We start from the raw sequence: 144179 nt of genomic DNA on the forward strand, positions 1-144179 counted from the left end.
CTATATATCTTGAAATGAATGCTAACATTGCATTCACCTTCTTCACAACTGACTCAACACCGGCCCCTGTGGAACTCCACTGGTAACTGGCAGTCAGCCAGAATAGGATCCCTTTATTCCCACTCTGTTTTCTGCTGACTAGCCAATACTCCACCTATGCCAGTAACTTTCCTGTAATTCTACGAGCTCTTATTTTGCTAAGCAGCCTCATGTGTGGCATCTTGTCAAAGGCCTTCTGAAAATCCAAGTGTACCACGTCTACTGCATCTCTTTTGTCTACCCTGCTTGTAATTTTCTCAAGAATTGCAGTAGGTCTGTCAGGTAGGATTTTCCTTTTTTTTTGGTTTTCTTTTCAGAAAACCATGCTGGCTTTTGGCCTATCTTGTCATGTGCTTCCAGGTATTCCATAATCTCATCCCTAATAATTGATTCCAACAACTGACCAGACTGTCTCCACCCAGCTTACTGGAATCACCTGCTACTCATTTCCAACAACACCAGCAGCCTGTTTAAACCCTGCTTGAATCGCCAGCACGTTTCATTCCTTCAGACCATCCAGCCTCAATCTTGAATCCAGTAATTCTGCTTTGCCTTTAACAAACCCAAATCTCCGACCAGGTCATATAAATCAGAGCATTGAGTATAGGAGTTGGGTTGTAATGTTAAAATTGCACAAGGCATTGGTAAGGCCAAATTTGGAGTATTGTGTACAGTTCTGGTCACCAAATTATAGAAAAGATGTCAACAAAATAGAGAGAGTACAGAGAAGATTTACTAGAATGTTACCTGGATTTCAGCACCTAAGTTACAGAGAAAGGTTGTACAAGTTGGGTCTTTATTCTTTGGAGCATAGAAGGTTGAGGGAGGACTTGAGAGGTATTTAAAATTATGAGGGGGATAGATAGAGTTGATGTGGATAGGCTTTATCCATTGAGAATAGGGGAGATTCAAACAAGAGGACATGAGTTGAGAGTTAGGGGGCAAAAGTTTAAGGGTAACATGAGGGGGAACTTCTTTACTCAGAGGGGTGGCTGTGTGGAACGAGCTTCCAGCAGAAGTGGTAGAGGCAGGTCTGATATTGTCATTTAAAGTAACATTGGATAGCTATATGGACAAGAAGGAAATGGAGGGTTATGGGCTGAGTGCAGGTGGGTGAGACTAGGTGAGAGTAAGCATTCGGCATGGACTAGGCAGGCCGAGGTGGCCTGTTTCTGTACTGTAATTGTTATATGGTTATATGGTCATTTAACTCCAATAGAGTTATCGGATAAGGCTCACTTGACTTAGAGGGTTCAAAATCATTTTCCATTCCTGACTCATGCATTATGACATCTTTGCCTGCTTCCTCTAGACTCCATGTCTCTTGTGGCCTTGGCCTTGGTACTATCGTCATGTGGCACAGGTCTCATGGCTGAAGGGAAATTTGGGTATTCAGTGGGTTTCTTGGTTTTAACTGAGTAACCAGACACACTGGCCAGACAGAATAGCAGTCTGTCATATGATCCTTCTGCTCTCGCCACAGCATCAGGACAGTGAATCATTTCCAAGGACCTCTGAGCCAAGCTCTAAGATCAACAGTATGTGTTGCACAACAAGTGTGATTTGTCTTGGTTGTCAATTTTACAGTCAAAGTAGAGCTCATTGGCTTTCTTAAAAAGAGGAGTCCTTGAGATTTAAGTGTATACTTGCCAAAAATATAACAGAAAGTTGCAACAGCAGCGAGACATTTTCCTATCACAAATACTCCTGAAAATAAAATTACTTTATAACATTGAGTACACACTATATGCCCGGCCAAGATAGAAATCTTTGCAGCTTACATCGTGGGCATCATTTTAACTGACTTGAATTATGAATTGAAATAACAAATACAGGTGATTTTTAAAAAAATGGTGCATGAGAGGGAAATTTCATGGTGATTTTCATGATCAGCAGTCCAAAATCCATGATACCCCCAAAAGTATCCAGGAAGCAAAATCTTTGTTGTCCAGTGTTATCGCTCACTGCTGCTCTGTGTTTGGACCAAGCCTCCTCCACATTTCCTAACAGGACGAGTGAATTGCTTATTGACCCAGCAGAGTAAAGGAAGTCGTCCATCAACATGAACACACAATCCAGAAGCAGCAGAAAGCAATTGACCATCCCTGTGCCACTCTCAGCCAACCCTTCATCTTATGACCGCAACCTCCTTCCTTGGAGCCTCTGATTCCGGTGCCCAAACACTTCGATGGATCCCCAATCCGATGCCGTAACTTCCTATCCCAGTGCGTCCTACACTTCCAGCTCTAGCCATCGAAGTATGTCAGGGACTGAGTCAAGATTGCCTTCATCATTTCTCTCTTGACTGGGCGAGCTCTGATCTGGGCTGTTGCTAACTGGGGCAATAAAACTCCCATTTTCAACCAACATTGAGATGCGCTGAGTTATGGACCATCCTGGAGGTGTAATGGAGGCAGTGGATCGGATACTTTGCTTGTGTTACGGTTCATGCTTGGTGCTAGATTACACTGTGGAATTCAGGACCCTTGCGGCACAGTGCGGTTGGTATGCAGAAGCGCTGTTGGCCCGTCACCATCACGGCCTCTCAGAGCACCTGAAAGATGAGCTGTCCATCCGGGAGACGCTCACCAACCTCAAAAGCCTCATCACTCTGGCCCTCCGCATTGACAAGCCTGATATGTAACAACCCTCCAGATCAACAGCCCCAACCCCAGTTCCGTTCCCAGAACTATTACAGGCTGCAGGACCCTCATATCAATGCCTCTGGAAGCACACTGTTAGGGAGAGCTCCCTTAACCCCCCTCCCAGCTCCCCCCCCCACCAAGAATGCAAATGTCAGTGGAGAAGAAACTTGTGATCACTCATGCATCGAACACCCACTACATCTGGGAAAACAGCACCACCAGGTAGAAACGAAGGGCCTTCCCCTGGTCCCTCGTTCCAGCACCATAGCCTGACTCATGTTCTCTGTTCCCCTCCACACACTGATGGCCTTATGCACGCCTAGGGCTCTGCTGGATTCCGGCTCAACAAGCAACTTTCTGGACCAGCTACTCCCTACCAAGCCTATCTCTCACCCCTTCTCCATCACGGCCATTGACAGACGTCCCTTGGGGTTTGGGATGGTATGGCCTGTGCATATAAGCACTGGAGAGCACCACGAATCCATCCAATTCCTCCTGATCTCTAATCTTGGGTTACTGCTAGCTACCCACTCTCGACCCTCACTTCACACGGTCACCCAGTTCACTGTTGAGTTGGGGACCACCTGCCTGCAACCTGAGTTGACCTCACCCTGTAAATCTGACCTCTCCAATCTCCCACTGGAGTATCATGACTTAGTTTATCACCTTCGGTAAAAGGAAAGCCAGCACCCTGCCACCTCACAGAGCACATAACTTTGTGGTTGACCTCCTCCCGGGCACCACCTCTCCCCGAAGTCCTCTGTTCTTCCTCTCCCCTCCTGAAATCCAAGCCATGAGTGACAACATCACCAAAGTGCTTTGTTAGACCCATCCCAGTCCCCAGACAGAGCAGGATTCTTCTTTGTTAATAGAAAATTGGGTGTCTTTGTTCCTGCATCAACAATAGTGGACTTAACAAAATCACCAGAAAGAACCAATACTGTCTCCACTGATGGATAGTTATTTGAAACGCTCCGCAGGGCCCAGATCTTCACCAAACGGGATCTACAGAGCACGTAACCCTGATCCGTGAAAGACTATTGTTTTACCCATTGGCCGCTGTGAATGCCTTTTATACTTCCCAACAGCCCGGCTGTTTTCCGAGCCTTCATCAATGGGAGCCTCCAAGATATGCTACACAGGTATGTCTACCTCAACATCCTCAACTTCTCCAAGGACCCTCAGGACCATGTCTGTCACGTCCATTCAGTCCTTCAGCATTTCCTCAGACCAATGGTGCTACAAGTTAGAGAAATGCCAGTTCTACACTCTAGTCAATCCTTCTCTGTGTTACTTACTTCCACCCCATTGCACTTCCGGTTTAAGATGGCCCTGGTGAACCTCAGTGAGTTCTGGCTGGTGGATAATGAAACAAGGAAAACAACTAAATACTTTGTCAATCACATTTTTTCTGGTAAGTGATCACTGCAAGTAAAAGTCTGTAATTTCCCTTTGGCCTTGAAGAAAATTCGATGTGGCGGAACCGAGGCAAGGCGAGGCAGCTCAGAGTGAGACAGACCAAAGGTTCAATCATTTTAAGTGCCTTGCTGAAGGTTAAATCAAGGCAGCGAGGTCCAGGCACCTTAGCGTACTGAATCAACTGAACTCGATGCTTGGACAGACATAAGCACGGGGCCAAATCGGAAAGTGCAGGTACAGGCCGAATTGGGGTGGTAGGGGATCGGGGTGACTGAACTCCATGTTTGGGTGGGCATTTAAGTGCTGTACTGGATATGGGAGGTCAGCTATAGGCTGAATCGAGGCAGTGGGGTCCTGGCCCCACTGTGTGTGTCGAGGTGATGAACCTGATGCTTGGATGGTGATTCAGGCACTGGGACACATTGAAAAGGTCAGGGGGTTGGGGCCCGAGGCCCAAGGCGAGGGATGGGTTCAGATCGTGGCTCCTTGACTTGACCCTGCACTGATCTATGGGACCCTCTTTGTGGACTTCAGATCAGAACGCTATTTGCTTACTGTTACTGTTTGCATGGTGTGTTCTTTTTCTCTGCGCCTTGGGTGCTCAACAGTCTTCTTTAATTTTGTGTTTTTTCCAAATGGGCATGATGCTTTTTTCTCTCTGCACATTGGGTGTTTGATGGTCTTTTTTATATGGGTTCTTTTGGCCTTCTTTGTTTCGTGGCTGCCCATTAGGAGACGAATCTCAAGGTTGTATAATGTGTACATACTTTGATAATAAATGCACTTTGAACCTTGAATCATGGAGCGGGAGGAAGTGCACACCACTGTTGAATGGCACTGACCACACTCCCTCAAGCAGCTACAGTGCCTCTTGGGTTTCTCCAACTTCTAGCACTGTTTCATCAGAAACTACAGCCAAATCACCACTCCTCACCTCCCCAAGTCTAATGGATAACCTGGGACCACACTTTCGAGGAGTTCAAGAGATGCTTTACACCTGCTCTCATTCTCCACCAGCCGAACCCCTCTGGAACTTTTGCGGTAGAGGAGGATACATCTGGCACGGGTATCAGGGCCATCCTCCCCCAGTGAGGTCCGGACGGGAAGACTTCTTCTCATGCAAGTTCCATTCTATATAGCGGAGTTATGGAGAAGGACATAGGAAACTACTTGCCACTAAATTGACTGTGGAGGAATGGAGACATTGGCTGATGGGATACTGAGTCATTCCTAATCTGGGCTGATCACCAGAACCCCATATCCGTACAAGACCTGCCAACTCAACCCATGTCAGGCTCGCTGGGTCCTCTTCTTCAAGCAATTCAACTTCATCTCCTTCCCACCTGCCTCAATTAACACTAAAGGGCATGCCCTGTCATGACAGTTTGATCCAGTTGAAATGGAGATTGACCCTCAACCCATCATTTCAGCCTCCCCCCACCCCACCCACCCCCCGCTCATCTGGAACCTTGAAAACCAAACCCTTACGGCATGAGCCTGTTCTGGCTGACACACCAGACAGCCGCATGTATGTGCCGGTGGCCATGAGCTCTGAGGCACTGCCACTGCAGTGGGCCCACTCTTCATCCCTCTGGCCATTCAGGTGCACGATGGTCTCTGGATTTTCTGTAACACTGGTTTTGGTGTCCCACCATGATCACAGATGCTTGTCTGTTGGTTGCTCCATGCCCAGTCCAATTGCTCTGGGCTCCTGTGGGCCCTACTGGTCCCTCTATGCCCATGGTACCACATCGCCATTGATTTCATCACGGGTTTGTCACCTTCCGATGGGACCATGGTGATCTTGACAGTGGTGGACCGGTTCTCCAGGCAGCCCCCTACCCAAATGGCAGACCTGGTTCTTTAACATGTAGTTCGCCTCCACAGCTTCTCCTGGGACATTATGTCAGACTGGGGTTCACAATTCATCTCCGGCTTCTGCTTGCTCTTCTGCACTTCAGTGAGTTTGTCCTCTGGCTATCATCCACAGACCAACAGACAGTCAGAAAGAGAATATTAGTAAGTGAAAGAGTTTCTGCAATGCTTCACCACCTCTAACCCTTCCACCTAGAAGTATCTGCTCTGGGCCAGACTCTCCCAAAACATACACACCTCCTCTGCCACAGGTATGTCACCCTTTGAAGTGCTTCATGGCTACCAACCCCCATTGTTGCCCATGGAGGACCCAACAGTGGAGGATCCTGTCCACCAGGGCCTGGTTTTCCGCTGCTGGAAAGCTTGGAAGAGTGCCGGGGGGGGGGGGCATCCAAGCTGCTACCCACACCTACCGCCAGCTGTGCCTAGGCAGACTATTCCAGCCTGGGGACTGTGTCTGGCTGTCCACCCTAGAACTGCCTCTGCACATTGATTCCCTCTAGCTCTCACCCCAGTTCATTGGCCCCTTCAAAATTACCCATCACATTAATCCAATAAGTTGCCATCTTCAGCCACCACTGTCCCTCAGGATCACACCTACCTTCCACATGCCTTGCCTCAAGTCTGCTGTCCATGGACTACTCAAGCCTTCTGAGACAGCACCTCAAGAGGCCAGGATGGTGGAGGGTGGTCCAGTGTACCCAGTTCACTGGTTGATGGATTCACAACTTCACGGACGGGATGTGCAGTACCTAGTCACCTGGGAAGGGTACGACCCAGAGGAGAGGTCCTGGGTGCTGTCCAATTTCTTCTTGGATCCATCACTTATCAAGGAGTTCCAGTGGACATATCCGGATAGCCCTGGTCTATGAGGTGCTGGCTGTAGGAGTGGGAGTTCTGTTAGGTATGCACAGGCAGGCACCTCCCAGTCTCCATCCAGCTAACATGAATCACCTGCCACTTGTTTTCAACTCATCACCTGCAGCCCATTTAAACCTAGCTCTAATCCACGGTCCTTGTTTCACTCATATGAACCAGCCAGTTGCCTCCTAACCTTCAATTACCTTGTTGAGTTAACTATCTATTCTCTTTGGTTTTGAGGACCCTTGTGGTTTATTGTTTGCAGTTGCTTATTAAAGTTATGGCCCACTGTTAAATCGTCTCTGCTGCTCTGTGTTTGGGTTAAGCCTCCTCTACATCTCCTGACAAGAATCCCCCACTATAGGAGACATCCTCTCCATGTTCACTCAATCTAAGACTTTCAATGTTTGATAGGTTTCAAAGAAATCCCCCTTTATTTTTCTAAACTCCAGGCCCAGATGCACTGTCTCTGGCAGCACGTTCCAAAAAAAAACACCACTCTGTGTGAAGAATTTGTCCCTCCAGTTCATTTTAATACTCTCTCTCACCTTTAACCTCTGTCCATTAATTCGTGATTCCCTTTCCCCGGGGGAAAAAATTCTTGATGTCCCTACCTCAAACACTTCCTCTGGCAGCTCATTTCATATATGGACTACAGATCATGTTCTGTGTGAAAATGTTGCCCCTCAGGTTCCTATCAAATCTCCTTGGATTCTATGTTCTTATGCCCTTAAGTTCTTGATTCGCCAGCCTCTCCCTGTAACTCTGGCCCTCTAGTCCAGGGAATATCCTTGTAAATACCAACATTCCCACAATCCTAATTGAGAAGTTGCAGAACCTGGGCTTCTGTAATTGGATCCTCGACTTCCTAACCAGAAGACCACAGTCTGTGCTGGTTGGTGATAACATATCTCCTTCACTGCCAATCAACACTGGCGCACCTCAGGGGTGTGTGCTTAGCCCATTGCTCTACTCTCTGTATACACATGACTGTGTGGCTAGGCATAGCTCAAACACCACCTACAAATTTGCTGACGATAAAACCATTGTTGGTAGAATCTCAGGTGGTGATGAGGGGGCGTACAGGAGTGAGATATGCCAACTAGTGGAATGGCGCCACAGCAACAACCTGGCACTCAACGTCAGTAAGATGAAAGAGCTGATTGTGGACTTCAGGAAGAGTAAGATGAAGGAACACAAACCAATCCTTATAGAGGAATCAGAAGTGGAGAGAGTGAGCAGCTTCAAGTTCCTGGGTGTCAAGATCTCTGAGGATCTAACCTGGTCCCAGCATATTGATATAGTTATAAAGAAGGCAAGACAGCGGCTATACTTTATTAGGAGTTTGAAGAGATTTGGCATGTCAACAAATACGCTCAAAAACTTCTATAGTTGTACTGTGGAGAGCATTCTGACAGGCTGCATCACTGTCTGGTATGGAGGGGCTACTGCACAGGACCGAAAGAAGCTGCAGAAGGTTGTAAATCTAGTCAGCTCCATCTTGGGTACCAGCCTACAGAGTATCCAGGACATCTTTAGGAAGCAGTGTCTCAGAAAGGCAGCGTCCATTATTAAGGACCTCCAGCACCCAGGGCATGCCCTTTTCTCACCGTTACCATCAGGTAGGAGGTACAGAAGCCTGAAGGCACACACTCAGCGATTCAGGAACAGCTTCTTCCCCTCTGCCATCCGATTCCTAAATGGACTTTGAAGCTTTGGACACTCACTTTTTTAAAAAATATACAGTATTTCTGTTTTTGCACTTTTTTAAATAATCTACTTTGATTTACTTATTTATTACGTTTTATTTTATTTATTTTTTTTCTCTCTCTGTGCTAGATTATGTATTGCATTGAAATGCTGCTGCTAAGTTAACAAATTTCACGTCACATGCCGGTGGTGATAAACCTAAAGCATTGCTTCCTGACAAGGGAAATTGCCACAGACGGCTGTGGAGACCAAGTAATTTAAAGCAGAGGTAGATAAGGGTCGCTATTAGTAAGGGTGTAAAAGGTTACAGGAGAAGGCAGGGGAATGAGGCTGAGAGGGGTAATAAATCCCCAGGCTGTGAGACTTCAGAACATCCTGCTATCACCCAGTACACACTATTAGTGACAGCACCAGTAGCATTATACTGTTGTACATTTAACTATATGTCATATACGCATTTTGTGTCCACTTGTACATCCACATAATACGTTTTTGAAATCTGTTAATATTACTGTGCTAACATTATTTTATGAGGTGTATGTGATAAATGTACTGTGCTTTGTACCTTGGTCCCTGAGGAACATTGTTTTGTTTAGATGTGCGCACGTGCAGTTGAATGACAATAAATTAACCTTGAGCTTGAAATCAGCCGTGATTGAATGGTAGAGAAGGCTCTGCACCGAATAGTCTGTTTCTGCTCCTATGTCATTTTCTCTGCACTCTTTCCAGTTTAACCACATTTTTCCTACCACAGGAGGTGACCTGAACTGGGCACTGTATTCCAAGAGTGGCCTCAACAAGGAATTAAGAAACTGCAACATAATGTCCCAACTGCTGTAGAGTCAGAGAGTTATAGAGGAGTACAGCACAGAAACAGGCCCTTCTGCACACCTAGCCCAAGCCAAAACTACTTAAACTGCTTACCCCCATCGACCTGCACTGGGACCATAGCCCTACATACCCCTACCATCCATGTTCCTTTCCAAACTTCTCTTAAACTTTGAGCTCACATGCACCATTTACCCCGGGATCTCATTCCACTCTCTTATGATCCTCTGAGTGAAGACATTTCCCTTCATGTTCCCCTTAAACTTCTCACCTTTCTCCCTTAACCCATGACCTCTAATTCTAGTCCCACCCAACCTCAGTGGAAAAAGCTTGCTTGCATTTACCCTATCTATACCCCTCATTATTTTGTATACTCTATCAAATCTCCTCTCAATCTTCTATGTTCTAAGGAATACAGTCCTAACCTATTCAATCTTTCCTTATAACTCAGGTCCTCCAGACTCAGCAACATCTTTGTAAATTTTATCTGCACCCTTTCAACCTTGGTTACATATTTCCTGTAGGTAGGTGACTAAATCTGCACACAATACTCCAAATTAGGCCTCACCAATATCTTTTATAACTTCAACATAACATCCCATCTCCAGTATCCACTGATTTATGAAGGCCAATGTGCCAAAAGCTTTCTTTCCGGTCCTATCTACCTGTGACACCACATTAAATGGATTATGGACCTGTATTCCCAGATCCCTTTGTTCTACCACACTCCTCAGTGATCTACCATTCACTGTGCAAGACCCTTCTGGTTGATCCTACCGAAGGGCAAAACCTCGCACTTGTCTGCATCAAATTTCGTCTGCCATTTTTCACCCATTTTTTTTAGCTGATGCAGATCCCTCTGCAAGCCGTGATAGCCTTCCTCACTGTCCACTACACCCCTAATCATGGTGTCATCTACAAATTTGCTGATACAGTTAACCACATTATCATTCAGATCATTGATACAGGTGACAAACAACAAAGGACCCAGCACCGATCCCTGCGGCACATTCTCAACCCCACTCAAGACTCGGCCAGAACACATTATTCTTTCATTCCAAATTTAGAGACCATAAGGCCATAAGGTATAGGAGCAGAATCAGGCTGATCCTTTTTTCCCCTCCTTTGTCCCACTCCCAGGCCTTCTCTCCATAACCATTGATGCCATGTCCAATCAGGAACCTATCAAGCTCGACCTTAAATACTCCCAGTGACCTGGTATCCAGAGCTGCCTGTGGTAATAAATTCCACAAATTCACCACCCTCTGGCTGAAGAAATTTTTCCGCGTCCCTGTTTTAAATTTTAGGATGCTCCTCTGGTGAAAAGTCACCTTTCCACCAATTGTGTCAAGAGGCTCTCAGACCTCAAACCTCTTCACACAGCCACCTATAACGTGAACCCCCTGCGCGAGAGTCGGTGAAAGGAAGCCACCTCACGATGAAGGTAAACATTTTAATATCACTCTGTGTAGCTGTATAAGAGAAGAAAGGTTCTGGAATCCTAGCTGGTGTGACGTTCAACAACTCCATCCCTCTGTAAAAGATCTATAACGAGTTTGTGCTTCACGTTGTCCTGGAATATTCTCATTGCTTCCTGGCAGCAGGAACTCTTAGCTGCTTAGGAAAGAAGAGGATCCATCAATGTAATGAATTTACATGGAATAGAATCGTCCCCCTGGAAAGGCCTAGGTAGAATGGATGTGGTCAGGATGTTTCCTATTGTGGGAGAATCTATGACCAGAGCACACAGGCTCAGAACAGAAGAATGTCCCTTTAGAACAAAGATGAGGAGGAATTTCTTTAGCCAGAGGGTGGTGAATCTGTGGAATTCATTGCCACAGACGGCTGTGGAGGCCAAGTCACTGGGTATATTTAAAGTGTAGGTTGGTAGGTTTCTGACTAATAAGGGTGTTAAATATAACAGGGAGAAGCCAGGAGAATGGGGCTAAGAGGGATTATATATCAGCCACAATTGGATGGTGGAGCAGACTTGATGGGCCAAATGTCTTATTGCTGCTCCCATGTCTTACGATTTCATTCTGTGTGACGATTAATTCATTCCATGTCACTAAATTCTAAACTTTCTCTGAGAGCTGTGTGGTAGGTAGACAGATTCAGGCATCAAGGGGATTGACTGAATTAATTGGCACAGAGAAGCAGGTGGGAAAATGAGAAGTTAGACCATAAGACCATAAGACAAAGGAGCAGAAGTCTGCTCCGCCATTTTATCATGAGCTGATCCATTCTCCCATTTAGTCCCACTCCCCCGCCTTCTCACCATAACCTTTGATGCCCTGGCTACTCAGATACCTATCAATCTCTGCCTTAAATACACCCAATGACTTGGCCTCCACTGCTGCCCCTGGCAACAAATTCCATAGATTCACCACCCTCTGACTAAAAAAATTCCTTCACATCTCTGTTCTGAATGGGCGCCCTTCAATCCTTAAGTCCTGCCCTCTCGTACTAGACTCCCCCATCATGGGAAACAACTTTGCCACATCCACGCTGTCCATGCCTTTCAACATTGGAAATGTTTCTATGAGGTCTCCCCTCATTCTTCTAAACTCCAAGGAATACAGTCCAAGAGCGGACAACCATTCTTCATATGTTAACCCTCTCATTCCCGGAACCATGCTAGTGAATCTTCTCTGTACCCTTTCCAATGTCAGCACATCCTTTCTTAAATAAAGAGACCAAAACTGCCCACAGTACTCCAAGTGAGGTCTCACCAGCAGCTTATAAAGTCTCAACATCACACCCCTGCTCCTGTACTCTATTCCTCTAGAAATGAATGCCGACATTGCATTCGCCTTCTTCACCACCGACTCAACCTGGAGGTTAACCTTAAGGATATCCTGTATGAGGACTCCCAAGTCCCGTTGCACCTCAGAACTTTGAATTCTTTCCCCATTTAAATAATAGTCGGCCCATTTATTTCTTCTGCCAAAGTGCATAACCATACACTTCCCAACATTGTATTTCATTTGCCACTTCTTTGCCCATTCTTACAATTTATCCAAGTCTCTCTGCACTCTCTGTTTCCTCAGCACTACCGGCCCCTCCATCTATCTTTGTATCGTCAGCAAACTTAGCCACAAAGCCATCTATTCCATAATCCAAATCGTTGATGTACAATGTAAAAAGAAGTGGCCCCAACATGGACCCCTGTGGAACACCACTGGTAACCGGCAGCCAACCAGAATAGGATCCCTTTATTCCCACTCTCTGTTTCTTGCCAATCAGCCAACACCCTATCCACGTTTGTAACTTTCTCGTAATTCCATGGGCTCTTACCTTGTTAAGTAGCCTCATGTGTGGCACCTTGTCAAAGGCCTTCTGAAAATCCAAATATACAACATCCACTGCATCTCCCTTGTCTAGCCTACTGGTAATTTCCTCAAAAAATTGTAATAGGTTTGTCAGGCAGGATTTTCCTTTAAGGAATCCAGGCTGAGTTCTGCCTATCTTGTCATATGCCTCCAGGTACTCTGTAACCTCATCCTTGACAATCGACTCCAACAACTTCCTAACCACCGATGTCAAGCTAACAGGTCTATAATTTCCTTTTTGCTTCCTTGCCCCCTTCTTAAATAGCGGAGTGACATTTGCAATCTTCCAGTCTTCCGGAACCATGCCAGAATCTATCGACTTTTGAAAGATCATCGCTAATGCCTCTGCAATCTCCACAGCTACTTCCTTCAGAACACGAGGGTGCATTCCATCTGGTCCGGGAGATTTATCTACCTTTAGACTATTCAGCTTCCTGAGTACTTTCTCTGTCATAATTGTGACTGCGCCCACTTCTCTTCCCTGCCATCCTTGAATGTCCGGTATACTGCTGATGCCTTCCTCAGTGAAGACTGATGCAAAATACTTGTTCAGTTCCTCTGCCATCTCCTGATCTCCCATTACAATTTCTTCAGCATCATTTTCTATCGGTCCTATATCTACTCTCACCTGTCTTTTACTCTTTATATACTTGAAAAAGCTTTTAGTATCCTCCTTGATATTATTTGCTAACTTCCTTTCATAGTTAATCTTTTCCCTCTTAATGACCTTCTTAGCTTCCTTTTGTAAGCTTTTAAAAACTTCCCAATCTTCTGTTTTCCCACTAATTTTTGCTTCCTTGTATGCACTCTCCTTTGCTTTAACTTTGGCTTTGACTTCTCTTGTCAACGATGGTTGCATCCTTTTTCCATTCGAAAATTTCTTCTTTTTTGGAATATACCTGTCTTGCACCTTCCTCACTTCTCACATAAACTCCAGCCACTGCTGCTCTGCCGTCTTTCCCGCCAGCGTCCCTTTCCAGTCAACTTTGGCCAGTTCCTCTCTCATGCCACTGTAATTTCCTTTACTCCACTGAAATACCGACACATCATACTTCCGCTTCTCTTTTTCAAATGTCACAGTGAACTCAATCATGTTATGATCACTGTCTCCTAAGGGTTCCTTCACCTCAGTCTCTCTAATCACCTCCGGTTCATTACACAATACCCAATCCAGTACAGCCGATCCCCTAGTGGGTTCAACAACAAGCTGTTCTAAAAAGCCATCTCGCAGGCATTCTACAAATTCTCTCTCTTGAGATCCAGTGCCGACCTGATTTTCCCAATCCACTCGCATGTTAAAATCCCCCACAATTATCATAACACTGCCCTTCTGACAAGCCTTTTCTATTTCCTGTTGTAATTTGTAGTCCACATCACTGCAGCTGTTTGGAGGCCTATAAATAACTGCCATCAGGGTCCTTTTACCCCTCCAATTTCGTAGCTCAACCCATAAAGATTCTGCACCTTCCGATCCTATATCACCTCTTTCTAATGATTTAATATCATTTCTTACCAATAAAGCCACACCTCCCCCTCTGCTTACCTGCCTATCCTTCCGATATATCGTGTTGCTAGTTGCTAGTAAGCTGTAAACTAGAGTCTTGGAGAAGTTGCTACCAGAAAGTGCAGTAGAAACAGGGATTGGGACATTCAGAATGGAGAAATTCAAAAGGGTGTAGGGAGAGTGGGATTAATTGGAGACCCTTTTTCAAGGTTTTGGGAGAGATAAACGAGTTCAGCCATGCCCCTAGTGTGGAGGGAGCTTCACTCTGTCTCATCCCATGAGTGTGTGATAGCACAGTGTAGAGGGAGATTCATGCTGTGTCTGACCCTGGAAGTGTATGATAGGACAGTGTAAAGGGAGCTTCACCTTGTACCTGATCCTGGGAGTGAATGATAGGACAGTATAGAGGAAGCTTTACTCTGCATCTGATCCCAGGTGCATGTGATGGGACAGTGTAGAGGGAGTTTCACCCTGTCTGTGAGTACATGATGGGACAGTGCAGAGGTAACTTCACTCAGTGCCTGACCCTGGGAGTGTGTGATGGGACAGTGCAGAGGGAACTTCACTCAGTGCCTGACCCTGGGAGTGTGTGAAGGGACAGTGCAGAGGGAACTTCACTCAGTGCCTGACCCTGGGAGTGTGTGAAGGGACAGTGCAGAGGGAACTTCACTCAGTGCCCCTTAGTGCCTGACCCCTGGGAGTGTGTGATGGGATAGTACAGAGGGAGCTTCACCCTGTGTCTAACACAGCGAGTGTGTAATGGCACAGTACAGAGGGAGCTTCACTGTGCTGAGGTCCTGGTATTGGTTCTGCAATCAGGAACTGATAATCATACTCTACTATCTCACCTAAAGAAGCAAAAACAAGAAAAGAGCATCTACTTACTTTTCCAGCATGTTTCCCTTGAGAAGATGGGAGGTGTGATTTGCCACCATCTGCAGTAGTTGAGCCAGCTGCTTCTTCTTCGCAGTGGTCTCTTTTGATAGATCCTGAGAGGTCAGAACAAACTCTGCCCTCCGTTCTTTGTGGAGCTTAGTGTTAAGTGAGTCTGTTACAAAATCATGTTCTGCGAAATAATGAAAAGAAGATGAGTTGGGAGTAGGCAGCCAAAATCTCACAAATCAGAAGATACTGGTCAATAGATCTTACTCTGGCTGGAGGTCTGTGACCAGAGCTGTTCTGCAGGAATCCATACAGGGACCTCTGCTATTTAAGATCTGGATGAAAATGTGGATGAGTGCATTAGTAAATTTGCAGTTGACAAAAGGATTGTTGACTTTCCGGATGGTGTAGATAGGCAAAGATTCAGCATGATATATCTGTACACTCAGTGACCACTTTATTAAGTACCCCTGCATCTAATAAAGTGGCCACTGAGTGTATGTTTGTGGTCTTCTGCTGCTGTAACCCATCCACTTCAAGGTTCAACATGTTGTGTGCTTGGAGATGCTCTTCTGCACACCACTGTTGTAACACGTCATTATTTGAGTTACTGTCACCTTCATGTCAGCTTGAGCCAGCCTGGCCATTCTCGTCTGACCACTCTCATTAACAAGGTGTTTCTGCCCACAGATTGGCTGCACACTGGATTTTTTTTGTTTGTCTTTAGCATCACTCTCTATAAATTAGAGACTGTTGTGAAAACCCCAGCAGACTGTGAGATACTTAAATCACCCCGTCTGGCACCAACAATCATTCCACAGTCGAAGTCACTTAGATCACATGTTTTCCCCCATTCTGATGTTCGGTCTGAACAACAACTCAACCTCTTGACCATGTCTGCATGCTTTTAAGCATCGAGTTGCTGCCACATGATTGGCTGATTAGATATTTGCATTATTGAGCAGAAGAACAAGTGCACCTAAGAAAGTGGACACTGAATGCATGCTTGCCTTTATTAATTGAAGGTACTAAGTTCAAAGCATCAGGAAGTATGTTGCAGCTTTACAATATTCCTCCACATCTGAGATTTAAAGGGGTGTCCTGTTATTCTGAGGCTTCTATCCATTCTCCATATTTACACCTATTTCTGGGATGTTACTTATATCCTCAACAATGGTAAGTCTTGCAAAATAGTTCTTTAAATCAACTCAGTCTCTTTGTTTTTGATTATCTATTCCACAAGACCCACCCTCTGTAAACTCTGCTATATTCTGTGGAAACTCTTTCTACCTCATGCCATATTTCTGGCATAATTTATTTCTACTAGTTAAATCAGGGATTTCTCCATACCAGCAGGAAGTTTCATATATGCCAGGTACCTAATGTTGGTGCGTGATACAGTGATAGGAAAGGTTTAGAAGGATATGGGCCAAATCTGGGCAAATGGGACTAGCTTAGATGAGGCCTGCTTTCTTGCTGTATGCCTCTATGACTCCATGTGCTTATCTCCTCATCCTGTCACCATTTGACAGGCCAAATAGCCTAATTACCCTCCTATATCTCGTGTGCTTATGGAGACCACGAGGTGAAACAGGTTGCGCTGATCGTACAGCCATGCATGGTGAGTTGTTGCAGGCATCTTGTAGAAGGTACAGAGGAGATGTAGAGTAGATGATAAAAGGCACGGATTGAGTGGACAGCCAGAGACGTTTTCCCGGGGTGGAATGGCAAACACAAGGGGTCAAAATTTTAAGGTGATTGGAGGGAAGTATAGGGGGATGTCAGAGGTAAGGTTTTTACAGAGAGAGTGGTGAGTGCATGGAATGCACTTCTGGCATGGTGGTAGAGACAGATACAAAAGGGACATTTCCAAAACCCTTAGATAGGTACATGGATGATAGAAAAATGGAGGGCTATGTGGGAGGGAAGGGTTAGATCGATCGTAGAGAGGTTAAAAGGTTGGCACAACATTGAGATCTGAATGGCCTGTACTGTGCTGCAATTTCCAGATGGTACAGATATAGCAGAGATGGGTTTGGAAGGTGTACAGGTCTGTACTCACAATCCTGTGCCGTTACCAATGGAAGAAACAATGACATTCCCTCTCTCTTTAGCCTTCAGATTAGACTTCCTGTGGAGATTAGCACCACTGGTTTTTGCCTCAGACTTCCAGCACCTGCAGCTTTTTAATTTTCACTGATTATCTCTAAGTCAAGTTCTTGATAGATATTAAATTTCTCTCATTTTTCTCCATTAAAGGCTGATCATAAATGCAATCCCTTGAAGATCACATGGTCGTGGAGGGTGGAAACAGGCCTTTCGGCCCATTGTGTTCATACTGAGCATCAATCACCCATTTACAGTGATTCCATTTTATTCTTACCGTATATTTCCTTCAACTTCCACCCCCAGATTTTAACCTTCATTCACAAACTGGGGCAAAAGTAACCTACTGACCCATGTGTCTTTGGAATGTGTGAGGGAACCAGAGGACTCAGGAGGTAAACCCAGAGGGAGAGTTTGCAAACTCCATGCAGTCAGACGGCACAAGAGGGCAGGATTAAACCAGGGTGAGCTGGGAACAGCTCTGCCCATTGTGCTGACTAGGTGCTCGGGGGGCGGCTGTACCTGAGCAGAGGTGCCTCTTCGCTGCCAAGCGGTGCGACACACGCTTCTTGTGGCGTGCCCTGGTTGGCGGCTCCTCCGGTCCACCCCACGGCACAGCGGCGGGTTGCTCTCCCAGCCTGACGCTCAGCCTCAGGAGGTGATCCCCGGACACCTTTGGCCGGGCTCGCCGGCAGGTGTGGGGCACTGGCCGGCCCCTCTCCCTCGCCTCAGTGCCTCGGGCTGGCTGCTCTTCTACCGCACGGGCGTGCCCATGGCCAGGTCTCCGGCAGCCGTGACACCCCTGGCCCCATCCTCCGCCTGGGTCCCAGCCCTGGTCTTCGCCGCAGCACTGATGGGGATTCCGCTGCCGTCGGTCGAAGGGTCTCCCAGAGTGGGAATCCCGCTCGCTTCTTTGGAGATGGGCTGCGGACTGGCCCTGGTCGGTTTGGTTGGAAGAAGGTGGTGTGGTGTCAGGTTCTGCTGAGCTCTCCCAGCGACGGCCCTCTCGGCGCAAGTCCTCACCCGCTCGCTGCTCTTGCTCGGGATCATGCACTGCCCTGTCCAGCAAGGGCTCCTGCCATGCGGGGACCTTCTCCTGTTGGTTGTGTGGCTGGTGTCTCTTCAAGCCCCCTGGTTCCCGGTGCGGATGTCGCGCTGGGAGACCGCGTCCTTCACCTTGCGAGCAGGACCAGTTGTCCTCACCACTGTGCCCCTGCGGCACCGCCTGGCAATCTACCTGCCGGTCACCGCAGGCCCGGTGGTCCAGACACCGACTGCAGGTGGCTGCCAGCCCCGAGGTGGGTCGCGATCCCTGGCCATCTGCCTGTGGGCCTGGGGAGTGCGGCCACTCTCCACACGGGGTCTCGGACTGCTGGCATCTGTCCTCCAGCTGCTTCGGGAGCTGCACACCCTCCTTGACATTCACCGGAGACTTCTGTCGTTGCACCAGCTTTAGCTGTTCAGAAGTAACATCCTTATTGAAGCAAATGACAAAGAGATGTTACCTTATGCTGTCTACAATAAATATCCCAGAGCACACAGGTGGTCAGAAATAACAACAGGAATACAGGAGTTGGGATGTTATCTTAAAGTTGTATAAGGCTGAATCTGGAGTATTGTGTACGGTTCTGATCACCTACCTACAGGAAAGAAATCAAGAAGATTGAAAGAGTGCGGAGAAAACTTACAAGAATGTTGCCGGGGTTTGAGGACCTGCGTTATAGGGGAAGGTTGAATAGATTATTCTCTGGAGCACAGGAGAATGAGGGGAGATTTGATAGATTTATACAAAATTATGAGGGGTAAATGCAAACAGGATTTTTCCACTGAGGTTGGGTGAGATGAGAACTAGAGGTCATGGGTTAAGGGTGAAAGGTGAAATGCTTTAAGGGGAATCTGAGTGGAACCTCTTCACTCAGAGGGTGGTGAGGGCGTGGAATGAGCTGCTAGTGTAAGTGGATGGGGACTGGATTGTAACATTTAAGAGAAGTTTGAATGGGGGAACGGATGAGAGGCTATGTTGTAGGTGCAGGTAGATGGGACTAGGCAGAAGACCAGGTCGACATGGACTTATGAAATGAAGAGCTTGTTTATGTGCTGTAATGCTCTATGATGCTACTTGGCCCTTTGAGCCTGCTCGGTTACGCTATATGAACATATATGATTACTCAAATCAGATATTTATCACGTCCTTAGCAATTGTAAGGTGCCAAAGCTCACTTTTTTATCAGCTATGTGCTTATCTAAAAATTCTTAAATGCCCCTAATGTATTATGGACTTATGGTATCTGCCTCTACCACCACCCACGGAAGGGAACATAAGCCAACATTGATCCCAGCTCTCCTTCTGGGTCAGAAGCCCTAACAACCCCTGGACGTAACAGGAAAGAAACTTGGTCAGACTGGACCTTCTCTTTAACTGCTGCTGCGAGGTCTTTGATTTTCTTGTCGTCCTGGCACGATTTATGTTTCAGAGCATCTATCTCTTCCTAGAAGACAAGATACGATTCTTAGTTTCACGTGTCTAAAGGTCCAGGGCAGAGAACACATGAGACACAGTACTATGTGACATCTGTGCTGCAGACACTAAAAACAGTGGATAAATTGCTAATGGATACTGTCCATGAGATAGTACAGGTTAATACTGCATGTGGGTTGACATACCATTGTATTCAGTATAGTACAGTACAAAACTCATAGGCACACATACTGTATATAGGGGTTTTCCATATAAACTGGGGTAATTACCCACAAACACAAGAAAAACCTGATGAAGGGTCTCGGCTTGAAACATCGACTGTTTACTCTTTTCCGTAGATGCTGCCTGGCCTGCTGAGCTCCTCCAGCATTTTGTGGTGTTGCTTTTGGTTAATTGCCCCCCAATTTGTGAGTGAGGGTTAGAATCTGTGGTTATTAGTTGATGGAAATGTGCGGTAAGAATAAAGTGGCATCAGTGTAGGGTTAATAAATAGGTGATTGATGCTCAGTATGAACACAATGGGCCAAAGGGCCTATAGTTTATACACTTTGTGACCATGTGATCTTAAGAGAATTGCATTTATAATATATAAATATTTGTCAATGTGGAGCAGAGAGTGAGTTTGTAAATCTGGTGGCAGCAAAGGATGCTGTGAGTGGCAGGGGTAGAGTGCCGTGGGCGAGATCTGGGGCAAGTGGCAGAGAAGGTGTGCTGGGACAGATAGGTGGTGCTGTTGCAGGCAAACCCAGCCCTGCCAAAGTCATTTTGATTCCAAACAATTGGTTTATTGATCATTACAAAATTTCTGTCTGGTGCTTCCTGCTCCCTCCCCTTTTCGTAATCATAATTCCCCTCTCCCTGTCCTATTCCCACTCTCAGTGTACAACAGACACCCATATCAGAATCAGGTTTATCATCACTCACATACGTCATGAAATTTGTTTTTTCTGTGGCAACAGTATAGTGCAATACATAAAATTACTACAGTAGTGTGCAGAAGTATTAGGCATCCAAGCAATATGTACAGTGCCTATAAAAAGTATTCACCCCCCACCCCAAAGTTTTCATGTTTTATTGTGTTACTACATTGAATCACAGTGGATTTAATTTGGCTTTTTTGACCCTGATCAACAGAAAATGACTTTTTCATGTCTAAATGAAAACACATCTCTACAAAGTGATCTAAATTAATTACAAATATAAAACACAAAATAAATGATCGCTTAAGTATTGACCCCCCCCCCTTTAATCACTGGTGCAGCCAATTGGTTTTTAAAGTCATATAATTAGTTAAATGGAGATCACCGTGTGCAGTCAAGGTGTTTCAATTGATTGTAGTAAAAATACATCTGTATCTGGAAGGTCCAACTGCTGGTGAGTCAGTATCCTGGCAAAAACTACAAACGTACACCATAAAGACAAAAGAACATTCCAAACAACTCCGCAAAAAGGCTATTGAAAAGCACAGGTCAGGAGGTGGATCCAGGAAAATTTCCAAGTCACTGAATATCCCTTGGAGTACAGCTAAGTTAATCATCAAGAAATGGAAAGAATATGGGACAGCTATAAATCTGCCTTGAGCAGGCCATCCTCAAAATCTGAGTGACCATGCAAGAAGGGGACTAGTGAGGGAGGCCACCAAGAGACCTATGACAACTCTGGAGGAGTCACAAGCTTCAGTGGCTGAGATGGGAGAGACTGTGCACACAACAACTGTTGCCTGGGTGCTTCACCAGTTACAGCTTTATGGAAGAATGGCAAAGAGAAAGCCACTGTGAAAAAACTCACAGGAAATCTCGGCTAGAGTTTGCTAGAAGGCATGTGGGAGATTCTGAAATCAGCTGGAAAAAGGTTCTACAGTCTGATGAAACCAAAATTGAGCTTTCTGGCCACAAGACTAAGCACTATGTTTGGCGTAAGCCAAACACTGCACATCATCACAAACACGCCATGCCTACTGTGAAGCACGGTGGTGGCTGCATCATGCTGTGGGGATGCTTCACTGCAGCAGGCCCTGGAAGGCTTGTGAAGGTAGAGGGTAAAATCAATGTAGCAAAACACAGGGAAATCATGGAGGAAAATCTGATGCAGTCTGCAAGAGAACTACGAATTGGGAGAAGGTTTATTCTCCAGCAAGACAATGACCCCAAGCTTAAAGCCAAAGCTACACAGGAATGGCTTAAAAACAACAAAGTTAATGTCCTAGAGTGGCCAAGTCAGGGTCCAGACCTCAAACCAATTGAGGATCTGTGGCTGGACTTGAAAAGGGCTGTTCACTCACGATCCCCATGCAATCTGACAGAGCTTGAGCAGTTTTGTGAAGAAGAATGGGGAAAAATTGCAGTGACCAGATGTGCAAAGCCAATAGAGACTGATTCACACAGACTCAAGGCTGTAACAGCTAGCTAAGGTGCAGCTACTAAGTGCTGACTTGAAGGGGTCAGTCATTATGCAATTATTTTGTGTTTAATAATTGTAATAAATTCAGACCAATTTGTAGAAATTTGTTTATACTTTGACATAGAAGAGTCTTTTATATCAATCAATGTCAAAAAAGCCCAATTATATCCACTGTGATTCAATGTTGTAAAACAATAAACCACAAAAACATCCGGGGGGGGGGTATGAATACTATTTATAAGGACTGTATATGTGCCCAAGACTTGCACAGTACTGTACACTCTTGCATACGTGTACCTGTTTTCATTTCATCACACTGAGCATTTATATCCAGCGTACATGTATACATAGTGTTTAGCTATCCTGTGTATATAGAACTTAACAGTCCCTTCAGCCCACAATACCTGTGCCAAATTAATCTAAATCTTTTCTATTTCCATATAATCCATATCCCTTCATTCCCTGTATATTCATGTGTCTGTCTGAATGCCTCTTCAAAACCATTCTTGTACCGGCTCCCACTATAAGACCAAAAGATCATAGGAGCAGTATTAGGCCATTCCATTATAACGGATGTATCTTCCCTCCCAATCCCATCCTCCTGTCTTCTTCCTGTAACCTTTGATGCCCTTACTAATCAAAAATATATTAACCTCTACGTTAAATACACCCAACGACTTGGCCTTTACAGCTGTCTCCGGCAATGAATTCCACAAATTCACCATCATCTGGCTAAAGAAATTCCTCATCATCCCTGTTCTAAAAGGACATCTTTCCCAGTAATGGAAACATCCTTTCCATCACTATCCCTGGCAGCCCATTCCAGGCACCAATCCCTCCATGTAAAAACCATGCCCTGCACATCTCCTTTAAACTTTCTCCCTCTCCCCTTGAATCCATGCCCTCTAGTATCTGACATGAAGGAAACTCCCTCCTATCAATTTATAAACTACCATTGGATCTCACTTCGTTACCAACATCGGGGAGGAGGTACAGGAACGTGAAGATCCACATTGAACGGTTCCCCTCAGCCATCAGATTTCTCAATTGCTCATGAATCCATGAACACTACCTCGTTATTCATTTTTATTGCACTACTCATTTATTTTGTAATTTATAGTAATTTTATGACTTTGCACTGTACTGCTACCGCAAAGCAACACATTTCATGATGAACAAATCAGTGATGATAACCCTGATTTGTTTCTCAGCCTTTGATGTTCCAGAGAAAACAATGCAAGTTTGTCCAACCGCTCTTTCTGGTGAATACTCTAATCCAGGTTGAAAACAGGACCTTATTTCAGTGCATTCCACAACCTTTCAAAGTAGCTGAACATATCGTATACATACAGTTTTGTATACATGTGTATATATACACTTCTCAGCCACACTGTGTATAAACACTATATACTCAGTTAGGTACCCGTGTACGTTCCTGGTCTTCTGCTGCTGTAGCCCATCCACTTCAAGGTTCAATGTGTTGTGTGCTCAGAGATGTTCTCCTGCACACCACGTTTGTAAAACGTGGTTAATTGAGTTACTGTAGCCTTTCCGTCAGCTTGAGCCAGTCTGGCTATTCTCTTCTGATCTGACTAACAAGGTGTTTTAGCCTGGAGAACAGCTGCTCGCTGGACTTTTTCACACCATTCTCTCTAAACTGTAGAGACTGGTGTACATCAAAATCCAAGGAGTTTCTGAGATACTCAAACCACCCCATCTGGCACAAACAATTATACCACGGTCAAAGTCACTTGGACCACATTTCTTTCCCATTCTGATGTTTGGTCTGAACAACAAATGAACCTCTTGACCACATCTGCATTGTTTAATGCATTGAGTTGCTGCCACATGATTGGCTGATTAAATATTTACGTTAACGAGCAGGCATATCTAACAATGTGACCACTGAATGTAGGTGTGTTTGCATACATTGTGTTTCAGCATGTTCTGTATACAGCTGTATATCTGTTTCTATGCATCATGTTTAACCACACTGTGTATATATTGATATACACTGCTTAGCCATATTGCGTGCCATGTAGCTATGTCTCTTCTGCTCACTCTAACATTCTTGAAAAAGTGTAATAAGTCAATTAGAATTCAGTCAGGGTTAGTCACTTACACGCTGGATATTAGAGATTTATACTCTGCAGGGACTGGTACAGTACCGGATCCATTGTTGTTTGTCATCCATGCCAATGATCTGGATGATAATGTGGCAAATTGGATTAACAGATTTGTGGACAACACCAAGACTAGGAGCATAGTGGACAACGAGGAAGGCTGTCAAAGCTTGCAGCAGAATCAGGACCAGCTGGAAGAATTGAAAACTGGTGGATGGGATTTAATGCAGACAAGAGTGAAGTCTTGCACTTTTGGAGGACAAACTTATGGAGGACTTGCACAGTGGCAGTGAGGAGTGAGGCAGAACAAAGCGATCTGGGAATACAGATCAATAATTTCTCAAAAGTGGTGTCACAGATAGGATCATAAACAAAGCTTTGGCCACAGTGGCCTTCATAAATTAGAGTATTGAGTACAGGAGTTGCGATGTTATGTTGAAGTTGTATAGAATGTTGGTGAGCCCGAATTTTAGTAATGTGTGCAGTTCTGGTCACCTACCTACAGGAAAGATATTAATAAGATTGAAAGAATGCAGAGAAAATTTACACAGATGTTGCCAGGACTTGAGGAACTGAGTTATAGGGAAAGGTAGGAATAAGCTTGGACTTTATTCTCTGGAGCCTAGGGGAATGGGGGGAGATTTGACAGAAGTATACAAAATTATGACGAGTAAAGATAGGGTAAGTGCAAGCAGGCTTTTTCCATTGAGGTAGGATGAGACCAAAATTAGAGGCCATATTTAAGGGAAACGTGAGGGGGAACTCCTTCACTCAAGAGGTGGAATGAGCTGCCAGCAGAGGTAGTGAACTGCAACATTTAAGAGAAGTTTGCATAAGTATATGCATGGGAGGGTTATGGTTCAGGCGTTGATGGGACTAGGCAGAATAACAGTTTGGCATGGACTAGATGGGCTGAAGGGCTTTTTTCTGTGCTCTACGACTCTGATCTTATTTCATCTGTTTGGTCTCCTCCCAAAGTGCCAAGAGCTCTAGTTGATAGAAGTTTGGAGTACAGGTGAGCCTAGTTTCTCAGTGTACCTACCTTCAGCCTTGCCTCCACTGTATCCAGCTTCTTTGTCTCCAGCTGAAAGGCTCCTTTCATTGCTTCCAGCTGCTCCTTCAGGAATACCCACCGGCACTCTGACCTCTCCAGCTACAAGGGAAAAGCACAACTTAAGAACATAGAACTTTACAGGCTCTTTTCCCCACAACGTTGTGCCGATTTTTTAAAACTACTCCAAGATAAATCTAATACTTTTGTCGCACATAGCCTTCCATTTTTCTAACATCCATGTGCTCATCTAAGAGTCTCTTAAATACCCCTAATGTATGTATGACAGCCGTTCCAACTAGTCTATGTCTATGTATCTGCCTCTATCACCATCCCTGGCAGTGCATTTCACGCATCCACCACTCTCTGTGTAAGAAACCTACCCTGACACCCCCCTGTACCTTCCTCCACACACCTTAAAGTTAAAATACCTTGTATTAGCCATTTCACCCCTGCTGGCTGTCCACTTTATCTACGCCTCTTATCATCTCATACATCTTTATTAAGTCACCTCTCATCCTCCTTCGCTCCAAAGAGAAAAGCCCGAGCTCACTCAACCCATCCTCATAAGACCCTTTTCCCATGACATACCCTCTAATCCAGGCAGCATCCTGACAAATCTCCCCTGCACCCTCTCTAAAGCTTCCACATCCTTCCTATGAAGAAGCTTCCAGAACTGAACACATTACTCCAAGTGTGGTCTAACAATGATCTTAATAGAGCTGTAACATTACTTCAGGGCTCTTGGACTCTATCTCCCGACTAACGAAGGCCAACATACCATATGCCTTCTTTACAATCCTATCAATTTGCTCTGCATCTTAGAGAGATCTTGGACTTGGACCCCAAAATCCCTGTTCCTCCACACTGCTAAGAATCCTGCCTTTAAGCCTGCACTTTGCCTTCCAATTTGACCTTCCAAAGTGAATCACTTCACACTTGTGCAAGTTGAACTCCATCTGCCATTTCTCAGCCCAGCTCTGCATCCTGTCAGTGTCCCATTGTAACCTACGACAACCTTCTATACTATCCACAACTCCATCCACCTTTGTGTCATTTGCAAATTTACGAATCCATCCTCCTCCTTCCTCATCAGTCATTGATAAAATTCACAAAGAGCAGGGGCCCCAGAATGGATCCCTGTAGAAAACCACTGTCACTGACTCTAGGCAGAATGCCCTTCATGTAGCACCATCCTCTCCCTTCAGAACCTTCCAAAGCAGATGCCTTTTGCAATGTTGTCATTATTGGAATGTGAGAAGCAGGGTTTGCTCACTGTGGTGAAGGGGTTGGAACTGCTCCCTCACAACTGCCAGAGACCTGGGTCCAGTCCCGATGTCTCAAACTGGCAGTTTGGAGTTTGCACATTCTCTCTGTGACTGTGTGACTTTTTCCCCAGGGTGCTCCAGATTCCTTCCACATCCCAGAGAGGCCCTTACTAATTAACCTCTACTGTTAAATGTATCCAATGACTTGGCTTCCACTGCTCTCTGTGGCAATGAATTCCACAGACTCACCACCCTCATGATTCAGGGAAAAAGATTTAAGACAGAGATGAGGAGAAACGTCTTTTCTCAGAGTAGTGAATCTGTGGAATTCTCTGCCCAAAGAAGTTGTAGAGGCTATCTCATTAAATGTAGTTAAAACACAGTTAGATAAATGTCTGAATAACAGGGGAATTAAAGGTTATGAGGAAAAGGTAGGTATAGGTGGAGCTGAGCCCACAGCCAGATCAGGCATGATCTTATTGAATAGCGGAGCAGGCTCGACTGGTCAGACATCCTAATCCTGCACCTAAAGGCAGCAAGGTAGCATAACAGTTAGCACAACACTTCACAGTGCCAGCCATCACCAGTCAGGTTTTGATTCCCACCGCTGACCATGTGGGCTTCTGGTTTCTTTCCCCATCAGGACCAGAATTATTATCACTGCCTTTCGGTTTAGCAACACTGTGATCACTTTGGAAATCTGGCTGATCCCTGGGTTCATATACTGGATCTATATCGATGTGGGTTTATTGATGGCTCCCTCTGTAGAGAACCATGCTTCCAGAAACCCCCATGGAGAAAAGAGAAACAATGATGTCAACGATCAATGAATTGCCAGTAATCTCAGGATCTGGCCAGCAAAGCCAACACTTCCAATGGACCTCCCTCAAAGCTAGCCAACCAGAATCTTCTACTGCTAAATTGTTCACAGTGTTTTGAACCAGCCAACCAGATCACAACATCTAATCAACATCCATTTGGACCCCAGAGGATTATATAAGCCAGCATTCTGAGGAAACAACACCCTCGGCTGGCAGTTGGGGCTGTTGATTGAGTGGGTGGGGATTTTGGCGTGGAGGAGCCTAGTAGTTTGGAAAGGGTTAGTTTGTAGCCTATGGCTGCAAAAGGGAAAGGGGGGGGGGTTAAGATTGAAGGGGGAGGGTGGGAGACTGTGGAATACTCCAGAAGTAAGGGTAGCCCAAAAAGGGGTGCATCAAGTGAAAAACCTGAAGTAACGGGGGACAACAAATTGAGGAAAATCGGTGAATTGGAGGAATTTATAGTTCTGTATAAAATTAAAGGTCAGAAGGAAGGAGAAGGAGGATTTAGAGCCCTTAATCCTTTGAAAGTGGCAGCATTAGAGAACCAAATAGGTAAAGGATTCCAGGCCAAGATTTTGTCTAATGGATTGCTGAAAATTTGTTGCAAAGATATTGACCAATAAAACAGTGCTAAAATGGTGGGAAAATTGGTTGTGAAAGTGGAGTGTATTACTCTGAAAGAAAGGAAGGGAGTTAAGGGGGTAGTGTATGGTATTTGGTCTGGCATGACTGAAAAAGAAATTTTGGACAATATTAAAGGTGGTCGAGTGATTGAAGCCAAACGATTAAAATCGAGAGAAGGTGGTAATTGGAATTCCCATGTTCTTCTGGTTTTTGCAGGTGATGTTCTTCTTGGGTGCATGTCTTATCAAGTTAGAGAATACATTATAATTGCCAGAGATTTGGACATGTTGCTGGTTCATGTCGAGGTATGAAATGTGGAGAGGATCATGATATTAAAGCATGTAAGGCAGCGGTGCCTAAATGCAGTAACTGTGGAGGGGACCATACAACAGTGTTCAGAGGATGTATTTCAGTAAGGCAAAGCAGATTCAGAATGTTAGTATCCAACAGAAAACATCATATGCTGAAACAGTAAAGAAAGTTGATAGAGAGCAAAGGATAAGTCAAGAAAAGATTGGAACGAGGGGGAGTCAGCACATTCTGAGTTCTCCAACTACGGTTCCTTCAGGCATGTTGTTGATGACTGAAGAGTCTTTTTTGGCGTTTGTTGTTGATGTACTGGTCAGAGCTAAAACTATAGCCAAGAGGTCGGATATGATAAAAGTAGTTGTTGGAGCTGCAGAGAGATTCCTTGATATAAAACATATTTCACCCGAAAAATTACATGAGTATATGACAGACAAACAATCACTGAATACTTCCCAGTTGTCAGGATCAGAGAGTACGGAGGAACTTTATGTGGATGAAGAGGCCAATAACTAGTATTTGGATGTTTTAAATATTACAATATAATGCAAGAAGTTTATCTGCAAATGGTCCAGAATTAAAAAGATTTGTTCGAACTTTTAAAAACAAGCCTGATTTGATCTGTATACAGGAGACATGGTTAAAGCCTCATTTAGATTTTGTGATCCCTGGATATGATAGTTTGAGAGCTGACAGAACAGGTAAATCTGATGGAGGGTGTGCAACTTTCATAAAAGCAGGACTCCAGTTTAGAAGACTTGATTTTAAATCTAACCTTGAAATTGTGGCTGTGGAGGTTTGGAGCTCTCGTGGTCAAATAACTTTGATTAACTTTTATAATCCAGGTAATATGATGTTATCAGATTTGGATGAAATTATGAATAAGGTAAAATCCCCAGTAATCTGGGTTGGAGATTTCAATGCCCATAATCCTATATGAGGTAGTGAAAGTAAAGATAGTAATGGAGCGGTAGTAGAGGAGTTTCTAGATAAATACAACATGGTACTGCTAAATGACAGAAGGCCTACAAGATTTAATATTGTAAAGAATACTTGTAGTCACTTAGACTTATCTATCACTTCCTCAAACTTAGCTAGGGTTGGGGAATGGGATGTTATGGACAGATACACACTAGGAAGTGATCTCTATCCTATATTATGTAGATTTGGTAGAAATTTGATAGTAGAAGTTGAGGAGAGGTCTGCTAGGTATAATTTTTCTTTGGCCCATTGGGATGAGTACCAGGAGAAAGCTGTGGATGTAATAGAAGAGATTAATAGCGAGGGCTCCATTGATGATTGGAATGAATCCCTCTGTTCTATAATTCATAAAGTTGCTCAGTTGACTATTCCGCTACAGAATGTACTTAGGGCTCGAGCATTAGTTCCCTGGTGGAATAGAAATTGTGATATAGCAGTAAGAAACAGAAATAGAGCTTACAAGAAATTAAGAAAGTACCCAGAGTGAGATAATGTTATGGAGTATAAAAAGGAAAGAGCAGTAGCAAGGAGGGTAATTAAAAATGTAAAGAGGGATAGCTGGAGAAGATTTTGTGGAACCCTGGGCCCTGAGACACCTATAAAGCATCTATGGACGATCATTCACAGAATGTCAGGGATATACAGGAAACCATCTATCCCAGCTTCGCTGGAAGGGGATATTGAAGCTGTAACCAATAAGGAAAAGGCTGATATGTTTGTAGAGGTCATCTAAGCGTTACACAGTTCTGGAGAATTAGGTGATTTGAGAAAGGAAATTATGTTAAAGGAAAGTTGGAAATTGGACAGGAGTTTGGATGATAACAGCTCCATAAATTTGTTTTTCTCCCTTCAGGAATAGCAGGAAGCTGTTCAATCAGCTTCAAACACTTCTCCTGGTAGGGATGGACTGAGTTATGAATTGCTTAAGCATTTAGATGACTCTGTATTAAAAGAAATTCTAGCATTGTTTAATTCAGTGTGGAAAGAAGGAAAATTACCAGTAGAATGGAAGCATGCGGTGGTAGTTCCAGTTTTAAAGCCAGGTAAGGACACGTCTAGTTCTAGTTTGTATCGGCCTATAGCTTTAACATCAGTGCTTTGTAAAACTATGGAACAAGTGGTCACCAAAAGACGTTTATTTTTTGGAGAGTAAGGGACATTTTGCTGCCGATCAAAATAGTTTGAGAACTGGAAGATCAACAATGGAATCTGTTGCCCTTTTAGATCATGATATTAAAAAAGCATTTCAAAATAGAGAAAATAGGTAAGTGTATTTCTAGATATTGAAAGAGCATATGACTCACTACGGAAGGATGGCTTGTTAATTAAACTCTATGACGCGGGAATTAGAGTAGAATGTTTAATTGGATCAAGGATTTCCTTAAGGAAAGGGCAATTCAAGTAAGAATAGGCGGAACAAGCTCCAAGTCAGTTAAAATAGGCAATGGTACCCCTCAAGGAAGTGTCATTAGTCTAGTTCTTTTTAATGTCATGATAAATGATATCTTTGATCAGGTAGGGACAGGATTTGGCAAATCATTGTTTGCAGACGATGATGCAATCTGGAAAAGAGGAAGAAACATCAAGTATATATTAAGGCAGGTACAAAAGGCTTTAAGATCAGTTGAAAACTGAGCTAATAAATGGAGTTTCAGGATTTCTGCTTCTGGTCCAGATACCTGATTTTTGGCTTTAGAAGAAAGATTCCTGATTGTGAATTGTGTCTATATGATTCTCCACTAGAAAGAGTCCAGGTATTCAAGTTTTTAGGTGTCTGGTTTGATGAAAGACTTACTTGGAGGGTTCATATAGATAAAACAACTGGAAAGTGTGAGAAAGTTTTAAGTGTTATGAGAAGTATTGCTGGATGCGACTGGGGAGCAGGGCGGGAAACTATGTACTTAATATATCCAGCTATGATTAGATCAGTTATAGATTATGGTTGTATTGCTTATGGTTCCACTGCTACGGCAGTGCTTGGAAAACTAGGCACTGTGCAGTCCAAAGCACTTAGACTCTGTTGTACAGCTTTTAGAACAACATCAGTCCTGGCATTATGTGTGGAGATGGGAGAAGTGTCTCTACATTTAAGACGGATTCAGTTGGGCCTGCAGTATTGGGTAAAACTAAATGGATTCAATCACAGCTGTCCATCAAAGTGTCCTTTTGCAGGGGAAGTCAGAGCGCCAAAGTAAAATTAAAAGATTTAGATTTGGTTAATAACTGGGCTGTGAAATTGAAACTGACTGAGGAAGACATAGTTGACCAAATTTGCTTGCCACCTGTCCCTTTTTGGCTCTTTCCAGAATCAGAAGTAGACCTATTCCTCCCTTTTCAGCTTCAAGGAAGCAGTGCAATTTCATCAGCGTTGATCACAAATGAATATTTAAATAATAAATGGGGATCTTATCTGAAGATTTTTACTGATGGCTCAGTGGACCCAGAGAGCAGTAGGGCAGGATTTGGGATGTATGTGCCTCAACTTGGAGTCAAGATTGGTCACTGGGTTTCAGATGGTGTTTCTGTCTTTGCAACAGAATTATTAGCAATCCTCTGGGCCATATGGTGGATAGAAGACTCTCGATCACGTAGGGTTATCATCTGTTCGGATTCTGCTGCTGCCTTAGAGTCTATAAAAGGGAGTAAATCAAAAGCTCGTCCTGACATAGTTATTGAGATTTTCTTAGTATTGTTTAGAGTAGGGAAGATGGGTTGTGCAGTTAGATTTTCATGGATACCTGGGCATGCTGGGGTGGAGGGAAATGAAATTGTGGATGGCATTGCAAAGTCTTCCTTACAGAGCAGCAAGTAGAAATTAGAGTTCCCCTAAGCACAGCAGAATTGAAAAGCAGGATTAAAAAAGGTATAGAGAAGAAGTGGCAGGAGGATTGGAAAAATAAATTAAGGGGCAGGCATTATTTTTCTAGTCACGCACTAGTTAAAAAGGTCACAGACTGTTACCTTTTAAGTCGTAGAGATATGGTGAAATTTACAAGACTTAGGTTGGGGCATTGTGGGCTAAATTATTACTTAAAGATAATAGGAAAACATCCTACTGGATTATGTGACTGTGGTAGTCCAGAGACAGTCCAGCATGTTTTGCTGAGCTGTAATTGATACAAAATTGAAAGAAGCATGTTGTTCAGGAGGCTTTCTGGCTTAAATTTATTTTGGTTTTCTATTAAATCTTTGTTTGGCCATCAAGAGAGTCAACATCTGATTGAAAAATCTATTATTCAGTTTATACGTGAGACTAGATTGTATTCGAGAATTTGAGTTCCTTGAAGTTCTATAATTAATTATACATCCTGCGGAGGGCTGTAATACGCCTAGATGCGTCTAAATAGCCGGAAATAGAAGAAGAAGAAGAACAACAACAACAACAACACCCTCAACTGTGCACAGATGATGGCTTCTCAATTACAGACGAAATGTCTGGAAACATTTTCCCAAGCCTGGTGATCAACCAAATTTCCAAATAGCCAACCCGAGCTACCAATATTCTGCAATATTTGAAACTGTAACCATTTTCAGAAATTTGCACTAAAATAGACATTGTCTTTTTATTTTAATTGTGTTCTTTCTTGTAAAAGATATATATATAAATTTTTAAAATATATTTTAGATTGTTGTGGATGATGATTATATCATACTACATATCAGAAACAGAATCAGGTTTGCCATTACTTACTGTACATTGGTTGAGGAATTTGGCGTTTTGCAGTAGCAATACAGTGCAATATGTACACTTACTATAAATTACAAAATAAATATTGCAAAAATAATGAGGTAGTATTCATAGGTTCATGGATCGTTCAGAAATATGATGGCAGAGGGAAAGAAATTGTTTCTGAATCATTCAGTGTATGTCCTCAGATTCCTGTATCTCCTTCCTGATGATATAACAAGCAGCTGTCGTGTCCTGGTTGCTGAAGGTCCTACGCACCCCCAAAGCCAAATGAATTTGTAAGTTAAGTGTCTGCTGTATATTACCCCTAGTGTGTGGGTAAGTGGGACAATTAGGTGGCAGGAGATTGGGGAAGTTGATGAGAACATGTGATGAATAAAATAAACAATAGTAGGAATAGACAGGAGGTACAGAAACAAGAGAAAATCTGCAGATGCTGGAAATCCAAGCAACACATACAAAATGTTGGAGGAACTCAGCAGGGCCAGGCTGCTCCATGGAAAAGAGTAGAGTTGACGTTTCGGGCCAAGACCCTTCAGCAGGACTAGAGAGAGAGGTACAGAACCCTGAAGTCCCACACCACCAAGCTCAGGAACATCTACTTCCCTTCAACCACTTGGTCCTGAACCAGCCAGCATAACACTAATTACTACCTTTACTAAGTAAATTTTTTGTTCAAGTTGTGTTCTTTCCTGTAAAAATTGTGCATAATTTATTTTAATATTTCTCTTGCAAATGCTGCTTTTATGAAGCTATGCACCTGTGATGCTGCTGCAAGTGTGTTTTTCAGTACATCTGTGTTTACACATACTGTACTTGTGCAGATGTTAATAAACTTGACTTTGACCCTATGTGTGAAAACCTGCACCCTTCAGAGCTCCCTTAAATCTTTCCTCTCTCCTGGCAAGATGGTGCCAGTGCCCAAAGGCAACATCTTGCAGACAGCTCACAAGATATTATTCTTCTTTTAACTGTAGTTCTTCTGAACTGCGATTAACTGCAGCCTGTGGTTTCCCTTTTAAGGATGTATTTTTGAGCCGACTAAACGATCTGGCGCTTCTTCGATCTCCTGGGGGATTTGATGCGGATGAGAGTGGAGAGTGCAGCTACGGCCATCGCTGTGTCGATTCCTCGTGGTGGAGCATGAACCCGCGGCTGGCTCCTTTACTCTGCACTGATTAAAGCATCAAGCAAGATTAAGATTGTTGAGGATGAGAGTAGAAAATAAGCAGCGGTTCAGCACCATCTGCCTGCAATTGCCCAGTCTCTTCCCATTGCTACCAGTGGGTGGAAAGTGCAGAACTCTTGGGTCCCACATTGCTGGGTTCAGAAGGAGCATCTGGACAGGTTTCACTTGCCTCAGCACTGAATGCACTTCCCAGCACTCTCGGAGACTCTGCAGTTCCTGTTCTTTGTGTTTTTGTTAACCACTTGCTTTGTTCCTATTTGTGCAATTTGATCAAGGTGCTTCAGCACTGAACTGACTCTGTGGCTGTGGCCTGCAGCTATTGGGCTTATGGATCAGCTTCATTCACCTCAGTGGCTCCATGGCTGCCGACTCACCTTCTGGGAATCTGGGGTTAATATTTTTGTTTACTCTCTATTGTTTGCACAATCTGTTCTTTTTTCATCACTGGATGTTTGATGGACTTGTTGCATGGAACTTTTCTATTGTATTTCTTTGTTTTGTGGATACTTGCAAGAAGACGAATCTCAAGATTGTATATTGTGTACATACTTTACAGTGAGGATAAGAATTGGATGATTTAACAGGTGAATGCGTGGCTGAGGAACTGGTGCAGGGGGCAGGAGTTCAGATTTCTGGATCATTGGGATCTCTTCTGGGAAGGTATGACCTGTACAAAAGGGATGGGTTACACCTGAATCCGAGCGGGTCCAGTATTCTTGCAGGCAGGTTGGCTAGGATTGTTCAAGTGAGTTTAAACTAATTTGGCAGGGGGATGGGAGCCGAAGCGATAGTGCTAAAGATGAGGCAGTTGGTTTACCAACAAAGGCAATTTGTGGTGAAACTGCTAGCACGGAGAGGCTAGTGACAGGGCAAAATTGCAGCCAACAGGTTGAGTTGCAACGAAAAAGACAATCAAGATCGGAAAGGGCGAATACAGTATTGAAGGTGTTCTATTTGAATACATGCCGTATACGGAATAAGGTAGATGAACTTGCAGCACCGTTACAGATTGGCATGTATGATGTTGTTGGCATCACTGAATCATGGCTGAAAGATTATAGCTGGGAGCTTAATGTCCAAGGATACACATTGCATCGAAAGGTCAGGCAGGAAGGCAGAGAGGGTGGCATTGCTGAGTTGGCAAAAAATGAAATCAAATCATTAGAAAGAAGCGACATAGGGTCAGAAGGTGTTGAATCATTGTAGATAGAGTTAAGGGACTTCAAGTGTAAAAAGACCCTGATGAGAGTTATACACAGACTTCCAAAGTGTAGTAAGGACGTAGTCTACAAATTACAATGAGAGATAGAAAATGCATGTCAAAAGGGCAATGTTACAATAGTCATAGGAGATTTCAATAAGCAGGTAGATTGGGAAAATCAGGCTGGTAATGGATTCCAAGAGGGGGAATTTCAAGAGCGCCTATAAGATGGTTTTTTATAGCAGCACATGGTTGATCCCGCTAGGGGATCAGTTATTCTGGATTGAGTGTTTTGCAATGAACCGGAATTGATTAGAGAGCTTAAGGTAAAATAATCCTAAGGGGAAAGTGATCATAATATGATCAAATTCACCCTGAAATTTGAGAAGCAGAAGCTAAGGTTAGATGTATCAGTATTACAGTGGAGTAAAGGGAATTACAGAAGTATGAGAAAGGAGTTGACCAGAATTAATTGGAAAAGAACACTCTCAGGGGTGATGGCAGAGCAGCAATGGCTGGAATTTCTCAAAGCAGTTCAGAAGGCACAGGATGTTTTTATCTGAAAGAGGAAGAAATATTCTAAAGGAAAAATGACATAACCGTGGCTAACAAGAGAAGTCAAAGCCAATATAAAATCCAAAGAGAGGGCATAAATCGAGCAAAAATTAGTGGGAAATTAGAGGATTATGAAACTTTTAAAACCAGCAGAAGGCAACTAAAAAAGTCATTAAGGTATGATTATATGATATACAGTACCTGAAATGCATCTTATGGAAGTGTTTGTTTGATGATGAAATTCAATGAAAAATAAATTACAAAAAAAGGTATAGGCATCCGTTAGTCTCGTGAGACCATGGATTTGCGCCTTGGAAGGTTTCCAGGGCAAGGTTGTATGGAAGACTGGCAGTCGCCCATGCTGCAAGTCTCCCCTCTCCATGCCACCGATATTGTCCAAGGGAAGGGCACTCGGACTGATACAGCTTGGCACCAGTGTCATCGCAGAGCAATGTGTGGTTAAGTGCCTTGCTCAAGGACACAACACGCTGAGTCAGCTGAGGCTCGAACTAGTGACCTGCAGATCACTAGACCGACACCTTAACCACTTGGCCACATGCCAACACTGGCCATGCACCAACACAGAAGAAGGTAAAGATGGAAACAAAAGTAAAGCTAGCCAATACTATTAAAGAGATTACCAAATTTTTCTTCAGATACATGAATTGTAAAAGAGAGACGAGAGTGGATAGTGGACCGCTGGAAAATGATGGTGGAGTGGTAGTAATGGGAGACAAGGAAATGACAGATGACCTCATAAGTATTTAGCATCAGTCTTCACTGTGGAAGACATTAGCAGTGTGTTGGAAGTCCCAGGTGTCAGGGGTCATGAGGAGTGTGAAGTTACTATTACTGGGGGAAGGTTCTTTGGAAACTGAAAGGTCAGGAGGTATATAAGTCATCTGGACCAGATGGTGTACACCCCAGGATTTTGAAAGAGGTGGCTGAAGAGATTGTGGAGGTATTAGAAATGATCTTTCAAGAATCACTGGATTCTGGAATGGTTCTGGAAGATTGGAAAATTGTAAATGTCATTCCATTCGTCCAGAAGGGAGAGAGGCAGAAGAAAGGAAATTATAGGTCAGTTAGTCTGACTTCACTCGTTGGAAAAATGTTGGAGTTGATTGTTAAGGATATGGTTTTGAGGTACTTGGAGGCACATAATAAAATAGGCTGTAGTCAGCATGGTTTCCTCAAAGGAAAATCTAGTCTGGCAGATCTGTTGGAAATCTTTGAAGAACTAACAAGTAGGTTAGACAAAGGAGAATCGGTTGATGCTGTGTATTTGGATTTCCAGCAGGCTTTTGACAAGGTGCCACACATGAGGCTGCTTAACAAGCTACAAGCCCATGGTATTACAGGTAATATTCTAGCATGGATAAATCCGTAGCTGATAGGCAGGAGGCAAAGAGTGGGAATAAAGGGGGCCTTTTCTGACTGGCTGCCGGTGACTAGTGGTGTTCCACAGGGATCTGTGTTGGGTCTGATTCTTTTTGTGCTATATGTCAATGATTTAGATGCTTTGTTGCAAATTTTGCAGACATTATAAAGATAGATGGAAGGGCAGGTAGTTTTGACGTTGTAAGGAGGCTACAGAGGGACTTAGATCAGGAGAATGGACAAAGAAACAACAGATGGAATACAGTGTCAGGGAGTGTATGGTCATGCATGGGGGTAGAAGAAATGAAAAGGTGATTATTTTCTAAACGGAGAAAAAAATACAAAAAAAAACGGAGGTGCAAAGGACTTGGGAGTCCTTGTGCAGGATTCCCTAAAGGTTAATTTGCAGGTTGAGCTTGTAGTAAGGAAGGCAAATGCAATGTTAGCATTTATTTCAAGAGGACTAGAATATAAAAGCAAGGATGGAATTTTGAACTTTATAAAGCACTGGTGAGGCCTCACTTGGAATATTGTGAGCAGTTTTGGGCCCCTTATCTTAGAAAGAAAATGCTGAAACTGAAGGGAGTTCAAAGGAGGTTCACAAAAATGCTTTAAGGATTAAGCAGCTTGTCATGTGAAGAGTGTTTGATGGCTCTGGACCTGTATTCACTAAAATTCAGAACAATGAGGCGTAACTTGATTGAAATTTATTGAATGGCGAAAGGCCTTGATGGAGTGGAGGTGGAGAGGCTGTTTCCTATAGTGGGAGAGTGTAACACTAGAGGACACAGACTCAGAATAGATGGGTGTCCTCTTAGAATGGAGATGAGGATGAATCTCTTTAGCCAGAGAGTGGTGAATCTGTGGAATTTGTTGCCACAGGCAGCTGTGGAGGCCGTTTTTATGCATATTTAAGGCAGAGGTTGATAAGAGTCTTGATTGGTCAGGGCATAAAACTATATCAGGAGAAGGCAGGAGATTGGGGCTGAGAGGAAAAATGGATCAGCCATGATGAAATGGCAGAGCAAACTCAGTGGACCAAATGGCTTAATGTTGCTCCTATATCTCATGGTCTTAAGATAAATATATGTTGAACTCTCACCTTAAACCTTTGTCCTCTAGTTTTAGGCTCCACTACTTGGAGGAAAATACTGTGATATTCTTGCCTATCTATAACCCTCATGATTTTAGGAGGACTCCAACCAGATAGCATGAACATTAATTTCTCCATCTTCTGGTAATTTCTCCCCCCTCCCCCTTCTCTCTTTTTTCTATTCCTTGTTCTGGCTCTCCTCTTAGCCCTTTCTCTTCTCCTCAGCAGCCCATCACCTGCCTCTGCTGTTGCTCTGCATTTTCCAGCACCTGCAGAATCTCTTGTGTTTATGACTTAATAAACTTCTTTCAGGTCACACTTCAATTGCTTTTGTTCTAGATAATTCCCTCTCCAGAATCTTTTCTTATTGCTCAAGGTCTCCATAAGACATAGGAGCAGAATTAGGCCACAAACTCCCCACCCTCTGGCTAAAGAAATTTCTCCACATCTCTGTTTTAAATGGACGCCCCTCTATCCTGAGGCATCTACTCTGTCTAGGCCTTTCAACATTCAGAAGGTTTCAAAGAGATCCTCCCTCATCCTTTAAAATTCCTGAGAGTACAGGCCCAGAGCCATCAAAAATTCCTCATATGATAACCCTTTCATTCCTAGAGTAATCCTTATGAACCTCCTCTGGACCCTCTCCAATGCCAGCACATCTTTTCTTAGATGAGGAGCCCAAAACTGTTCACAGTACTCGAGGTGAGGCCTCATCAGTGTCTTATAAAGCCTCAGCATCACATCCCTGCGTTTGTATTCTGGACCTCTTGAAATGAATGCCAACACTGCACTTGCCTTCCTCACCACCAACCCTACCTGCAAGTTAACCTTCAGGGTGTTCTGCACAAGGACTCCCAAGTCCCTTTGCAGCTCAGATGCTTGCATTTTCTCCCGATTAGAAAATAGTCCGCACATTTATTTCTATTACCAAAGTGCATGACCATGCATTTTCCAACATTGTATTTCATTTGCCACTTTCTTGCTCATTTTCCTAATATGTCCAAGTCCTTCTGCCGCCTTTCTGTTACCTCAACACTACCTGCCCCTCCACCAACCTTCGTTATCATTTCCACAGTCCTGGCAACGTCCTAGCATAAACGGTGGTTGTTGGATGGCACGGACTCAGTGGGACGAGTCTATGAACCTACTGCAACCCTGCACAACCATTACTGTTCCAGTAATGTTGTTCGAGCGATAAGCCATTAACCTTTGTAATGATACCGAAACGAGGAGTACAGTGGCATGTGGTGCTCATCTGCTTGGAATGACAACTAACCAGCTGTTTGAGTATGTCAGCTGAATGAAGGGCTCGCTTGTTCTCCTGCAGAAGGAGGGACTCTCGTTCCCGAAGCCTGCGGTAAAGAACAAAGAGATCAGTGCTCACACCAGAGGCCATTATCATCACTATAGTGTGGTGGTCTCGGAGGGGAGTACCTGTGCTTACTGTAGAGTGAAAGATCTGGAATTACTAAAGCATGAAACTAAAACATGCGTGTGTCCGTGTGTGCCCATGTGAGTCGATGTGTGTGTGCCCGTGTCCGTCCCCGTGACCATCCAGGCCATGCTCTCTTCTTGCTGCTGCCACCAGGAAGAAGGTACAGGAGTCTCAGAAACCAAAGCACCAGGTTTTGTTTCAGAAACGGTTATTACCCCTCAACCATCAGGCTGTTGAACCAAAGGGGATAACTCCACTTGCCCCACCACTGAACTGTTCCCACAACCTGTGGACTCACTTTCAAGGATTCTTCATCTTATGTCTATGTAATGCTCTGCTACATTGGCTCGTATATGTCTAGAGGAAATCCCACCCAGCACCTGCCTCAACGCTTCCCATGGAGTCAGCTGCCGCCCGAATCAATCCCAAACGTCAATCATCAGCCAGCACACCCAGTACGTTTTACCCAGTACATTTTACAGATATTCCTAAGTCTATGACATTAATATAAATTCGATACAGGAAAGGAAGTAATGAAAAAAAAGGCGCCAAGACTTATCAAAGTCCAAGTTCTTCGTGTGCAACCGTTGGAGCTCAATTGATTCCTGACGACCACCTGGATCCTGTCGACTCACGGCTCGGGACCACTCGGAGTGATCGACCGGAGCCTTTCCGCACATCCACCATCCTCCCCGTCTCTCCTCCGACTCCCCGCCAAAAACCCCGTCCACCATCCTCCCCCTCTCTCCTCCGACTCCCCCCAAAAACCCCGTCCACCGTCCTCCCCGCCTCTCCTCCAACTCCCCCCAAAAAACCCCGTCCACCGTCCTCCCCATCTCTCCTCCGACTCCCCCCAAAAACCCCATCCCCAGTCATATGAGACAGCATTATCATCCGAAAACAAAACGATACATGAACACCCACTGGCTAATAGCACCCGGCTGTCTGTATTAACCCAAACAAATGTCTAGCTAGAGACTTTCTCAGCATTTAACATAACGTAGAAGCCATTTTAAACTGAACATACAAAGAAACCCCGTACATCTAGGATACTTATTGCTTATTTATTTATAATATTTTTTTCTTTTGTATTTGTAGCTTGTTGTCTTTTGCACATCAGCTGTTTGTCTGCCCTTTCATTGATTCCATTGGGTTTCCTGGATTTACTGAGTATGGCTGCAAGAAAATGAATCTCAGGGTTGTATGTGGTAACATAAGTGTACTTTGACAATAAATTTACTTTGAAGTCCAGCAGAACCCTCCTAAATGGAATTAGAAGAAAACTTCAGAAGAATGAATTGCTAAGCGATACAGTGAAGGAGGGACATGATTGAGATCGCTTTCTGAAACCGTAAGTGGATGTTTAAGACATAGGAGCAGAATTGAGCCATTTGGCCCAAAAAGTCTGTTCCACCATTTAATCATCCTCACTTCCACTGTAAATATACCTAATAACTTGACACCCACAGTGACCTTTGCAATAATGAATTCCACACATTCATCACTCTCACTTAAGAAACTTATCCTCCTCTCTGTTTTAAAGGGACATCCTTCTATTCTAAGACTGTGACCGCTGATCCTTGATTTTCCCTCCATTGGAAACATCATTTCCACATCCACCCAGGCCTTTCTAAAAGGACTCGAGGGGCAACAACTTCATGCAGAGAAATAAGCTGCTGGAGGAAGTGGTTGAGGTAAGTACATTAACAACATTTAAAAGATACCTGGGCAGATACGTGGATAGGAAAGATTTAGAGGGTTATGAACCAAATACAGGCAGATAGGTCTAGTTCAGATGAAGCAACACTCAAAATGCTGGAGAAACTCAACAAGTCAGGCAGCATCTACAGAGAGAAATAAACAGTTGATGTTTCAGACCAAAACCATTTTTTTTCCTGGAAAGGAAGGGGGCAAGAGGCTGAAATAAGGTGGAGGGCGGAGGGTGGAGGGGAAGTAGTACAAACTGGCTGATGATAATTGAGACAAGATGGGATGGAGGAGGTGATAAAGGGCTGAAGAAGAAATCCGATAGGTGAGGAAAGCCGACCATGGGAGAAAGAGAAGGAGGAGGGCCACAAAGGGAGGTGACGAGCAGGTGAGAAAAAGAGGAGGGGTGGGAGGGGAACCAGAACAGAGAATGGAAAAAGAGAGAAGGGGGAAGGGGTAGAAGATACCAGAAGCTGGAGATGGTCGATATGGACACATTAAGCCGAAGGGCCCGTTTCCCTGTTTATTATTCTATGATTAAGCCTAATATATACTTTGCTCTCCTGATCAGATATATCTGTTGGCCTTCTGTTGACCTACAGTACATACAAGAACATCCAGGGCTCTCTGAATGTCAACACTACCGAATCTTTACTGCAGACCTCTCTTTTTTTGTGTTCTCTCTCCTTCTACCCCGACCTGGACCGATCTCCAACAAGCCTAACATTAATAGCTCTGCTTTCTCACTCGAGATGATGCTGGCCGCCCTCGACACCAGAAGTTGTCTGAGGGTCGCCCTTACAGCGTGCTCTCAGGGCTAGGAACATAATCAACTTTACCAAATTGATTAACATCAGCGTCAGCAAACAAGAAAATAAACCATCATGGCAACCATCCCGAGGTAGCAGAAGTTAATCATCAATTGCACCAGACACCTTGTGGGAACATTGACAAATAATAATAGAATCTTACTGTGATTTCAGATCCCATCATCTTGTTACACTGTAGTGCACACATCCGTTGTATTATTGTTGTCTGCTTGTGTTATGACTCTTTGAGATAAACAAATTTACATGCACTTGAAGGCCAGCAATGTGGACATGGGACAAAGGACTTTCAGAGTCCAGGCTTCCGCTCTGTGATTGAAGCCCAGTGGTGTGTACAGGTGATGTAGGTCATTGCTGGATATCAGGTTGTCTCAGTCCATAGGGTTCCGGGATTGGATGTCTGAGTGAGCAGGAGGCATGACAACAGGTCAGTCGATGGGCCTGAAATTCTAGCCTGGAGTTCGAGGTCCCGTCCTCAGCCAGTCCGGGGGTCAATACTGAATATCAAAGCCCGAAAGTCAATCAGAAGTCTGGAGGTAAACACAAAATACTCTGCAGATGCTGGGGTCAAAGCAACATGCAGGAGGAACTCAGCAGGTCGGGCAGCATCCGTGGAAATGAACAATCAACGTCAGGATGAAGGGTCTCGGCCCGAAACATTGACTGTTCATTTCCACTGATGCTGCCCGACCTGCTGAGTTCCTCCAGCGTGTTGCATAAGTCTGGAGGTCAAAGTCTGGAGTCCCGATTACACGTCCTGGGGCTGGAGGACTGTCTGTGTTTGTGGGTGGGTAGGAGGGAGAAAAAGGCTTGTTTTGCTGTTGATGTTTTGGTGTGTGTTGTGTTCTGTGTTGTTCTGCCAAGCATTGCGAGCATGCTAGGTTGGTGCCAGAATGTGTGGTGATACCTGTGGGCTTCCCATCGTACATTGTTATGTTGTGTTGGTTGTTATTTCTCTGTATGTTTCCATGTGATAAATCTGGTCACCCTGTTATAGGAAAGCTGATAAGATGATTAGATAAGATATATCTGGGGGGGTCGATATATGTATTGGCACATGGCCAAGTGGTTAAGGCGTTCGTCTAGTGATTTGAAGGTCGCTAGTTCCAGCCTTGGCTGAGGCAGCGTATGTGTCCTTGAGCAAGGCACTTAATCACACATTGCTCTGCGACGACACTGGTGCCAAGCTGTATGGGTCCTAATGCCCTTCCCTTGAACAACATCGGTGCATGGAGAGGGGAGACTTGCAGCATGGGCAACTGCTGGTCTTCCATACAACCTTGCCCAGGCCTGTGCCCTGGAAACCTTCCAAGGCGCAAATGCATGGTCTCATGAGACAAACGGATGCCTATTACTATTAATTGGGGGTCAATGTACTTGATCCATTTTGATTGATTTTGTACAGGAGGGGGGATTTGGGGGTTGACATGCTTGATCTGTTTTGTTTGTTTTTTTTGCAGGGAGGTGGGATTTAGGGGTTGATGATCATGCTGCCTTTCTCTTCTGTCTTGGTTTCACGGCTACGCGGATAATTGAAGGATTTCCCAGTTGTATACTTTGATAATAAATGAACCTTTGAACCTTTATCCCTCCATAGTCACTGTTGACTTGGCAAATTCCTCCAGCTTGTTGTGAGTTTTGCTCATTAAACTAAGCAGGGTGCAGAAGAAATTTACCAGGAGGCTACCACAACTTGAGAGCCTGTGTTACAGGAGAGGTTGTGAAGACTAGAACCTTCTTTACTTGGAATGTAGGAGATTGAGGGCTGATCTGAACATGCATAAAGTCCTGTATTATTCCAGGATCTGGTGGTTCTACAACATATAGGATACCATTAACCCACAGAGGTAGACGCTGTTGCCGAGCCTAGAGCACCCAGTTGACTTCAAGATTAGCAGGTTAACTCCATCATCCGGTGTTGATGTGAGTGAGGGGTCATGGTTAGTTTTTACAATGGGGGAGCTCAGTCCAGCCCCCATCTCAACAGTTAAGGACCCTGAGGTCCGGTTCCAAAACCTCACCTCTTGATGCTCCCTGTCCAGTTGTGGGAAAGCATCCTGATTGCTCCCCATAATATCCCAACATCACCCCTAGAGAACTCCTGCCCTCCACTGTCCAATAACTATCCGAAGGCATCACTGGTTGTTCCTTTTATGGAGTCAGGGTTGTCCCAGAAACCCCGGGACACAGACAGTAGTCCTGCACTGGGGCAGGTAATGGAGGGGTGGGGTATATTCTTTACCTGTGAACTTTCTGCCTACATCAGGGCAATATGTCACAGGCCCCACAGACCTCCTGTGACCTCGGCAAGCCACCCCAGCCCTGCAGCCCAGACTGAGAATCATGACCTGAAACCTTGTGAAGATTAAAAATTAGTTTTATTTTTTCACATGTACATTGAAGCACACTGTGAAATGCATTGTTCGCATCAAATCAAATCAGCAAAGATGTGCTGGGGCAGTCCGCGCTTCCGGTACCAGCATAACGTGCCCACAACTCACGAACCCTATCCGTACATCTTTAGAATATGGGGGGAAAATCGGAGCACCTAGACAAAATCCACGTGGTCACAGAGAGGACATACAAACTCCTTACAGAGAGTGGCTGGAATCAAACCCTGCTCTTACAACTGGTGCTGTGAAGTTTCACACCAATCGCTACATATGCAGCAAACTTCCAGGGCTGAGGTTTGAAGAAGAATCAGATGGATAGAACATAGAATAGAACAGGACGGTACAGACACTTCAGATCACAATATTATGCTGAACTTTTAACCCTTCCCTCCTACATAGCCCTCCATATTTCTATCATCCTGGGGAGAAGTATCTGGCTGTCCACTCTATGCTTCTTATCATCTTGTACACCTCTGTCAAGCCTCTCTCTGCCTTGACTCCAAAGAGAAAAGTCCTAGCTTGCTCAACCTATCCTCATAAGATGTGCCTGTACAGAAACAGCGTATTGGTAAGCCTCCACTGCACCTTCCCTAAAACTTCCACATCTTTCCTATAATGAGGCGACCAGAAGTGAACACAAGCGTGGTCTAATCAGGAGGCTAGATAGCTGCAACATGCCGGTAGTGCTGAGGAAAGAGAGTCTGCAGAGAGACTTGGATAGATTGGAAGAATGGGCAAAGAAGTGGCAAATGAAGTACAATGTTGGAAAGTGTATGGTTATGCACTTTGGTGGAAGAAATAAACGGGCAGACTATTACCTAAATGGGGAAAGAATTCAAAGTTCTGAGATGCAACAGGACTTGGGAGTCCTCGTACAGGATACCCTTAAGGTTAACCTCCAGGTTGAATTGGTGGTGAAGAAGGCGAATGCAATGTTGGCATTCATTTCTAGAAGAATAGAGTATAGGAGCAGGGATGTGATGTTGAGGCTCTATAAGGCGCTGATGAGACCTCACTTGGAGTACTGTGGGCAGTTTTGGTCTCCTTATTTAAGAAAGAATGTGCTGACATTGGAGGGGGTACAGAGAAGATTCACTAGAACAATTCTGGGAATGAGAGGGTTAACATATGAGGAACGTTTGTCTGCTTTTGGACTGTATTCCTTAGAGTTTAGAAGAATGAAGGGAGACCCCATAGAAACATTTCGAATGTTGAAAGGCACAGACAGAGTGGATGTGGCAAAGTTGTTTCCCATGATGGGGGAGTCTAGTACGAGAGGCCGTGACTTAAGGATTGAAGGGCGCCCATTCAGAACAGAAATGCGAAGAATTTTTTTTAGCCAGAGGGTGGTGAATCTATGGAATTTGTTGCCGCGGGCAGCAGTGGAGGCCAAGTCATTGGGTGTATTTAAGGCAGAGATTGATAGGTATCTGAGTAGCCAGGGCATCAAAGGTTATGGTGAGAAGGCGGGGGAGTGGGACTAAATGGGAGAATGGATCAGCTCATGATAAAATGGCGGTGCAGACTCGATGGGCCGAATGGCCGACTTCTGCTCCTTTGTCTTATATACAAGATCACAAGGGGTATAGAAGCTGTGAAAGCACATATTATTTTTCCTTGGGGGAGGGTGCCTAAAACAAGAGGGCCTAGGTTTAATGTCAGAGGCCAGAGATTTAAAGGGCACATCAGGAGCAACTTCTTAACTCAAATGGTGGTGCGTATTGGGAATAAGCAGCCAGAAGTAAAGATAACGGTTAGCTTGATTTGTCACATGTATTTTGAAACATAAGGTGAAATGCATTGTTTTGTGTCAGCAGCCAAAACATTCCGGGTAAACTGGAAATGTAACCATGCTTCCAGCACCAACACAGCATGCCCACAGTTACTAACTCATACATCTTTGGATTATGGGAAGGAAACGGAGCACCCCAAGGAAGCCCATGTGGTCACTGGGAGAATGTACAAACTCCTTACAGACAGCAGTGGGAATTGAACCAGGGTCACTGGCACTGTAAAGCATATCGCTAGCTGCTATGCTACCGTGCCACCTATGTAATGGCGGGCACATCAACAACATTTAGAAGCCATCTGGGTAAGCACATGGATAGGAGGGGTTTAGAGGGATATGGGACCAGCTCAAGGGGCAGCACACTGGGCTGAAGGGCTGCTTCCGTGCTATATGACTCTGTGACTTCTAAGCCCATGGCCACAAGCTGTATCTGGGACTTTGTTTCTGGTCAGATCCATTGTGACTAAACAAACCCATTCCTTTATTCATTCTTGGGTTTGAAGTTTTGGGTTTATATCTGCTGTCCCACCAGTGAAGAAGTCCCTTAGTGAAGAAGTTTCTCCCAGCCTTATTTTGAGATTTTGCCCCTTAAATCCTGGACTCCTCAGTCTGGGCAAACTTCCCTATATCGAGCCCATTAAAGTTGGGGTCCATGCAAGTTGATAGAGTTGTTAAGAACGCATATGGCATATCGGCCTTCATTAGTTGGGGGATTAAATTCAAATGTGGTGAAGTATTATTGCAGCTCCCCAGCCTCATGGTTAGACCACGCTTGTGTTAACTTCTGGTCGCCTCATTACAGGAAGGATGTGGAAGCTTTAGAGACGATGCAGTGGAGGCTTACCAATATGCTGTTTCTTTACAGGCATATCTTATGAGGATAGGCTGAGCAAACTAGGACTTTTCTCTTTGGAGTCAAGGCAGAGAGAGGCTTGACAGAGGTGTACAAGATGATAAGAAGCATAGAGTGGACAGCCAGATACTTTTCCCGAGGATGATAGAGATATGGAGGGCTATGTAGGAGGGAAGGGTTAAAAGTTCAGCATAATATTGTGATCTGAAGTGCCTGTACCGTCCTGTTCTATTCTATGTTCTATCCATCTGATTCTTCCTCAAACCTCAGCCCTGGAAGTTTGCTGCATATGTAGCGATTGGTGTAAAACTTCACAGCACCTGTTGTAAGAGCAGGGTTTGATTCCAGCCACTCTCTGTAAGGAGTTTGTATGTTCTCTCTGTGACCACGTGGATCTTGTCTAGGTGCTCCAATTTTACCCCCATATTCTAAAGATGTACGGATAGGGTTCGTGAGTTGTGGGCACGTTATGCTGGTACCGGAAGCGCGGACTGCCCCAGCACATCTTTGCTGATTTGATTTGATGCGAACAATGCATTTCACAGTGTGCTTCAATGTACATGTGAAAAAATAAAACTAATTTTTAATCTTCACAAGGTTTCAGGTCATGATTCTCAGTCTGGGCTGCAGGGCTGGGGCGGCTTGCAGAGGTCACAGGAGGTCTGTGGGGCCTGTGTCATATTGCCCTGATGTAGGCAGAAAGTTCACAGGTAAAGAATATACCCCACCCCTCCATTACCTGCCCCAGTGCAGGACTACTGTCTGTGTCCCGGGGTTTCTGGGACAACCCTGACTCCATGAAAGGAACAACCAGTGATGCTTTCGGATAGTTATTGGACAGTGGAGGGCAGGAATTCTCTAGGGGTGATGTTGGGATATTATGGGGAGCAATCAGGATGCTTTCCCACAACTGGACAGGGAGCATCAAGAGGTGAGGTTTTGGAACCGGACCTCAGGGTCCTTAACTGCTGAGATGGGGGCTGGACTGAGCTCCCCCATTGTAAAAACTAACCATGACCCCTCACTCACATCAACACCAGATGATGGAGTTAACCTGCTAATCTTGAAGTCAACTGGGTGCTCTAGGCTCGGCAACAGTGTCTACCTCTGTGGGTTAATGGTATCCTGTATGTTGTAGAACCACCACATCCTGGAATAATACAGGACTTTATGCGTGTTCGACAAACTTTACTTTGATGCATTAATGAAGGCTTTATGATGAATTCGGCACGTATGGATCTCCAAAAGATATCAGACAAACTTTTTCATGTGTAACAGGACGTGGGCTTAACATGCTGAGCCAGGCCTTAATTACCCATCTCCAGCTGCCCTTGAGAAGGTGGTGGCGAGTTGCCTCTTTGAGCCACCGGTGTCCCTGAGGTGTGGGTAAACCCACAATATTGTTCCGGAGATAGTTTAACCCAGTGGGAAAGGGATGGCGATGTATTTCCAAGTCAGGGTGGTATGTGGCTTGGTGGGTGACTTCCAGGGAATGGGGTACCCGTGCTAATACTGCCCCTGTCCCTCTAGGTGGTAGGGTTGGTGGGTTTGGAAGGTGCTGTCTGAGGAGTCCCGGTGAGTTACTGAGGTGAGTCCTGAAGATGGTACAAACTGTGTGGTGGTGGTGGAGTGAGTGAATGGTTGTGGATGGAGTCCTGTCAAGTGGGCTGCTATTTCCTGCATGGTGTCACTGCCTATGAAACTACTTCAGTTCAGCTTCTGTCAGTGGTAACCCCAGAATTCTGACAGTGTGGGATTCAGTGATGGTTATGGCTTAGAATGTCAGGGGGTGATAGCTGGATTTTCTCTTGTTGGATCCCATAATTCACTGGCCTGGTAGGAGTGCATGGTAGGACAGTGTAGAGTGAACTTAACTCTATCTAACCCTGGGACTGTGTGATGGGACAATGAAGAGCAAGTTTTTACTTTACCTAACCCTGGGACTGTGTGATGGGACAGTGTAGAGTGAGTTTTTACTTTACCTAACCCTGGGACTGTGTGATGGGACAGTGTAGAGTGAGTTTTTACTTTACCTAACCCTGGGACTGTGTGATGGGACAGTGTAGAGTGAACTTAACTCTATCTAACCCTGGGACTGTGTGATGGGACAGTGTAGAGTGAGTTTTTACTTTACCTAACCCTGGGACTGTGTGATGGGACAGTGTAGAGTGAACTTAACTCTATCTAACCCTGGGACTGTGTGATGGGACAGTGTAGAGTGAGTTTTACTTTACCTAGCCTTGGGAGAATGTGATGGGACAGCATAGAATGTGTTTAACTCTATCTAACTCCGGGAGTGTTTGATGGGACATTGTCGAGTGAGCTTTACTTTACCTGGGAGTGTGTGATGGGGCAGTGTAGAGTGAGATTTACTATATCTGACCCTGAGAGTGTGTGATGGGACAACGTAGAGTGTGTTGAACTCTATCTAACCCTGGGAGCGTGAGGTGGGACAGTGTAGAGTGAGTTTTATTTTACCTAACCCTGGGAGTGTGTGATGGGGCAGTGTAGAATGAGATTTACTATATCTGACCCCGAGAGTGTGTGATGGGACAACGTAGAGTGTGTTGAACTCTATCTAACCCTGGGAGTGTGTGCTGGGATGGAGTAGAGAGAATTTACAGAGGCAGTTTAATCATGAGGGTGTGGAGAAGCGGGAAGAAGGGAGTTGTGGTGAACGGAGTTATCAGGGTGACACTTACTTTTGGATCTCGGCCCACATCTCCTCCTTCTCGTTCCTGAGAGCTGACAGCTCAACACTGGTAGCGAAGAAGTCAGACTGCAGGTCCGTCAGCTCCTTGAGGGCGCACTCCAGAGCACAGGCACCTTCTGCCAACTTCCTGGGCTGCCTCTCCCCATTCCGCAGGACCAAGATCTGGGTAGTGCCTGCTTCACCAAGCATCTGCTCCAAAGTTTCCACAGAGCAATTCCGTGCACTCCTTCCGTTGATCTCAATCAGCCTGAAAACAGAGAGTATTGAGAACAGCATACAGTACCTCCACACACAATGTTAGTTGCAGAAATAGGTCATTCTCCTTTTTAACATCACAGTATCTGCTTTTACAAAGCTGCTCAAATATCTTCTACTTGTCCTGAATCTCTTCACAAAGTCAAATTTTAATATCCTGGATACTAAACACAGGTTCTATGGTCATATCTACGCAGATTTCCAATGCATTCATTGCATCTGACAATAATATTGGATTTTACTTACTCTGGATATTCTTTCTCCCACCCCCCCCACCCCATAAGATCAAAAGACATAGAAGCAGAGTTAGGCCTTTTGGCCTATTAAGTCTGTTCCACCATTCCATCATAGCTGATTTATTATTCCTCTCAGCCCTTACCTCGTCTTCTCCCTGTAACCTTCAATGTCCTTACCAATCAAGAACCTACCAAGGTCCACTTTAAGTATACTCAAAGACTTGGCCTCCACAGCAAACTGTGGCAATGAGTTCCACAGATTCAGCATCTCCCATCGGGCAGAAGATACAAAAGTCTGAAAGCATACATCACCAGGCTCAAGGACAGCTTCTATCCCGCTGTTATAAAACTATTCACTATATCAAAGTATCATTTGTTATCAAAGTACGTATACATACATCACCGTATGCTACCTTGAGATTCATTTTCTTGCAGGCATTTAGATTAGATTAGATTATGAGAATACTCAGTTCTCTTTTATTATCATTTAGAAATGCATACATGCATTAAGAAATGATACAATGTTCCTCCAGAGATATATCACAGAAAACAGGACAAACCAAAGACTAACACTGACGCAACCACATAATTATAACCTATAGTTACAGCAGTACAGAGCAATACCATAATTTGATAAAGAACAGACCATGGGTACGGTAAAAAAGTCTCAAGTCCCGATGGACTCCCAAGTCCCCGATAGCAGGTGGCAAAAGGGAGAAACTCCCTGCCATAAACCTCCAGACACCGACAACTGCCAATGCATTGGAAGCACCCGACCACAGCCGACACAGAGTCCATCTGTCCGAAAACTCCGAGCTTTCGACCCAGCCCCTCCAATACAGCCTCCCGAGCGCCTTCCTCTGCCGAGCGCCTTCGACCTTGCCCCAGCTGCCGAAACAAGCGAAGCCGAGGATTCGGGGCCTTCTGCTCCGGAGATTGCGGTTACCACACAGTAGCAGCGGCAGCGAAGCGGGCACTTCAGAAGTTTCTCCAGATGTTCCTCCATATTCTCACATCTGTCTCCATCAAATCAGGATTGTGCACAGTGCTCTACTTGACAGATTACAGATATCATTCACCGGAGAGGCCGCCATCTTCTTCTCCTCCCTGCTAATTTACAGGAAAATAAAGAAATACAATAGAATTTAAGAAAAACTATAAAGAGTGGCAAACGACCATTGTGCAAAAGAAGACAAATCATGCAGATAAAAAATAAATAATACGGGGAACACGAGTTGCAGAGTCCTTGAAAATTAGTCTGTAAGTTATGGAATTAGCTCAGAGGTCTGGTAAGTGAAGTTATCCATGCCAGTCCAGAAGCCTAGTGGTTGTAGAGTAATAACTGCCTCTAAACCTGGTAGTGTGGGACCTAAAGCTCTTGTATCTTCTACCTGATGGTAGTAGCAAGAAGAGAGTGTGGACTGGATGGTGGATGCTGCTTTCTTGTGGCAATGCTCCTTGTAGATGAGCTCAATGGTGGGGAGGGCTTTGCGTAATGGACTGGGCTGTCTCCACCATCTTCTGTAGAGTTTTCCATTCTTGGTCACTGGGATTCCATATCAGGCTACCATGTACCCCGGTACATGTGGCAACAATAAACAGAAACACCAATACAAAAAAAGCAAAAACCACAAGGTAAGATATTGGGCGGGGACTGGTGTTCCAGGTTGTGAGTTGAAACCCCACCATGCTCAGAGTGGAATTTAAATTCAATTATCTGCAGTGCCTATAGAAAGTATTCACCCCCCCCCCCTCCCAGAAGTTTTCATGTTTTATTGTTTTACTACATTGATTCACAGTGGATTTAATTTGTCTTTTTGACACGATGAACAGAAAAAGACTCATGTCAAAGTGAAAGCAGATCTCCACAAAGTGATCTAAATTAATTACAAATATAACACACAAAATAATTGATTGCATAAATATTCCCCCCCTTTAATATGACACTTGGTTTTAGAAGTCACATAATTAGTTAAATGGAGATCTGTGTGCAGTCAAGGTGTTACAATTGGCTGCAGTAGAAGTACACCTGTGTCTGGAAGGTCCAACTGCCGCTGAGTCAGTATCCTGGCAAAAATTACACCATCAAGATAAAAGAACACTCCAAGCAACTCCGCAAAAAAGGTTATTAAAAAGCATGTCAGGAGATGCAGCCAAGAAAATTTCCAAGTCACTGAATATCCCCTGGAGTATAGTTAAGTCAGTCATTGAGAAATGGAAAGAGTATGGCACAGCTGTAAATCTGCCTAGAGCAGGCTGTCCTCAAAAACTGAGTGACTGTGCAAGGAGGGGACTAGTGAGGGAGGCCACCAGGAGACCTATGACAACTCTGGAGGAGTTACAAGCTTCAGTGGCTGAGATGGGAGAGACTGTGCATACAACAACTGTTGCTCGGGTGCTTCACCAGTCACAGCTTTATGTGGAGGGTGGCAAAGAGAAACCCACTGTTGAAAAAGACTTGCATGAAATCTCAGCTAGAGTAGCATAAATGCAGCAAAATACAGGGAAATCCTGGAGGAAAACCTGATGCAGTCTGCAAAAGAATTGTGACCTGGGAGAAGATCTGTTTTTCAGAAAGACAGTGACCCCAAGCATAAAGCCAAAGCTACACAGGAATGGCTTAAAACAACAAAGTTATTGTCCTGGAGTGGCCAAGTCAGAGTCCAGACCAAAATCTAATTGAGAATTTGCGGCTGGACTTGAAAAGGTTTGTTCATACAATCTGACAGAGGCTGAGCAGTTTTGTACAGAAGAATGGGGGAAAAGTTGCAGTGTCCAGATGTGCAAAGCTGATAAGAGACCAATCCACACAGACAAGGCTGTAATTGCTACCAAAGGTGCATCTACTAAATACAGACTTGAAGGGAGTGTATACTTACGCAATCAATTATTTTGTATTTTACAACTGTAATTAATTTAGATCACTTTGTAGAGATCTGTTTTCACTTTGACATGAGAGTCTTTTCCTGTTGAACAGTGTCAAAAAAAGCCAAATTAAATCCACTGTGATTCAATGTTGCAAAACAATAAAACATGAAAATGTCCGGGGGGGGGGGGGGCGCGTTGGTGAATAATTTTTATAGGCACTGTACGTAGTGTATGTAGTTATTAGTAATGATGATGACAATAGTAGCTAAAACCCACTTAGTTCACTCACATCCTTCAGAGATGCATCCTTACCTGGCCTGGTATTATATGTGACTACAGACCAAGACCATGTAGCTAATGTTGAATATCCTAGCATGTTCCCTATTAAGTCAATTAGGGAATGTGTTACTAATGTGGGTTTTCACCGCAAAAACATGACTAGAGTTGTTTAGCACTTGCGTGCAAGCATGTTTATTCAATGCGCCAAAAAATCAAAATAAAAAACTTAGTGAAAATAACAAAAATAAATCTGTCAATGTTTACAACAAGTTATCTACCAGAAAACACAGCATTAGGCTGTACTTATAACTGACCAGTGTGACCTCCTGGCATCTCTATTTCTCTCCCCTGTGACTGAGAGCGAACTGCCACGTTTTCTCGGCACCACGACATACCATCCTTAATTACCAACAAAAATAACTTCAGACTACACAGAGTTTGATGCACCCCACAATGTAGTTACAATCACATTACAAAATAAACACTAGTATCTACATTAAATACAAAATACAAAGAATATTTGTCTGTGAAGAGAAGTATTTCAGATTGTATACTGTATACATTCTCAGATAATAAACGGGACCATTTGATATATACACATTTACACATCCCCGTTACTGAAGAAATGAAATATTCCACCATATATGGTGGCAAAGGAAGCAGAAAGCCAATCCATTATAAGAATATACCAGGGAAGATGTTGAAATGTACACACTCAGCATAACGACAGTGGAATGCCAAGGCAATATTTGTGTGTGGGTTAAGTGCGTGTAAATGCACATGTGTATAGAGTGCCTTAACGGGTGCTCTCCATCACATTACCACCCTCCTCTCGTGTGGTGATAATGTTCAACAGTCGAGACAGGTCATCTGCAGTAACATTTTCTTCTCCTACTTAAGATTGAACACAGAATTTGAAGGGTTGGAGCTCCAGGTACCACTGTGTTACTCTGGCATTATTGTCTGAATCCATGTCAACACTTTGTGATCTGCGTAAAGGTCAAACTCCCAGCCTAGGAGGTAGTACCGGAGGTTGTCAAAGATCCACTTAATGGCTAGGCACTGCTTTTCAGTGGTGGAATACCAGGTTTCACTAGGGAGAAGCTTTCGGCTTACGTAAAGGACAGGCCACTCTTCTCCAGGTTCTCCTTGTGCCAGAACTGCTCCAAAGCCTTCTCCTGAGAGATCCACCTGGACAAGTCCGGGCTCTGAAGAACAGGTGAGATTTTAAAGGCTTGAAAAGTGTTTTCACATTCATTGTCCATGTCACTGGGTTGCTTACAAATCTCCCAGTCAGATTAGTCAGAGGCGCAGCTAGAGTGGTGAATTGGAGAATGAACATGATACTACCCTACTAGACCCAGGAAGATCTTCCCTTCCTTCTTGGTGCGAGGTTTAGGACTGTTGCCGATTGCTTTCACTTTGTTCATCTATGCTCAAACCTTTCCATGTCCCAACTGGTAGCCAAAGTTTCCCTTTATGCCCACTCACATTTTTGTAGGTTGAGGGTGAGACTGGCAACATGGATATTCCCCAGGGTCTTGCGCAGATGGTCCAGGTGTTCTGACCATGTCTGGCTGTAGACAACCATGTCATCTAGATAGGTCGCACTGCAGTTCTTGTAGCCTTGTAGCACCCAGTCCATCAACCGCTGAAAGGTTGCTGGTACACATTGAAGACTAAGAGGCATCACAAATATATACACATCCTCATTATTAAAGAAATGGAAAATTCCACCATGTATGGTGGAAAAGCCATAAAGCCAACCCGTTATAAGAATATACCAGGGAAAGATTCTGAAGTGTGCACATTCAGTGCAATGAAAGCAGAATGTCAAGACAGTGTGCGTGTGTGTGAGCGAGCGAGTGAGTGAGTGTGTGAGTATGTATGTGTGTGTGTTATTGACCCCTCTCTATCACAGATGGATTTGTAGATTCATAGGGTTACGTGGTACAGAGAAACCCAATTCGCCCATCCTGACCAATGGACTATCCTGTGCTAGTCCCATTTGCCTGCATATCAATAGGCGCATTTTTTTTTTCTCTAAACACTGCTCGGGGAGAAGGGTCTCCACTGCGCAGGCGCGTGACGTAGCGTGCCAAGGTTTAAAAAGAGAAATTTTCAACGGTTCTTGTTTCAGTCGAAGCAAGCAGCTGAGAAGGAGTGAAGAAATCGGGTAGAAAAAGTCGTTTTTTTTTTAAACGGTGCTTAGGGAGATGGGTCTGCACTGCGCAGGTGCGTGACGTAGTGCGCCAAGGTTTAAAAAGCAGACCACCATATACAGTGGCCATCGTTGTAGCGGCCATCGTTGGAGTGGACTGAGTCAGAGTGGGATGGCTTTGGCTCAAACAGGCTTCAGCGAGAACAGGCAGAGGCCAGGGTAGGTTCCGGTAAGTTTTTTGTTCAGATTGTTTAGTGCAGTGAGAATGCCAGGCAGGATGTTGGAATGCTCCTTTTGCAGGATGTGGGAAGTCAGGGAGCCTTCCGGTGTCCTGACAATGACACCTGCAAGAAGTGCATCCAGCTGCAGCTCCTGACAAACCGCGTTAGGGAACTGGAGCAGGAGCTGGATGACCTGCGGATCATTCCGGAGAATGAGGAGATTATAGATCGTAGCTACAGGGAGGTAGTTACGCCAAAGGAGCAGAGGACAGGAAATTGGGTCACTGTCAGGCGAGGGAAGAGGAAAGGGCAGGCAGAGCAGGGTTCCCCTGTGGCCATTCCCCTCAACAAGTATACCGCATTGGATACTGTTGAGGGGGATGACTTACCTGGGACTAGCTGCAGTGGCCAGATCTCTGGCACTGAGTCTGGCTCTGCAGTGCAGAAGGGAGGGTGGAAAAAGAGGAGAGTGGTAGTGATAGGGGACTCGATAGTTAGAGGTACAGATAGGAGGTTCTGTGGTCGTGACAGAGAATCCAGGATGGTTTGTTGCCTCCCAGGTGCCAGGGTCAAGGATATCTCTGGTCGATTGCATGACATTCTGAAGTGGGAGGGTGACCAGCCAGATGTCGTGGTGCACATCGGTACCAATGACATAGCAAGGAAGAGTGAAGAGGTCCTGGACAGTGAGTATAGAGAGCTTGGTAGGAAGTTGAAAAGCAGGACCTCAAGGGTGGTAATCTCAGGATTGCTACCTGTGCTAGGTGCCAGTGAGGGTAGGAATAGGATGCTCTGGAGGAGGAACAAGTGGCTGAGGAACTGGTGTAGGGGGCAGGGTTTCAGATTTCAGGATCATTGGGACCTCTTCTGGGGCAAGTGGGACCTGTACAAGAGAGACGGGTTACACTTGAACCACAGGGGGACCAATATCCTTTCAGGGAGGTTTGTTAGTGCTGTTGGGGAGGCTTTAAACTAGATTTGCAGGGGGATGGGAACCAGAGTGCCAGAGCTGACAGTGTGGCTGGGGTGAAAATAAATGATGTTGAAAGTTTAAGCAAATCTGCTGATAGAAAGGTTGTGAGTGGTCGTAAAAATCTTCTGAGGTGTATATATTTCAATGCTAGGAGTATTGCGGGGAAGGTGGATGAGTTGAGGGCGTGGATTGACACGTGGAATTATGACATTGTAGCAATTAGTGAAACTTGGCTCCAGGAGGGGCAGGACTGGCAGCTTAACATTCCAGGGTTCCGATGTTTCAGATGTGATCGAGGCAGAGGAATGAAAGGTGGGGGAGTAGCATTGCTTGTTAGGGAAAATATTACAGCAGTGCTCAGGCAGGACAGATTAGAGGGCTTGTCTACTGAGTCCTTATGGATGGAGCTGAGAAACAGGAAAGGTATGGCCACATTAGTGGGATTGTATTACAGACCACCCAATAGTCAACGAGACTTGGAAGAGCAAATCTGCAGAGAGGTAGCAGGCAACTGCAGGAAACATAAAGTTGTGGTGGTAGGGGATTTTAATTTTCCATACATTGACTGGGACTCCCATACTGTTAGGGGTCTAGATGGTTTAGAGTTTGTAAAATGTGTTCAGGAAAGTTTTCTAAATCAATATATAGAGGCACCAACTAGAGGGGATGCAATATTGGATCTCCTGTTAGGAAACCAATTAGGGCAAGTGACGGAAGTCTGTGTAGGGGAGCACTTTGGTTCCAGTGATCATAACACCATTAGTTTCAATTTGATCATGGACAAGGATAGATCTGGTCCTAGGTCTGAGGTTCTGAACTGGAAGAAGGCCAAATTTGAAGAAATGAGAAAGAATCTAAAAAGCGTGGATTGGGACAGGTTGTTCTCTGGCAAAGATGTGATTGGTAGGTGGGAAGCCTTCAAAGGGGAAATTTTGAGAGTGCAGAGTTTGTATGTTCCTGTCAGGATTAAAGGCAAATTGAATAGGAATAAGGAACCTTGGTTCTCAAGGGATATTGCAACTCTGATAAAGAAGAAGAGGGAATTGTATGAAATGTATAGGAAACAGGGGGTAAATCAGGTGCTTGAGGAGTATAAGAAGTGCAAGAAAATACTTAAGAAAGAAATCAGGAGGGCTAAAAGAAGACATGAGGTTGCCTTGGCAGTCAAAGTGAAGGAGAATCCAAAGAGCTTTTACAAGTATATTAGGAGCAAAAGGATTGTAAGGGATAAAATTGGTCCTCTTGAAGATCAGAGTGGTCGGCTTTGTGCGGAACCAAAGGAAATGGGGGAGATCTTAAATAGGTTTTTTGCGTCTGTATTTACTAAGGAAGCTGGCATGAAATCCATGGAATTGAGAGAATCAAGTAGTGAGACCATGGAAACTGTACAGATTGAAAAGGAGGAGGTGCTTGCTGTCTTGAGGAAAATTAAAGTGGATAAATCCCCGGGACCTGACAGAGTGTTCCCTCGGACCTTGAAGGAGACTAGTGTTGAAATTGTGGGGGCCCTGGCAGAAATATTTAAAATGTCGCTGTCTACGAGTGAAGTGCCGGAGGATTGGAGAGTGGCTCATGTTGTTCCGTTGTTTAAAAAAGGATCGAAAAGTAATCCGGGAAATTATAGGCCGGTGAGTTTAATGTCAGTAGTAGGTAAGTTATTGGAGGGAGTACTAAGAGACAGAATCTACAAGCATTTGGATAGATAGGGGCTTATTAGGGAGAGTCAACATGGCTTTGTGCGTGGTAGGTCATGTTTGATCAATCTGTTGGAGTTTTTCGAGGAGGTTACCAGGAAAGTGGATGAAGGGAAGGCAGTGGGTATTGTCCACATGGACTTCAGTAAGGCCTTTGACAAGGTCCCGCATGGGAGGTTAGTTAGGAAAATTCAGTTGCTAGGTATACATGGAGAGGTGGTAAATTGGATTAGACATTGGCTCGATGGAAGAAGTCAGAGAGTGGTGTTAGAGAATTGCTTCTCTGAGTGGAGGCCTGTGACTAGTGGGATGCCACAGGGATCAGTGCTGGGTCCATTGTTATTTGTCATCTATATCAATGATCTGGATGATGATGTGGTAAATTGGATCAGCAAGTTTGCTGATGATACAAAGATTGGAGGTGTAGTAGACAGTGAGGAAGGTTTTCAGAGCCTGCAGAGGAACTTGGACAAATGGAAAAATGGGCTGAAAAATGGCAGATGGAGTTTAATACTGATAAGTGTGAGGTATTGTACGTTGGAAGGACAAACCAACTTAGAACATACAGGGTTAATGGTAAGACACTGAGGAGTGCAGTGGAACAGAGGGATCTGGGAATACAGATACAAAATTCCCTAAAAGTGTCGTCACAGGTAGATAGGGTCGTAAAGAGAGCTTTTGGTACATTGGCCTTTATTAATCGAAGTATTGAGTATAAGAGCTGGAATGCTATGATGAGGTTGTATAAGGCATTGGTGAGGCCAAATCTGGAGTATTGTGTTCAGATTTGGTCACCAATTTACAGGAAGGATATAAATAAGGTTGAAAGAGTGCAGAGAAGGTTTACAAGGATGTTGCCGGGACTTGAGAAACTCAGTTACAGAGAAAGGTTGAATAGGTTATGACTTTATTCCCTGGAGCGTAGAAGAATGAGGGGAGATTTGATAGAGGTATATAAAATTATGATGGGTATAGATAGAGTGAATGCAAGCAGGCTTTTTCCACTGAGGTAAGGGGAGAAAAAAAAACCAGAGGACATGGGTTAAGGGTGAGGGGGGAAAAGTTTAAAGGGAACATTGGGGGGGGCTTCTTCACACAGAGGGTGGTGGGAGTATGGAATGAGCTGCCAGACGAGGTGGTAAATGCGGGTTCTTTTTTAACATTTAAGAATAAATTGGACAGATGCATGTATGGGAGGTGTATGGAGGGATATGGTCCATGTGCAGGTCAGTGGGACTAGGCAGAAAATGGTTCGGCACAGCCAAGAAGGGCCAAAGGGCCTGTTTCTGTGCTGTAGTTTCTATGGTTTCTATGGTTAAGTGTATACAATATACATCCTGAAATTCTTTTTCTTCGCAAACATCCACGAAAACAGAGGAGTGTCCCAAAGAATGAATGACAGTTAAAACATTAGAACCCCAAAGCCCCCCCAACTCCCTCTCCCAGACACAAGCAGCAGTAAGGCATATGGCTTGTATCCCTCTAAACCTCTGCTATCCATGTACCTGTCCAAATGTCATTTAAAAATTGTAATTGTACCCATTTCTACATTGTACACTCCTCTCCAGGATGCATAAGATCAGCAGACAGATCCATACTAACAGATCCAGATAAAGTATGTGAGAGGTGGATTCAGTATATAGAACAGCTTTTTGAAGACAATAAAGGGGAACCCCCAGATATTAAACACCCTAATTCTGGTCCACCTATTACCAAAGAAGAAATAACCAAAGCAATGAAAAGCATGAAACATGGTAAAGCCACTGGACCTGATAAAATTTCAGTGGAAATGATACAAGCCCTAGAAGATCTGGGCATAGATATTCTTTTTGAACTGTTTAATGGCATATAGGGGTCTGGTGTATTGCCTGATGATCTCTTGAAATCAGCATTTATAACTCTGCCAAAAACTCCTGGAACTATTTTGGAACTATTGACTGCGAAAATTATAGAACAATCAGTCTTATGAGTCACATAATAAAGATTTTGTTGAGAATTGCTCTGAGTCGAATTAAAAACAAGTTAAAGCCAGAAACTTCTAAACTGCAATATTGATTTATTGAAGAGAGAGGAACTAGGAATGCAATTTTCATACTACAAATGCTTTCAGAAAGGGCAATTGAATATCAAAATGATGTCTTTTTATGTTTTATTGATTTCATTAAAGCATTCGACAGAGTGCAACATGAAAAAATATTTCAAATTCTCGCTAAACTAAACATAGTCGGAAGGGACCAACAACTGCTTCAAAATTTATATTGGAATCAAGCGGCGGCGGTAAAAATTGATGATAATATAAGTAGTTGGACTAAGTTTGAAAGGGGAGTTAGACAGGGATGTGTTGCCTCACTGGAATTATTAAAATATCTATAGTGAAATGATTCTCAGAGAAATAGAAGACCTAGATGGGATAAAAATTGGAGGTGTTAACATCAACAATATAAGATATGCCGACGATACCACCCTAATAGCAAGTGCTGCAGAAGACCTACAAATCCTCCTAGACAAAGTAGTACAAACAAGTGCAGATTTTGGTCTAACCATCAACTGTAAAAAAAACCAAATGTATGGTAATATCAAAACAGCAGGATACTCCCAATTGCCAATTGTACATCGGTAACCAAGAGATTGAACAAAAGACCAGCTTTAATTACCTTGATAGCTTTATATCACAAGATGCTAGAAGTAAAGTAGAAATAAAAAGAATTGCCTTTGCCAAAACCAACTTCCAAAAAATGAAACCCATTTTTTACCAACAGACACATTTCTATGACAACAAAGCATAGGCTACTAAAATGTTACATCTGGTCAATCTTGCTGTATGCTTCTGGTGTTATAGTTTGGACTATAACACCAGAACTCCAAAGAAACTTAGAAGCAACAGAAATGTGGTTTCTTAGAAGGATGCTGAAAATATCATATAGGGATAGGGTAACTAATGAGACAGTACTCCAACGTGCCCATACAAGAAGATTTTTAATGAGAACATTAAATGAGAGGAAACTTAAATTCCTGGGCCATGTCATCAGAAAGGGAGAAATAGAATACCTTACATTACAAGGCCGTATGCCTGGGAAACGCGGAAGAGGAAGGCAAAGAAGAAAATATAGATCGTTCGATGTGGAGAGCCATGATCGCCTAAACATGTAACACGCAAGGCACATGAAGAAGACGACCCAGTTCTACAGCTTCTTCTGATAGATGGTTGCACCTAGGCCATGCCATCTTCTCACATCCATCATTGGATAGGAGGTACAGAAGCCTGAAGTCCTACACCACTAATTCAAGAACAGCTACTTCCCTTCAACCATTCTGATCTTGAACCAACCAGCACAACCTTAATCACTATATTTTAGCAACATAATGACCACTTTGGTTACCTTGCACTAAAATTGATATTTTTTGTTCTAATTGTTTTGTCTTGTAAAGATTGTATAGGAATTATTTTTAAGTTATGTTTTTTTCTTGTGAATGTTGTGTATCTTGATGCTATATGCCTGTAATGCTGCTGTAAGTTAGTTTTTCATTGCACCTGTGCACATATAAACTTGGGCAGATGCCAATAAATTCAACTGTGACCTTGACCTGAGCTGGGAATGGAATTCACATTCTATGATTCCATATAAACTGCACAAACACACACGAAGAACGGAAGGATGGGATTTGAGGATGAAATGAGAGGAGACTTCTATAGAGTATACAAACAGTGTGGTATCCCCACTATCCAAGCCATTCCAATAATGACCATCTACCAGAGGGCACGAGGTACAGAAACCTGAAGTCCCACATCACTCAGTTCAAGAACTACTTTCATTCTACCTTTTGGTTCATGAACATAGTGGCAAACCCTTAATCACTGTATGTTATCAACATAATAACCACTGATCACTTTGTACTAAAACAAAGTTTGCTTTTTTTCTGTTCTAATCGAGTTTTCTTGTAAAGGTCATAAGACCATAAGACACAGGAGCAGAATTAGGCCATCTGGCCCATCGAGTCTGCTCCACATTCAATCATGGCTGATCCTTTTTTCTATCCCCTCCTCAACCCCAGTTCCCGGCCTACTCACCATAACCTTTGATGCCATGTCCAATCAAGAACCTATCAATCTCTGCCTTAAATGCACCCAATGACCTGGCCTCCACAGCTACATGTGGCAACAAATTCCACAAATTCACCACCCTTTGGCTAAAGAAATTTCTCCACATCTCTGCTTTAAATGGTCGCCCCTCTATCCTGAGGCTGTGCCCTCTTGTCCTAGACTCTCCCATCATGGGGAACATCCTTTCCAAATCTGCTCTGTCTGGGCTTTCAACATTTGAAAGATTTCAATGAGACCCCCCCTCATTCTTCTGAATTCCAGCGAGTACAGACCCAGAGTCATTAAGCGTTCCTCGTACGATAACTCTTTCATTCCTGGAATCATCTTTGTGAACCTCTGGACCCTCTCCAATGCCAGCACATCTTTTCAAAGATGAGGGGCCCAAAACTGTTCACAATACACAAGGTGAGGCCTCATTTGTGCCTTATAAAGCCTCAGCATCACATCCCTGCTCTTGTATTCTAGACACCTAGACCTCTTGGCATTTGCCTTCCTCACCACCAACTCAACCTGCAAGTTAACCTTCAGGGTGTTCTGTACAAGGACTCCCAAGTCCCTCTGCATCTCAGATTCCTATATTTTCTCCCTGTTTAGAAAATAGTCTGCACACTTATTTCTACTACCAAAGTGCAGGACTATGCATTTTTCAACATTGTATTTCATTTGCCACTTCCTTGCCCATTCTCCTAATCTGTCTAAGTCCTTCTTCATCCTACCTGTTTCTTCAACACTACCTGCATCTCCACCAATCTTCATATCATCTGCAAACTTGGCAACAAAGCCATCTATTCCATCACCTAAATCATTTATATACAGCACAAAAAGAAGTAGTCCCAACACTGATCCCTGCGGAATCATGCATAATTCATGTTTGTGTTTTTCTTGTGAATGCTGCTTATCTGCTGCTTTGTGCCAGTGATGCTGTTGCAAGTAAGTTTTCATTGCACCTGTGTACAAATAAACTTGACATTGACTTTGACCCACCTTAAACTTGTGCCATCTAGTTTTACCCTGGGGAAAAGACTGTGATTATCTTGCCTATCTATACCCTTCATGACTTTATTTCTTTAAGGACACCCCCTCGGCTCCAGGGAAAACTCTTTCCAGAGTCTCTCCTTATATCTCAGGCCTCCAGTCCTGGCAACATCCTAGTGAATGGCTTCTACACAGTTTCCTAGTTTAATCACATCATTCATGGGGCACAGCAGCTTAGTGCTTACTGTGATGCTTTACAGCACTGTTTATAAGGAGTTTATACATTCTCCCCATGACTGAGTCATAGAGTCATAGAAAAAATACAGGATGGAAACAGGCCCTTCAGCCCATCTAGTCCACGCCAAACCATTTAACCTGCCTGCTCCCATCAACCTGCACTGGGACAATAGCCTTCCATACCCCTATCGTCCATGTATCTAAATAAAAAGATTAATTTTAAATTCAATTTGTCTAATGTTACATGCCTTACACGTTCCAAAGATGTACAGTTGTGGGCATGCCATATTGGTACCGGAAGTATGGCAACACTTGCAGGCTGCCCCCAGCACATACGCACCGATTTGATTTGATGTAAAACAATACATTGCACTGTATGTTTCAAAGTACATGTGATCAATAAAGCTAATCTCTATACAATCTGTTTATCCTTTAGTATGACGACCATAACTGCTCACGATATTCCAGGCGAGGGCTAACAACAGACTCTGAATGGCATAATGGTGATCTTGCTGGTTATATCCTGCCAATCTGATAATCATAGAACAGTGCAACACAGGAACAGGCCCTTTGGCCCATAATATCTGTGCCGACCGTAATGCCAAATTAAAGTAAACCCCCTTTGCCTGCACATAATCCACATAGGTACTAGCATTGGCTTATTATTGTCACAAGTACTCAGATACCGTGGAAGGCTTGCCTTGCCTATTGTACATACAGATCTGGTATTTACACAGTGCATTGAGGTCGCACAAGGCAAATTCATAACCAGACAGCTGACAGTAGCATAATCGTTAGTGTAATGCTATTACCGCACCAATGACCCCGGTTCAATTCCCGCTAAGGAGTTTGTATGTCTGGGTGCTCTGCTTTCCTCTCATATTCCAAAAATTCCATTGTCTGTAATTGCTCACATGGGCGGCATTGGTCACATGGGCGTAACTGGGCAGCATGGGCTCATTGGCCAGAAAGGCCTGATATTGCGCTGTATCTCCAAATTAAAAAAAGACAAATAAAGTGAAGTGTGAAAGCTACCAAAAAAATGTAGTGCAGGTAAACAAAAGTGCAAGATCATAATGAAGCAGATTGTAAAGCCATGAGCCTATTTTATCCTTTCATTGGACATAACTCAGGATAGAAGCTGCCCCGAGCCTTGTGATACATGCTTTCATGCTGTTGTATCTTCTGCCTGATGGGAGGGAGGGGAGAGAATGCCCGGGATGGGTGGGGTCTTACTGAGGCAGTGAGCAGTATAGACAGAGTCCCACGGAGGGGAGGCTGGTTCCTGTGATGTTCTGAGCTCTGTCCTCAATCCTCTGCAGCTTCTCACGGTCACATGCAGAGCAGCTGTCATACAAAGCCACAATACATGCTGACATTGCTTTTAGTGGTGTATCGATAAAGATTCAATCAGGACTCTTTATTGAGTTTTCTCTTTCTAAAAGAACGCTACCAACCCTGACAGGTACCCACTATTCTCTGTAAAGAACTTGCTCCACACATCTCCTTTAAACCAGCTCCAGCAAGCTGGGGCTTTTCCTTCTCCACTGGAGGATGATAAGAGGCAACTTTGCAAAGGTGCACAAGATGCTAAGAGGCATAGGCCGATATCAATATCAATAGCCAGAGACCTTTTCCCAGGGCAGAAATGGCTAATATCAGGGGGTATATGTTAAAGTGATTGGAGTACATGGGAGATGTCAGAGGTATGCTTTTTACACACAGAGTGGTGGGTACATGGGATATCCTGCCAGAGGTGGTGGTAGGGGCAGATACATGAGGGACATTGAAGAAACTCTTAGATTGGTACAGGGATGAGAGAAAAATAAAGGGCTAGGTGGGAGGGAAGGGGTAATTTGATCTTGGAGTAGGTTAAAAGGTCGGCGCAAGATTGAGGACCTGAACTGTGCTGTAATGGTTCATGTTCTAAACCTTCCCCCTCTCACCTTAGATGTACATCATCTAATATTTAATATTTTGACCCTGGGGAAATGATACTGACTGTCCGCCCTATCTATGCCTCTGATAATCTTATGAACTTCTAAACAGAACAGTTATTCATACAATGGGGGTGGTGGTAATGAAGTGAATGCACTCAATTCTCTTTCCACAGATGCTGGGTTTGTCCAGCATTTTCTGTTTTAACCACCTTCTCTGTGTCGGATTTCCAATATTCAGAAATTCAGAAATTGGAGGTGCAAAGAGAGTTGGGAGCGCAGGAATCCCTAAAGTTAACATGCAGATTGGTTGGTAGTAAGTGAAGAAATAGGAGCAGGAGCAGGCCATCTGGCCCGTCGAGCCTGCTCCACCATTCAATAAGATCATGGCTGATCTGGCCATGGACTCATCTCCACCTGCCTGTCTTTTCCCCATAGCCCTCAATTTCCCTACTATGCAAAAATCTATCCAACCTTGTCTTAAATATATTTACTGAGATAGCCCCCACTGCTTCATTGGGCAGAGAATTCCACAGATTCACCACTCTCCGGGAAACGCAGCTCCTCCCATCTCCGTCCTAAATCTACTCCCCCGAATCTTGAAGCTATGTCCCCTAGTTCTAGTCTCACCTACCAGTAGAAACAACTTCCCTGCCTCTATCTTATCTACCCCTTTCATAATTTCACATGTTTCTATAAGATCTCCTCTCATTCTTCTGAATTCCAGTGAGCACAGTCCCAGGCGACTCAATCTCTCCTCGTGTCTAACCCCCTCATCTCTGGAATCAACCTACTGAACCTCCTCTGCACTGCTTCCAAAGCCAGTATATCCTTCCTCAAGTAAGGAGACCAGAACTGCACACAGTACTCCAGACACAGCCTCACCAGTACCCTGTACAGTTGCTGCATAACCTCCCTGCTCTTAAATTCAATCCCTCTAGCAATGAATTCCATTTGCTTTCTTGATAGCCTGCTGCACCTGCAAACCAACCTTTTGTGATTCATGCACAAGTAAGGAAGGTGAAGACAAATGCAATGTTAGCACTCATTTGGAGAGGGCTAGAATATAATGCTGAGGCTTTATATGAATTGGTCAGACTACATTTGGAGTACTGTGTATAGTTTTGGACCCCTTGCTATTAAAAGATGTGCTGGTATTGGAGAAAGTGTATAGTTTAATGAGAATACCGGGGTTTCCCCCGCTATCCGAAGGTAGAGCGCTCCTATGAAACGGTTTGTAAGCCGAAATGTCGTAAAGTGAATAAGGAATTACCATTTATTAATAAGGGAAAAAATTTTGAGCGTTCCCAGACCCAAAAAAACCCTACAAAATCATGCCAAATAACACATAAAACCTAAAATAACACTAACATATAGTAAAAGCAGGAATGATACGATAAATATACAGCCTATATAAAGTAGAAATACTTTTCAGCACTGTCTAGCGCAGCGAAAATCTCACAGCAGCACTCTCGGCAGAAACACTCTCTCCAGTAACCTTTAAGCTATGAAGCTGCCAAATCATACCAAATAACGCATAAAATACACAGCCTATATAAAGTGGAAATATTTTTCGGCACTGTCTATCACAGCGAAAATATCACGGCAGCACTCTTGGCGGAAGCGCTCTCCGCGGAAACTTTCTCTCCAGTAACCTTTAAGCTATGAAGCTGTCAAATCATACCAAATAATGCATAAAAATGCACAGCCTATATAAAGTAGAAATAATGTATGTACAGTAGCCAAACTCACTATTGCCGTTTTTATTGTTGATGGTTCGAAGCCTTTAAAAATCGTTCACTGCTTCGAGACACAGTTTCCTCCAAAAGCCATTTCTCATCGAGACTGTTAGCGTATCGAGAGCATCTCCAATGTTGGAGATTGCCAATTTTATATTGTGTTCTTTCCCGATCTCTCGCAAAGACGCTTCGGAGTTGTCCTCTCTGTCAGTGATACTTACAACAAAACGCATCACGTTTTGCGTATAGTAAGCCTTAACTGTGGCTATTAGGCCTTGGTCGCACGACTGCAGCAACGATGTCGTATTCGGCAGTAAGAACACAACACGAATGTTACCGCCATACTCGGTAATGGCAGGTGGATGAGCAGCACAATTATCGACAATCACAAGACACCTATTATCGAGGTTATTTTCTCTACAGTATTTTTCAACAAAAGGACTAACATATCCACTCCTGTACTCAGAAAAAAGCACTTGGGTATTCCAACCACTTGGATGTGAACAGAACACAACGGGAAGTGTTTTCTTATCAACGTCTTTAAGTGCCCTCGGATTTTCTGAATGGTACACTAGTAGAGGCTTAAGGACAGCATCACCAGTGGCGTTAATAATAGGCATTAGGGTAAACCTGTCCTTCGATGCCTTGTGTCCCTTAGCCTGCTTTTCTTCTATCGAAATAAATGTCTTGCTCGGCAATTTTTTCCAATAAATTGCAGTTTCGTCACAGTTAAACACTTGCTTATACGAATAACCAAACGCCGTTTCTCTCTGCGTATAAATAGTGCGAATGGTGGACTCAGGCAAGTTCAATGCACGGACAATGTCCTTACTTCATTCACCACGATCGAAACGCTTCATTATGTCTAGTTTTACGCTAAGTGTAACACCCTTACGAGCTCTTTTAGGCTTTTCCGATACCTTAGAACTCATCTTGCTAACAGATGCCCGTGTTTAAGCAATGCCGGCTAGAATGCAGTTCCGGGGGAGGAACTTGGCTGTTCGGGCGTGCTCTGCCTTTTTTCGTAATGGTGAAAACACCTTCTGTTAGCGAAAACAGGTAACTAATGTAGGTCTTTCGTAACAGTTTGGTGTTGTAAAGCAAACGTTCGGAAAGCGGGGTCCACCATCCCAGGAATGAAAGGGTTAACACATAGGAGCATTTGATGGCCTGAGGCCTCTGCTCACTGATGTTTAGAGGAATGAAGGGGGATCTCGTTGAAAGGCCTAGATAGAGTAGATGTGGAGAGGATGTTTGCAATACTGGGAGAGTCTAGGACCAGAGGGCACAGCCTCAGGATAGAAAGATGACACTTTCGAATAGAGATGAGGAGGAACTTCTTTAGCCAGAGGGTGGTGAATCAGTGGAATTCATCGCCACAGATGGCTGTGGAGGCCAAATCATTGAGTAATTTAAAGTGGAGGTTGATATTTTTCTGCATAGTAAGGGTGTCAAAGGTTTTGGAGAGAAGGCAGGAGAATGGGTTGACGCAAGCTCGATGGGCCAAATGGTCTAATTCTGCTCGTCTCTTATGGCCTAATAATCTGTTATTCATATCACAGTTGTGAACATGTTTACTGATGAAGGTTCCACTGCCTGTTGGGCTAGGAGATTCCAAAGATTCATCACCTTAAATGGCCACAGCTTCTCTTGAGACCACATCAGCTGTGCCTGCTGCCCTTGGAGAGGACGAACAAGCACTTTCCCCTAATGCTCCAAGTTCTCCAATGTTTGAAAAATAAAGTCAACCTGGCATAAAACTTCCTTTTATTATTAAAAATTTGATGGCAGTTTATACCAGTTTTTCAATCGTTTCCCTGACTTGATGTGTGGTCAACATCTATCATTGAGAAGGCTAACACAAATATTTAAAATGACAAACAAGGAACTATGCTAAACACTTGTAAATCACTCAGTAGGATCCAGTACACAATTCCAGGAAGGATGTAGAGGAGTTCTTGTTGAGGATAAGGGACTACAGCTGAGAAACCATAGGGGAGAAATTGGACTGTGGCAAGATGTAGTGAAGATTGTACAAAATTATGAGGGTTTCCCATGTAGCTGATAGAGTGAAACCATTTCCAAACCGAGGAAGGCTGATAACATATAAAGTAACTAAAGACTAATGCCAAAAAACCCAGAGGGGATTAAGGCAGAGACAGGATCTCTGATCTGGAATGTAATGACAAACTATGTGAAAGCTGGTCGAGTAACAACTTTCCAAAGGGAAGTAAACAGAGAGAAGGAATTGCCGGGGTTGGGGTACAGAACGTGGAAGGGTTTGCTCCTTAATGTTCTGAAATGCTGGATATGGATATTTAATTGTAACAATGTGGTTCGGAATTCTGAATTGTAAACAACCTTTGGTAATTATTTGTGAAGTCTCCCGGAGGATTTCAATGCAATTTTTACACATTACGTCATATCAAACTCTTCCGGGACAGGGACAGTGTGAGTTGGATACAGAGTAAAGTGCCTCCACACTGTCCCAACAACACTCCCAGAGTAGGAAACACCTGTAGATGCAGAAAAATACTTCACCTTCACTGTCCTGTCACACACTCTTCGGGTAAGGATGACACTGGTTTATTATAAAGTCATTCTCAATTTCCTGAAATCCATCTGCACTGTCCCAGCAGCAGCATGGGTCAGGCACAGGATGAAGTTCCCTCTACACTGTCCCATCACACACTCTCAGGGCAGTAACAGTACCTATTAGATAGATACAGAGCAAATGTCCCTCTACGATGTCCTTCCAGAAAAAGTGATAGATTGAAGATGATCACTAAGATAGTTAATGAATGTTAACCAGGCCCAGCTATCTTGCTAAGCATCTGGCACACCAGTACTCTTAACCATTGCTGGTTTGGCTTCTGATTATAGAAACTAGACCAACTAACCAATGCTCTGAGGTGGGATCTCGGGAATGATATGGGTCAGGTCTACAGATGAGGATAGTGGGAGGCCTGAGGTCTGACACATACTGGATACATGGGGAGGGAGAGAACTGTGCGAGTGTCAGAGACTGGGAATGCATAAGGGATGAATCACATTCAGGGCATTGGCTGGTGGAGTAGAGACCACAGAGTCAAACAGCATGGATGCAGACCCTTCAGCCCAACTGGCCTATGCTGACAAACACCCATATGCAAAAGAAGACAAACTGCACAAATGCAAAATAATACCCAGAACATGAGTCCTTGAAAGTGAGTCTATAGATTGTAGAATCAGATCAGAATTGAGGTGAACAAAGTTATCCATCCCGGTTCAGGAGTCTGATCGTTGAAGGGATCAGTTCCTGAGCCTAGGGGTGTGGGACCTAAGGTTTCTGTACCTCTGGCCCAGTGGTGGTAGGGAGAAGAGGATATGGACAAGAAGGCTCTAGTTTGTTGCTTTAGATTCCAGCATTTACAGTCTCTTGTGACATAGAGTCATAGAGTCGTATCGTGTGGAAACAAGCTCTTCAGCCCAACTATTGTATGCTGACCATCAAAGCTAGTCTGATTTGCCTGCATTTCACCCATATTCCTTCAAACTTTTCCTATCCAGGTAGCTATCCAAAGGTTTAAAATGTTGTCAATGTACCTACTTCAACCATTTCTTTTGGCAGCTCCTTCCATATCCTGACCACCCTCTGTGTGAAAAGGCTACCCCTCAGGTTCCTATCAAATCTCCCTCCTCTCCTATGCCCTCTAGTCCTTGATTCCATAACCCTGGGAGAAGACTGTGTGCATTCACCCGATCTATACCCCTTTTATAACGTCAGAAACACAAGAGATTCTGCAGATGCTGGAAATCCAGAGCAACACACAAAATGCTGGAGGAACTCAGCAGGTCAGGAGGGGAATAAGCTGCCCATGTTTTGGGCTGAGACGCTTCATCAGTCCTGGAAAGGAAGGAGGAAGAAGCCAGAATAAGTAGGTGGGGGGGGGGAGGGAGTTCAAGCAGGCAGGTGATCAGTGAGACCAGGGGAGGGGGAGAGTAGGTGGGTGGAAGAGGGGGGATGAAGTAAGGTCGTTCAGATTCATATTCATTTTACTTATTACATGCCTATCGAAACATTCAGTGAAATCACCCCTCAGTCTCTTGGACTCCAATGGAAAATGCCTGAGCCTGCTCAGCCTCCCTCCATATCTCAGTCCTTTGAGTCCTGGCAATATTCTCATAAAACCCATCTGTACTTACCGATCTCCTTCAGTCAGTACTGGTAACACAGACCACGTTACCATGGGGGTCCCTGATGGATCCATGTCCAGACTGACCCACTTCTTTCGTGGGTCCGTGTCCACCTCCACCTGTAGTAACTGGGCTGATGAAGGGACCAGGGGTGAGAGGGGTTTCTTTGCCTGCTGCAGCAGGTCCTGTGAATTATGAAAGAGTTTATCAACTGGCCCTCAGCCAACACTGACATGTTGTCACTTTACAACACATTTTTTGTATCAACTTTTTATAGCAAATTTTTTCTAGCTACTTGCCATGGAAGTTGATGGGGTTGTTAAGAAGGCATAAAGTGTTTTGGCCTTTATTAGTCAAGGGATTAAGATCAAAAGCCACAAAGTAATGCTGCAGCTCTATAAAATTCTAGTTAAACCACACTTGGAGTATTGTGTTCAGTTCTGGTTGTCCCCATTATATGAAGGATGTGGAAACTTTAGAGAGAGCTTAGAGGATATTTACCAAGACACTGCCTGGATTATAGCATGTCTCATGAGAGAAGATTGAATGAGTTATGGCATTTTTCCCTGGACCAAAGGAAGAGGAGAGATGACTTGATAAAGGGATACAAGATGAAAAGAGGTAAAGGTATTATTGATAGCCAGAGACTTTTTCCTAGGGTGGAAATGGCTAATATGAGGGGGCATTATTTTAAGGTGATTGAAGTAAAGTATGAGGGGGTGTCAGAGGTAGGTGACAGAGAGTGGTGGCTGTGTGGAATGCTCTGCTGCGGGTGGTGGTAGAGCATTTAGGTGCATTGCTGAATACATCTTCCCAAAATTTTTCAAGGCTCGGACATGTCCAAAACATATGAATTAGTGTGCCCACTCCATTAGTACATCTATCACAGTAAGGGGAAATATCTGTGTAGAAACGAGAGAGCTTGTCTTTAGACATATGAACTCTATGTACCACTTTGAATTGTAATAAAGAATGATGAGCACATAATGATGAAGAATTAATCAATTTTAAAATAATCTTCCAGCTTTCTTCAGATATAAAAATCTGTAAATCCTTTTCTCAGTCTCCTTTAATTTTAACTAAAGAAGCCTTTTTCAGTCCCAACAGCAGACCGTAAATGTAAGATATTGAACCATTGTCAAAGGGTTTCAGATTAAAAATTGTATCTATTATATTCTTGTCTGGACTTGTAGGAAACGTATGTAATTGAGATCTTAAAAAATCTCTAATCTGTAAGTAACGAAACAAGTGGGTATTGGAAAGGTTAAATTTCGTTGAAAGTTGCACAAAAGAAGAGAGATTCCCTCCATCAAACAAATCCTGAAATCGTTTAATACCCAATCTATCCCATTCTTTAAAAGATAAGTCAATTATAGATGGTTTAAAGAAACAATTAGAAAATATGGGACTCGAGAGGGAGAATCTCAATAAACCGAAATGTTTTCTAAACTGTAACCAAATCCTCACAGTATGTTTGACCACCACATTGTCAATTAGTTTATTTAAAGATAAAGGAAGCAAGATTCAAACTTTTTCTGTACTTTTCAAATGTTAGTTTTAAGCCCAATCCCTTGACTGCCATCTTCGGTATTGTTGAGGATAGTGCTACAAAATTGAAGCCACCTAATTTGCGGGTATTGGCCTTTATGTCTCTTATGGCCAGGAGGGTGATCTTGCTCAAGTGGAAGGAGGCCGCCCCCCCCCCCCCCCCACTCATGTTCAATGGCTATCTGACATTATGTTATGCCTTGATCTAGAGAAGATTTGTTGTTGGAATTCTGATTCTAAACATGATTTTATAATGTTCTGGGGATCCTTTCTGAGTTATTTTCATAATCTTTGAACTGTTATTAAAGTATGGAACTGAGCCATTATTATAATAATATTATATGGTAAGATATTTTTTTTCTTCTCTTTTTTTTTTACCAACCAGCTCATTTTGGTAGTGGGGGTAGATTTTTTTTAAAATAAAATAAAATTATCTTATTTTATTTCATTTCATAATTCAATCTTTTTTTTCTACATGATTGATTTGGAATATGGGATACTGTGATCATATTACTGTGATTTAAACATAATGTAATTCATATTACTTACTTGTATCCCTATGAATTTTGTATTTGTATTCATGCAATTTATATAATATTATTAAAAATATTGAAAGAGGTGCATGGATGAAAGGAAAACGGTGGGTTATGTGGAAGGGAAGTGTTTGATTGATATTGGAGTAGATTAAAAGGTCATTGTGGGCTAAAAAGTCTATACTATGAATCCATCACCAGGAACGATGAGGGATTCTGATTGTTCAGGGTAATTCTTTTGATTTAAATTGGCGCTGGTGAAACACAGTGACGACTTGCTGGCAGCAAACAAAACTACTAACTGATCTATTAATCACACTTTCCCCAGTAATGATCACTGCAATCAATACACTATAACTTCCCTTTTGGAGTTGAGCTTGTGAACCGCCTATACAACCTGGGATTTTTACAGTGTGAACAGAAATCTCAAAGGTGCAGTGTGGCGTGTGTGGGCTGAATTGAGGTGGCAGGGCCCAAGCGCAAGAGTGGAAAACAAGCCAATGAATGGTCTTTGCTGGAGTGGACTTCGATTCCAAGAATAGATGGGAATCTTCCTCCTACTGCCCTCTGCCACCAGTCCCCGTGAGGAAGTAAGAGGAAGAATACCTGGAGGCCGTTCACACGGAGCTGTGTTTTCGCCTGACAGAACCGCTGTTTCAGCTGCAATAATACCACCTTCTGCTGGATCAGGTGCAGCTCCAGAGCAGTACCTTCACCCGAGGCCTTGGCCAGGTTCCTAAACACGAAGAAAGTGGATGGGCAGCTTTCAACATACAGTGTTGAGGCATAATCACCACTGTGGCCCAAATGAGTGCCAAGATAATAGCCTGGAGACTTGGAACCAAAGCATCAGGGAAATGAATTTGTTTAATTAAGATAAAGAGTTAAAGATTAGGTTTACTTGTCACTTGTTCTTAGAAACATACAGTGTCGTTGGCATCAAATCAAATCAAATCAGTGAGGATTACTCTAGGCAGTCCACAACTTTATAAACACATGAGATTCTGCAGATGCTGGAAGGCCAGAGTAAACACATAAAGGAACTCAGCAGGTCAAGCAGCATCTATGCCGAGGAATCAACAGTGGACATTTTGGCCCGATACCCTTCATCAGGATTTAGGTTAATTAATTTCCTTTTGCATTACGTCAGATTGCATTGCTATCTTTTGGCTTCTGGCCCGCTTTCTTTCCAGTCCTGATGAAGGATCGGTCAGTCTGTCTGTCAGCTGGTCTGTTTATCTATCTATATACATACAAGTATATACACACAGTACATTTCTTTTTGTAATTTATAATCTATTTTATGTACTAAACTGTTCTGCTGACGCAAATCACATTTCATGACATCCGTCAGTGACAATAAACCTAATTCTGATTCCTTTGAGAGCTTCACTAAGCTTGACTGACCTGTCTTCCCAACTATAGGACTGCCGCCCTAACTCGATTTGCAAAATATTCTCTTCCACCTCTTCCATCATCTCTTGGATACGTCCCAGCCGGTCCTTCACCAGCACTGGATCCAGTGGTTTCCACAGATCACACTCCTGGACTTGGCGCCCGGCTTCGCGCAGCCCTTCGTCCACCACCTTTGACAGTTCAAGCACTCTCCGATTCAGCAGAGGCATCTGAGGGGTGAGCACAGCAGAGGACATCACCATCAAGGGAGCCATCAGCTCTGGCCTTTGAGATGTAGGTCTTGGTTACATGGAGGTGCAGGCAACAGAGAAGCCAGCGTCACACTGCCAGTGACGCAGGTTCAATCCTGACATTAGGTGCTATCAAAGTTGAGGTCAAACTTACGATTATGGTGCAAAGAAAAAACTTGGAGTTGCATAACAGGCACATAGCATCAGATAAACAATGACAAGAAAAAGCAAAGTTCAACTTAAATTATACACCATATTTACAAGAGGAATACGATTACAACAAAAAAAAAGTCCATTTTAGTGGAAAGTGGTCATAGTGTCATGGACCACTGCAGCACAGAGACAGGCCAAACTAGTCCATGCCAAACTATTATTCTGCCTAGTCCCATTGACTTTTACCCGGACTATAGCCCTTCATACCCCTCCCTTCCATGTACTTATCCAAACAGCTCTTAAATATTGAAATCAAACCCACATCCAGCACTTTCATTGGCAGCTCGTTCCACACTCAAGAGCGAAGAAGTTCTCCCTTCATGTTCCCCTTAAATATTTCACTTTTCACCCCTTACACAGATTAGTGTTGATAAACTGTAATGATTAGGATTGTGCCAAATGGGTGAATGGGAGTAGCTGTTCCTGAACCAGGTACTGTGGGACTTCAAGCTTCCCTACCTCCTGCCCAACAGTAGCTGTGAGAAGATGGTAGGAGCTGGACGGTGGGGATCTTTGCTGATCAACGTTGCCTTCTTGAGGCAGTGTCTGCTGTAGATGTTCCCGATGGTGGAGAGGGATGTGCCCATGATTTATCGGGCAGAGTCCGCTACTCCCTGCAGTGTGACATTCTGGGCTTCCTGCATCCCAAAGACGTGTAAGTTGGGAAGTTAATGGTCTGCAGGAAATTTCCCCCGGTGTGTCGGAAACGGCAGAATCTGGCAGGGAGTGCTGATAGTGCAGCTGAAGGGAATGTGGGAGAATGAAACAGGATTAGGAGTGGTGTAAACGGATGGTCGAGGGTCAGTACACACTCGCTGGGCTGAAAGGCCTGTGTCCATGCTGTATCTCTTTTGATCCTGAAGTCTCATCTCCAGAGCCTTGAATCAACAGCTGTTAACCATCTATCAGCCTACTGAGACAAGTCTGTCGACATAACTCACTCCCCACTCCCTTTAATAGCCCTCCCAGTCTGATCCCACTCTCCCTTCGCTCCCATACCCTTTAATACCTCACCCAGCTGTTATGTGACTTCCCAGTTTATATACTCACACCCTGCCTAATGACGGCAAGTTCCTCTCCACGCTTGCTTTGCCAATTTCAGGGAGCTATGTACTTGCACCCCAACAACTCCCTGTACACAAAAATGCACCTATTTCCCCACCATCACAAAAATAAAGCTCTCTCTAAATCCTCCATTAACCTAGTTGGTTCACTGAAGACAAGATTTAAAAGGTACTTGGACAGATCTAGATGGAGGAAAGGTTTAGAGAGATGGTGGCCAAATGTGGACAAGCTGAAATGGTTGGCATGGACCAGCTGGGCTGAAGGGCATGTTCCTATGCTGTATGACTGTGTCTGAAGAGAGCGCTCGGAGTCACAGAGTACTACAGCACAGAAACGGACCCTTTGGCTTACCTAGTCCATGCCAACGTGATCTTCAGGCTAGTACCATCAACCTGCACCTGGACCATAACCCTCCATACCCTTCCCATCCATGTACGTATCTAAACTTCTCTTCAATGTTACAATTGAACCTGCATCTACCACTTCCACTGGCAGCTCATTCCACACTTTCACCACCCTCTGAGTGAAGAAATTCTCCCTCAGGCTCCCTTTAAATATTTAATCTTTTACCCTAAACCTGTGACTTCTAGCTCTAGTCTCACCCAGCCTCAGTGAACAAAGCCTGCATGCATTTATCCTCGCTATACCCCTCATAATTTTATATACCTCTATAAGATCTCTCCTCATTCTTCTGCGGTCTAGGAATAAACTTCTAACCTATTCAACCTTTCCCTATAACTCAGGTCCTCAAGTCCTCGACATTCTTGTAAATTTTCTCTGCACTCTTTCGAGCTTATTGATGACGTTCTCGTAGGTAGCCAGCCAGAACTGTACACAATACTCCGAATTAGCCTTCTCCTACATCTTGTACAACTTCAGTGTAACATCCCAACCCCTGTATTCAATGCCCTGATTTAGGGCCAACATGCCAAAAGCTCTTTATAATCTTATCTACCTCTATGAAGGTAAATGTTCAAGGAGTGTCCCTTAATGCTGGAAACAGAAAATTGTCACTGAGTTGCTCTGCGCTTTCAACCGCTGCCAGAAATAAATCATCAGGCTGCTTCCTGACAAGGGAAGGATTTGTTAATTATATACTGTCAGAAGGTCAAGGATATGACTGTGATTAAATGGGTGGTGAATTTCCATTTCTGTCAGGCAACAGGATTCCCATGAAACATTTTTACTTCAGAAACACCACACTGTAATGAAGTGTTTTAAGTAAGATAAACACCCTGTGAGGTCAGTGCTCTGAACGCTTGCTTCAAGTGCAGCCAAGTGAAAAATGTATGATGTTCCAGCACTCTTTGTAATCTAAGTTAAAACATTCAATATTTGAGTTCTATATTTAAGCTGTTAATATTTCCTTTATTTACCTTGAGAGGTACAAATCATTTTGCGAATAAATTGTAGACACAATGTGGTTAAGAGTTTTAAGGTGTTAGCGCTGGGCCTCCTGTGTTTTATGTAAATTTGTGGATGGATCAATGATGATAAGGCTCATTGGTGATCTAGATGAGGGGGGCTAAAAGGCTTTTTTTCAGTTCCTTTGTATCAGTCTGAGGGAGTTAAATGGCTTGCTTTTGCTCTATTTATGGGCCAAGGAGTTTACAGCTTTCTTATACTCCTATATACGTTTCAAGGTTGCCCTTCAGTGTTACTTGATGGCCTAAGTAAAGTCCACTTGTTCCCTCGTAACAAATCCAAGTACAGGTCGACCTTCACTAATCCGACTACCTGTAATCCGGTTCCTTCGATAATCCGGCACTGATTATGCTTAATGTGATCCTTCTGAATTCGGCGTTCTCACTAATCCGGCACTCCTCAGGTTCCAGTGGTGCCGGATTAGTGAAGGTGGACCTGTAGTCAAATGGCCTCCCATAAGACCATGAGACATAGGAGTGGAATCGGGCTATTTAGCTCACCATGTCTGCTCCACCATTCCATCATGGCTGATGTTTCATCCCCCTCAACCCCATTCTCCTGCTTTCACCTCATAACCATTAGAAGCTGCCTGACCCACTGAGTTCCTCCAGAATTTTGTGATTTTATGGAATGAGCTCCAAGGAATTGGTTTTAAACATACTTTAAAATTACTCGGGATAGGAAAAGTTTAGAGCAGAGGTTCCCAAGCTAGGATCCATGGACGCCTCGGTTAATAAGACCATAAGACATAGGAGCAGAATTAGGCCACTTGGCCCAACGAGTCTGCTCCTCTATTTCATCAAGGCTGATCAATTTTCCCCTCAGCCCCAATCTCCTGCCTTTTTCCCCTTCCTGTATCCTGTGTAATGGTAGGAGTCCATGACATAAAAAAGGATGGGAACCTCTGGTTTAGAGGGAGATGGGCCAAATGTGAGCAAATAGGATTAACTTAGATAGGAAGTTTGGCGACAATAAAGTATAAAGTATCATGGTCGGCATGGACCAGTTGGGCTGAAGAGCTTACTTCCATGCTGTATGACACTATGGGTCTATGCCTAATCCACGCCTAGCTTGAGGCTGCTCTCCCATCTTCCTAGTCACCCAGTGAGGAAGCATTACCTGGTCCTGTTCAGAAGTAGCAGGAGACAATGGCACAGATTTAGATGGCGTGTCCTGAACCAGTTGCTGAGTTTGGTGACTGTATAACATGTCCACTGCCAAGGGAAAACACATAGAAGATTCAGATTTATTTATCACATGTGCATAGGAATACATCATTATCATTAACCGAAGGTTGTGTGGAGGGCACGGTTCCCTCAAAGCTGTACAGGTGCACGGCTGCACAGTTACTTAAATGCTCCCACACACATAGCCTTTGCTGCTGAGCAACTGAAATTTTCATTTATAATACAATTTTGAAATCATATTAATAATAGATGTGTATAGATGTGCAGTGGAGAGTATATTGGCTGGCTGCATCATAGCCTGGTATGTAATTGCTAATGCCTTTGAACAGAAAATCCTACAAACAGTATTGGATATGGCCCATTCCATTATGGACAGAGCCTTCCCCATCCCTGAGCACATCTACATGAAGCATTGTTGCAGGGAAGCAACATCCATGATCAGGGACTCTCATCATCCAGGCCATGCTCTCTTCCCGCTGCTGCCATCAGGAAGAAGGTACAGGAGCCCCAGGTTCAGGAACAGTTAATCCCCCTAAACCATCAGGATCTTGAATGGAAAGGGATAACTTCGCTCAACTTCACTTGCTTCATTATTGAAATTTTCCCAGAATCTATGGACTCACTTTCAAGAACTCTTCATCTCATGTTCTCTATATTTATTAATTATTTATTTTTCTTTTTGTTTTTGCAGAGTTTGTGTCTTTTGCACAATGATTGAACACCCAAGTTGGTGCAGTCTTTCATTGATTCTATTATGTTTATTATTCTATTATGGATTTATTGAGTATGCCCACAGAAAATGAATCCCAGGGTTGTATATGGTGACATATATGTACTTTGATAATAAATTTACTTTGAACTTTGAAATTATGTTCATATAACTTTGAAATAATGCCAACTTAATTTTGAAATCTATGGTAACATAATTGTGAAATATCCTTTAATTATGAGTTCATGAATATAATCCATAAAATTTCTAAATAATAAACATACCACAACTTTTACTTTGAAACATTTTAAAGCTTCAACATATTTACTGTACATGGTCAGTGTTTTAAGTTTCAACACTGATACAAATTGTAACAATAAACACAGAATGGAAGTCAGTACCTCATTATTAACCGCCAACCCACTAAAGATCATCACTGAATGTAAATGATTGTCTTTGTTGTACTGTATTCCATTATACCCTTCAATAAATAAAATCAAAAGTATGTGATCTTTTAACTTTCATTCCAAATATTTGTAATGTGCATATTACAGAAAAAAACATTTAAAGGACTGCACAGATTTCAGGCCATGTAAAAATTTCCTCTTAGAGCAATGGTTGGGCTGCACAGCTGTAAGAAAATTAGTGGTATTGTTGGCTGAGGGCAGCCCACAAATGTCACCACATATTCCAGCGCCAATATATCATGTTCACAATGCTCGGCAGAACAACACATTACACAACAAGCAACACAACAACAGTAGCAAAACAAGATCCCTTCTCTCTCCCCCCCCCCCCACACACACACAGTCCTCCAACCCCAGGCCCCAGGACAGGATTGGTAACAGGCCCTTCTGGCCCAACAAGCCCGCGCTGCCCAATTACACTCGCGTGACCCATGTCACCTCCTGTTCCTGTTCATCATTCATAATGCTTACTCTCCTGTATGCCTGGAATAGAGAATGCTAAAAATTCACAACTGCAAGAGGGAAATTTATAGGCAAATTCATCTTGAATTTAGAGTCCCTAGCGTTTTACATCTAATTCCTCCCATTCTGAATAGAGCATAATTTAAATTGAATATACTTCCAGAGTCATACAGTACAGCAATAGGCCCTTCAGCTCTACCCATCCACACCAACCAAAATGTTTATTCAACAAGCCCCAATTCCTTGTATTGGCCCCATATCCCCCTAAACCTTTCCTATCCATGTACTTATCCGAATGTCTTTAAAACATAGCAATTTTATCCCCTACCACTTCTCTGGCAGCTCCTTCCATATACCCACCACCCTTCTATGGAAATGTTCCTCCTTAAATCCCCTTTAATCTCCGTTAGCACAATGCTTTACAGTACAGGCGATCAGGTTCAATTCCCACTGCTGCCTGTAAGAAGTTTGAACGTTCTCCCTGTGACAACAGACCAAGTTATCAGAAGATTGATGCCGATAAGAGAGATAAGAGACAGACAAATGGGGAAATATTCAAAATGCTAATAAGAGAGAGACGAGAGAGATTAATGAAAAGAGACACAGTTCCAAGTATTGACAGACCAGTTGCTTTGAACCTGAACTGTTTGAAGTTTGATGGACAGGCGATACCCCAGCAGGGGGATAAGAGGAACAGGTTCGCTAAGGCAAGCGACACACCACGACACCAAGAGGTAACGAGACCCTGGAAGTGCAGTGTGCCCCCCCCCCACAAGTTGGTGGGAGTTTTTGGAGGTCTGGTCGCAGGACCGACCATAGACGCACAGGATGAAAAGGTACGATCGGCGGGAACCTGGTGTGTGTGTCCGCCCTTGCCTGGGTGCCGGGTTCACTGCAGAAGAACGATCGTATCCAGAACGGAGGGGTCACAGTCGGTGACCTCAGAAGACATTACAAAGGGCTTGCCCGAAAGCTAACTGTGAGGAATATCAAAGGTCTGTTTGAATCCGATTTGAATATCATCATTCGCTTGCTCTCTCTCTCTCTCTCTCTCTCTCTCTCTCTCTCCCCCCCCCCCCACGGCACAACAGCGATTACTGCGAACTGAACTAAACTGAACTGAACTCTGTGTCACTTGAGACTGATCATTTTACCCCTAGACTGCGATAGAGCTTGATTGATCCTATTATCCTAGTTCTGTGTACATGTGTGTTTTATCATTGCTAACCTGTTGCATTTATATCCTTGTGTTTAGAGTACTGTGTTACTTATTTCTTTAATAAAACTTTCTTAGTTCCAGTAATCCAGACTCCAACTAAGTGGTCCATTCCTGCTGGTTTGGCAACCCAGTTACGGGGTACGTAACATCCCCAAGACTGTGTGGGTTACCTCTGGGTGCTCTGGTTTCCTCCCAGAGTCTAAAGACATACCGGTTGGTAGGTTAATTGGTCATGGTAAATTGTCCCATGTTTGGGCTCAGATTAAATCGGGGGATTGCTGGGTGGCCAGCTTGAAGGGTCAGAAGGGCCTATTCCACGCTGTATTTCAGTTTTTAAAGATTCTCTTCTCAGTGGAAAGGGTGAGCACCTTCAAGTTCCTGGGTATCAAGATCTCAGAGGATCTGTCCTGGGCCCAACACATAGATACAATCGTGAAAAAGGTACGTCAGTGACTATACTTCATTAGGAGCTCAGGAAGATTTGTTATGTTATCAAAGACTCTAGTAATTTTTTATAGATGTACTGTGGAAAGTATTCTGAGTAACTGCATCACCGTCTGGTAGGAGGCACCACAGCATAGGACTGATAAAAGCTGCTGAGGGTTGTAGACTCAGCCAGCTCCATCATGGGCACAACCCTCCCCATCACTGAGGAGATCTTCAAAAGGTGATGCTTCAAGAAGGTGACATCCATCATTAAGGACCCTCACCATCCTATACGTGTCCTCTTCTCATTATTACGATCAGAGAGGAGGAATCGGAGCCCGAAGATGCAGATTCAACATTTTAGAAAAAGCTTCTACCCCTCCGCCGTCAGATTTCCAAATGGTCCATGAACCCGTGAACACTATCTCACTACTCTTCTTTCTTTTTGCACCATATTTTATTAACTTCTTTCATCTATTTCCCATTGTAACTGGGTGTCATGGTAACGTAGTGGTTAGCACAGCGCTATTGCAGCTCAGGCCTTTCTGAGTTCAGAGTTCAATTCTGGAACCGATTGTAAGGATGTATATTCTCCTTGTGACCGCATGGGTTTCCTCCGGGTGCTCCGGTTTCCTCCCACAGTGCAAAGATGTACCAGTTAGCAGGTTAATTGTTCATTGTAAGTTGTTCTGTGATTAGGCTAGGGTGAAATAGATGGGTTGATGGGGAGTACGGCCAGAAGGGTCTGGTCAGTGCTGTGTCACTGAAAAAATAACGAAACACATAGTAACTTTTATTCTATTATTTTTACCCCAATACAGTGTACTACTGCTATAATTAATTTCAGTGATAATAAACCTGATTCAGATTTGTTCCCTCTAGTTTTGGACTCTCCTACCCTGGGATAAAGACTGTGACCATCCACCTTATCTATGATCCTCATGATTTTATAAACCTCTATAATGTCACCCTCAGCCTCTTTCAGTCCTAGCCTCTCCTCAAAGCCCAAGCCCTGTCAGTCTTGGTGCAACCCATGTAAATCTCTCATGCACCCTTTCCAACATAATGACATTCCTTCTATAGCTTGGCAAGCAGAACTGTACACAATACTCCAAGTGTGGTCTCTCACCAATGCTTGCACAGTTACAACAATGCCCAATGTCCTGGTTGGCTGAAGATCATTGAATTGAATTGACTTTATTTCTTAAATCCTTCACATACATGAGGTGTAAAATTCTTTACGTTCATCGGCAGTTTATTAATAATGAGCTACTGACTTCCATTCTGTGTTTATTGTTACAATTTGTATAGTATGTACAACAGGACAGTCAATATAGCATAGAAATACAATAGTGTCAGCGTGAATTAATCAGTCTGATGGCCTGGTGGAAGAAACTGCCCTGGAGCCTGTTGGTCCTGGCTTTCATGCTGAGGTATTAAATGCCAAATGCCACCTGTGTCCCCACTTTAGGGGAACCATGTGCCTGTAATCCAGGTCTCTCTGTTCTACAAGAATCTCTGAGGCCCAAACCCTAATGCCACTTACTGTTACCCGGTGAGTTCTTGATCACTGATTCCAGCGCCAAATCCTCCAGATTTATGTAACTGATAAAGAATTAAACATAGTCTGAATTAAAGTTACACAAAGTGGCACCAAAACAGAGAAATATCGTTTTCCAAATAGACTCACTGGGTGTAATTAGAAAGAAAGGTTAGCTTTATTTGTCACATGCTCCTTGAAATTTACAGTGAAATGCGTTGTTTGCGTCAAAGTAAATCAGCGAGGGTTATGCTGAGGGCAACTCACAAGTGTCACCACACTTCCAGCACCAACAGAACATTCCCATATCTTGCTAGCCCTAAACCCATATGTCTTTGGAATGTGGGAGGAAACCAGAGCATCTGGAGGAAACCCATGTGGTTAAGGGAGGAAAGTACAAACTCCTTACAGAGAGTGATGGGAATCAAAACCCCATCTGGGACTGCTGGTATGTAAAGCAATGATGCTAAGCTACCATGCTGCAATTGGTAATTGGTTGTTGGTTTATTATTGTCACACGTACTGAGATACGGAGGAAAGCTTCTGTTTGCATACCATTCATACAAATCACTCCGTACATCAGTGCATCAAGCAAAGGGAAAACAATAACAGGATGCAGAATATAGCATGGTACACTAAGTGTAGTACAGGGTCAAAGAAGACAGACACGGAGATCAATAATTCACCTTAAAACAGTGGAATAGAAGCTGTCCCTGAGCCTGGTGGTATGTGTGCTCTGTATCTCCCACTCGATGGGAGGGGGAAAGAGAGAGTGTCAGTGGGTGGGAGGGGTCCTTGATTATGCTGAGTTCAGGTAAGGATTAGGGATATCTACCTGGAGAGGCACACAATATCTCAGCTTCAGCCTAGTCCCTTGCTCTGCCCTGTCCCACCAGGGACACCTATCTTCCTGAATTCTCTGCTGCACAGATGTGCATGCACTGTTGTTGCACATTTATGGGAACAGACTGTGACATTCTGGTGGGGAGGCGAGTTGGGAGGTGGGGAATGGGTATGTAGATCGTAGAGACATGGAGCACTACAGCACAGAAAGAGGAACTGTGGCCCACCTAGCCCAAGCCACGTTGTTATTCTGCCTAGTCACCTGGACCATAGCCCTCCATACCCCTCCCATCCATGTACTTAACCAAACTTCTCTTCAAAGTTGAAATCAAACCTCAGTGGTGGTGCCAGAGCTTTTTTTCTTGCTGTGCTACGGCGGGGCAAAATGATTCAGTGATGGTGCTGAGGGATGCACTGTATGGTAATATGTATTCGCAAGGCCAGACACGAGGCGTTAAAAAGTCAGTTTCAAGCATTATGTGCCTACTGTAAATGCCTCTGTTGATTCACAAGCAACAGCAATTGACAGATCTAATGTAGAAGTGAACTGTTACAGTGTCAACAGCATCGGAGACAACCTGGGCTACACGGAGCATAAACAAAAAAAACAAACAGAGCATCCGAACAACAGCGGACAACATGAATCACGCACCAAACCCGCAATCAGCGTCAAATGCGTGCTTTTCAACTGAAAAACACAACACGAACCCACTGCTATTCGCATTACATAGACATCAATGCCAAAGGATACACCGTTATTCAAGTCAAATAAGGCAAACAACAGATGCAAGGCTTTACCAGGAGTTGGACAAATCGTACTCTGACCATGCAGTACCTCAATTAATTGAATTTAAAACAAAAATCAACAGAATCACCACTTGGAAGTCTAAGCAAAACCTGTAGGCTTAATAGCAGTAAATGTAATATTTTAGGATTTGCAGGAAACATAAGGACTATGGGGTATCCACCACAAAATAATAATAACAATAATCAGCATTAGTCTTGGCCCAAATTTTTAAAAAATCAACTGCACTCACCATTAATGTTTTCAAAGAAGCACAACCCGTCTGTTGTTGTGATTGGGGGCGAAAGAATCAATGATTTTCTGGATGTCAAGTGCCTTGGTCCTCCGGCTGTTTATGGCCAACAGGGCCAAGTTGCTGTTCCGAGCATCGCCGCTGCTATTCCTTAAGTAGTTTTTGACGCGTCTGAGGCAAGAGAAACTATGTTCGCAAGAGGACCTACACTGACCTATACACGCGTTCTTATCAATAACACACTGGGCGAGTGTCTGTTCAATGCTTTTAAGAAGCGACTCTGCGTCCAACCCTTCTGCTGGAGTGAAGTGCAAACGAATAACTGTTCGTTATTCGAATACCGCACCACCACTGATATTTGCTCCTTTTTACTCAAGTCCTTACTTTCATCCACCATGATGGCAAAATATCCAGCCTCCTTGATTTCTGCACTTATTTGACGTCTGACCATATCTGCCATAATACCCATAATTTCATTTTGGATATCGTGATGGGTGTTTTTTTGCATTTTCAGGATTGCCCTCTATTTTTTTAGCTACAGTTTTATCAAACTTCCCAATTACACTGAGCAACTCAACAAAGTTTCCCCTATTGCCAGATCCATCATTCTCCCGGTATCCTCGCTGGGCAATGCCTTGGCACGCAGTATAGCGTAGAGCCTCAACTACTGCTCTCTTATACTCACGATTTTCTTGGACAATCTTTGCATGTCCTTTATCAAGCATATTTCCCAATCTTGAACCATCCTGTTTTCTCAGTCTGAATTCGGTCCATGCCTCCATAGCAAACTTATGAGCTGCACTTACATGATGGGTTTTGAAAGCTGTTGTAGCTTTCCGCCAGTTGCGGTAACTGGTGACAGTGAAGGTAGACTCAGAATGGAACCCATGTCCTTCACACAGGAAATGCCTGCATGTGAAGCAGAATGTAGCATCTTTTGTGATTGAATATTCCAGCCAGGAGTACGGGTCAAACCAGCCACGAATAAAACTCCTTTGCTGATTGCCAAACTGTTGCGAAGGGTACTTTTTCAATGCTGGCTGACGGGGTCCTTCCTCAGGCTGCTGACTAACATCGCTAACAGTATTCCCACTCGCACTAGGAGCGGCTTCATCCACGTCCTCTTCCGAATCCCACTCCATTTCTTGTTCCTCTATTTTGCCCTCACACTCCTTCGATGAACTGCTGTCGTCCTCATCCCCACTTACTCCTTTCTACATGTCACTTTCAATTAAGACAGGCTCAGGCTGAGACACCACTGATTCCTCTGGATGAGGTTGTTTTCTGACTGAAAATCGATCCACTTTTCAAGCCCACCAAAATAATGCACGTGCCAGGTCGACACTAGCTTGCAAAAGCACAATGTGCGCGTGTGGCATCCGTTAGTGTCGCGAGACCATGGATCTGCACCTGGATGTACACTATCAATCTCTCGCGTGAGTGAGAGTGAGTGACGTCACCACCTTAAGTGATCTTAGATCAGCTTAACTGATCTGAGGACAGCAATGGCAAGACATTGACAACGAACGAATAAGCAGAAGTGTAGGGTGGATCTGACAGAGTTTATAACTTTATTGCTGCGTGGGTGCTATGGTAATTGGGGGCGCTGTTTCACTAGATCAACTGGAGAAACAAGCTGTATTCAAAACTATACAGAGAAAGCAAAGCAGCTGCAGTTGATTTCTTGGTGGTGCTATGGTGGTGCTATTACAATTTCTGCTGGGGCTATAGCCCCAGCTAGCACCACCTTAGCGCCGCCCCTGTCAAACCTGTGTCCACTACTTCTGCTAGCAGCTCATCCCACACCATCACCACCCCTTGTGTGAAGAAGTTCCCTCTCAGGTTCTGCTTATATATTTCACCTTTCACTGTTAATCTATGACCTCTAATTCTAGTCTCACCCAACCTCAATGGAAAAAGCCTGCTTGTATTTACCCCATCTACCATATACCCCTTATAATTTCATTCAAATCTCTCCACATTCTTCTATGCTGCAGGGTATAAAATCCTAACACATTCAAACTTTCTCTAAAACTCAGGTCTTCCTGCCTGAGGTGAGAGAGCACAGGTCATTATTGTCTACCTGGAGTTCGCCTGAAGTAAATGTTCTCCCGATATCCGATCCTCTGAACCTGGCCTGTCCATTGGTAACTCCACGCCAGAGAACACGTTGTCAATGTCAGTGCTTCCTGTATGAGAGCAGAGGGAAAGAGGATCTAAATCATGTCTTGATCCACACATCCTATCTTGTCTTCCAGCTACTGAGGTTTTTGAGCAAATTGAAATCTCGGAAAGAGTGAACTAAAGAGTGACATACAGCAGGACAGGCGGCATCTGTGGAGAAAGAAACACACGGGTACAAACAAATGGAGCTGGGCTAGGCCACTCAGCCCCTCAAGCCTGCCTGCCTGCCATTCAATGCAATCATTGGCTGATCTATGCTAGCCTCAACTCCTGTTCTGTGCCAGTTCCCCATTATCATTAATCTCCTTACAAATAGTGTTTCAGGCTCATTTACGACAGTAGCCCAGACCTGAAATGTTCACTGTGTTTTCCTCTCCACAGTCACTGACTGACCCACTGGGTGTTTCCTATATCGGTTTATTGCAGGTTTCCGGCATCTATATTTTCTTTTCCTTGTGGAAAGTTACAGCAGGCCCATTAGAACAGCAGTGTACCAGTTAGCATGATGCTTTACAACACCAGCAACCCAGGTTCAATTCCTGCTGTTGTAAGGAGTTTGTTCGGTCTCCCTGTGATCATGTGGGTTTCCTCCAGGAGCTCCAGTTTTCTCCCACTTCCCACAACGGATGTGTTAGGGTTAGTGAGTTGTGGTCATGCTGTATTGACGCCAGAAGTGTGGTGCACTTATGGGCTGCCCCCAGCACACCCACAGACTGTGTTACTTATTGACACAAACGGCGCATTCCACTGTGTATTTTGGTGTACATGTGATGAATCTTGCTCTTTAGAAACAGATTTCCTATTTGCAATTGAACAAACTTGGGAAGAGGAGGATTATTTTCTCAAGTTATTGTAGGAATATGGACAAAATACTCAAACGTGGAAACTGCTGATCATTGGTATGGAAACATCGACACCCAAGAATGGAAAAGCCTACTGGAAGTCTACAGTGGTGGATACAGCCCAGTCCATCAGAGGCAAAGTCCTCCACGCCGTTGAACACACTATATGGAACGCTGCTGCAGGAAAACAGCATCCATCATAAAGAACCCCCACCATCCAGGTCACGCTCTCTTTCTCGCTACTACCATTGGGCAGGAGCCTGAAGACCCACACCAGCAGCTTCTGGAGCAGTTATTACCCTACACCCATCAGGCTGCTGAGCTGGTGTAGATAACTTCATTCACCTCAATACTGAGCTGATTCCTCAGACTAGGGGCTCACTTTCAAGGACCCATACAACTCATGTTCTCGGTATTTTTTATTGTACGGTTTGTTTTTCTTTTGCACTTTGGTTGTTTATCGGTCTATGTGTATATGTAGTTTCAATAAATCCTGCTGAATTTCTTTATTTTCCTGTAAATGCCTGCAAGAAAATGAATCTCAAGGTATATCTGGCGACTTATGCATATTTGATAATGAGTTTACTTTGACTTTGACCTGTAATTTGGGGAGCTGCTGTAGGTGAGGTGCACTGTGGCTTCATGATGGTACTACAGTTCCCAAGAATACGCTTGGCATTCATCACTGAGCATCCCACCATTCTGGTCATGCCCTCTTCTTGTTGCTACTGTCGGGCAGGAGGTACAGAAGCCTGAAGTCCCACACCACCAGGAACGGTTGTTATTCTATAACTAACAGGTTCTTCAACCAACCTGCACAACCCTAACCCTACCCAAGCTGCGGAAAAATACAGAGCACCTCTTGCACTACCAGGGACTTGTGTCCGGTTATTTTCTGCACTAATGTCTGGTTTTGCACACTCTTTTTGTTCGCTGTCTTGTTTATTTTGGCATAATTTGTGTGCTATGCATTGTCCGTACTTTGTGCTTCCGATGCTGCTGCAAGCAAGTTCTTTCTTACTGAGTTGGCAGCTTCTGCTGAGGAGAATGAACAGCCAACGCTTTGAGCTGAGCCCCCTCATCAGGACTGAGAAACGGGGCAGAAGCAAGAATAAGAATTTGAGGAGGGGCACGTAGTACAAGCTGGCAGGTGAAAGATGAAACGAAGAGAGAGGGAAGGTGGGATGATGTAAGAAGCTGCGAGGGGATAGGTGAAAAAGAGAAAGAACAAAGGAGGGACCCCCCCCCAACATGCTCTTACCTATCACCTTATTCTGATGAAGGATCTCAGTTAGAAATATCCACTGTTTACTCCTCTCCATAGATGCTGCCTGACCCACTGAGTTTCTCAAGCATTTTGCCTATGTTGCTCAAGATGTCCAGCATCTGCAGAATCTCCTAGTTAAGTTTTTCCACTCTACCTGTATGGTGTACCTCACCATACTTGACCACGAGACTCCATCATCTAGCCAACCACTGAAATTAGGCTAACTGACCTATAATTTGTCATGTGAAGAGTGTTTGATGGTTCTGGGCCTGTACTTACTGGAATTCAGAAGAATGAAGGGTGACCTCATTGAAACCTATTGAATGGTGAAACGCCTTGAAAGAGTGGATGTGGAGAGGATGTTTCCTATGGTTGGAAAATCTAAGACCAGAGGACACAACCTCAGAATAGAGGGGTCTCCTTTTAGAACAGAGATGAGGAGGAATTTCTTTAGCTAGAGAATGGTGAATCTGTGAAACTTGTTGCCACCGGCAGCTGCGGAGGCCAAGTCATTGGGTATATTTAAGGCAAAGGTTGATAGATTCTCGATTAGTCAGGGCTTGAAAGGATATGGGGAGAAGGCAGATTGGAGCTGAGAGGGAAATGGATCAGTCATGATAAAATGGTGGAGCAGACCCGATGGACCAAATGTCCTAATTCTGCTTCTTATGGTCTTATAAGTTCTTGTCTATTGCCTCCCTCCATTCTTAAAGAGTGAAGTTTTCCACTCCTCCAAAACCATTCCAGAATCAAGTGATTCTTGAAAGATCACTACTAATGCCTCCAGAATCTCTTCTGCTACCTATTTCAGAACCCTGGTGCGTAGTCCACCTGGTCCAGATGACTTATCCACCTTCAGACCTTTCAGATTCCCAAGCACCTTCTCCTTAGTAATAGTGACTACACTTATTCTGCCCCCTGACGCTCTTGAACTTTTCTGTTTTTATTGAACAGTATGCATACTGCATTTACTGTATTCCTTACCCAGGATCTCTTCAACGTTCATATCAGATGGGTTAAGCTCCTGGTACAGGGCAAATAGCAGCCTCTCTCTGTCCTCGGCTCCCTGCAGCTGCAGCTGGTCAAACAACTCGGAGTCAGTGTTGGCAAGCTGTCTGCCAGTGATCCCAAACTCTGCAGGAAGACAAGACAGGTGTACAACCAGATCACAATCTGCCCTTCCCATCCCACTTATTTGCGGGCATCAGCCTGGCTGGTGTTTCAGTTAGCATGACACTATTACAGCACCAAAGATTCCTGTTGCTGTTGTAAGGACTTTCTACATTCTCCCCGTAATTGTGTGGATTTCCTCTGGGTGCTCCAGCTTCCTTCCTCATTCTAAAGACATATGGATTTGGGCTAGTAAGTTGTGGCATGCTGTGTTGGTGCCAGAAACACAGCGACCCTTGCCCCAGCACAATCCTCGGACCGTGTCGGACTTTGAAGCAAACGGCACACTTCACTGTATGTTTCGATGTACATATGACAAATAAAGCTAGATCATCCCACACTCTCCTATGCTACAATGATGTATTAGTTAGTATAACACTTTGCAACACTAGTAATTGGGGTTCAATTCAATTACAGCCACCATCTGAAGGCATTTGAATGTTCTCCCTGTGACCGTACAGGCTTCCTCTGTTTGGCTCCCCTGACTGAGAACTTTTAAGTCTTGCTTACCATTTATTTTCCAATCACAATGTTAACTCTAGCTGGTTTGTGATCATCACCCAATGATAAGCAGAACAACATTAGAACAAGTTCTTGCTCATGGCTCCTTGCCTGTCCATGCCAGTCCACTATGCTTTAATTTGGCATACCAATGTCAACCTGATTCCTTATCACATCCAATTTAAAATACACTAAATCAGGGGTTTCCAACATTTTTTATGCCTTGGACCCTGACCCCAGGCTGGAAACCTCTGAACTACAAACATAGATTAAAATGGACTCTCCAAGTGTTGACTAAATATTAAGTCTGAGTCAAATTCAGTTAAGAGTCTTTGCAACCTAAACAAAGATGAGTTTACAAAGTTTATAATGGAATGACTCAAAAGATTAAGATTTGAATCTTTCTTTTACATTTTGAGAGTCTCTTTATTGCAGATGAGCATATTTGATCTCATTGGTTCGGTGGATGCTGGGTGTCACCAGAATGTGGGAGGACAATGATTTTCCCTAATGGAGTTATTCTTCAGCCACAATGTGTATCACTGAAGTCGCCTGCTTCCCTAGAGGAAGTCGGTCAGTAGACAATCTAAAAACTGGCTTTGTTTGCCAAATGTATATCAAAACATACAGAGAAATGTATTGTTTGCATCAACGACTAACTCTGTCCAAGGATGTGCTGGGGGTAGCCCACAGGTGTCACCCTGCTTCCATCACCAACTCAACATGCCCACCATTTACTAACCCTAATCTGTACATCATTAGAATGTGGGAGGCAACTGCGGCACCCGGAGGAAACCCATGTGGTCATGGGAAGAACGTAGAAACTCCTTGCAGATGGCAACAGGAATTGAACCCCAAGTGCTGTAAAGCATTACACTAGCCACTATGTTGTGTGCCATATTTAACTGCATTGGCCACCATCACCAATCCACTAATCTTCTACTTACAGCTCACCATCTGCCTGTATTTTGTGCCATCTATAAATCTGGTATTTGTACCCTGTAAATTAAGATATATCATGAGAGCTGGGCAGATGAAATTAGATCCTACAAGTATGAGGTGATCATTTTTGGTAAATTGTATAAGAGGACTTGGCTTCAGGTTCAAGTCCATTGTTCCCAGAAGGTGGTGGCACAGGTAGTTATAGTGGAGGCTTGCTTGCCTTTATAGGTTGAGGCATTGAATAAGAGGTGGAATACTTTGTTGCTACTTTACAAGACACTGCTTAGGCCACACTCTGGTTACACACTGTAGGAAGGATGTGGTCGTGCTGGATGGAGTGAAGAGCAGATTCGTCATGATGTTGCCTGGAGGACCTTATTTCTGGGAAGGGATTGGATAGGCTGTGTTCAACTTTCCTGAAGGCTGACAGATGAACACTAATGCCCTTGAACAGAAAATCCTACAAAAAGTCATGGATATGGCCCAGTCCATCAAGGGTAAAGCCCTCCCCACCATTGAGCACATGGACACAAAGTGTAGTCGCAGGAAATCAGCATCCACAATTTGGGACGCCCACGCCCCAGGTCATACTTTCTTCTCACTGCTGCCATCCGGAAGAAGGTACAGGAGCCTCAGAGCTCTCACCACCAGGTTCAGGAACAGTTATTACCCTTCAACTGTCAAGCTTTTGAACCAAAGGGGATAACTTCACTTGCCCCATCACTGAAATGTTCCAGAACCTATGGACTCACTTTCGCTCTTCATCCATTCGTCTCGATATTTATTGTTTATTTATTTATTTTTTTCTTTTTGTAGTTGCTCAGTTTGTTGTCTTTTGCATACTGGTTGTCTACCCTGTTGGCGTGATCTTTCATTTATTCTATTATGGTTGTTGGATTTACTGAGTATGCCCGCAAAAAGATGAATCTTAGGGTCACACATATGTACTTTGATAATAAATTTATTTCAAACTTTGAACTTTGATATGATGCAGGTATATAGTGAATCAAAATATTTTTCCATGATAGGGGATCAAAAGTAAAGGGTTCAAGGTATTAAGAAGGATTTTTAAAGTTGATATTTGGAACTTGCTGTCAGAGATGATGCTGAAAAGAGTGCAGAAAAGATTTACAAGGATGTTGCCAGCACTTGAGAGACTGAGTTATAGGGAGAGGATGAACAGGCCAGAACTTTATTTCTTGGAGTGTAACAGACTGTGGGGTGATGTTATAGAGGTGTATAAAATCATGAGGGGCATAGATAGGCTGAATCAGAATCAGATTTATTATCACCAGCATGTGTCGTGAAATTTGTTAACTGAGCGGCAGAAGTACAATGTAATACATGATAATATAGAAAGAAAAAATACATAAATCAATTACAATAAGTATATATATGTATAACAAATAGATTTAAAATAGTGCAAAAACCAAAATAATGTATTAAAAAAAAGTGAGGTGGTGTTCATGGGTTCAACGTCCACTTAGGAATTGGATGGCAGAGGGGAAGAAACTGTTCCCGAATTGCTGAGTGTGTGCCTTCAGGCTTCTGTACCTCCTTCCTGAAGGTAACAGTGAGAAGAGGGCATGTAGGGCAAGTCTTGGGTGATGGGGGTCCTTCAAAATGGACGTTGCCTTTCTGAGCCACCACTGCTCCTTGAAGATGCCCTGGGTACTACGAAGGCTAGTACCCAAGATGGAGCTAATTTTACAATTTTCTGTAGCTTCTTTTGGTCTCATGCTGTAGCACCCCCCCCCACATCCCTCCCCCCTATAACAGCCTGTCAGAATGCTCTCCACCGTACATCTATAGAAGTTCTCAAGTATTTTAGTTGATAAACTCCTAATGAAGTATAGCTGCGGTCTTGCCTTCTTTATAGCTGCATTGTTATGTTGGGACCTGGTTAAATCCTCAGAGATCTTGGCACCCAGGAACTTGAAATTCCTCACTCCCTCCACTTCTGATCCCTCGATGAGATTGATTCTTGCTCCTTTGTCTTACCCTTCCTGAAGTCCACAATCAACTCTTTCCTCTCACTGACATCGAGTGCAATATTGTTGCTACACCACTCAACTAGCTGGTATACCTTGCTCCTGTACACCCTCTCATCTCCATCTGAGATTCTACCAACAATGATTGTATCAGCAAGTCTATAGATGGTATTTGAGCTATACCTAGCCACACAGTCATGGGTACAGACAGAGAGTAGAATAGAGGGCTAAGCACACACCCGAGGAGTGCCAGAGTCTACCAGCAATGATTGTATCAGCAAGTTTATAGATGGTATTTGAGCTGATTAGTTCCAAGGGTTTAGATGGGGCAGAATTTGTTAAGTGTGCCCATGATGGATTCCTATCACAGTATGTGGACAGGCCGACCAGGGGGAATGCCATACTAGATCTAGTACTAGGTAATGAACTGGGTCAGGTCACAGATCTCTCAGTGGGTGAGCATCTGGGGGACAGTGACCACCGCTCCCTGGCCTTTATAATTATCATGGAAAAGGACAGAATCAAAGAGGACAGGAAAATTTTTAATTGGGGAAAGGCAAATTATGAGGCTATAAGGCTAGAACTTGCGGGTGTGAATTGGGATGGTGTTTTTGCAGGGAAATGTACTATGGACATGTGGTCGATGTTTAGAGATCTCTTGCGGGATATAAGGGATAAATTTGTCCCGGTGAGGAAGATAAAGAATGGTAGGGTGAAAGAACCATGGGTGACAAGTGAGGTGAAAAATCTAGTCAGGAGGAAGAAGGCAGCATACATGAGGTTTAGGAAGCAAGGATCAGATGAGTCTATTGAGGAATATAAGAAAGCAAGAAAGGAGCTTAAGAAGGGGCTGAGAAGAGCAAGAAGGGGGCATGAGAAGGCCTTGGCGAGTAGGGTAAAGGAAAACCCCAAGGCATTCTTCAATTATGTGAAGAAAAAAAGGATGACAGGAGTGAAGGTAGGACCAATTAGAGATAAAGGTGGGAAGATGTGCCTGGAGGCTGTGGAAGTGAGTGAGGTCCTCAATGAATACTTCTCTTCGGTATTCACCAATGAGAGGGAACTTGATGATGGTGAGGACAATATGAGTGAGATTGATGTTCTGGAGCATGCTGATATTAAGGGAGAGGAGGTGTTGGAGTTGTTAAAATACATTAGGACAGATAAGTCCCCGGGGCCTGACAGAATATTCCCCAGGCTGCTCCACGAGGCGAGAGAAGAGATTGCTGAGCCTCTGGCTAGGATCTTTATGTCCTCATTGTCCACGGGAATGGTACTGGAGGATTGGAGGGAGGTGACTATTGTTCCCTTGTTCAAAAAAGGTAGTAGGGATAGTCTGGGTAATTATAGACCAGTGAGCCTTACGTCTGTGGTGGGAAAGCTGTTGGAAAAGATTCTTAGAGATAGGGTCTATAGGCATTTAGAGAATCATGGTCTGATCAGGGACAGTCAGCATGGCTTTGTGAAGGGCAGATCGTGTCTAACAAGCCTGATAGAGTTCTTTGAGGAGGTGACCAGGCATATAGATGAGGGTAGTGCAGTGGATGTGATCTATATGGATTTTAGTAAGGCATTTGACAAGGTTCCACACGGTAGGCTTATTCAGAAAGTTAGAAGGCATGGGATCTAGGGAAGTTTGACCAGGTGGATTCAGAATTGGCTTGCCTGCAGAAGGCAGATGGTGGTGGTGGAGGGAGTACATTCAGATTGGAGGATTGTGACTAGTGGTGTCCCACAAGGAACTGTTCTGGGACCTCTACTTTTCGTGATTTTTATTAACGACCTGGATGTGGAGGTAGACGGGTGGGTTGGCAAGTTTGCAGACGACACAAAGGTTGGTGGTCTTGTAGATAGTGTAGAGGATTGTCAAAGATTGCAGAGAGACATTGATAGGATGCGGAAGTGGGCTGAGAAGTGGCAGATGGAGTTCAACCCGGAGAAGTGTGAGGTGGTACACTTTGGAAGGACAAACTCCAAGGCAGAGTACAAAGTAAATGGCAGGATACTTGGTAGTGTGGAGGAGCAGAGGGATCTCGGGGTACATGTCCACAGATCCCTGAAAGTTGCCTCACAGGTGGATAGGGTAGTTAAGAAAGCTTATGGGGTGTTAGCTTTCATAAGTCGAGGGATAGAGTGTAAGAGTCGCGATGTAATGATGCAGCTCTATAAAACTCTGGTTAGGCCACACTTGGAGTACTGTGTCCAGTTCTGGTCACCTCACTATAGGAAGGTTGTGGAAGCATTGGAAAGGGTACAGAGATTTACCAGGATGCTGCCTGGTTTAGAAAGTATGCATTATGATCAGAGATTAAGGGAGCTAGGGCTTTACTCTTTGGAGAGAAGGAGGATGAGAGGAGACATGATAGAGGTGTACAAGATAATAAGAGGAATAGATAGAGTGGATAGCCAGCGCCTCTTCCCCAGGGCACCAGTGCTTGATACAAGAGGACATGGCTTTAAGGTAAGGGGTGGGAAGTTCAAGGGGGATATTAGAGGAAGATTTTTTAATCAGAGAGTGGTTGGTGCGTGGAATGCACTGCCTGAGTCAGTGGTGGAGGCAGATGCACTAGTGAAGTTTAAGAGACTACTAGACAGGTATATTTGAGGAATCTAAGGTGGAGGCTTATATGGGAGGCAGGGTTTGAGGGTCGGCACAACATTGTGGGCCGAAGGGCCTGTACTGTGCTGTACTATTCTATATTCTATGTTCTATACCTAGCCACACAGTCATGGGTACAGACAGAGAGTAGAATAGAGGGCTAAGCACACACCCGAGTGTGAGGAGGAGATATTATTACCAATCTGCTCAGATTGTGGTCTTCCGGTTAGGAAGTCAAGGATCCAATTGCAGATGTAGGTACAGAGGCCCAGGTTCTGTAGCTTATTGACCATGAATGTGGGAATGACGGTCTTAAATGCTGAGCTATAGTCAACGAACAGCATCTTGTCATAAGTGTTTGCATTGCCCTGGTGATCTAAGGCCGTGTGAAGAGCCACTGAGACTGCGTCTGCACTAGATCTATTACGGCGATAGGCAAATTGCCTATTTGCCTATCGCTGAGACAGGAGTTGATTCTGGCCTTGACCAACCTCTCAAAAGCATTTCATCACTGTAGATGTGAGTGCTACTTGATGATAGTCATTAAGGCAGCTCACACTGCTCTTCTTAGGCACTGGTTTAATTATTGCCTTTTTGACGCAGGTGGGAGCTTCCGACTGTAGCAGTGAGAGGTTGAAAATGGTCCTTGAGTACTCCTGCCAGTTGGTTGGCACAATTTTTCAGACCCTTACCAGGTACTCCATTGAGGCCTGCCGCCTTGTGAGAGTTCACCCTCCTTAAAGGCAGCCTAACATCAGTTTCCGAGACAGAGATCACAGGGTCACCAGGTGCAGCATGGATCTTCACAGCTATAGTTATATTCTCACTTTCAAGGAAGGCATAGAAGGCATTCAGCTCATCTGGTAGTGAAGTATCGCTGCCATTCATGCTATTGGGTTTCACTTAGTAGGAAGTAATGTCTTGCAAACCCTGGATCCGATGTCGTCCCCGATCTCACTTCGAATTGTCTCTTCACGCTTGAAATAGCCCTCCGCAAGTCATACCTGGTTTGCTTCTACAAACCTGGGCCACCAGACTTAAATGCCACAGATTTAGCCCTCAGCAGACGAGATACCTCCTGGTTCACCCACGGCTTTTGGTTTGGGAATGTACAGTAAGTTTTCATAAGCATACACTCATCCACGCAGGTTTTAATGAACAACTGCAGCATACTCATCTAGATTTGAAAATGAATACCTGAACGCAGTCCAGTCCATTGATTCAAAGCAGTCCTATAAGCACTCCTGTGCTTCCCTCATCCATAAGACCATAAGACATAGGAGCAGAATTAGGCCATTTGGCCTATCAAATCTGTTCCACCATTCAATCATGACTGATCCTTTTATCGACTCCTCAGCCCCACTCCCCGTAAGCTTGATGCCATGTCCAATCAAGAACCTACCAAGCTCTAACTTAAATATATCCAATGACCTGGCCTCCACAGCAGTCTGTGGTAATAAATTCACTACCCACTAGCTAAAGAAATTTCTCAGCATCTGTTTTAAATGGACGTCCCTCTATCCTGAGGCTGTGCCCTCTTGTCCTTGACTCTCCCACCATGGGAAACATCCTTTCCATATCGACTCTGCCTAGGCCTTTCAACATTCGAAAGGTTTCATTGAGATTCCCCCCTCATCCTTCTAAATTCCAGCAGGTACAGACCCAGACCAATCAAACATTCCTTGTTTTATAACCCTTTCAATTCCCAGAATCATCCTTGTGAACCTCCACTAAACCCTTTCCAATGCCAGCACAACTTTTCTTAGATGTGGAGCCCAAAACTGTACACAATACTCAAGGTGAGGCCTCACCTGTGTCTTATAAAGCCTCAACATCACACTCTCGCTCTTGAATTCTAGACCTCTTGAAATAAATGCTAACATTGCATTTGCCTTCCTCACCACTGACTCTACCCACGAGTTAACCCTTAGGGTATTCTGTACAAGGAGTCCCAAGACCCTTCGCGTCACAGATTTTTGGATTTCTTCCCCGTTTAGGAAATTGCCTGCATATTTACTTAAGACCATACGACCATAAGATATAGGAGCAGAAGTAGGCCAGTTGGCCCATTGGGCCTGCTTCGCTATTCAATCATGGGCTGATCCAATTCTTCCACTCATCCCCACTTCCCTGCCTTCTCCCCATACCCTTTGATGCCCTGGCTAATCAAGAACCTTAAATGCATCCAATGACTTGGCCTCCACAGTCGCTCGTGGCAACAAATTCCGCAGATTTACCACCCTCTGACTAAAGTAATTTCTCCACATCTCAGTTCTAAATGGATGTCCTTCAATCCTGAAGCCGTGCCCTCTTGTCCTAGACTCCTCTACCATGGGAAATAACTCTGCCATATCTAATCTATTCAGGCTTTTAACATTCGGAATGTTTCTATGAGATCTCCTCCCATTCTCCTGAACTCCAGGGAATACAGACCAAGAGCTGCCAGAGGTTCCTCATACGGTAACCCTTTCATTCTCATGAATCTTCTCTGAACCCTCTTCAATGTCAGTATATCCTTTCTAAAATAAGGAGCCCAAAACTGCACACAATACTCCAAGTGTGGTCTCACGAGTGCCTTATAGAGCCTCAGCATCACATCCCTACTCTTATATTCTATACCTCTAGAAATGAATGCCAACATTGCATTTGCCTTCTTCACCACCAACTCAACCTGGAGGTTAACCTTTAGGGTATCCTGCACAAGAACTCCCAAGTGCTTTTGTATCTCTGCATCTTGAATTCTCTCCCCACCTAAATAGTAATCTGCCCATTTATTTCTTCTACCAAAGTGCATGACCACGCATTTTCCAACATTGAATTTCATTTGCCATTTTCTTGCCCATTCTCCTAATCTGTCTAAGTCCTTCTGCAGCCTATCTGTTTCCTCAACACTACCTGCCCCTCCACCAATCTCCAAATTAGCAAACTTGGCAACAAAACCATCTATTCCATCATCTAAATCATAACAAAAAGATGTCCCAACACCGACCTCTGCAGAACACCACTAGTCACTGGCAGCCAACCAGAAAAGGATCTTTTTATTCCCACTTGCTGCCTCCTACCAATCAGCCACTACTCTAAGCATGCCAGTAACTTTCCTGTAATACCATGGGCTCTTAACTTGATAAGCAACTTCATGTATGGTACCTTGTCTGAGAGTCCAAATATACAACATCCAATCCATCCTCTTTATCTATCCTACGTGTAAATTCCTTAAAGAATTAAAGAATTCAGGCCAGATTTTCCCTTAAGGAAACCATGCTCACTTTGTCTTATCTTGACCTGTGTGTCCAAGAACCCTATAACCTCATTCTTAACAATTGACTCCAACATCTTTCCAACCACTGAGGTCAGGCTAACTGATCTATAATTTCCTTTCTGCTGTCTTCCTCTTTCTAAAAAGTGGAGTGACATTTGCAATTTTCTAGTCCTCTGGCACCATGCCAGAGCGCAATGATTTTTGAAAGATCATTATTAATGCCTCCACAATCTCTACCACTACCTCTTTCAGAAATCTAGGTTCCCTCCAGCTCGCAGGGCATGTCCTTTTCTCACTGTTACCTTCAGGTAGGAGGTACAGAAGCCTGAAGGCACACACTCAGTGATTCAGGAACAGCTTCTTCCCCTCTGCCATCTGATTCCTAAATTGACATTGAACTCGTGAACACTACTTCACTTTATTTATATTATTTCTGTTTTTTGCATGATTTTAATCTAGTCAGTATATGTATACTGTAATTAATGTATTTATTTATTATTATTATTTTATTTTTCCTTCTTCTTCTATATTATGTTAACAAATTTCACATCACATGCCGGAGATAATAAACGTGATTCTGAAGTAAACTAAAGTTCATCTGGTCCGGGTGACTTATGTACCCCTAGGTCTTTCAGCTATTTTGAGCACCTTCTCCATTGTAATAGTAACTGCACTCACTTCTCTTCCCTCACACCCTTCAACATTTGACACATTGCTAGTGTCCTCCACAGCGAAGACTGATGCAAAATACTCAATTAGTTCATCTGCCATCTCCTTGGCCCCCATTATTATTTCTCCTGCCTCACTTTCTGGCAATCCTACATCAAATCGAATCTCTCTTTTATTTTTTACGTATTTGAAAAAGCATTAAGAATACACTTTGATATTATTTGCTAGCTTGCTGTCATATTTCATCTTTTCCGTCTGAGTGATTCTTTTGGTTGGTCTCTGTAGGGTTTTAAAAGCTTCCCAATCCCCTGTCTTCCCATTAATTTTTGCTCTGTTGTATGCTCTTTCGTTTTTACATTAGCTTTGGCTTCCCTTGTCAGCCACAGTTGTACTATTTTGCCATCTGAGTATTGTTGATCCCATTGCTCAGATCATCTGGAGCTTGTCTGATATTGGCCTGAGGTGGAATGTCCACTGCTACTAAAATGATCGCAGAAATCTCTCGCAGCAGGTCAAATGGATGGCACTTAACTGTGAGATATTCCAGGTCTGGTGAGCAGAATTGGGGCGTTGCTGATACATTTTTGTGCACCAAGAGGAGTTGATCATGAGCAGCACACACCTCCACTTCTGCTCTTGAGAGACTCGACAGTCCTATCCCAACCATGTGTAGTGAACCCGTCAATCTGAATCGCTGCAAATGGGTTGAGGAACCATGAACTAAAAGACATGGGTTTAAGGTGAAAGGGGGAAGTTTTAATAGGAGCTTGAGGAATGAATGGTTGTTGTTTTGGCACGAAACCTTCCATCAAGACTGGAAAGGCAGTGGGAAGAAGCCAGAATGAGTCGGTGGGGGGAGGGTGAGGAATACAAGCTGGCAGGTGATAGGTGAGACCAGTTGAGGGAGGGTGGGGAAAGGAACATGAAGTAAGAAGCTATAAGATAGGTGGAACAAGTAAAAGGGCTGAAGAAGGCAGCACAAGGTGGGGGTGGAGACAAGTTCCTAGAATGGACACGTGGCTGTGGTAGGGAATCTGGGTGAGCACATGATCAGAGAGTCGGAGAACAGCGGAGATCACAGATGGTGAGCAGACCGTTGGGCGTATAATTGGACAGGAAAGGTTTAGAGGGATCTGAGCCAAATGCTGGTAAATGGGACTAGCTTAGATGGGTATCTTGGTCAGCACGGACAAGTGGGCCAAAGAGCCTGTTTCCACACTGTATGACTCAACAACTGTATTGCCATGCTTAGGAGGCATCGAAACAGGTATTTAAATAGGCAAAGCATTGAAGTTGCTGTTATAATGCAGGAAAGGAGCAGGTCATTTCTTTGCTGCTGCTTGAGTGTGGGAGAAGTGGGGGGATTTGGGGTTCTATCATTTTAACTGTCACTCATTCTTTGGGGCACTCTTTTGTTTTTGTGAACGTCTGTGAAGAACAAGAATTTCAGGATGTACACGTTTCAGTAGGTACATTTAATGTCAGAGAAATATATACAATATACATTTGTACATCCTGAAATTCTTTTTTGTCACAAATTTATATTGCATACATTTCTCTGATATTAAATGGAACTATTGAATTATTGAATAGTGTAAGGCAACATGTTCTTGGCAGGCCTCTATAATAAAGTCATAGTTTTGGTAACCATAGGGTGATGACTAGGAAGGATTTGCTTTTTGGAAAGGCTTCTAAAACATTCCGACACTCACTGTAATATGTGTAAAGGCCCAGGTCCCACATCCCAGTGACCTGTCACTGAGGTGAAGGTAACACAGCGACACAGTGGGTAGGGCCACTGCCTCACAGCTCTGGCAACCCCGGTTCAATCCCGAGCCCTCCCTGCGATGGTGTGGGTGTCCCCTGGGTGCTCGAGTTTTCTTCCACATCCAGAAGATATGTAGGTTGCCAAGTAAATGGCCACTGTGAACTGATGTAAAAGGGGTGTTTGCAGGGATGTGGAAAATTTAGCAGGGAAGTGGAATTGCTCTGAGGACCAGTATAGACTCAATGGGCCAAATGGCTTCTTGCTCTATCATTAGAAAATAAGGAAAATATATGGAATGGGTATGCCTTTTGAGTCCCCACAGGTTTTTAGCCATGTCAATGCAAATTGTGTTCCCTTAGTGTAACAGACATACAGACACTAGTCTTTTTACCTATGACACGATGGACACACGATTGAAAGCCAGAGTCTGTCAGCCATTTGCAAACTTCTTCTGTCGACATCTTCTCCAGTGACACAGACGTTCCTGACAGGTGAGTTTCCTGAAAGAGGTGTTTGAACAATGAGAAATGATGAGAGTTGGAAAACTAGTATTTGGTAAATTTGCTTATTGTTGTCACACATACCAACGTACAGCAAGAAACCTGTCCTGCATACCATCCATACAGTGAGAAACCTGTCCTGCATACCACCCATGCAGTGAGAAACCTGTCCTGCGTACCATCCATACAGTGAGAAACCTGTCCTGCATATCACCCATACAGTGAGAAACCTGTCCTGCATACCATCCATAGTGAGAAAACTGTCCTGCATACCGTCCCTACAGTGAGAAACCTGTCCTGCATACCACCCGTACAGTGAAAAACCTGTCCTGCATACCATCCATACAGTGAGAAACCTGTCCTGCATACCACCCGTACAGTGAGAAATCTGTCCTGCATACCGTCCACAGTGAGAAAACTGTCGTGCATACCACCCGTACAGTGAGAAGCCTGTCCTGCATATCATCTATACAGTGAGAAACCTGTCCTGCATATCATACAGTGAGAAACTTGTCCTGCATATCACCCATAGTGAGAAACCTGTCCTGCACACCATCCATACAGAGAAACCTGTCCTGCGTACCATCCATTCAGTGAGAAACCTGTCCTGCATACCATCCATACAGTGAGAAACCTGTCCTGCATACCACCCGTACAGTGAGAAACCTGTCCTGCATACCACCCGTACAGTGAGAAACCTGTCCTGCATACCACCCGTACAGTGAGAAATCTGTCCTGCATACCATCTGTACAGTGAGAAACCTGTCCTGCATACCATCCGTACACTGAGAAGCCTGTCCTGCATACCATCCATACAGTGAGAAACCTGTCCTGCATACCACCCGTACAGTGAGAAACCTGTCCTGCATACCACCCGTACAGTGAGAAACCTGTCCTGCATACCACCCGTACAGTGAGAAACCTGTCCTGCATACCATCTGTACAGTGAGAAACCTGTCCTGCATACCATCCGTACACTGAGAAGCCTGTCCTGCATACCATCCATACAGTGAGAAACCTGTCCTGCATACCACCCGTACAGTGAGAAACCTGTCCTGCATACCACCCGTACAGTGAGAAACCTGTCCTGCGTACCATCCATACAGTGAGAAACCTGTCCTGGATATCATCCGTACAGTGAGAAACCTGTCCTGCATACCATCCATACAGTGAGAAACCTGTCCTGCATACCACCCATACAGTGAGAAACCTGTCCTGCATACCATCTGTACAGTGAGAAACCTGTCCTGAATACCGTCCATAGTGAGAAACCTGTCCTGCATACCATCTGTACAGTGAGAAACCTGTCCTGCAACCGTCCATAGTGAGAAAGCTGTCCTGCAACCGTCCATAGTGAGAAACCTGTCCTGCATACCATCCGTACAGTGAGAAACCTGTCCTGCATACCATTTGTACAGTGAGAAACCTGTCCTGCATACCATCTGTACATATCACTTCAAAGAAGTAAAAACAATAATAGAATGCAGAATAAAGTGTTACAGCTACAGAGAAAGTGCAAAAAGACAAAAAGTTATAAGGTCATAACGAGATAATTGTGAGGGTAAGAGTCTATCTTACTATATTATGAGGATAATAAACCTAATAACATTAGACAAATGTTATCAACAGCTTATTAACAGTGGGTTGGAAACTGTCCTTCAGCCTGATAGTACGTGCTTTCAGACTTTTGTATCTTCTGCCTGGTGGGAGAAGACAAAATGTCTGGGCTGGATGGGGATTTGATTATGCTGACAGTTTATCGAGGCAGTGAATGATATAGATCATGTACTGTATATTTAGATGAAAATGTAGCCAGTTTGATTAATAGGTCTACAGCCAACATAAAATTGAGGGTAACTGTGAGAAGCTGAGGAAGTTGTTAGAGGATACAGAGCAGTTGGGCAGAGAACTGGCAGACGGAGTTCAATGCAAACACGTGAGTGATGAGCTGATGCACTTTGGGAGGTCAAGTGCAAGAGGAAAGTATAGGGTAAATGAGCACTGATGTACAGAGGTATCTCGGGGTACAAGTCCCTAGTTTGCTGAAAGTGGCAACAGAAATCCAGAGGGTGGTAAAGGGTGGCACATTAGTATAGTGATTAGCACATGGCTTTTGCAGCACCAATGTAAGATCAGGGTTCAATTCCCGTTGCTGTCTGTGAGGAGTTTGCACCTTCTTCCTGTGACTGTGGGTCTCCTCCGGGTGCGCTGACACTCCTCCCACACTCCGTACAGGTTAGAGTTAATGGGCTGTAGGCGTAATGGCACCAGGGGCATGGGCCCCCAGTATATCCCTGCCAATTTGATTTGACACAAGCGACATAGTTCGCTGGAAGCTTTGTATAGGTATACAACATACTTGCCTTCATTGGTCAGGGTGTTGAGTATAAAAGCCACCAACATCCAGGCAGAATACGCCTCATCTACAACCACCCTCTGCTATCTACAGGCAAGGCAAGTCTGTATACGCACAGCCAAGCTTCCCTGAATCTCATGCCTCCTGACTTTCTGATTGAGTCTACCATGGGGAACCTTGTTGAATACCTTACTAAAATCCATGTACACCACATCTACTGCTCTACCTTCATCAAACTGTTTTGTTACTACTTGAAAGGATTTAGTCTAGAATCACTGTAATTCGGAGCAAAAGGAAACAAAGTGCTGGAGGTAGAGTGATGCCCTGACACCCTGGAGCACAGTCTTGGCCCGAAGGTTAACCATCCCTTTAACTCCACAGATGCTGCCTGACTCGGCAAGTTAAAAATCTTTTTTAAAGGTTAGTTTTATTTGCCACATGTACATTAAAATAGTTTGCTTGCATCAGCAACCAACAGTTCAAGGATGTGCTGGGGGCAGCCTGCAAGTGTCACCATGTTTCCAGCACCATCACAGCATGCCCGCAACTTACAAGCCCTAACTCGTACACCCTTGGAATTTGGGAGGAAGCTGGAGCACCCGGAGGAAACCCACACGGTCATGGGCTACAGTGCTGCCCCAAACAGCTGACACAACTACATCGGGCCAAGGAGTCTTCCGCTATACAATCCTTCAAAGGATAATTGCCATGGAACATTTACTGTAGGTTTGGAATATCCCGTCACATTGAATTCCCTACGACTGCTTTAGCACAGTCCAGACCTCAAGTTTGTCACCTTATCTGCTCCAGCTCTGGCATGTGCTTTGACCAGTTGCTGATTTGACAAGCCTTCTCCAACATCCAGACTCTCATTGCCTGTGAGATAAAGATGTTAAAAAATTCACAAAGGTTATTTTGCAGTTTAAGGTCACAGACCTAATACACATGTGCATAAATGTCACTAAATGTGAAAGGCATTTTCCTCTAATTGCAAATTGAATGTCTCCAAACTTCTCTGAATTAGGACATCCTCACTGGGAAATCTGCTGATCTTTAAATCTTTATTAGGTGCCATGATAGTGTAATGGTTAGCGGACCCTATTACAGCTTGAGGCATCAAAAACCCAGCGTCCTGTGTAAGGAGTCTCTGTACGTCCTCCCCGTGGAATGTCTGGGTTTTGTCCAAGTCCTCCAGTTTCCTCCCAAAAACCAATGACGTACTGGGTAGGTTAACTGGTCATTGTAAATTGTCCCGTGATTAGGTTGTGGGGTTGTGCAGCATGAAGGCCCAGAAGGGCCTATTCCTGATCGTATCTTCAACTAAAAATAAATAAATAAATCTCTTCAAATTTTGGCTGGCAATCTTGGTCAGCATAGAGCAGTTGGACTGAAGATTCCATTAGTATGTTGTATGACCACGGCCAGCTGAAAGTGCACAGCTCATAAATCCAAAAATCAGTGAAATGTCACAGCCCACAATGAACAGGGCATGCAAGAGAGGAAGCAGGGAAGCGGCTCCTCACATGAAATGTCAAGATTAGATTAGATTATCTACATTTGTCACATGGACATTGAAGCAAACAGTGTGTGTGTGTGTGTCAATGACCAACATAGTCAGAGGATGTGCCCACAAGTGTTGCCATGCTTCTGGCACCAACATAGGACGCCCACAACTTACCAACACCAATCCGTACATCTTTGAAACTTGAGAGGAAACCGGAGCACTCAGAGAAAACACACATGGTCTTTGGAAGAAAGTACAAACTCCTCACAGACAGTGGCTGGAACTGATCCCAGACAGGTGATTGCTGGTGCTGAGAAGTGTTGCACTAAACACTATGCTACCACAGTGAGAATTCCCCCCTCCCCCCACCCCATAATGCAACTGAGATGCCAATTTAACTGGAAAGGATGAGCTGGGTAGATCTTGGGGAGAAATAGTTTTGAAAAATTCCCAATCATTGGAAGAGACACAGATCAGCAAAAATCTATTTAAATAACAGAACAGACTTGAAGGGCTGAATGGCCTACTTCCCCAATGTCGGCTGCTGTGATGAGTGTTGACTCTCTCCTCTTCCTGCCACACGCCCCCATATCTTACACCCACTACCCTGACGCACTGGTTAAATTTACAGAGTGATACAATTTGACCTAGAAATGGGAGCTCTTGCCTTTCTGTTTGGGAAAACATGATTTTAAGAGCTGCAAAATGGTACCGAATTTTTGGGCATTATTTTATGACAAACATAGTTCTTTTCATACTTTTCTTTCTGCTTGGAAGAGGACGATTCAGCCTATCGAGTCTGTTGGCTCTTATCAGTTCCGACACCCACTGTAAACTATTCCCTCCACACATTCCCATCAATTCAACCCCAGATTCTACCCTTCAGCTATACACCTGGGGGAGGGGTGGGGCAATTAAGTTACTGACCCACATGTCCTTGGGATGTGAGAGGAAACTGGAGGATCTGGGCAGAACTCTTTAATAGACACATGCATGAAGGGAAAATGGAAGGAAGGTTCAGATTGAAGGTGGAGTAGGTTATAAGGTCAGCGTGACATCGTGGGCCAATGGACCTGTACTGTTCTATGTCCCTGAATCCCGATGATGCACTGGTCACATTAAAGCTTACCTTTAGTATTATTATTAGGAAGAGTTTCTCATCTCCCTTGAGATGTGTTGAGTCCTGATTGCCTCATTATAGGAAGAATATTGAAGCTTTAGAAAGGGTACAAAGATTTATAGAAAACTGCCTGGATTAGAGATCGTGTCTTTTGAAGGGTGAGTGAGCTAGGGGTTTTCTCTTTGGAGTGCAGGAGGATGAGAGATGACTTGACAGAGGTGTACAAGATGATAAGAGGCATTAATCGAGTGGATAGCCAGAGACTTTTTCTAAGGGCAGAAATGGCTAATACGAAAGGCATAATTGTAAGCTGATTGTTGGAAAGTATGGGGGGGGGGGGATGTCAGAGGCAAGTTGTTTTGCTTAGAGTTGTAAGTACACAGAACACGCTTCTGGGGCAGTGGTAGAGGCAGACACATTAAGGGCATTTAAGAGATGTAGACGGGCACATGGATGAAAGATCTGTACTGGGTCCGATGTTGTTTGTAATATATATTAATGATCTGGATGATGGGGTGGTAAATTGGATTAGTAAGTATACAGATGATACTAAGATAGGTGGTGTTGTGAATGATGAGGTAGGTTTTCAAAACTTGCAGAGGGATTTAGGACAGTTAGAAGAGTGGGCTGAAAGGTGGCAGATGGAGTTTAATGCTAAAAATGTGAGGTGCTACATTTTGGTAGAACTAATCAAAATAGGACATACATGGTAAATGGTAGGGCATTAAAGAATGCTTTAGAACAGAGGGATCTAGGAATAATGGTGCATAGTTCCCTGAAGATGGAATCTCATGTGGATAGGATGGTGAAGAAAGCTTTTGGTTTGCTGGCCTTTATTAATCACAGCATTGAATATAGGAATTGGGATGTAATGTTGAATTTGTATAAGGCATTGGTAAGGCCAAATCTGGAGCATTGTGTACAGTTCTGGTCACCGAGTTATAGGAAAGATGTCAATAAAATTGAGAGAGTACGGAGGAGGTTTACTAAAATGTTGGCTGGGTTTCATCTCCTAAGATACAGAGAAAGGTTGAACAAGTTAGGTCTTTATTCTTTGGAGCGTAGAAGGTTGAGAGGGGACTTGATAGAGGTGTTTAAAATTATGAGGGGGATTGATAGAGTTGACGTGGATAGACTTTTTTCCATTGAGAGTGGGGAAGATTCAAACAAGAGGACATGAGTTGAGAATTAGAGGACAAAAGTTTAGGGGTAACATGAGGGGGAACTTCTTTGCTCAGAGAGTGGTAGCTGTGTGGAATGAGCTTCCAGCAGAAGTGGTTGAGACAGGTTCTATGTTGTTGTTTAAAGTTAAATTGGATAGATATATGGACAGGAAAGGAATGGAGGGTTATGGGCTGTGTGCAGGTCGGTGGGACTAGGATAGGGTAAGAGTTCAGCACAGACTAGAAGGGCCGAGATGGCCTGTTTCCGTGCTGTAATTGTTATATGGTTATATAGTTATATGACAGAGAAATAGGGGCTGTGTGTGAGGGAAGCATTAGACTGATCGCAAAGTGGGTTAAAAGTCATGGGCTGATAGGCCTGGACTACGCTGCATGATTCTCTATTCACCGAGCTGAAACTCCACAGAGAAAACATGCAAACTCCTCACAGACAGCACCAAAGGTCTGGATCAAACCCAGATCTCTATAGCTGCTGTGTCACTTCTTCCACAACACCTCCGGCTCATTCTGGACCTCAGGTCAACAACAGTGCCCACAAATTATTTGCCTGTAGGGATACCTCTCGTCTGTCCAGGACAATAGTGTTAGTGCAAATGAAATCTGGAAGGGCTGGAAGGGCTGGAAAAGGAGCTGGTAATTTCACTCCCAGCCATGCGGAATTGCAAGGTGTCCTTCACGCATGGACTGAAAATGAAAATTTACAAATGGCAGGGGCTGGAAATCTCAAACAAAGTCAGCTAATGTCAGAAATACTCAACAAGGCAGGCAGTATCTCTGGACAGAGAGAAACAGCTGACATTTAGCATGCACAAAATGGTAGAGGAATTCTGCATTTACGGAGGGGAATAAACTGTTAACATTTCGGACCAAGACCCCTCACTAGGACCTGCGTGACCTGCTGAGTTCCTCCAGCATTTTGTGCTTGCTGCTCAAGATTTCCAGTATCTGCAGAATCTCTTGTGCTTATGACACATCAATCTGACAGAAACGAGTTAATTATAGGTTGCAGGGAAATAACGTGCAATGCAGAATGTAGGGGACGTCCGAGTTGCAATCAAAATATAATGGTATATACAGTGGTGCGACCAGTCTTGAGCTGCAGCCTCACAGCTCCAGAGACTGGGCTTTGATCAAGGGCTGTTTGTATGAACTTTACAAGTTCTCATGAATTGAGGCAGGTAGATTAACAATATTTAAAAGGTATTGGGCCCGGTATATGGATTGAAAAGGTCCAGTGGGACACAGACCAAATGCTGTCATAGAATTATACAGGATTGAAACAGGACCTTCGGCCCAACTAGCTTATGCCAACCATAGATAGGATCAGCTTGGTCAGCATGGAGCAGATGAGCCAAATGTCCTGTTTACGTGCTCTATGACCCAGTGAAACCCATAGTCATCCTCTGCCCACAAGCCTGGCTCTTCTCTTAGACGTACCGAGTGCCAGTATCCGCCCGCCGCTGCCCTGCGGGCTAGATATCCTCGGGGACATCTCGGCCCCTCCAGGGATCCGGACCGCCTCTCCCAGACCGCTCACGCCTTGCCGGGGCTCTGTACTCTTCTGTCCGGCGGTGACCACCGCATCCTGAGGCCCAGCGCCCCGCTCCGGAACCACGTTCCCGCTTGCCCAACCCTGGGCAGGCGATGCTCGAGTGCCAGGCCAGCGGGTCCCGGTCTCGACATCAGCTCGTACCGTGCCGGCCCGGGCAGTGGCATCTACCGGTTCAGCGTCGGTCCCGTTACCGGCCGTGGCGTCACCGCGCCCCACTTGCCGCTGCGGCGGGGCCGGGCTAGTTTCACCTGCCGGTTGCCCCGGAGACCCGCAGGGGCCGTCCGGCGGTGGTTGCCTCGGGGACCGGTCGCTGTCACACGCTGGATGCCCCGGAGATGGAACACAACCACGATCGGGTTGCCCCGGAGATCGGCTACAACCAGTCATGCGACCCAGCGGTGGTTGCCCCGGAGATCGACGGCTGCCAGTCACGCGGCCTGGCGCCGGGCGGGAATCCAACCTCCTGTCGCCCACTGTGACGGTGATGCCGGCCTGGCCCCGTCCGCCGGACTCCCACCCACTGCCCTCGGGGCTCCCGCGCCGGCTGTGCCCGCAGTCCCCCGGTCGCTCGCAGCTGCAGTAGCGGATGGTCTGCACGTAGCTGTTGAGGCCGTTGCGTGGGCCCGGTTCCCCCGCCTGGCCTGAGGAGGAGAAGCAGCTCGAGGTGGAGGAGGCACAGGACGGCAGCCTCTCGGCCCGGCGGTGCCGGTGGTAGAGGTCGTGGAAAGACGGCGGGTCCTCGGCGGGGCCGCACTGCCTGGTGGCCGGCTGCGCGCACAGCCACTCGATGACATAAGAGGCGGAGGAGCTCTCCATGGTGGGGGGCAGCAGAGGGAGTTGGCTGTCCGCCCCAGCCGATGGGTCCTGCTGCTTCCTCCTCGTCATCTTCTCTTCCCCTTCGCTCTTCGTACCCTTGGCTTCCAGCATACGGTCCCCTGCGGGAGGCTGGCCGGCTCTCTGATCCCCCTCTCGGGACGCTGAGGCGTTGGAAGCTGAGGGGCGCAAGAGCAGACATGTCATCTTCAAGCTTACTATCATAACTCTATTTGCCACTTCCCAGCCCAGCTCTGAATCCTATCAATGTCCCCTTGTAATCTACAATACCCTTCCACATTGTCTGCCTCAGCAATCTCTGGGTTCAGTTCCCACTGCTGTCTGTAAGGAGTTTGTACGTTCTCCCCCTGACCACATGGATTTCCTCCGGGTGCTCCAGCTTCCACCGCATTCCAAAGGCGTGCGGATTAGTATCAGTAAGTCGTGGGCATGCTATGTTGCCACCAAGAAGCACAGTAACACATTAATGTAAACAACTCATTTTACTTAATGTTTCAATATGTTACAAATAAAGCTAATCTGATCTAATCCACAGCTCCAGCAACCTTCTTGCCACCTGTGTAAATGCTTAATGATACCAAAGGTGGCCTCTTTTTATGAATTAGAACTGCCCACAGACTTGCAGTCTACATACTAAGTGTAGTTTTATTATGGAGTCAGAACAGAGGAGATTAACAAGGAAGTTACTTACAAAGGGAGACTTAAGTTATAAGAAAAGACTAGATAGGCTCTCTCAGCCCCATATCTTAACTCAATTTTACAGGAGCACCATTGCGAGCATCCTGACAGGTTGCGTCTCCATCTGGTATGAGAGCAGCCGAGCTCAGACCAGAAATCCGTACAAAGGACTGGGAGAACGGCCGGGAGTATCATAGGAGTCTCCAGACCATCTATCAGGAACATTTATCGGTACGTGGGGCCCTAAGTGTTATCAAGCATCCCACCTATCCATCCAGCAACCTCTTTGACTTTCTACTGTCAGGCAGGAGCCTCCAATGCATAAAGAAAAGAACAGTCAGGACGGGAGACAACTTCTTCCCTCAGGCTGTTAGGCTTCTGAACTCCCTCCTGCATCACATTTGAAATGTCACCGGATAATTTGTTCTGTATCTTACAATATTTAATTTATGCACTTTACTTTGATTATTTCTGCATCATTCATCTGTAGATTTTATTCTTACTTTCCGAAGTTATTATGTGTTATGTGTGTATGTCATGTCTACCACTGTGCTTTACACCATGGTCTGGAGAAATGTCTCGTTTGATGATATACATGTACATAGTTAAATGACAATAAACTTGACTTGATTTGACTTGTCTTACTAATCAAGAACCTATCAACCACTGCTTTAAATATACCCAATGGCTTGGCTTGCACAGCCATCTGTGGCAATGAATTCTACAGATTCACCACTCTGGTTAAAGGAATTCCTCCTCATCTCTGTTCTAAAAGGACATTCCTCTATTATGAGGCTGTGCCATCTGGTCCATAGGCTCTTCCACTATTTGAAACATCCTCTCCACATCCGATCTATTTTGACCTTTCAATATTTGGTAAGTTTCAATGAGATATCCCTCATTTTTCTAAACTCCAGCAAGAACAGGCCCAGAGCCATCAGGCACTCTTCATACATTAACTCTTTCATTCTTGGGATTATTCTTGTAAGCCTCCTCTGGACTCCCATAACCTTTCATCTCAAGTTTTCAAGTTGGAGACCCTTTCCTCACTTATAACAGAGTCCCGAAATATTAACTCTTTTTTTCTCTACAGTCACTGGCTGACCTACTAGATGCTTCCAATATTGATTTATTGCAGGTTTCCCGCATCTGTGCTTCTTTTGCCTTTGGAAAATGGTGGGAGCGCCATTGGAGAAGGATTATTTTTTGAAGTTATTGTAGGTTATTCTGCTGAACATTGTGGGGATGCTATATTGCTACCAGAATGTGTGGCAACACTTGTGAACTGCCCCCAACAGATCCTTAGGTTGTGTTGGTTGTTTAATACAAGTAGAACACAGAAGAATGCAGTACAGTAAGAGGCCATTCGAACCAGCTAGAAAGCAAATCAAAAACGCCCTAACTCTAATCCCTCCTACCTACACCATGCCCATATCCCTACATCTTTCTTACATCCATGTGCCTAACTAAATGTCTCTTAAAAGCCTCTAATGTGTTTGCCTCTACCACCCTACCAGGCAGCATATTCCAGGTATCCACAACTGTGAGTAAAAACTTACCCCTCTCATCCCCCTTGAACCTACCACCTCTCACTTTTAATGCATGCCTTCTGGTATTAGACATTTCAACTTGGGAAACAGATACTCTGTCCTCTCTATCTATGCCTCTTATCATAATCTTATAAACCTCTGTCAGATCTCCTCTCAGCCTCCGATACTTCAGAGGAAACAACCCATGTTCATCCAGCCTCTCATGATAGCACATGCCCTTTTAAACCACGCAGCATCCTGGTAAACCTCTTCTGCACCCCTTCTAGAGCCTGGACATCCTTCTTACAGTGGAACGACCAGAACTGTATGCAATACTCCTGATGTGGCCTACCCAGAGTTTTTTAAAGTTGCAATATAGTCTATTGATTTTTGAGCTCAATGCCTCGACTCATAAAAGCAGGCATTCCATAAGCCTTCATAACCACCGTATCGACCTGTGCAGCCACTTTCAAGGAGCTATGAACTTGGATCTCAAGATCTCTCTGCTCAGCATTATCTCTGTACTGTCTCCTTACATTTGCCTACCAAAGTGCAACAGACTTATATCCATCTGCCACCTCTCTCGTGCCGCATTCTTTGTCAGTCTTCTACACTATCCATAACTCCACCAATCTTGGAACCATCCCACAAACTTACTAACCCATCCATCTACATTTTCATCCAGGTCATTTATATACATTATAAACAGCAGAGGTCCCAGCACAGATCCCTGTGGAACACTACTAATTACAGACCTCCGACTTGAATAAGTCCCTTCAACTACTACCCTCTGTCTTCTATGCACAAGCCAGTTCTGAATCCAAACAGACACTTCACCACGGATCCCCTGCATCTTAATCTTCTGGGTTAGTCTCCCATGAGGTACTTTGTCAAACACCTTACTAAATCCATGTAGACAGCATCCACTGCCCTACTCTCATCAATCTCTCTCATCACCTTGTCAGAAAACTCAGTCAAGTTGGTAAGGCACCACTCTCCATTCAGAAAGCCATGCTGGTTCTCCCTAATTAGGCCATGGGTATCCAAATGCTCACACATCCTATCCCTTAGAATTTTCTCCAGCAATTTCCCTACAACTGACGTGAGACTCATCGGTCTATAGTTCCCAGGATTTTGCCTTGTTCCCTTCTTAAATACAGGTACAACCAATCGTCAGTCCTCTGGGATCTCACCTGTGTCTAGAGAGGACACAAGATACTGGTCCGGTCATGGGCTCAGCAGACTTTTCTCTTGCCACCTTCAATAACTTGGGGTAAATCCCATTGGGCCCTGGAGACTTAGCCACCTTAGTACTCGGTAGGAAGCCCAACACTTCCTCCTCCTTGACCTCTAAATGCCCTAATGTATTTATACACTCAGCACTGACCTCTAAACGCCCTAACGTATTTATACACTCAGCACTGACCTCTAAGCACCCTAACGTATTCATACACTCAGCACTGATCTCTTGGTCCTCCATATCCTTTTCTTTGGTAAATGCTGAAGCAAACTAATCATTAAGTACCTCACCCACATTCTCTGCATCCAAGCAAGTGTTCCCCCGTCTATCCTTGAGTGGTTCCACTCTGTCCCAAGTTATCCTTTTACTCTATTGTATGTATAGAATGCTTTGGGTTTCACCTTAATCCTATTTGCCAAGGACCTTTCATGGTCCTTCCCATCTTTCCTAATTCCCTTCTTTAGTTCTTTTCCAGCTTTTTTATACTCGTGCTTCATTTGATCCCAACTTCTGGAGCTTTACAAACTTTACCTTTTTCTGGTTGGCTAAATATATCACCTCCCTGGACATCTAAGGTTCTCTTATCTTTCCATCCCTGCCCTTCCTTCCAACAGGAACATACGTTGCCTGTACTCTGTACAATAGATCTTTAAACAGCCTCCACATGTCTGATATGGACTCACCAGCGACAAGGTGTTCCCAATTAACACTTCTTAGCTCCTGTCCAATGCCCTCGTAATCTGCCCTACTCCAATTTAAAACTCTCCCACAAGGACCATACCAATCTTTATCTATAGCTATCACTGCTCACCCACTGAAACGTCAGTCATCTGCCAGGCTCATTACCCAACACCAGGTCCAGTACAGCCCCTGCTCTGGTTGGACCAGCCACATATTGATTTAAGAAACCTTCCAGGATACACTTAACGTATTCAGCCCCATCTAAACCCCTTACACTAAGAAGGTCTCAGTTTATATTAAGGAAGTCGAAATTCACCGTGACAACAACCTTATTATTTTAACACATTTCTTTAATCTGATTACATATCTGTTCCTCAATGTCCTGGTGGCTATTAGGGGTCTATAGTACAATCCCATCAGTGTGATTGCGCCCTTCCTATTCCTGAGTTCCACCCAAATAGACTCAGTGTCTGACCCCTCCATTATCTCTGCTCTGAGTGCAGCTGTGATATTGTCCCTGATTAGTAGTGCAACTCCACCCCCTCTTTTACCTCCTCCTCTTTTCCTAAAATTTCAAAACCCTGGTACATTAATCACCCATTCCTGCCCCTCTCTCAACCAAGTTTCAGTAATGGCTACAACATCGAAGTTCCATGTACTGATCCATGCTCTAAGTTCATCACCTTTACCTATAATACTCCTTGCATTAAAATATACACACTTCAAACTATCTGACTCATCATACCCGTTATTTCAATTTTGCCTTTCAATACTTTCCCTTACATCTACCTTTTGATCTGATTCTTCCCTTACTGACCTGAGGTTCTGGGTCCCAGCCCCCTGCAAAACTCTCCCAAGTAGGATCAGCAAATTTCGCAGCCAGCGTATTGGTTCACCTTCAGTTCAGGTGCAACCCGTCCCTCTTGAACAGGTCACCCCTTCCCCAGAGAAGTTCCAATGTTCCAAGAACTTGAAACCCTGTCCTCTGCACCATCTTCTCAGCCACTCATCCATGCATCCCTACCTGCACTAGCCCGTGGTACAGGGAGTAATCCGGAGATTACAATCTTGGAGGTCCTTCTCTTCTGACCTCTTCCCTAACCCTAAATACTCACTCTGTGGAACATCTTCACCTTTTCTGCCTATGTCATTGGTGCCAATATGCACCATGACCTCTGGCTGTTCCTCCTTCCCCTTGAGAATATCCTGCAGCCACTCCGATGCATCATGGACCCTAGCAACCAGGAGGCAACACAGCATCCTGGTGTCTCTTGTGTGGCATGATGCATTTCACAGTATGTTTCCATATACATGTGATAAATAAATAAATGAATCTGAATCTGAATAGAATGATGGCTGACCTATGCTGGTCTCAACTCCTCATCTGGCCCTCCTCATTACCTTCAATTCTTTGATCTTTTGAATATTTAACTCTTCTCTACCTTAAGTATATATAATTTCAAAGATTCTTGGCCTCTGTTTTTTAAAGCGCAACTTGTTTTATAGTTGTGGCCTCCTATTTGTGACATCTGCACAAGTGAAAAGAGCTCCACATCTAACCTGACGATCTGGACTATTCGAATAAGCTCACCCTTCAACCTTCTAAACTCCAAGGAATAGACCACTCTACTACCAATCCTGAAATGTAGGCACCCTTGTGAACCTGAGAAACAGGGAATCAAACTGTGCACAGCATGGAGCTTCACTGAGGTAGTCTTAATGTTGGAGTGGATTCAGAGCTTTCATAAATGCTTTTCTTATGTTCTTTTATCCTCCCACCAACAGGATTGTGATAATGGTCATGACAATCTGTCTGTGTGATTTTGGCAAAGGAATTAATTTTTGCCGGGGAGAGAATAGTTTGCTCCTCTGGAGGTTTCAATGGCTATGGAGGGGCAGATAGTTCTTGGTTCTAATGCAGTAACTGCACAACACTTTTCCAGTCCTCTGAAACCATTCCAGGACCCAGTGATTCCTGAAAGATCATTACTAATCTCTTCAGCCACCTCTTTCAGTATCCTGGGGTGTAGTCCATCTTGCCCAGGGTGACTTATCCACCTTCAGACCTTTCAGCTTCCCAAGCACCTCCTTCTTAGTAGTGCCAATTACACTCTTTTCTGCCCCTGACACTCTCAAATGTCTGGCCTCCCTTAGTTCTGTTGTGAAGTCCAGTTGAATGGTTCTATAACCCAACATGAGAGACTGACCTGTGGACATTATTGTTAACTGCCCGTCACTCCGTTGTCACTCGGGTGCTTGTTCACACTTAGTTTGATGTTCTCACACACAGCCATTTTGTGTAAATCTCCTCTCTGTGTGACATCGTGGACCTTGGCTATGATGTCACAGAAGATCAACTTTGTGAGGCAATTGAATGTGGCCTTGCTTTCAGAAATTTAAAGTCAGCCAGGTGAAAACAAAGGCTAATGGCTGTGTGTGTTCAAATACTCTTAGAGATTAAAGCCCCTTTAATTGGATCACATTATGAAAATATGTTGTGAAAACTCAGGATGATCTTTCTTGGAGAACCTTAGTCAAACACATAAGAAAGGTTTAGCTTTATTTGTCACATGTACATGAAAACATCGAAACATACCATGATATACATTGTTTATATCAACGACCAACACGGTCTGAATAAGTGCTGGAATTGAGCCCTGATTGCTGATGCTGGTGCTATAAAGCATTCCCCTAATCATAATGCTTCACATGGTGCAAACTGCCCACGCAGGACCCTTCCAGTCCCTTCCCCATAAGGATTTCAGCATTGGGACTTTGTGTCTTTGTTTGCCCAGCCAGAGCCAATTCAGAGAAGCGGATCTGACCCCAACGGCCAAGCTTAGGCCCATGTGGCCCAGGTTAATAAAATAAGTTGGCCTGAGTCGATTGTCAATCTATTTAAATGTTTCTGATAATCGTGCTCACATTATATATTGGCAAATGATAAATTGATTTATTATTGTCACTTGTCCTGAGGTACAGTGAAAAACTTGTTTTGAATACCATTCATTTAGATCATTTCATCACATCAGTGCCTTGAGGACGTACAAGGGAAGCACAATAACAGAATGCAGAATAAAGTGTTACACTTACAGAAAAAGTGCAGTGCAGGCAGACAATAAGCTGCAAGGCTACATCGAGGAGATTGTGAGATTATTGTACTAGGGGACTGTTAAGAAGTCCTATAACAGTGGGATAGAAACTGTCCCTGAGCCTGATGGTGCATGCGTATAGGTTTTTGTAACTTCTGCCTAACTGGAGGCAGAAGAGAGAATGTCCCGAGTACGAGGGGTCGTTGATTACACTGTCTGCATTACTGAGGCAATGAGATGTGTAGGCAGAGTCCATTGGTGCCACTCTGTACAGTAATCTGGAGGTATGGTGACCAGGCACAGTACCATTGCAGTTTGCATAATGCTTTTCAGTGCCAGTGATCAGGGTTCACTTCCCACTGCTGTCTGTCAGGAGTTTGTACGTTCTCCCCATGACCGCGTGGGTTTCCTCCAGGTGCTCCGGTTCCCTCCCACGGTCCAAAGACTTACGGGTTAGGGTTAGTAAGTCATGGGCATGCTATATTGACGCCAGAAGTTCAAGTTTAAGTTTAATTTGGTGGGAGTGCTGATGCTTTCTGCTAGAATAAGTGGGTTGATGCTCCTTGTGCGTGGGAGGGGGAGGCAGGGAGCTCTGGGGTTTTTAAGATTTTTTCTGTCATTCATTCTTTGGTGTTTTTCTTCTGTTTCATGGATGTCTGCAGAGAGCAAGAATTTCAGGTTGTATATTGTATACATTCTCTGATACTAAATGGAAGCATTGAACCATTAAACCATAGAACCATTCAGTTATCACTCAACCATACTCATGTGTACAGCTAAACAAAGCAGCATTCCTACAGGGCCAAGGTGTGAAACATAGTTTGTACACTTACACAGCACAGGGCACATATTGTTACGAAAGCACTTACACTCACAAAATAATATTAGCACAGGTCTCTGATTGACATAGCCTGAAGATTGATGGTGCATGGGATATTGTCCTGGAGCCATGTTTCCGTAAAAAAAAGCACACAGCAGTTTCTCATCTTGCACTGGTTTCAGGCAATCCAACTAGCCTTCCAGGGAGCAAACACAGGAGAGCAGCACCAACTGGAGTGCCAGCCTACAAGGGCCTGCCCCCAACCCAGCATGGATTCCAACTCTCTTCTCTCCCACACCATCTTTGGCACCTCTTCCCCTGGGTGGCTGTAACAGGCAACACTGGGGCATGAGGGCCTGGTCCATGCAACAAATGATTCCACGCAGCCACCCCCCCCCCCCCCACCGTCAGTTTTGCCAATGAACCAGTGAACAGGACTTGCAGTATTTTGTATTACCAAGGGCCAACAGGGACTTATGATCACAAGAAAAACACTTAAGGTAATCATTTGCACTATTTGTTGGACCTGGAGAGGCCGCTGCAACCAACTGTGCCACCACCATACCAGAAACAGGTGACACTTGTGGGCTGTCCCAGCACATCCCCAGAGTGTGTTGGTTATTGATGAAAATGACACTTTTCACCGTACGTTACAATGTACATGTGACAAATAAAGCTAATATTTATCTTTGACGTTGAGTGATTTTTGTGTACGAAACACCCTGGTTCCCTTGGCTGCGTAAGTCTGGGGAAGACAACCTCCTCTGGCCACGCCAAACTCATGAGGTTGAGGCGCACTCAAACCCAACCCAAACCCTGGATTGTGTGGATACTGTGTAATTTGCTACCCTGTTACAAATTAATACCATGAAATAACATACTGCATACAATTAAAGGAATTATATGTATGAATCTTAACTAAAAGGTTAGTAAAAGATAACAAAAAGAAAGCGGCCCATTCTAATTAAAAGGTCAAATGTGCACGAGATGGAGCTCACCTTGAACTTCTCTGTCACTCACGTGCTGGGCCCTCGGTCAACATGAAAGCACCCACCGCCTTCCGAACGTCACTCGCAATCCTCCTCGCACAAACGGGTCTCCCACCGGATCGGATGCTACCATTGGTTCTCCCCAGCGCCTTCTGTCTTCATCTCCTCTCGAGCAAAAGCCCCAAGCCCAACCTTAGTGTCTGAAGCACCTTCAATAACTCCAAAAGACTGAGGTTAGGTAAAATACTGAAAGGCTTTTATTCGCTGTACAATATGACCTCCACGGTGAGTGTCTGCCCCCGGACTGAGGGGGAGGGGCAAGGCGAAACACCTTTATACAGGATCTGAGGGAGGAGCCACAGGGGCAGTCAGCAGAGGGGCGTGTCGAGACAGTTAACCCAGTTACAACATATATACATGGTTTATCACATTCACTCCTCCTCTTTTTTAAAAAAAGTCCCGCGGGGTGAAGTGACTGACAATATTTACAACAAGTATATTTACAGGTCAAGTCTATCAGGCAGTCGAGTCCGTCGCTGTGATCTACGTAGCACCGGCGATGGCGGTTGTGCTGGCTCTGGCCTGACTTCAGGTGCCAGCACGTTAGGCGTCGGTAATCCCTCGTGCGTGTGCGTCGCGCCCGGTATGGGAGTGTCGTGTGGTGTCTGTGTAGGGTTTGGAGTGCGCAGTGTCTCGTGGGTACATACATCGGTGGGTACGGGCTCAATAGTCACCACGGAGTGTTCAGGGTAGGGGCCCGGTGCTCCTGCGGGCGCCAGGTCGCGGATGGAGACCGTGTCCTCCCGCCCATCAGGTAAAACCACATAGGCATACTGGGGGTTCGCATGAAGTAAGTGAATCCTCTCGACCATCGGGGAGTATTTATTGCTCCTCACATGTTTCTGGAGCAGCACTGGCCTCGGGGACGTCAGCCAAGTTGGTAGGGTGGTCCCAGTGGTCGACTTTCTGGGAAAAGAAAAGAGCCGCTCATGAGGGGTGGCATTGGTGGCCGTGTGTAACAGGGAGCGGATGGAGTGGAGTGCCTCGGGAAGGACCTCCTGCCAGCGGGAGACTGGCAGTCCCTTTGACCTGAGGGCTAAAAGTGTGGCTTTCCACACCGTGCCATTCTCCTTCTCCACCTGTCCATTCCCCCGGGGATTATAGCTCGTGGTCCTACTAGTCGCAATTCCCCTAGCCAGCAGGTATTGGCGCAGCTCGTCACTCATAAACAAGGACCCTCTGTCACTGTGGATATAGCATGGGTATCCAAACAGAGTGAAGAGCTTGCGCAGGGCTTTTATAACTGGACGTGGTAGTGGTATCGGGGCAGGGGATGGCGAAGAGGGGCCGCGAGTACTCATCGATAGCATTAAGAAAGTACACATTGCAGTCGGTGGAGGGAAGGGGGACCTTAAAGTCAACACTCAGTCGCTCAAAGAGGTGGGTGGCCTTGATTAGTTGTGCCTTTTCGGGTCGGTAGAAGTGCAGTTTGCACTCTGCGCAGACTTGGCAGTCCCTGGTCATCGTCCTGATCTCCTCAAGGGAGTAAGGCAGGTTCCGGGCTTTCACGAAGTGGAAAAGCCAGGTGACCCCTGGGTGGCAAAGATCTACATGTAGGGCGTATAACCAGTCGATCTGCGCGCTGGCGCACATTCCCCGAGATAAGGCATCGGAGGGTTCGTTGAGCTTCCCAGGCCTATACATGATGTCATATTTGTAGGTGGAGAGTTCGATTCTCCACCTCAGAATTTTATCATTTTTGATTTTGCCCCGCTGTTGGTTAGTAAACATAAATGCGACTGAGTGCTGGTCAGTTAGCAGGGTGAACCTTTTGCCGGCGAGATAATGCCTCCAGTGCCTAATAGCTTCCACTATGGCCTGGGCCTCTTTCTCCACCGCAGAGTGCCGAATTTCAGGGCCTTGAAGGGTACGGGAGAAGAATGCCACTGGTCTTCCCGCCTGGTTGAGGGTAGCAGCCAGCGCACAGTCGGAGAGGTCACTCTCTACTTGGAAGGGGATGGACTCATCCACCACATGCATTGCTGCTTTGGCAATGTCCCCTTTTATGCGGCTGAAGGCCGTGCGGGCCTCAGCTGAGAGGGGGAATGTGGTGGACTTGACCGGGGGCGGGCCTTGTCTGCGTAGTTAGAGACCCATTGGGCGTAATATGAAAAGAAGCCCAGGCACTTTTTGAGGGCTCTGAGGGTGTTGGGAAGGGGGAGCTCCAACAGGGGGCGCATACGGTCAGGGTCAGGGCCAATGACTCTGTTCTCCACGACACACCCAAGGATAGCAAGTCGGGTGATCCCGAACACACACTTGTCCTTGTTATAGGTGAGATTGAAAGCTTTGGCCGCTTGGAGAAATTTTTGGAGGTTGTTGTCGTGATCCTGCCAGTCGTGACGGCAGATGGTGATGTTATCCAGATGTGGGAACGTGGCCTTCAGTTGGCACTGGTCCACCATCCCATCCATCGTCCTCTGGAAGACAGATACACCATTCGTGACACCGAAGGGGATGCGCAGGAATTGATAAAGCCTGCCGTCCGCCTCGAAGGCAGTATCAGTGTGGTCCTCCCGGCAGATGGGGAGCTGATGGTAAGTGGATTTTAGGTCTATGGTTGAGTACACCTTGTACTGTGCTATCTGATTGACCATATCCGCGGTGCAGGGTAGAGGGTACGCGTTGAGCTGCGTGAACCTATTGATGGTCTGGCTATAGTCCACGACCATCCTATTCTTCTCCCCGTTCCGAACAACGACCACCTGCGCCCTCCAAGAACTTGTGCTTGCCTCAATGACCCCCTCCCTGAGCAACCGCTGCACCTCCGACTTAATGAAAGCTCTGTCCCCCGCGCTGTACCTCCTGCTTTTAGTTGCCACAGGTTTACAGTCAGGGGTCAGGTTGGTGAACAGCGGTGGGGGAGGGATCCTGAGGGTGGAGAGGCCGCAAGTGGCGTTGGTGGTGCGGCAGTTGGCATGGTGTTGGGTGGGATGTGCGGGTCGGTGTGTGTGTGTGGTCAGTAGCGGGGTATGTGATGTATCCCTACAAAACTGGGGATTTACGACAGTGACTGGCGGGAGGGGCCCATCATACTCCATTGTCACGCTTTTCAGGTGGCTCTGAAAGTCAAGCCCCAATAGCACAGGGGCACACAGTTGAGGCATGACCAGTAACGTAAAGTCTCGATATTCTGCGCCCTGCACCACTAGTGTCGCTACACAACCCCCCTGGATGTCTGTTGTATGCGACCCGGAAGCCATGGTGACCCTCTGACTTACTGGCCGTATCATGAGTCTGCAATGCTGCACCGTGTCCGGGTGGATAAAACTCTCCATGCTGCCTGTGTCAAACAGGCAGCTTGTCCTGTACCCCTCCACCAGGATGTCCATCATTGACCTTGCGAGCTGGTGGGGAGTGCTTTGGTCGAGGCTCACGGAGGCCAGAGTTGAGGTGCTGTCTTGGTCTGGCGCGGTGGGATGCCCTGTGAGCACCCGTTGGTCGTAGGCGGTGGGAGGTGGTGCCGACCAAGATGGCCGCCCCCATGTCTCGCACGGAAGATGGCGACCCCCATGTCTTGCATGCTGCGCTGCTCGATCCCACTAGTGGTTTGGACTTACACACCTTCGCGAAGTGGCCCTTCTTTCCGTAGCTGGAGCAGGTAGCTTCTTGGGCCGGGCAGCGTTTCTGGGGGTGCTTCTCGAGTCTGCAGAAGTAGCACTTCGCGGACTCGTGACTGATGGCAGCCGAGGTCGATTCGCCGGTGGGTTGCGGGGACTTGCAACTGACGGCAGCCGAGGTCGATTCGCCGGCAGGTTGTGGGCTCTGTGGCGCCCACAAGGCCATTGGGGGATCACGTGCCTGGAGAGCCTCGGAGTTATGCAGAGCGGCCTCCAGTGTGTCGGCCAGTTCGATCGCCGAACTTAAGGTAAGGTCGGCTGTTTCCAACAGCCGCTGGCGCACATACACTGACCTGGTCCCCGTGACGAAGGCGTCTCTCACTAGGAGTTCTGCATGCTGCACCGCCGTCAGCTCCTGGCAATTGCAGGCCCGCACGAGCTTCCGTAGGGCCTGGACGAACTCAGCACTTGATTCCCCAGGCCGTTGTTGCCGTGTCGCTAAGCAGAGCCGAGCATAGGTGCTGTTTATCGGCCGCAGGTATTGTCTTTCAAGGGCGCTCATCGCGCCATTGTAGCTCGGCTGGTTTCTGATCAGCGAATAGACCCGTGGACTGACCCTGGAGAGTAGAACTCTGCACTTCGCTATGGGGTTGGTCACTTTAATCTCCTCTAGGTACGCTTCGAAGCAAGCCAGCCAGAGTTCGAAAGCATTTCCAGCTTCTGGCGTTTGCGGATCGAGGTCTAATTTGTCGGGTCTCGAAGCGTGTTCCATGCTTTAAAATGTACAGCGAATAAAATTGAAGCACCTTCAATAACTCCAGAAGACTGAGGTTAGGTAAAATACCGAAAGGCTTTTATTCGCTGTACAATACAACCTCCATGGTGAGTGTCTGCCCCCAGACTGAGGGGGAGGGGCAAGGCGAAACACCTTTATACAGGAGTACGAGACAGGTATATGGAGGAATTTAAGGTGGGGGTTATATGGGAGGCAGGGTTTGAGGATCGGCATAACATTGTGGGCTGAAGGACCTGCACTGTGCTGTACTATTCTATGTTCTATAGCTCAAATGCCATCTATAGGGCTGTCCTTTTATAAAAGAGATGAGGAGGAAATTCTTTGGCTAGAGAATGGTGAATCTGTGGAATTCATTGGCACAGGCAACCCAACTCTTGAGACCAAGTCTTCATGTATATTTAAGGCGGAGGTTGATAGACTCTTGATTTATCAGGGCATGAAGGGATATGGGGGGAAGGCAGATGATTGGGGCTGAGAGAAGAAATGGATCAGCCATGATGAAATAACGGAGCGGACTCAATGGGCCGAATGACCTAATTTTGCTCCTGTATGTTATGGTCTTATAAATTTGCTGATGATACAGTCATTGTTGGCAGAATTTCAGATGGTGACGAAAGGGTATACAGGAGCAAGATATACTTCTGTTAGTTGAGTGGTATCGTAGCAACAGCCTTGCATTCAACGTCGGGTAGACTGAAGAGTTGATTGTGGACTTCAGAAAGGGTAAGATGAGGGAGCACATACCAATCCTCATTGAGGGATCAGAAGTGGTGAGAGTGAGCAATTTCAAGTTCCTGGGTGTCAGTATCTCTGAGGATCTAACCTGGATGCAACATGTTGATGCAGCTATATAGAAGGCGAGACAGCGGCTATATTTCATTAGGAGTTTGAGGAGATTTGGTTTGTCAACTAAAACATTCAAATATTTCTACAAATGTACTGTGGACAGCACTCTGACTGGCTGCATCACCATCTGGTTTTGGGGGGTTGGAGGGTGCTACTGCACAAGATCAAAGCAAGTTGCAGAAACTAGTAAAATTAGTCAGCTCTATCTTGGATACTAGCCTTGATAGTATCCCAGGTATCTTCAAGGAGCGGTGCCTCAGAAAGATGGTGTCCCTTATCAAGGAGCCCCACTACCCAGGACATGCTCTCTTTTCATTGTTACCATTGGGAAGGAGGTACAGAAGCCTGAAGGTACACACTCAGCAATTCAGGAACAGCTTCCTCCCCTCTGCCATTCAATATCTAAATGGACATTGAACCCGTGAACACTACCTCACTACTTTTTTATATGGATCTTTTTGCACTATTTATTTTAACAATTTAATAGACATATATATACTTATAGTAATTCAGTTTTCTTTCTCTATATTTATTTATCGGTATTTCATTTTACTGCTGCCGTAAAGGTAACAAAGCTCACGACATATGCTTGTGATATTAAACCCGATTGTGATTCTGATTAATTTGTGTGAATGACCAAACACAGTATGAGGATGTACTGGGCAGCCCACAAGTGTGGCCAAACTTACGGTGGCAACATATCATGCCTCCAGTTTACTAGCCCTAACCCGTACGTCTTTGGAATGTGGGGGGGAAACCGGAGCGCCTGGAGGAATCCGTGTGGTCACAGGGAGAACGAACCCGGGTCGGTGGTGCTGTGAACCATTATGCTAGCCGCTCTGTCGTGCCACCTGTGGTAGGTAATAGCATCACATACCACCGGCAATTGTAAAGGTGATGGCTTCAGACTCAGTGCTCACTCGGGCTACTGACGTCCTCTGTGTGCAGACGAGCGCGCAAGATGCTGGAGGAAATGAGCAGACGAGTCAACGGTTGTGGAAGGGAGTAAACAGACTGGAAAGGGAGGGGCTAGAATAAGAAGGTGGGGGGAGGGTGAAGGAATACAACCTGGAAGGTGATAGGTGAGACCAGGTGAGGGGGAAGGCGGGTAAGGGAAGAGGGAGAGTATGGGTGGGGGAAGTGGGGGTGAAGTGAGAAGTTGGGAACTGATAGATGGATAAGGTAAAGGGGTCAAGAAGAAGGGATCTGATGGGGAGGACCATAAGAGAAAGGGAAGGAGGAAGAAAACCAGATGGAGGTGATAAGAAGAGAAGAGGTAAGAGGGTAGCAAGAATAGGGCATAAAAAAAGAGGAGGAGAGGAGAGCTTGTTACATACACCTGTTAGGGTGCATTCTCCAGTTACCTTATAAGGTAACCGTAGCCTTCAGCCAGGAGCAGATGCCATCAGGTGGTTCCCAACCTTCACCGAGTGTTTCGACCCTTAACCACGACACTCTCCAGTTGGTGGGCCAGCAGTGGTGGCCAAATCACTGCCCATCTGCTCCTGGCTTCCAGCTTCCCTCCTCTCGCCTACTCCAAATCCAACAAGAGGCTCGTTCTGCCTCTTCCCCCATCCTACGAGCTGCTTGTTTTTCGCTCCTTTCGTCCAGGCTCGGACAACAACCGTCATGCTGATTTGGCTGGGAAACCTCTGCAGCCGATCTCCACGGGGAACAACCATGCCTGCCATCCCTTGTCTTTACACTCCTGCACTAAGGGCTGGTACTTCAAGGCCTTTCTCTCGTGGGCCTCTTCCCATCCCTCCTCCCACGGCACAGTCAGCTCAGCCAGAATTATTTTCTTGTCTTCGGCTAACCACAGTACAATGTCCGGGCGTAGGGTTGTGTGCACCACATCCGGGAACTGCAACCTCCTTCCCACATCGACCCTCATCTCCCAGGACCTGGCTATTAGCAGCAGATTGGGCTTTGGTTGTTTGATTACGAAAGGCCTGGCTCCCTCTTTGATGAAGGTGATGGCCTTCCTCAAATCTGTGCCAGCCGTCCTCTTCTTGCATCTCTCCAGCTCTAGTGTGTCAGCAAGAGCCAGAAGCACCTTATCATGGCGCCACCTATACCAAATTACTGGAATTTAGAGAAGTCAATATTTATGCCACCTGGTTGGAGGCTACCCAGATGGAGTAAGAGGTGTTGCTCCTCCAACCTAACTGAGAGTGCCTTGTCTTGGCAGTAAAGGAGGCTGTGGACTGACATGTTGGATTGGGAATGGAGAGTGGAATTAAAATGGTTGGCCTCCGGCAAATCCTGCTTGTTGTGGACAGAGCAAAGGTGCTCGACGAAGCGGTCCACCAATTGACATTGGGTCTCACTAGAGTAGAGGAGGATGCACAGGGAACACCAGGAATACCTCTGTGTGCAGGTTGTGTGTCATCTATAAATTTGCCAATGATACAACAATTGTTGACAGAATTTCAAATGGTGATGAGAGGGCATACAGGAGAAAGATTCACCGGCTAGTCGAGTGGTTTTGTAGCAGCAACTTTGCATTCAACGCTAGTAAGACCAAAGATCTGATTGTTGACTTCAGAAAGAGTTGAACGAGGGAACACAAACCAATCCTCATAGCGGAATCAGAAGTGGAGAGAGTGAGGAATTTCAAGTTCCTGGGTGTCAATATCTCTGAGGACCTAACCATAAGACAAAGGAGCAGAAGTCGGTCATTCGGCCCATCGAGTCTGCTCCGCCATTTTATCATGAGCTGATCCATTCTCCCATTTAGTCCCACTCCCCCGCCTTCTCACCATAACCTTTGATGCCCTGGCTACTCAGATACCTATCAATCTCTGCCTTAAACACACCCAATGACTTTGCCTCCACTGCTGCCCGTGGCAATAAATTCCATAGATTCACCACCCTCTGGCTAAAAAAAATTTCTTTGCATTTCTGTTCTGAATGGGCGCCCTTCAATCCCTAAGTTATGCCCTATCGTACTAGACTCCCCCGTCATAGGAAACAACTTTGCCACATCCACTCTGTCCATGCCTTTCAACATTCGAAATGTTTCTATAAGGTCTCCCCTCATTCTTCGAAACTCCAAGAAATACAGTCCAAGAGCGGACAAACGTTTCTCATATGTTAACCCTCTCATTCCCAGAATCATTCTAGTGAATCTTCTCTGTACCCTCTCCAATGTCAGCACATCCTTTCTTAAATAAGGAGACCAAAACTGCCCACAGTACTCCAAGTGAGGTCTCACCAGCGCCTTATAGAGCCTCAACATCACATCCCTGCTCCTATACTCTATTCCTCTAGAAATGAATGCCAACATTGCATTCGCCTTCTTCACTACCGACTCAACCTGGAGGTTAACCTTAAGGGTATCCTGTACAAGGACTCCCAAGTCCCGTTGCATCGCAGAACTTTGAATTCTTTCCCCATTTAAATAATAGTCTGCCCGTTTATTACTTCTGCCAAAGTGCATAACCATACACTTTCCAACATTGTATTTCATTTGCCACTTCTTTGCCCATTCTTACAATCTATCCAAGTCTCTCTGCAGACTCTCCGTTTCCTCAGCACTACCGACCCTTCCACCTATCTTCGTATCGTCAGCAAACTTAGCCACAAAGCCATCTATTCCATAATCCAAATCGTTGATGTACAATGTAAAAAGAAGCGGCCCCAACACAGACCCCTGTGGAACACCACTGGTAACCGGCAGCCAACCAGGATAGGATCCCTTTATTCCCACTCTCTGTTTCCTGCCAATCAGCCAACGCTCTATCCACGTATGTAACTTTCCCGTAATTCCATGGGCTCTTATCTTGTTAAGTAGCCTCATGTGTGGCACCTTGTGAAAGGCCTTCTGAAAATCCAAATATACAACATCCACTGCATCTCCCTTGTCTAGCCTATTGATAATTTCCTCAAAAAATTGTAATAGGTTTGTCAGGCAGGATTTTCCTTTAAGGAATCCATGCTGAGTTCTGCCTATCTTGTCATATGCATCCAGGTACTCTGCAACCTCATCCTTGACAATCAACTCCAACAACTCCCCAACCACCGATGTCAAGCTAACAGGTCTATAATTTCCTTTTTGCTTCCTTGCCCACTTCTTAAATAGCGGAGTGACATTTGCAATCTTCCAGTCCTCCGGAACCATGCCAGAATCTATCGACTTTTGAAAGATCATCGCTAATGCCTCCGCAATCTCCACAGCTACTTCTTTCAGAACACGCGGGTGCATTCCATCTGGTCCAGGAGATCTATCTACCTTTAGACTATTCAACTTCCTGAGTACTTTCTCTGTCGTAATTGTGACTGCGCACACTTCTCTTTCCTGCCACCCTTGAGTGTCCGGTATACTGCTGATGTCTTCCTCAGTGAAGGCTGATGCAAAATACTCGTTCAGTTCCTCTGCCATCTCCTTATCTCCCATTACAATTTCTCCAGCATCATTTTCTATCGGTCCTATATCTACTCTCACCTGTCTTTTACTCTTTATATACTTGAAAAAGCTTTTAGTCTCCTCTTTGATATTATTTGCTAGCTTCCCTTCATAGTTAATCTTTTCTCTCTTAATGACCTTCTTAGTTTCCTTTTGTAAGGTTTTAAAAACTTCCCAATCCTCTGTCTTCCCACTAATTTTTGCTTCCTTGTATGCCCTCTCCTTTGCTCTAACTTTAACTTTGACTTCTCTTTCAACCATGGTTGTATCCTTTTTCCATTTGAAAATTTCTTCTTTTCTGGAATATACCTGTCTTGCACCTTCCTCACTTCTCGCATAAACTCCAGCCACTGCTGCTCTGCCGTCCTTCCTGCCAGTGTCCCTTTCCAGTCAACTTTGGCCAGTTCCTCTCTCATGCCACTGTAATTTCCTTCACTCCACTGAAATACCGATACATCAGATTTCGGCTTCTCTTTTTCAAATGTCACAGTGAACTCAATCATGTTATGATCACTGTCTCCTAAGGGTTCCTTCACCTCAATCTCTCTAATCACCTCCAGTTCATTACAGAATACCCAATCTTGTACAGCCAATCCCCTAGTGGGCTCAACAACAAGCTGTTCTAAAAAGCCATCTCGCAGACATTCTACAAATTCTCTCTCTTGAGCTCCAGTGCCGACCTAATTTTCCCAATCCAATCGCATGTTAAAATCCCCCACAATTATCATAACACTGTCCTTCTGACAAGCCTTTTCTATTTCCTGTTGTAGTTTGTAGTCCACATCCCTGCAGCTGTTTGGAGGCCTATAAATAACTGCCATCAGGGTCCTTTTACCCCTGCTATTTCTTAGCTCAACCTATAAAGATTCTGCACCTTCCGATCCTATATCACCTCTTTCTAATGATTTAATATCATTTCTTACCAATAAAGCCACGCCTCCTCCTCTGCCTACCTTCCTATTCTTCCGATACACCATGCATCCTTGGACGTTCAGCTCCCAGAGACATGCACCTTTAGCCACGTCTCGGTGATGGCCACAATATCATACCTGGTCATAACATACTGATGCAGCTATAAAGAACACAAGACATTAAACCCGATTCTGATTCCGATTCCCTGTAAGATATAGCTCTTTCTGTGCTCTGTACTGTATGGATATCATGTGATAAGGATGAAAATGCTGAGGTCTGTTATCTGTTAAATCAATTATATTTTTGTTTTCCTGAAATGAGACTGTGGGCTGTCACTGGAAAGTACTGAGCTCCATAGCTTTGCATATGTACTGTTCAGAGGTGTGGTTAACTGGCAGCTTTGAGTCATGGAAATTTACAGCACGAAAATGAGCAATTGAGGCCAACTCATCCAGGACAGCCAAGTTGCCGACACGAACTTGTCTCATTTTCCAGCATTTTGCCCATCTCCCCCTCAGGAAACGGATCAGGCACGTCGAACCCCAAATCTCTCCTCCCGGCAGCAAGAGAGATTTGGGGGGCTGATGTGCCTGTTTCGTTCTGATCAGTTTTTTGCAGGGAGGGGGATTTAGGGTCTGATGTATCTGTTTCGTTCTGTTCAGTTTTTTGCAGGGAGGGGGATCTGTAGGCTGATGTATCTGCTTCGTTCTGTTCAGTTTTTTGCAGGCTGGGGGATTTGGGGGCTCATGTATCTGTTTCGTTCAGTTCAGTTTTTTTGCAGGGAGGGGGGTTTGGGGTCTGATGTATCTGTTTCGTTCTGTTCAGTTTTTTTGCAGGGAGGGGGATTTGGGGGCTCATGTGTCTGTTTGGTTCTGTTCAGTTTTTTGCAGGGAGGGGGATTTGGGGGCTGATGTATCTGTTTCGCTCTGTTCAGTTTTTTGCAGGGAGGGGGTTTGGGGGCTGATCTGCCTGTTTCGTTCTGTTCAGTTTTTTGCAGGGAGGGGGATTTGGAGGCTGATGTATCTGTTTCATTCTGTTCAGTTTTTTGCAGGGAGGGGGATTTGGGGGCTGATTTATCTGTTTCGTTCTGTTCAGTTTTTTGCAGGGAGGGGGATTTGGGGGCTGATGTATCTGCTTCGTTCAGTTCAGTTTTTTGCAGTGAGGGGGATTTGGGGGCTCATGTATCTGTTTCGTTCTGTTCAGTTTTTTGCAGGGAGGGGGATTTGGGGGCAGATGTATCTGTTTCATTCTGTTCAGTTTCTTGCAGGGAGGGGGATTTGTGGGCTGATGTGCCTGTTCCATTCTGTTCAGTTTTTTTGCAGGGTGGGGGATTTGGTGGGCTGATGTATCTGTTTCGTTCTGTTCAGTTTTTTGCAGGGAGGGGGTTTGGGGGCTGATCTGCTTGTTTCGTTCTGTTCAGTTTTTTGCAGTGAGGGGGATTTGGGGGCTCATGTATCTGTTTCGTTCTGTTCAGTTTTTTTGCAGGGAGGGGGATTTGGAGGCTGATGTATCTGTTTCGTTCTGTTCAGTTTTTGCAGGGTGGGGGATTTGTGGGCTGATGTGCCTGTTTGGTTCTGTTCATTTTTTTGCAGGGAGGGGGATTTGGGGGCTCATGTATCTGTTTCGTTCTGTTCAGTTTTTTTGCAGGGAGGGGGATTTGGGGGCTGATGTATCTGTTTCGTTCTGTTCAGTATTTGCAGGGAGGGGGATTTTGGGGCTGATGTATCTGTTTCGCTCTGTTCAGTGTTTTGCAGGGAGGGGGATTTGGGGGATGATGTATCTGTTTCGTTCCGTTCAGTTTTTTGCAGGGAGGGGGATTTGGGGTCTGATGTATCTGTTTCGTTCAGCTCAGTTTTTTGCAGTGAGGGGGATTTGGGGGCTCATGTATCTGTTTCGTTCTGTTCAGTTTTTTGCACGGAGGGGGATTTGGGGGGCTGATGTATTTGTTTCGTTCAGTTCAGTTTTTTGCAGGGAGGGGGATTTGGGGGCTCACGTATCTGTTTCGTTCTGTTCAGTTTTTTGTAACAAGAGAGATTTGGGGGCTGATGTATCTGTTCCGTTTTGTTCAGTTTTTTGCAGAGAGGGGGATTTGGAGGCTGCTGTATCTGTTTCATTCTGTTCAGTTTTTTGCAGGGAGGGGGATTTGGGGGCTGATTTATCTGTTTCGTTCAGTTCAGTTTTTTGCAGGGAGGGGGATTTGGGGTCTGATGTATCTGTTTCATTCTGTTCAGTTTTTTGCAGGGAGAGGGATTTGGGGGCTGATGTATCTGTTTCGTTCAGTTCAGTTTTTTGCAGGGAGGGGGATTTGGGGTCTGATGTATCTGTTTTGTTCTGTTCACTTTTTTTGCAGGGAGGGGGATTTGGGGGCTGATGTATCTGTTTCGTTCTGTTCAGTTTTTTGCAGGGAGGGGGGATTTAGGGTCTGATGTATCTGTTTCGTTCTGTTCAGGTTTTTGCAGGGAGGGGGATTTGGGGGGCTGATGTATCTGTTTCGTTCTGTTCAGTTTTTTGCAGGGAGGGGGATTTGGGGGCTCATGTGTCTGTTTTGTTCTGTTCAGTTTTTTGCAGGGAGGGGGATTTGGGGTCTGATGTATCTGTTTCGTTCTGTTCAGTTTTTTCCAGGGAGGGGGATTTGGGGGCTGATATATCTGTTTCATTCTGTTCAGTATTTTGCAGGGAGGGGGATTTGGGGGCTGATGTATCTGTTTCGTTCTGTTCAGTTTTTGCAGGGAGGGGGATTTTGGGGCTGACGTATCTGTTTCGTTCTGTTCAGTTTTTTGCAGGGTGGGGATTTGGGGCCTGATGTATCTGTTTCGTTCTGTTCAGTTTTTTGCAGGGAGGGGGATTTGGGGGTCGACGTGCTTGTTTCGTTCTGTTCAGTTTTTTGCAGAGAGGGGAATTTGGAGGCTGATGTATCTCTTTCGTTCTGTTCAGTTTTTTGCAGGGAGGGGGATTTCGGGGCTGATATATCTGTTTCGTTCTGTTCAGTTTTTTGCAGGGAGGGGGATTTGGGGTCTGATGTATCTGTTTCGTTCTGTTCAGTTTTTTCCAGGGAGGGGGATTTGGGGGCTGATATATCTGTTTCATTCTGTTCAGTATTTTGCAGGGAGGGAGATTTGGGGGCTGATGTATCTGTTTCGTTCTGTTCAGTTTTTGCAGGGAGGGGGATTTTGGGGCTGACGTATCTGTTTCGTTCTGTTCAGTTTTTTGCAGGGTGGGGATTTGGGGCCTGATGTATCTGTTTCGTTCTGTTCAGTTTTTTGCAGGGAGGGGGATTTGGGGGTCGACGTGCTTGTTTCGTTCTGTAAAGTTTTTTGCAGAGAGGGGAATTTGGAGGCTGATGTATCTCTTTCGTTCTGTTCAGTTTTTTGCAGGGAGGGGGATTTCGGGGCTGATATATCTGTTTCGTTCTGTTCAGTTTTTTGCAGGGAGGGGGATTTGGGGGCTGATGTATCTGTTTCATTCTGTTCAATTTTTTGCAGGGAGGGGGATTGCGGGGCTGATGTGTCTGTTTCGTTCTGTTCAGATTTTTGCAGGGAGGGGGATTTGGGGGCTCATGTGTCTGTTTCGTTCTGTTCAGTTTTTTGCAGGGAGGGGGATTTGGGGTCTGATGTATCTGTTTCGTTCTGTTCAGTTTATTGCAGGGAGGGGGATTTGGGGGCTGATGTATCTGTTTCATTCTGTTCAGTATTTTGCAGGGAGGGGGATTTGGGGGCTGATATATCTGTTTCGTTCTGTTCAGTATTTGCAGGGAGGGGGATTTGGGGTCTGATGTATCTGTTTCGTTCTGTTCAGTTTATTGCAGGGAGGGGGATTTGGGGTCTGATGTATCTGTTTCATTCTGTTCAGTATTTTGCAGGGAGGGGGATTTGGGGGCTGATGTATCTGTTTCGTTCTGTTCAGTATTTGCAGGGAGGGGGATTTTGGGGCTGATGTATCTGTTTCGCTCTGTTCAGTGTTTTGCAGGAAGGGGGATTTGGGGGCTAATGTGTTTATTTCATTCTGTTCAGTTTTTTGCAGGGTGGGGGATTTAGGGTCTGATATATCTGTTTCGTTCTGTTCAGTTTTTTGCAGGGAGGGGGATTTGGGGTCTGAAGTATCTGTTTCGTTCTGTTCAGTTTTTTGCAGGGAGGGGGATTTGGGGGCTGATGTATCTGCTTCATTCTGTTCAATATTTTGCAGGGAGGGGGATTTTGGCGCTGATGTATCTGTTTAGCTCTGTTCAGTTTTTTGCAGGGAGGGGGATTTGGGGGCTGATGTATCTGTTTCATTCTGTTCAGTATTTTGCAGGGAGGGGGATTTGAGGGCTGATGTATCTGTTTCGTTCTGTTCAGTTTTTGCAGGGAGGGGGATTTTGGGGCTGATGTATCTGTTTCGCTCTGTTCAGTTTTTTGCAGGGAGGGGGATTTGGGGGCTAATGTGTTTATTTCATTCTGTTCAGTTTTTTGCAGGGTGGGGGATTTAGGGTCTGATGTATCTGTTTCGTTCTGTTCATTTTTTTTTGCAGGGAGGGCGATTTGGAGGCTGATGTATCTGTTTCGTTCAGTTAAGTTTTTTGCAAGGAGGGGGATTTGGGGGCTGACGTATCTGTTTCGTTCTGTTTGGATTTTTGCAGGGAGGGGGGTTTGGGGTCTGATGTATCTGTTTCATTCTGTTCAGTTTTTTGCAGGGAGGGGGATTTGGGGTCTGATGTATCTGTTTTGTTCTGTTCAGTTTTTTGCAGGGAGGGGGATTTGTGGGCTGATGTATCTGTTTCGTTCTGTTCAGTTTTTTGCAGTGAGGGGGATTTGGGGTCTGATGTATCTGTTTCGTTCTGTTCAGGTTTTTGCAGGGGGGGATTTAGGGTCTGCTGTATCTGTTTCGTTCTGTTCAGATTTTTGCAGGGAGGGGGATTTGGGGGCTCATGTGTCTGTTTCGTTCTGTTCAGTTTTTTGCAGGGAGGGGGATTTGGGGTCTGATGTATCTGTTTCGTTCTGTTCAGTTTATTGCAGGGAGGGGGATTTGGGGGCTGATGTATCTGTTTCATTCTGTTCAATATTTTGCAGGGAGGGGGATTTTGGCGCAAATGTATCTGTTTAGCTCTGTTCAGTTTTTTGCAGGGAGGGGGATTTGGGGGCTAATGTGTTTATTTCATTCTGTTCAGTTTTTTGCAGGGTGGGGGATTTGGGGGCTAATGTGTCTGTTTCGTTCTGTTCAGTTTTTTGCAGGGAGGGGGATTTGGCGGCTGACGTATCTGTTTTGTTCTGTTCAGTTTTTTGCAGGGAGGGGGATTTGTGGGCTGATGTGCCTGTTTCGTTCTGTTCCGTTTTTTTGCTGGGAGGGGGATTTGGGGGCTGACGTATCTGTTTCGTTCTGTTTGGATTTTTGCAGGGAGGGGGGTTTGGGGTCTGATGTATCTGTTTCATTCTGTTCAGTTTTTTGCAGGGAGGGGGATTTGGGGTCTGATGTATCTGTTTTGTTCTGTTCAGTTTTTTGCAGGGAGGGGGATTTGTGGGCTGATGTATCTGTTTCGTTCTGTTCAGTTTTTTGCAGTGAGGGGGATTTAGGGTCTGATGTATCTGTTTCGTTCTGTTCAGTTTTTTGCAGGGGGGGGATTTAGGGTCTGATGTATCTGTTTCGTTCTGTTCAGATTTTTGCAGGGAGGGGGATTTGGGGGCTCATGTGTCTGTTTCGTTCTGTTCAGTTTTTTGCAGGGAGGGGGATTTGGGGTCTGATGTATCTGTTTCGTTCTGTTCATTTTATTGCAGGGAGGGGGATTTGGGGGCTGATGTATCTGTTTCATTCTGTTCAGTATTTTGCAGGGAGGGGGATTTGGGGGCTGATGTATCTGTTTCGTTCTGTTCAGTATTTGCAGGGAGGGGGATTTTGGGGCTGATGTATCTGGACGGGGGATTTGGGGGCTAATGTGTTTATTTCATTCTGTTCAGTTTTTTGCAGGGTGCCGGATTTAGGGTCTGATATATCTGTTTCGTTCTGTTCAGTTTTTTGCAGGGAGGGGGATTTGGGGAGCTGATGTGTCTGTTTCGTTCTGTTCAGTTTTTTGCAGGGTGGGGGATTTGGGGGCTGATGTATCTCTTTCGTTCGGTTCAGTTTTTTGCAGGGAGGGGGATTTGTGGGCTGATCTGCCTGTTTCATTCTGTTCAGTTTTTTGCAGGGAGGGGGATTTGGGGGCCGATGTATCTGTTTCGTTCTGTTCAGTTTTTTGCAGGGAGGGGGATTTGGGGTCTGATGTATCTCTTTTGTTCTGTTCAGTTTTTTGCAGGGAGGGGGATTTGGGGTCTGATGTATCTGTTTCGTTCTGTTCAGTTTTTTGCAGGGAGCGGGATTTAGAGTCTGATGTATCTGTTTCGGTCTGTTCAGTTTTTTGCAGGGAGGGGGATTTTGGGTCTGATGTATCTGTTTCGGTCTGTTCAGTTTTTTGCAGGGAGGGGGATTTGGGGTCTGATGTATCTGTTTCGTTTTGTTCAGTTTTTTGCAGGGAGGGGGATTTGGGGGCTGATGTATTTGTTTCGTTCTGTTCAGTTTTTTGCAGGGAGGGGGATTTGGTGATGTATCTGTTTCGTTCAGTTCAGTTTTTTGCAGTGAGGGGGATTTGGGGGCTCATGTATCTGTTACGTTCTGTTCAGTTTTTTTGCAGGGTGGGGGATTTGGGGGCTGATGTATCTGTTTCGTTCGGTTCAGTTTTTTGCAGGGAGGGGGATTTGGGGGCTCATGTATCTGTTTCGTTCTGTTCAGTTTTTTTGCAGGGAGGGGGATTTGGGGGATGCTGTATCTGTTTCGTTCTGTTCAGTGTTTTGCAGGGAGGGGGATTTGGAGGCTGATCTATCTGTTTCGTTCTGTTCAGTTTTTTGCAGGGAGGGGGATTTGGGGTCTGATGTATCTGTTTTGTTCTGTTCAGTTTTTTGCAGGGAGGGGGATTTGTGGGCTGATGTATCTGTTTCGTTCTGTTCAGGTTTTTGCAGGGAGGGGGATTTGGGGGGCTGATGTATCTGTTTCGTTCTGTTCAGTTTTTTGCAGGGAGGGGGATTTGGGGGCTCATGTGTCTGTTTCGTTCTGTTCAGTTTTTTGCAGGGAGGGGGATTTGGGGGCTCATGTGTCTGTTTCGTTCTGTTCAGTTTTTTGCAGGGAGGGGGATTTGGGGTCTGATGTATCTGTTTCGTTCTGTTCATTTTATTGCAGGGAGGGGGATTTGGGGGCTGATGTATCTGTTTCATTCTGTTCAGTATTTTGCAGGGAGGGGGATTTGGGGGCTGATGTATCTGTTTCGTTCTGTTCAGTATTTGCAGGGAGGGGGATTTTGGGGCTGATGTATCTGGACGGGGGATTTGGGGGCTAATGTGTTTATTTCATTCTGTTCAGTTTTTTGCAGGGTGCCGGATTTAGGGTCTGATATATCTGTTTCGTTCTGTTCAGTTTTTTGCAGGGAGGGGGATTTGGGGAGCTGATGTGTCTGTTTCGTTCTGTTCAGTTTTTTGCAGGGTGGGGGATTTGGGGGCTGATGTATCTGTTTCGTTCTGTTCAGTTTTTTGCAGGGAGCGGGATTTAGAGTCAGATGTATCTGTTTCGGTCTGTTCAGTTTTTTGCAGGGAGGGGGATTTTGGGTCTGATGTATCTGTTTCGGTCTGTTCAGTTTTTTGCAGGGAGGGGGATTTGGGGTCTGATGTATCTGTTTCGTTTTGTTCAGTTTTTTGCAGGGAGGGGGATTTGGGGGCTGATGTATTTGTTTCGTTCTGTTCAGTTTTTTGCAGGGAGGGGGATTTGGTGATGTATCTGTTTCGTTCAGTTCAGTTTTTTGCAGTGAGGGGGATTTGGGGGCTCATGTATCTGTTACGTTCTGTTCAGTTTTTTTGCAGGGTGGGGGATTTGGGGGCTGATGTATCTGTTTCGTTCGGTTCAGTTTTTTGCAGGGAGGGGGATTTGGGGGCTCATGTATCTGTTTCGTTCTGTTCAGTTTTTTTGCAGGGAGGGGGATTTGGGGGATGCTGTATCTGTTTCGTTCTGTTCAGTGTTTTGCAGGGAGGGGGATTTGGAGGCTGATCTATCTGTTTCGTTCTGTTCAGTTTTTTGCAGGGAGGGGGATTTGGGGTCTGATGTATCTGTTTTGTTCTGTTCAGTTTTTTGCAGGGAGGGGGATTTGTGGGCTGATGTATCTGTTTCGTTCTGTTCAGGTTTTTGCAGGGAGGGGGATTTGGGGGGCTGATGTATCTGTTTCGTTCTGTTCAGTTTTTTGCAGGGAGGGGGATTTGGGGGCTCATGTGTCTGTTTCGTTCTGTTCAGTTTTTTGCAGGGAGGGGGATTTGGGGGCTCATGTGTCTGTTTCGTTCTGTTCAGTTTTTTGCAGGGAGGGGGATTTGGGGTCTGATGTATCTGTTTCGTTCTGTTCATTTTATTGCAGGGAGGGGGATTTGGGGGCTGATGTATCTGTTTCATTCTGTTCAGTATTTTGCAGGGAGGGGGATTTGGGGGCTGATGTATCTGTTTCGTTCTGTTCAGTATTTGCAGGGAGGGGGATTTTGGGGCTGATGTATCTGGACGGGGGATTTGGGGGCTAATGTGTTTATTTCATTCTGTTCAGTTTTTTGCAGGGTGCCGGATTTAGGGTCTGATATATCTGTTTCGTTCTGTTCAGTTTTTTGCAGGGAGGGGGATTTGGGGAGCTGATGTGTCTGTTTCGTTCTGTTCAGTTTTTTGCAGGGTGGGGGATTTGGGGGCTGATGTATCTGTTTTGTTCTGTTCAGTTTTTTGCAGGGAGGGGGATTTGTGGGCTGATGTATCTGTTTCGTTCTGTTCAGGTTTTTGCAGGGAGGGGGATTTGGGGGGCTGATGTATCTGTTTCGTTCTGTTCAGTTTTTTGCAGGGAGGGGGATTTGGGGGCTCATGTGTCTGTTTCGTTCTGTTCAGTTTTTTGCAGGGAGGGGGATTTGGGGGCTCATGTGTCTGTTTCGTTCTGTTCAGTTTTTTGCAGGGAGGGGGATTTGGGGTCTGATGTATCTGTTTCGTTCTGTTCATTTTATTGCAGGGAGGGGGATTTGGGGGCTGATGTATCTGTTTCATTCTGTTCAGTATTTTGCAGGGAGGGGGATTTGGGGGCTGATGTATCTGTTTCGTTCTGTTCAGTATTTGCAGGGAGGGGGATTTTGGGGCTGATGTATCTGGACGGGGGATTTGGGGGCTAATGTGTTTATTTCATTCTGTTCAGTTTTTTGCAGGGTGCCGGATTTAGGGTCTGATATATCTGTTTCGTTCTGTTCAGTTTTTTGCAGGGAGGGGGATTTGGGGAGCTGATGTGTCTGTTTCGTTCTGTTCAGTTTTTTGCAGGGTGGGGGATTTGGGGGCTGATGTATCTCTTTCGTTCGGTTCAGTTTTTTGCAGGGAGGGGGATTTGTGGGCTGATCTGCCTGTTTCATTCTGTTCAGTTTTTTGCAGGGAGGGGGATTTGGGGGCCGATGTATCTGTTTCGTTCTGTTCAGTTTTTTGCAGGGAGGGGGATTTGGGGTCTGATGTATCTCTTTTGTTCTGTTCAGTTTTTTGCAGGGAGGGGGATTTGGGGTCTGATGTATCTGTTTCGTTCTGTTCAGTTTTTTGCAGGGAGCGGGATTTAGAGTCTGATGTATCTGTTTCGGTCTGTTCAGTTTTTTGCAGGGAGGGGGATTTTGGGTCTGATGTATCTGTTTCGGTCTGTTCAGTTTTTTGCAGGGAGGGGGATTTGGGGTCTGATGTATCTGTTTCGTTTTGTTCAGTTTTTTGCAGGGAGGGGGATTTGTGGGCTGATGTTTCTGTTTCGTTCTGTTCAGTTTTTTGCAGGGAGGGGGATTTGTGGGCTCATGTGACTATTTCGTTCTGTTCATTTTTTTGCAGGGAGGGGGATTTGGGGGCTGATGTATTTGTTTCGTTCTGTTCAGTTTTTTGCAGGGAGGGGGATTTGGTGATGTATCTGTTTCGTTCGGTTCAGTTTTTTGCAGTGAGGGGGATTTGGGGGCACATGTATCTGTTACGTTCTGTTCAGTTTTTTTGCAGGGTGGGGGATTTGGGGGCTGATGTATCTGTTTCGTTCGGTTCAGTTTTTTGCAGGGAGGGGGATTTGGGGGCTCATGTATCTGTTTCGTTCTGTTCAGTTTTTTTGCAGGGAGGGGGATTTGGGGGATGCTGTATCTGTTTCGTTCTGTTCAGTGTTTTGCAGGGAGGGGGATTTGGAGGCTGATGTATCTGTTTCGTTCTGTTCAGTTTTTTGCAGGGAGGGGGATTTGGGGTCTGATGTATCTGTTTTGTTCTGTTCAGTTTTTTGCAGGGAGGGGGATTTGTGGGCTGATGTATCTGTTTCGTTCTGTTCAGTTTTTTGCAGGGTGGGGGATTTAGGGTCTGATGTATCTGTTTCGTTCTGTTCAGGTGTTTGCAGGGAGGGGGATTTGGGGGGCTGATGCATCTGTTTCGTTCTGTTCAGTTTTTTGCAGGGAGGGGGATTTGGGGGCTCATGTGTCTGTTTCGTTCTGTTCAGTTTTTTGCAGGGAGGGGGATTTGGGGTCTGAAGTATCTGTTTCGTTCTGTTTAGTTTTTTGCAGGGAGGGGGATTTGTGGGCTGATCTGCCTGTTTCGTTCTGTTCCGTTTTTTTGCTGGGAGGGGGATTTGGGGGCTGACGTGTCTGTTTTGTTCTGTTCCGTTTTTTGGAGGGCGGGGGATTTGGGGTCTAATGTGTCTGTTTCATTCTGTTCAGAGTTTTGCAAGGAGGGGGATTTGGGGTCTGATGTATCTGTTTCGTTTTGTTCAGTTTTTTGCAGGGAGGGGGATTTGTGGGCTGATGTTTCTGTTTCGTTCTGTTCAGTTTTTTGCAGGGAGGGGGATTTGTGGGCTGATGTGACTGTTTCGTTCTGTTCATTTTTTTGCAGGGAGGGGGATTTGGGGGCTGATGTATTTGTTTCGTTCTGTTCAGTTTTTTGCAGGGAGGGGGATTTGGTGATGTATCTGTTTCGTTCAGTTCAGTTTTTTGCAGTGAGGGGGATTTGGGGGCTCATGTATCTGTTACGTTCTGTTCAGTTTTTTTGCAGGGTGGGGGATTTGGGGGCTGATGTATCTGTTTCGTTCGGTTCAGTTTTTTGCAGGGAGGGGGATTTGGGGGCTCATGTATCTGTTTCGTTCTGTTCAGTTTTTTTGCAGGGAGGGGGATTTGGGGGATGCTGTATCTGTTTCGTTCTGTTCAGTGTTTTGCAGGGAGGGGGATTTGGAGGCTGATCTATCTGTTTCGTTCTGTTCAGTTTTTTGCAGGGAGGGGGATTTGGGGTCTGATGTATCTGTTTTGTTCTGTTCAGTTTTTTGCAGGGAGGGGGATTTGTGGGCTGATGTATCTGTTTCGTTCTGTTCAGGTTTTTGCAGGGAGGGGGATTTGGGGGGCTGATGTATCTGTTTCGTTCTGTTCAGTTTTTTGCAGGGAGGGGGATTTGGGGGCTCATGTGTCTGTTTCGTTCTGTTCAGTTTTTTGCAGGGAGGGGGATTTGGGGGCTCATGTGTCTGTTTCGTTCTGTTCAGTTTTTTGCAGGGAGGGGGATTTGGGGTCTGAAGTATCTGTTTCGTTCTGTTCAGTTTTTTGCAGGGAGGGGGATTTGGGGGCTGATGTATCTGCTTCATTCTGTTCAGTATTTTGCAGGGAGGGGGATTTGGGGGCTGATGTATCTGTTTAGCTCTGTTCAGTTTTTTTCAGGGAGGGGGATTTGGGGGCTAATGTGTTTATTTCATTCTGTTCAGTTTTTTGCAGGGTGGGGGATTTGGGGGCTAATGTGTCTGTTTCGTTCTGTTCAGTTTTTTGCAGGGAGGGGGATTTGGCGGCTGACGTATCTGTTTTGTTCTGTTTAGTTTTTTGCAGGGAGGGGGATTTGTGGGCTGATGTGCCTGTTTCGTTCTGTTCCGTTTTTTTGCTGGGAGGGGGATTTGTGGGCTGATGTTTCTGTTTCGTTCTGTTCAGTTTTTTGCAGGGAGGGGGATTTGTGGGCTCATGTGACTATTTCGTTCTGTTCATTTTTTTGCAGGGAGGGGGATTTGGGGGCTGATGTATTTGTTTCGTTCTGTTCAGTTTTTTGCAGGGAG

At 44.8% G+C, this 144179-nt stretch overlaps 1 protein-coding gene across 1 annotated transcript; it reads right to left on the reverse strand.

The window, feature by feature from the left end:
- Positions 1–10913: 10913 nt before the first annotated feature.
- LOC140194021 (uncharacterized) lies at positions 10914–112678 on the reverse strand. Its single transcript, XM_072251344.1, has 17 exons — positions 111544–112678; positions 107095–107174; positions 103834–103942; positions 91528–91677; positions 88334–88439; positions 84377–84435; positions 79480–79574; positions 75419–75636; positions 74618–74747; positions 71940–72115; positions 50067–50324; positions 39637–39712; positions 25246–25356; positions 19610–19690; positions 17724–18675; positions 15099–15279; positions 10914–10991 (listed from the first exon to the last, which is right to left on the reverse strand). The coding sequence occupies exons 1-17, from the start codon at positions 112676–112678 to the stop codon at positions 10988–10990; spliced, it is 3921 nt and encodes a 1306-aa protein (XP_072107445.1). The 3' UTR covers positions 10914–10987.
- Positions 112679–144179: the final 31501 nt, after the last annotated feature.

Source organism: Mobula birostris, chromosome 1 (genome assembly GCF_030028105.1).
Source record: "Mobula birostris isolate sMobBir1 chromosome 1, sMobBir1.hap1, whole genome shotgun sequence".
NCBI classification, from domain to species: Eukaryota; Metazoa; Chordata; class Chondrichthyes; order Myliobatiformes; family Myliobatidae; genus Mobula; species Mobula birostris.

Bases quoted from the DNA above. Each gene is read 5' to 3' on its own strand.
- LOC140194021 (XM_072251344.1), bottom strand. From the start codon at position 112,678: ATGACATGTCTGCTCTTGCGCCCCTCAGCTTCCAACGCCTCAGCGTCC. The intron at 91,678-103,833 runs GTAAAAAGACTA...GTCTTCCTGCAG, and splicing joins GTGTGTCCATCGTGTCATAG to AGTTTGGGATCACTGGCAGA. The intron at 19,691-25,245 runs GTAGGTACACTG...CTTGTCTTCTAG, and splicing joins CAGTGGAGGCAAGGCTGAAG to GAAGAGATAGATGCTCTGAA.